At 43.3% G+C, this 144,179-nt stretch overlaps 1 protein-coding gene and 1 pseudogene across 1 annotated transcript; both read left to right on the top strand.

Moving 5' to 3' along the window:
- The first annotated feature begins 30,296 nt into the window (after positions 1-30,296).
- LOC143645702 (UV excision repair protein RAD23 homolog B-like) lies at positions 30,297-32,603 on the top strand (annotated as a pseudogene).
- Positions 32,604-67,902: 35,299 nt separating this feature from the next.
- DAP (death associated protein) lies at positions 67,903-129,139 on the top strand. The gene is made up of 4 exons (XM_077116858.1): positions 67,903-68,172; positions 81,209-81,305; positions 125,600-125,642; positions 127,113-129,139. The coding sequence occupies exons 1-4, from the start codon at positions 68,118-68,120 to the stop codon at positions 127,224-127,226; spliced, it is 309 nt and encodes a 102-aa protein (XP_076972973.1). The 5' UTR covers positions 67,903-68,117; the 3' UTR covers positions 127,227-129,139.
- The last annotated feature ends 15,040 nt before the right edge of the window (positions 129,140-144,179 follow it).

The raw sequence follows: 144,179 nt of genomic DNA, 5'->3' as shown, positions 1-144,179 counted from the left end.
GTCAGGATGTGACCGTAGCGTGTCTGACCCTACACCCCATACTCTTCTTTTTTTTCCTTTTTTTTAATTAAAAATTTTTTATTTAAGAAAACAAATACACTTAGAACCGCCAAAACCAGATATCTTGATTAGCTTATTCATAGGCATATTTAAATGAAATATCCAAATAATCATTGTAAAGCCTGTGTTTGTATAGTAAGTTTCATAAATCAATTTAAAATTAAGGCAAACAAGGAAAAAATCTACAAATACAGATATCAGAGTTTCTTAAATTCTAAATACTAAACATTAATTTAAATGCCATTTGAATAGCTTTCAAAGCTGTGAATGTTCTCAAAGTATTAAGTAGAAATTTATTACAAATATCAATGTTGCTATGGTAATGACCCACGTTATTGAATTTTTTTAAGTTTTTTTATTTCAGGAAAATATAAAGATAGAAATATTTTTACAATTAACGAACGAAAATCTTAACCACCAAAAATGGATATTTCAGTTAGCATATCCACAGGCATATTTAAATAAAATATCTAAATAGTAAAGCCTGTGTTTGTAGAACATTTTCATAAAACAATTCAAAATTAAGGCAAGCAAAGAAAAAAATCTATAGATACAGATATTAAAGTTTCTTAAATTCTAAATATTAAATATTACCTTAAATACTATTTGATTAGCTATCAAAACTGTGAACATTTTAAAAATATCAAGTAGAAATTTATTACAAATATCAACTTTGCTGTAATCATGAACTATGTCACTAAACAGTTTCAAGCTTTTGATTTCAGGAACCTATTTTATCTAATATTACTATAGCTGCCTATAGTTTTTATTTGTCAGATCTATATAGTCTTTTCCCACTCTCACTTTTTAATCCTTTAAATTACCCTTGCTAAACTCTTCAATTCGGTACCCTCTCCAGACCTCCCTCCTGTCATTTTTCAGTTCTTAATATTTTTTGTAGGGCAGGTCTCTTGGCAAATTCTTGCAGCCATTGTTTATCTGTGAAGATTTTTATCTCTCCCTCAATTTTGCAGGACAACCTGGCAGGATAAAGAATTCTTGGCGGAAAGTCTTTCTCATTCAAAATCTTAAATATATCATACCACTGCCTTCTTGCCTCCATGGTGCCTGTTAAGTAGTCTGAGTTCAGTCTGATATGTTTTCCCTTTTATGTAATGAATCTCTTTTCTCTCTGCTTTCATGACTTTTTGATTCTCTTCAAGCTTTGACATTCTGGTAATTATATGTCTTAGAATAAACCTATTTGGATTTATTCTATTTGGGATTCATTGGGCTTTTTGGTTTGGATGTTTGTCTTTTATAAAGGTTGGGAACTTTTCCCCCATTATATCTTCAGTTAGCCTTCCTATTCCTTTATACTTCTCTTCTCCTTCTGGAACACCAATAGTTCTTATATTTGTACAGTTCTGTTGTCCATCATTCCCTGAGATCAAGTTGCAGTTTTTCTATTTTTCTTGCCATTTTTTCTTTTGAACATTCAAGTTCAGTTGTTCTGTCTTCTAATTCACGTATTCTTTCCTCTCCCTCTTGAAGTCTATGTTATGAGTCTTTAATATACTCTCAATTTCGTCCACAGTATCATTCATCTTTGTGATATCTGATATCTGACATTTTTCTATTTATTCTTTCAAATACATTTTTTTTTGCTCCTCCAGTGTCTTCTTGATATTTTTTTTGTCATTATGAACATCTTAATTAGTTGTTCCAAATTCTGTGTCCCCTCAGGCAATTTAATTTGGTTATGGAGCTGAGCAATATCTGCCTAATCTTCACATGCTTTGTGATCTTCTGTTGTAGATGGGGCATTTCATTGTCTTAATAAGATTATTTTGCAGATTTATGTCCTTCCCTCATCTAAGATTTTGAATTTACTTATATTAGCATTGAAGATCCCCTTTTAGATTTGGAGTGTCAGTCCTTCCCCTGGAAACCAAGTCCCTAATCTCGAGGGGGATTGCAATTCTCCACAGGGCTTTATTTGAGAGCTAGGCAGAAAGGCAATTTGTCAGACTGTGCTTTCGGCTTCTCCTCAGCAAATGGCACTCTTGAGTCTTCTTGTCCCCTTAGGCCCACCTGTCCTTGACTACAGGGGCAGTGAGTGTGGCCAGTCGTGGCGCTCAGCTTAGCCTGCTTCCTTGGCCTCACCCTTTTGTCCGCACACATCTGAGGTCTCTGGGCCTCCATGGGAGAAAGGGAGCTGTTTCAGGACCCAAACAAGTCTCTTTTGCTAGTTGAATGTCAGACTAGCAGCACTCTATGTCTCCCCCTCTTCCCCTGGGAAAGGTCCCCAGTCTTTGCCACAGCAGTGTGTCATGAGGGCACGGAGCAGGCACTATACCTTGACTAAGTGGAGTTTGAGCACAGGAAAAGCATGCCTAGTATCTTCCAAGTTCACCACAGGAACTCCCAGCTACACAGCTGAAGGGAAAATCTTCCCAAGCCAGCTGGGGGGTACGCAGAGTCATGACCAAGTATATTCACCCCGTTCCTCTGTCTTTCCTCTTAGGGCCTCCCTATGTAGGGTAGAAGACCCTTTATAACCACTTGCACCCTGGAGCCAGTATCCTGGTCATTTTTCTATTGCATCTCTCATTGTACGGAGCCAGGGTGGATTCAGACTCTTCTGTTCTGCCATCTTGCCAGGAGTCCCACCCCATACTCATTTGTGGGGCATTTGTGTGTGTGTGTGTGCTATATGGCGGGGGTCACATTTCATTCTTTGTCCATGTGAGTATCCTCTTATTGCAGAACCATTTGTTGAATTTTTTTGTTTGGTTGTTTTTTCTCTTGTTTGCCTGTTTGTTTGTTTGCTTGGGAAGAGTAGGGCTGGGAAATGATCCTGGATTTGAGAATTCTGCCACTGAACTATCCTTGCACCCCCTGTGGGGCATTTTTGAATGGAAAGTTAGCATATGCATTTCTTGGGCTTCACTCTTTAAACATCTGTGTTAAACATATGGGAGCATGATTGTAATCCAGCCAAGAGAAAGATTCCATCTGTGAGCTATATTGGCTGAATAACCTTGTGTGAGACTTTTAATACTTCTGAGTCTCAATTTCCTCATGCATATTTACCACCCAAATTATGATGTATCATATGATCAAAGAAGGTATATGAAAGGATTTTGTGAGTTTTAATACACTATGTGAATACTATCAATACTATTCTAAATGAACAATTCTCTGAAGAAACTTAATAAACAGTAATTCAGAATTCTACTCCCCAACTTGGCATATAATATGGACCACCACCTGTTTAGTGCTAACTATGTACCAGGCATAGTTTTGCTCAGCTTTTTCACATATTATCTCAAATTAATCTTCAGAATCATTCCATGAAATGAATGTTATCAGCTGTCTCACTTTGCAGAAGAAGAAGTGTGTTAATAACCTGCCCAGGACCATATATTAGGATGTGGGGAGCCAGGCTTCACACCCAAGTGTGTTGGAGTCCACAGCCAGCATTCCCACTGCTGTGCCTCTGCTGGTTTTCATTCCTTAGCTGTGCACGTGTTTATAAAAATATTATTAATTATACTAGATATAATTATAAACTAGCTAGTTTGCTAGCTGCTGGAATGCAATATACCAGGAATGGAATGGCTTTTTAAAAAGGGGAATTTAGGGTGGTGTGACAGTGGCTCAGCAGGCAGAGTTCTCGCCTGCCATGCCGGAGACCCGGGTTCTATTTCTGGTGCCTGCCGGTGCTAAAAAAAAAAAAAAAAAAAAAAAAAAAGATGGGGTGGGATTCAGTTCTAAGGCTGAGAAAATGTCCCAGTTAAAGCAAATCTATAGAAATGGCCAATCTAAGGCCTACAGGGAAAGATATCTTGATTCAAGAAGGCTGATGAAGTTCAGGGTTTCTCTCTCAAGTGGAAAGGCACATGGTGAAAATAGTCAGCGTTTCTCTCTCATCTGGAAAGGCACATAGTGAACACAGTGTCATCTGCTAGTTTCCTCTCCAGCTCCCCAGGAGGCATTTTCCTTCTTCATCTCCAAAAGTCACTGGCTGATGGACTCTCTGCTTCGTGGTTCTGCAGCATTCTGCTCTCTCAGAATCTCATGGCTTTCTCTCTTGTCGTTCTCTTTTATGGGATTCCAATAAACTAATCAAGACCTACCTAGAATGAGTGGAGACATGTCTCCACCTAATCCAGTTTAACACCCACTCTTGAGTGAGTCACATCTCCATGGAGATAATCTAAAGTTTCCAACATACAGTACTGAATAGGGATTGGAAGAAACCATTGCTCCCACAAGGCTGATTAGGATTAACAGCTTTCCCAGGGTACATAAACCTTTTCAAAAAGCACATATACTAACCCTGTATTTTGCAGAACTACCTCCCCAACAACCTCAGATGCATGGGCAACACATGCTGATTGTTTTACCTTGCTGAAGGTCTGTGGTTATTTGTTACACAGCGCTATTGTGATAAGAGATAACCACTACATCAGTTCATTCTCTCATGTGGCCTAAGGTGAGAACCACTGACTGACTCATCAAAAGTGTCTGTCTTTTTCCTAAATACAGCTTATTCTACCTCCAACCTATATCCTACCACCACCACCCCAGACAAACCCATAACCACCCTTCAGTTTCTCAGCCTAAAGTTCACTTCTTCTGGAAATGTCTTCACTAATGTCCTCCATCTCCAACCATCCACTTCCCAGAGAAGTTTTAATGCTCTGCTCCTGTGCTCTAGGCTCCCAAGGCACCATATCCGGGCTACAACTAGCACTTCTCCCAATTCACTGTGTAGCAGATAAAGAAAAGTTTTATCCTTAGGCAATAGCTGGAGATTTCCTTTCAGGCAAGAGCCTAGTTTTATAAGAAAGGAACAGTACTAAGCTAAGCAGCTGGAAAATACATAAGGGCAAAAAACAAAAGGAAGGGGACTTCTTAGAAGAGTTAGAAGGGACCAAACTCTGTGTTTGTAAATCTGTAGAAACATTTAGAAAAAAAAGTGGTGGGGGAGGAGGGGAAACGCTCAAATGTCATGATTACTAATAACTAACCTTAACAGCGGACTTTAGAGTTTACACCGTAGCTTCTATGTACAGATTGCTCACTAAATATTTAAACATGATTAGGATTACCTTATTAATCTTCATTCTTTCCCAATTAATTGGTAAAAAAAATTCTATATGCTAAGCGTTCTGTGCCATTCATATTGAAATAGATCTTACTTTTGAAAACAATGTTAGCTAAATTAAAAAAAAGCCTCGAGTTCCAATCTGAACTATCACACATTTTAAACCGATGAACTCTAACAAATGAGGTATATTATGCTATTAGACACGTTGACTTTCCAGAAAAATATTATTTAGATTATGTAGTATAATATATATTAATGGAAAATTAGACTATTTATTTTTGTTTCTGTTGAAGAATGTCAGGATTCAAACACTGGGTCACTTGTAACAAAATTTTTTTTTTAAATGTGTACCTATACTCATCAAAAATTTGCAATAATATGTCCCCATCAGGACTACTCATAACAGCCAAAAACTGGAAACCACCTAAATTCCCATAAACCATGGGATGCATGTTGTACTATTCGTTCTATGGCAATATACTATTTTACATGGAAGACTAAATTTCACACAATGGAATATTATGCAGTGTTGAAAATGAACATTTTATAACATGGATGAGCCTCCCAAACTTAATGTGGGAACCAAAGGAACCAGACACAAAATATTTCATTTATATAAAGTACAAAAGTTGAAAAAAGTAATGTAAGCCAGTAGAAGTCAGATGAGAAGTTCCCTTTAGAGACAGTGATAACTGAAAAGAACAGGTGGACTGAAGGTAACTTCCTGTTCCTTGCTCCGAGCCCTTGGTGCATGAGTGAGCTCCATGGATGGTGTGGGTTTCTTCTGTGCATATGGTACACTTAATACAGACTTTTGCTTTCTAAAACTGAAGCGTGAAAATAATTCCCAGCTAAGGTGGAGAGAGGATGCCACAGAAGATGTTTATAGTGCACTGCTTTTTCAAGCAGTTTGCGTCTGAATTCTGTCTGATAAAGAACAAATCAAAAACAAAACAAAAAAAACTCTAAACAAAGGCCAGGCTATGGAGAGGCCCCAACACACTTTTAAAAACTGAGGAATGAAATGGAAACCACATCTTTGGCTCTGCCTCCATTCCACAATCAAAATGCACAGGCACCCCCGAAGCAGCTGCATCTAAGGGCAAGTGAAATCATGCTAAATATGGCAACACACCCCCAAGGGCCGGGGGGATGTTCGGCGATTGCTAATTGCGTGACCCTGGCAAGCTATAGCTTCTCAATTCCTTCTCATCCATCAAATGACACTACTTTTAAGGATCATGAGAGAGAAAGCATGGTAGTATATGTTGTAAACTGCCAAGTACTACAAGAGTAGAAGTTAGCAGCTCCGCGCCTATGGCAAGGTATCTTGTACAAACCAACGACAGAAATCATGCCACGCCTGGCCACAGAAATCATAGGATCTGAATATAGGCTGTGTTTTTACAGTTCAAGTCCAAATCATTCCTTCACAGCAACCCAGTGCCAGAAAGAGTGCCATTCAATTCAGAATTATCCTTCATCATCCTTCAAAAAAGAGACTGCCTCATTATCTAGTGTGTTATTATTAAGACCAATTTTATCACTTTGTGATCAGCTTTCACTTGCACTTTTCAGTTTTATGAGATGTTCCTTCCAACGCATGTGACACCTTACTCTAGTCTAATTTTGGATCCACAAACATTAGCTTCACATGGCATTTCACTTATCTCTGAAATGAAATTATTGCTCTAGTTCTAAATTCCTTCCTCCAACACATTATTGTTTGTTGAATTATTGATCTTACTTGGAAAAGTAGAATATTAGCTTTCAAGTCCTTTACATTTGGATGCCATTTGTTAATTTGCATTAAGTAGCTGGCATGATGAGCCCACTGGGAATTAACTTTGCTTCTAGCTGTTACTAATTATCAACATTTTTTATCCTTGGTCTTCAAGTATTTTTTTAGATACCCTACTTTCCTATGTGTTCCAAGTCGTAAGTCATCAGGGAGGAAGCAATTAAACCACGGGTTGTCCTAATGGTATCCATCCTGGGAGATCATTTATATCATGAACTAGAGTTTGCATTTTAGCAACCAGTAAAGATCAATCTGTTTAAATACTGAGAATTAAAATAGGGACTTCCTGATTTTAAATTATCCTATATATGAATGTTCAGATTCTTCTGCTTAACTTTGAACCTCTAGCACTGGGGAGAATGGAGCCGATGGAGACCTCCTCCCCAAACACAGAGAAATCCTGGATAAATGGTACATATTGTTTAAAAATACAAAGCCAAGGTCTAAAGAGACAAAGAGCGATTTTCAGGTACTAGAAAGTAAGTGGGAACTTGCAGCTGGGGATTAAGTGGGAGGTGATGCCCTGACATCCCAGAGATGTAGGTCCTGGAAATGAGCCTTAACAGCTGAGGTTCAGGATTTTAATGCTCATATTAGGAGAGGTGGTGAGGTCTTGGGCCCTTGGGAGCTAGAGAGAGCTGGAACTGATAGCCCCTACATAAAGCCAGCACCTTTGAAGAACTTCTCCCTCCATTAAAAAGCTATTCTGTTATCCGAAGTGGGATTGTAGCAGTTATTTATGGCTGTGTAACAAATTACCCCAAAACTTAGCAGCTTATTAAAACAAACTTTTATTTTTTCCATAGTGTTTGTGAGCCAGGTGTCCAGATGTGTCTTGACTGGGTCCTCTGACTCAGAGCTCCTCCCAAGGCTGCCATCAAGACATAGACTAGAGGTTGACCTATTTGTGAGCTCATGCATGGGACCCTTGGCAGGATTCTTCCTGAAGAGCTGTTGGATTGAGGGCCTTAGCTCATTGCTAAGTATTAGCCCAAGATTCCCCTCAGTTCCTTGCCACCTGGGCCCCTCCCTAGGTGCAGCTAACAACACAGTAGCTGGCCTCCATGACAGTGAGCGAGCAAGCGGAAAGAGAGGGCCAGCAAAGTGGAAGTCTGAGTCTTTTTATAACCAAATCTTGGAAGTGGTATTTCCTCATGTGTGTTGTAGTCTATGTGTTAGGAGCGAGTCTAGTCCGGTCCAGGCCAAAGGGAAGGATATCACACAAGAGCATGAATACCAAGAGGCAGAGGCCATTATTGGACACTACCTTAGAAGCTTCTGACCATGGGGGTTGTTGGTCTGGACGCATGTATTCTGGCTCAGGAGTGGGGTTATTAGAACCTAGAGGCTGGGAGGAGGGTCCCCGCAGAGCTATGGAGGAACCTGCTGTCTGGTCCTGGTGCCTCTGTGGGTGTGGGGCCATGAGGCTATCATGAACAGTGTAAAAGGTAGTTTGAAGCTAGAACCATTGCCATTGCTGGGATGACAAGCCATTGCTGGGGTAACACTGCAAGAATAGTGAACCAACAAGAAGGGGCAACTTCCTTCTCTCGCCTCCTGCCTTCCATTCCCTCTCTGGGACCCCCTTTTGACCACAGTGACAAGACAGCCAGCTGGAAAAAGGGACATGTGGTTTGCAGAGTCCCACCCTCAGCATCATAAAATAGAGTATGGCAGGAATGACATTGAAGCTGAAACCCCATTGCTTAATAGCCAGCCCAAAAAGTAAGAAGAAATATCTTCCCTGGGGCCCAAGAAAGTGGCAAGGAGGCTTATCTCTGCAGGGGACCTGGGCAAAAAAATAATTTTAAAGTCTCCAAGAAGAAATTAAAATAGCCCTTTTCCTCCTAGCATGGGTATGGAGCCTGAATTGACACAATACCAACAGCGCAAGAATCTCAAAAAAAAAAAATACATACAACATCCCAGACAAGTGAAACCCTGTGAACCCAGGAGAAGAAAAGATAAAAACATGCTAGGGACCCTTCAGTGACTCAGGGCACATGGCCTACCACAGGGGAAAATAAATCTCCAGTGAAGGTGAGTGCATTATCAACACTTAGGAAACAGAAGAGGAAATGGTCCATCGTAATGGTGATTCAGCAGTCAACAGTCACAGCACACAAGAAAAAACAAGACAGGAGAATTAACACTATCAAGAGTTTAGGAGATTAGAAAAACTCTGGAAGAGACTGTAATGTACATTTGTTTGAAATTATTTTTAAAAAGACAAAAATACATATTAATGAAAGAATGGAATAACATCGGGGAAAGGAGGCTGGTTTTTCTAATGGATTGAACTTCTGGAAGAGAAAAATATGTCCATTAAAATGTAAAACTTGGCAGTCAGGTTAAATAGCAGATTAGACAAGAGTGAAGAAAGAATTATTCCACTGAGAGCTCCAGATCAGAACAAATTATCCAGAACACAGCACAATGAGATAAAGAGGTAAAAAAAAAAAAAAATACTCCAAAGAGGGTTTCCAGTTACCCATGGCAGGTTTAGTCTACACGTTTACAACCCCTCATTCCTAAAATTCCACTAAATGACAGAGATGCAAAGGTACCTCCGAAAGAGCTGGTGCCTGTGGAGCTCAAAATGGAATTGGCTAAAGGACTGTGAGAAAGGCTGGATCCCATTCCCCTCTCATTTCTTAGCAGAAAACTGGAATTTTCATCTCTGGAGAAGTTAAACCAGATGGACCCTGGACTCAGACAAATTGGGCACAGCTGTGGTCAGGGACCATGCCAAAATCTGAAAGGGTAAGTGGAACGTCACACACTGGCCCCCGTCCTGAACTTGGCCTTGAGATATTGGCAACCAAAGTCCACTTCCCAGACAGGAAAGCACAGGTTATCCCTCTTTGGAAACTGAGTCAATCTAAAGGGAAGACCTACCATAGTTTATAGAAAATGCTTTATCAAAGGTCCTGTAAATGTAGGCTGTAGGTTCAAATAAAAATATCTCCGCATATTGCCAAAGCTCCACTGCCAAATAAGGGTTGTCTCCCCAGGTTTCGTGAGAACCACTGCTCTGGGGTGTCTTCCTGCATCCCCTGACCGAAGGCTAAAACTCTCCTATGACTCAGTGGAACAAAGGCCAGGATGGGGGGCTACACTAGACTTGAGTCACTCTGTACCTTAGTCTTCTCAGTTTTAAAAGGAAAGTGGATTGGATGGAATCACACCTTTCAGCTCTGAAATCCTGTGATTCCCATACCACCAGGAAGTGTTTTTGCATGTGGAGATCCACGTTCCAAAAGCAGTGTGTTTTTGAGACAGGAATTGCAGCTGCCTATTCCACCATGACCCTGTTTTGATCAATTCATTAAGATGGCCCCATAATGGGAGGCTTGGAATGAATGGTCAGTAATGACAAAGAGCAGCTTGTTCATCCTCTCATTTGTAGTCCAGTGAATTTGCCATCTCCTCCATAACACTCTATCAATTTACTCAATAGACTGCTGCACCCAGAGGAATAGAGAGCAATAAGCAGTATTATAAGATTAGATTATATTCAGAGAGGACAGAGAAGTACTAGAGAATTCTAAAACAAACCACTTTTCTTGGCTTGAAATGATTTCACATTTTAACAATGTGAGTTCCTAAAAAAAATTAACTTGTATTCTATAACAAAACCCATGTTAAATTTAACAATTCTTCACCAGAGCTTTGAGATTCTCAAAGAATAAAAACATAGCGGGGTGCACAGGTGGTTCAGTGGTAGAACGCTCGCCCTCCATATAGGAGACCCAGGTTCAATCCCTGGACCATGCACCCAAAAAATCAAAAACAAAAACATAGGGACCAATTATACAGAAAAAGTACAGGGTATCCCTCTTGGGAAACTGAGTCACTCTAGCGGGAAGACCTACCATAGTTTATAGAGAATGCTTTATCAAAGGTCCTGTAATCGTAGGCTGTAGGTTCAAATAAAAACACCTCCACATATTGCCGAAGGTCCACTGCCAGTTGTATAGTGTCTCATATTTGTCCAACACTTTCAAACTTATGAAAGAGTTTACATATCTACATTTCATCTTATTTTTATAACACTGAAAGTTAACTAGAACGACCGTGTTTAAATGAGCAAAGGTGCAGAGAGCTCAAGCTACGTGCCCAAGTTTACATGATGGAGTAGTGCAGCACTAAGGCAGGCACCCACCTGGGGAATCTCGTTATAATCTTCACCATGTGATGAAGAAGACACACTGACCCAGAAGATCTACATACATTCTGCAGATCTTGGGTCTCTATGCATTTTTGGTCCATTGCTGAGCTTCTGCAACTCAGCAAACACAAGGGGGAAAGAGCTTGGGGAAAAAAAAAAAGTTTGATTTGACCTTTTTGGTCAAATGTGATAAATCAGTATGAATTTGAAAAATGAAACCTGAGAGAAACACCTTAAAGAAAAGAAAAGGTGGGGAAGACATGGCAGAACACAATTGTTTAGACAAGATCAGGATTTCTTTTTTAATTCAGCCAGAAAATAAATTCCAAAATTAATGAAATTTAGACCAAAAAAAAGCATTGAAAACTTTAAAATTTGTAAATAGGATTACATTAAACCCTAGAGGAGTTATAGGTGTCCCCCAAAGAGGATTCACAGGAAGAGGTAGAGTTGAGGGGTCACTCCCAGTGGCTGCTCTCCAATCTTTTTTTAAGTCTTCCCATTTCAACATGTTTACTCTCTAGCCCTACTAACATACCATGTAGCAGGGGATATGGGCCATGGTTTCAATTTTATGCTCTCCAATGTTAGAAGCAACATTGGAGTGTAAAGAACAAAGAGCTACAAAAGATAATCCATTGATGATGCATTAACCTTTGTGTGACAGACACATTGTTTTAGTTTGCTAAAGCTGCCAAAATGCAACACACCAGAGATGGATTGGCTTTTTTCTTTTGACATGGGCAGGCACCAGGAATCAAACTCAGGTCTTCAGCATGGCAGGCAAGAACTCTGCCTGCTGAACCACCATAGTCTGCCCTGGATTGGCTTTTGATGAGGGGATTTTATTTAGTTAAAAATTTATAGTTCTTCAGAGGAAAGGTAGCTAGCTTTCATCTGAGTCTTTCTTACACAGGAAAGCACACAGTGACATCAGCTGGCCTTCTCTCCTGGCTTCTGGGTTCCAATGGCTTTCCCCAGGGCAACTCCTTTCTGTATCTCCAAACATCTGGGCTGAGCTGCAAGTGCTGAGATAAGGTATTCTGAGATGCTTGAGCTGTGCTGTGCTCCCTTCTGCTCTCTCTTTTAAGCCTCCAGCTAATTAAACTAAACCTCACTCATTGTGGAAGGCACTCCTCTTAGCCCACCACAAATGTAATCAGCCATAGATTAATTTCATACACAGATGATTTAAATCCACAGAAACAGAACAACAGGGTGTCAACACCTGGCCAAATTGACACCTGAACTCAACTACCACAAACAGGGTCCTCATTTGTGAAATAAGAGTATTGAACTAGTTAATCTTTAGTCACTTTCAGCCTTGATCTTTGATAAGTAGGGCCAGATCAAGAGAAAATAGTTAAATTCCTGAGGTTGGTTCTAGATCGCTAGCTTTTACTTTTTTCTCCTGTCTTCTCCAGACAGTGCCTTTATCTTCCCATGTTAAGACAGTATAGGATCTGATTCCATTTTTTTGTACTTTGACAGAAAGCCTCTTCTACCGACCTACTGTCTCCATTATATTTATATAGCAAAGCTTTGAGTTTACATTAGTCCAGATGCAGAGCGTCAGCCAAAGTTGAGGGTAGAGAGTTGATGAGGGACAGGGAAGGCACAAGAACTTTCATTTGGCTCTCACTAAACTTTTCCTGCTGTTAATCTGGCTGGAATCATTTCAGAAGTCTGCGGACTGGGTCCAAAGATGAAAAGTAGAGGAGAACTGCCTCCATCCCTGCTCTTCCCTTATCTTAACCCCATTCCTTCCCAAAGACCAGCCTGGGAGGATTGGATATGTGGGCAGAATTCCAAGGACATGAATATGTGAAGAATCCACTCGTTGTGGAGCCTGTGCCTACAAAATACATCATCCCTGGTGTCCACACGTCTGGGAGATTCCATGCTTCTCTCTGCATCAGCAGGAGCAAAGCTTGGATGAAATGCTCTATTGTAGAAAGGTAAAACTTGCTACAAGGGAAATCTGACATACTGTACCTGAGAGTCATTGGGACTTCATGATAATTAGAATAAACAATAAATGGTCCATGGCTTTGTCGGAGTCATTTTTATTTCTTGCTTGTTTGTTTTGGGGGAGGGGTTGTGTGTGTGTGTGTGTGTGTGTGTGTGTGTGTGTGTGTGTGTGTGTGTTTTATTTTTTATTTTTTTATTTTTTTCATTTTTGTTTTGTCTTGTGTTTATTTTTGTTGGGTTGGTTTTTGGCTTTTCGCTTTGCTGGTTCTCTTGTTTTCACCAGCTGACAGATTTTTCTGCTCTTTTGCACTATTTAATTCTAGTGTCACTCTCACAATACACAGCTACACCACTGTTCTGAATATAGAGGCTGAAAGTTAACTGAGAAAATTTGTTACAAACAGTAACACATGAATAATTATCAAGAGGATGAAACTAAGAATCCAGCTCTAAAATCTGATGATTCCTCTCACAACTATTCCTTCTAGACCCAGTGGCCCAGCTAAACAGTGGCATTTAAAGCACCTCTTGTTGTGTTTGAAATGTTCACCAGGTTGATGAGAAAGATACCCAGGTTGAAGAGGCATACAAGTTCACAGCTCAAATCAAGTGCCGTGTAAGTCCACCATGTTTAGACTGGAATCATTTCAGAAAGTCTGTGGGCTGGATCCAAGATGAGATCACCCCCTTCCCTGCCCTTCCCTTATCTTAACCCCATTACTTCCCAAAGACAGGCCAGGAAGAATTGGATATGTTAGCAGAATTCTTTTTTTTTTTTTCCTGAGGTTCTGGTTTTTCCTGCTGAGAAATTATGGGGATGAACCTAAAATTTCAGGAATGAGATTTCTTCATTCAAGAATCAAATAATTGAATCTAAAAGTCCCCTTGTTCAACGTCATTTTTGAGACCTGCAAAAATAAATGTTTCTAAAGATGCTGCAAATTGTGATCAACAGAAATGTTTAAATAAACAGCCAATAATACTTGGCCTAAACATGGTTTTCTTACCCCTGGTAAAAATAGAATCTTCCGTGGATCCACTCTTACAGCAGGAGAGAAAAAGAGAGGCAAAAAATGTGAGTATCCAAGAAACACAGCCACACACTGCAATGCTTTAAAATAAAGCAAAAATATTGACTTCATGGGCTAATCATCTGGTGGAGCCTCCACATACAATTTCCCAAATAAGAGGTAGTTATGGTTACTGCACTTTGGAAAGCAGAAGTGAAGGGGAAGTGTCACTTTGGATAACTGCAATTTAAGTAAAACAACAGCTTAATAAAGTGTCAGCAGCTCCCTCAGAGTTTAAAAACAGATGGGCTTTGCTACCCAGGCAGAATGAGAATTTTTAGAAGTGCTGCAGTTTGGAGAGTCTGTCATTGCCCTTTACTGAATCATTAAGACACTGAAAACCATAACTATCAATAAAAAACTCAAATTCTCATCAGAAGCTTCAATGTTGTGTCATATGGCCGACAGTATAAAACCATCATCATTTTCAAATTTTGAAACAGAGAACAGACATTTTTATAAGTGCCAATTTTGAACAGGGTTTTGGTTGAAGTGTCTTTTCAATACAGCGGTTCTCATTATCTTCAGTACTGATGCTATATAAAGTCGCCACAAACACGGAATTAGCGAGTACTGAACCCTTTCCCCTAGGGAGAATATAGGGTTAGGTTCCTGCCAGCCTCTGGTCACAGTTTCCATCAACAGATTAATGTATAACCTTGTCTTATGTGTGTTTCTGTTTAATGACATTTTACTTAACATACACTGCTGATTTTCTAGCATTGAACTCACAGCCAACAAACAACATGGTAACTCGTGCCTGATGGAAGCTGATCTAACACACCATTTTCTCTGTAAGGTACATCACCTCCCTTTTGCATTTAGGAACACTAGAAAGCCTTCAGCACTGTACCTGGGAGCCATTTTAAAGAGCCAAATAAAGCACAAAAATATGCAAAATGTGGCACACAATAGACCATAAAAAGGACACTTACATATAGCTTGAGACTTGCAACAAGAAGTCATCATCACGTTCAACCTCAGCTGGGAACGTGTGCCTCAGGCAACTCAAAGTTTTTACCACTTGGTGCATGCCCTTGAATGTCTGCAAAAGTGCCAGGGGTATTGATTTGGGGGTTATAAATAAATTTTAGCAAGGAGGTGGATACAAAAATAAGGAATCCACAAATAGTGAAAAACAACTGCTTTTTTTTTTTTTAATTATAGAATAAGGTTAACATGGTAGCTAACTTCAAGGTCAGACCTATGAAATACATATGTATTTCAGCTATGCAATAAATAATTTTCCTTCCTGCCACAGATGGGATGGCCAACTCCTCCAGGCTTCTCCGGGATTTTCCCAGTTTTAGCACTGAAAGTCCCACTTTCTGGAAGAATTCCTCAGTCTGGGACCTGTCAGGACAATTGGTCACCCTAGTCTCAAAAGACCTAGTCTTAATGAGTTCATGAGCTACAATATTTTTTTAGCAGAGCCTTTTGGGAGGATATAAGTCACTGGCACCTTTAGCAAGTTGTTGAAGTTGCTCATTTGTCCCCTAATCTTAATGCAAGAAGCTGGTATCTGCCTTTTTTTTTTTTTATTTGAAACTAGAAGGCAAATGGTTGGAGAAGGTCAAGCAGTTCATGAGCAAACATAGGCATTACTGAAACTGCTGATGGCTATTTTCTCATGTGTCCTACAGGATATTGAAGATGAGTGACTGTACCACACTCTTCAAAAGTGGAAGCAGCCCTGACTGGTTCAAGAGACCTAGGTTTATGTCCTGGCTAGGCTACTGACCTGTGTAACCTTGAGTATACACTTCCTTTCTGTGGTTGGCTAGCCAACATGGAGGTCTCTTCCCAGCTAGCTCACTCCCCCTATTCTGCCTAAGCTGGCCCTCTCCAATCGCTGTTTACAAAGCAACAATGTGTTTCTCTCTGATTTGGGGCAGCATGAGACAATGATATCAATCTTCAATAGGACTTTTTTGTTCAGGGGACTAAGTGTCCACAGAGAGCATTAAGTTAGTAAATCACACTCCCAAAGAATCAAGATGAACATCGTACCCAAACTCTGACACAAACTGGAATTTCTACCACACCGAAGAAGGTTACTGAATGAAACTACACCTTCATGTTGACTTACTAATGGAAAGATGACAGCATGGCATCACTTTATCAAACCCTCAGATGGGATGGCTTTATATGATGGAGGAAACCATGCTATAGTTTTAACCTATCTTCTTTAAACCAAAAGACTCATATACTTGAATTGTCATGTTTCTTTCCATAAAAATTCAATTCTCATTCCTTTGGTTATTGATCTTATTTGTGATCTTTTGTTTAAAAAGTAAGCTCCCATCACACCAACTTAAAAATAATAATATAGTAAAACAATGTGGTATCTGTTGAGGCTCGTTGTCAAATTTGTGGATCCTAAATCAGCTAAGCCATGTTCCTGGTTGAAAGATAGAACAATTTCACCTCCATCATCTTTACTGTTTGACTCTAGAAGGTCCTGACAATAAGCCCCATTCTTTACATGACCACACCTTTTGGGTTAAAGAAAGTGTAGGTCAGTAAAAATTAATTTAAAGAGTAACTTCAGCAAAAAAGAGAAGTTTACCAAGCAATTTTGTACTTCTCAGTGAATACTTCATCCCAGCAATAGCATCTCATGAACAAGTGGCTTTGTTTCATGATTTAACAGTAGGGTACTTCTTAGCTTTCTTAACCCATCTGCATCCATTTTCACAATGACTGAGCAAACGCAATTAGCTTGCAGTGAGCCAAATAATGGTGTTTTTCAAGGACTGAGAACACTTTCTTAGACTCTAATATATACTGATGTCTGCTCAGGCTTCCGTTAGTAGCTACCATGTGTGTTTTCCTAAGGTACCAGGCAAACATTTGGCTGCAAAGATACAATACTGTGGGACTGAAGAGCAAATTGAGATTATGAATGAGGAGATGCCAGTCTCATGACTGTTTCCAGTTGGAAAACTCTACCTGGAAAGAGAGGAAACTAGGACTCTTGGAGCACCTACTCAATGCTAGGCATCACACTAACGCTTTCCCATACATGCTACCAGCATTTTAGAACTTCCATTTCCAAGAGAGAAGACACCTCAATTGTCCAGCTCGCCACTGTTTCCCCAGGGTATAAGGCAGGCACGCAAAAAATATTTGTCATAAGGCAAACTAAAGCCCTTAGGAGTCATCTCCATGTTTTTTCTCAGTAACTTCTCACTTTTCAGGGTCAAGGGGTGGGGTTCTGGAAACCTGCTGGATTCTCTGTGTCATCACACCTGGGAATGCTCTGGGAGCCCAAAGATAATATCTCCATGACTTCGGATTTAAGGAAATGGGGACAAATTTTGATGGGTACATTTAAATCACTGTTCAGTGCAGAGGACATTAGTAGCTAATTCAAGAATGACCATCATTTGGGAAAAGCAGTTGAATGAGACTAGCAATCTACTCTAAACAAAGGGCTTCCATCTTAACTGCTTTTAGCAAATGTGACCTATAAAGTTACAAAGTCATCCAATATTCTTAACTCACGCATATTACTGCAATACTTGTTTTCAATAAGTCTTTGAAAGTCTACTATGTGTGCGTAAGCCACTATATTAAGGCAATGGGGATTCCTAGCTGAAGCAGACATGGCCACGGCTAAGCAATCAGTCTCCATTAAGACTCTTGCTTTGCAACCCACTGATGACTATATTTCATCAAATCTAAGACACATCAATTGTAAGGCACAGTCTGAGTTCAGAGATGTGAAAATGTGAAATGTGGTATTTTAACTCTCCCTGTACTTGGTTCCATTCTGTTCCTAATTCTATCATTACTACAGTTACCACCAACCCACACATGAGAACTCAGGTTCTCGGAAAGTGCCTGAGAGCTAGGCTGGTACAGGAGCTCTTCTCACGGGAAGGGATGTGGTCATGGAAACTAACCTGCTAAACTATTCATCCCAATTGTCAATATCCTCTGTAAGCACAATCTGCTGTATTACTTGCACCTGAGTATACAATTCGCACACATGCAAAAATTAATTTAAAAGAAAATTGAAAGTAAAAATGCATTTTTAATGACAAATAAAGTGAAGTGATATAAGAATTGGAAACATAGATTCTTATACCTGTATACTATTTGTAGTTTTATATTTAAATTCAATTGCTACATATAAAAAATTTTTTTTTCGTAATCAGTTCAAAATGATTCAGCAGGCTACATTCTGCATACTTTGAATATACTTTATCCTAGATAGAGATTCCAGTCAGTTAATATAGCAGCCATATCTCCAGTTTTATTTCAGAAACTGATGCTAATTTTGCTTATGTTTTTGAAGCTCAAAGGAACTTGTCCAAATAACTCATTAAAAAGAAGGAAATTAAAAGCAATTTTTCTTCAAATCATTCCCATCTTCTTGGTTCCTAGAAGGAAAACATTCAGCATTACTAGGTAGATGTTTCCATATAAATATACGAAGGCTTTCTAATTATGACTCTTAATACTGAATCTTGGAGAATTTTTCAGTTACAGAAATTTTATCAACCAAGAAACCATGGTTCTTTCAAACACTTCCCCTTTGATAAAATTATTGACGCAAAGACATTCAACCAGGAAAGTAAAAGGTATAAATATGAACCCTCTGAACCACTAACCTCCCAAAGGGGAGGGATGGAGGCTGGATTTCACAGCACCTGGCTCGTAACTGTGTCTTAATAAGCATTTATTAACTGAATAATGAGTGGTTGGATGAATGAATGACTTGCACAGCCATGTAAGAAGAAACAGTGATAAGCAAAGTGTAATAGTTCCAGGATTATAGAACATTCCAGAACGGATATTCAAAAACCAGTGAAAAAAATAATTAATTAAAAATAAGAAATAGAAAAAAAAAAAAAAAAAAACATTATGAGAGTCCACTGGCTCAAAAGGATGCATTAGCTAAAAAACAAAGAAGACATGATGGAAGTCATGGCATATTTCCAGAAGGGGCCACAGGCTTCTCCTAGTCAGTGAGGTTGTGTGTGTTCATGTGCAGCAGGGTGACAAGCTGAAGCAGAATACGGATGGGCTTTCTAAAGTGGGATTTTCAAAGAGCCACAGAAACCAGGTACAACTCTGCTTTGGCTTCCCATTGTGGATACTGCAAGGCTCAAAGGAGCTCATGTGGGGCACTTAGAAGTTAGAGGGCTTCATGAATCATTTCCTAGAGACTGCCCAATCCACAGACAAAGGCTGAGCTAGGTCTCAAATCCATGTGTCCTGAATCCATATCCAGAGCTTGTTCTCCTCGAACACAATGCGTCCTGAGTCCCCAGCACCAAGGGAGAAGACAAATGTATGGGGCAAGCCTGAAAATAACCGAAATAGTAGCCAAAAGTAAACAGAACAGTCTTTTGACTCATCTTTTGTCATTTAGCCTTGCCACAGGTCCTAATCAGAGTCAGGGGCAGATTCTGATTCTGCTTATTTCAACCCACTGCTGCGGAAGCTCCACCCTAGCATGGTGTGGGTGGAAGCAGTCTAGGAACTGCTCTGACTAGTGCTATGCCCCAGCGGCTCAGTTGCTGCAGAACTGCTGAGCTGGGTTTCACTTGGCCTCAGGTGTCACTGGTGAGATTGTCAGTTAAGCAGCGATTGCTGAATCTTTATTCTTGGCACTGAGGCGAAAAATAGAAAGTGCACAGCTGGATTTTCTGATCACAGGTTGAGTCTGCAAGTCTTAGGGTTGGGGAGGGAGGGAGTCATCTTTTAATGTGCTAACCAAATAGTCAAGCTGGAAATCAAAATCTATAAAACCGAAGAGGGAAGCCCATATTTTGTTTGCCTCTAGTTCTCAGCTAAGGCTGCTCTGTAAAAAGAAATAGCAATTTCCCTGTAAGTAATTAAAGGGAATAAGCAAGAACCCCACAAAAAGTAAAAATCATCGAATTTGAATGATTTAAATATAAACCCTTCTCTTTACAGCTAGTTTTTAAACTTCTTGAGAGTGGAGACCTTGTCTTCCAACTCTGTATTCCTCAAGGTGCAATTTATGGTGCCATGCACACCCATCCCAAACAAGGTCTGATGTCTGCCCTGGGGGTGGGGGGGTGGTAAGGAGCCTCTTCTTTGGGTACTGTACCTCTGGCCTAGGGAAGGCGTCTAACTGCTCATATCTGCTGCTCTTATATTGTGTGAATTTGAAGCTAACATGTACTCCAGAAAAGCAATGTCTTTTTATCCTCATTCAATATTGCAGGATGGAATCTCTCTGATTGTTTCCATAGAGATGTGACACACCCAATTGTGGGCGTTAACTTTTGATTAGATGGAGATGGGACTCCACCTATTCCAGGTGGGTTTTGATTAGTTTACTGGAATCCTTTAAAAGCGGGAACATTTTGGACAAACCTAAGAAACTACAGAGCCGACAGAAACTACAGAAGGCTCAGAACTGACAGAGAGAGCAGATGTAGATGCTTGGAGAGCAGCAGACATCACCATGTGATGTTAAGCAAGCCAGAACCTGGAGAGAGCCATGAGAAGCCAAGAGATGAAAGTCAGCCCCAGAGAAGCAAAGTGAGGAACCTGCACAAGGACAGAAACAGAAAGCAATGGAGCCCAGGAGCAAGGGAATAGCAGATGTCAACCACATAACTTCCCAGATGACAGAGGTCTTCCACACCAATGGGTCTTTCTTGAGTAAAAGTCATCTCTTGTTAATGTCTTAATCTGGACAACTCACTTCCTAACAACTGTAAACTTGTAACTTATTTAATTCCCCTTTATAAAGCCATTCCATTTCTGGTGTATTGCATTCTGGCAACTTGCAAATTAATACATGTATCTTTCAGTATTTGAGAGTTCTCTTTAATTCCTACTAGCCAAGCCCCTGTCAAGATTCCAATCTCCTGCTATAGTTGCAAATTCTTTATATTAAGCTTTCCCTGTTCAAGTTACAAACACTGGGTTGTTTTCATCTCCTGATTAGACCCTGACTGATTCCGCATCCATTTTCTTGCTTCTCTTTGTGTTCCGTTTCATGGATCTGGAGGTACTCGTGAAGAAGGATGATTTTCACAACAGTGGAAAATGGCAATAGAGGGATATTTTTCAATATTAAGCAATGCATTATTAAAGCTAAAGACGGGTAAATGCTGTGCTGGTTTGAAAGGAAGTATGCCTCCTAAGAAAAGCCATATTTTGATATAAATCCCATTTCATAAAGGTAGAATAATCCCTACTCAATACTGTATATTTGAAACTGTAATGAGATCATCTCCCCAGTTGATGGGATTTAGTCAAGTGTGGTTGTTAAACTGGATTAAGGGACGACATGTCTCCATCCATTTGGGTGGGTTTTGATTGGTTTACTGTAGTCCTATAAAAGAGGAAACATTTTGGAGAAAGAGACTCAGAGAGAGCAGAGAATGCTGCAGCACCACGAAGCAGGGAGTCCACCAGCCAGTGACCTTTGGAGATGAAGAAGGAAGACGCCTCCCGGGGAGCTTCATGAAACCGGAAGCCAAGAGAGAAAGCTAGATGACATTGTGTTTGCCATGTGCCTTTCCAGCCCAGAGAGAAGCCCTGACTGTGCTCGCCATGTGCCTTCTCACTTGAGAGAGAGAAACCCTGAACTTCATCGGCCTTCTTGAACCAAGGTATCTTTCCCTGGATGCCTTTGATTGGACATTTCTATAGACTTGTTTTAATTGGGACATTTTCTCGGCCTTAGAACTGTAAACTAGCAACTCATTAAATTTCCCTTGTTAAAAGCCATTCCGTTTCTGGTATATTGCATTCCAGCAGCTAGCAAACCAGAACAGATGCACAGACAGGTTGATACAGATATACTATAACATGTGTAAGTTAAGGAGATGATTTTTTTTACCTTGACGAATCTGAACATTGCCTGAATAACAGCAAAAATTGTGATATATATTTCATTTATAGATGAAATTAAAATATCATAATCTTTTCTGTAATAATTACATTAATAAATCAGTCTGTAAAAATGATAACTTAATATATAATAATAACATCAAACTTGACTGCATTATACCATTTGAATGCAATATGTAAAATTAACAGTTCATTTCTGAATTTAAGTACTGTTTTGACAATTTTATTGACAATTGCCACTGCCTCAGAGAAAGAAATTTTCTCCAAAGTTACTTGAATTAAAAACAATTTAAGGACAGGCCACAATGGCTCAGCAGGCAGAGTTCAAGCCTGCCATGTGGGAGACCTGGGTTCGATTCCTGGTGCCTTCCCATGCCCCCCCAAAAATTTAAGAACTGCAATGACTCAAGATACATTGACTCTCATGATGTTACTGTCAAAAGAAAACCAAGTATTTGAAAATTGTGATCATAGCAACATAGTTAGTGATTTTGCTGAAACAGGGGCAAAGAATATAAATTTAAAGAATTGACAGATAATTGGAGGATTATGGGTGCTTTTTATTTTATTACTCATCCAAACATCACTGACACATCAATAGAGCACCCAAGCATGCATTATAGTAAATTGTTCCATTGTTATTTTGATGGCCTTGGACCAATTTAAAGCAATAGCTTTACCATTGTTTTGTTTTGTTTAATTTTTATAGTATGAAGGTATATTTGTCAAGGTGGGAGGACAGAAACCAACAGTTTGCTAACTTGATTTGTAGTTTCCAATATTTAGATAGGATGTCTACGGGTCTCCATTTGTACTCTTGCCCTGGTGCCCACAAATGTCAGAGCAGGTTGGGCTCCTCATTTCTTTCAGCTCTTTACTCAAATGCCATCAGCTCCATGAGGCCTTTCCTAACCACTCTATTTTAAATTGCCCTCCCCGACACCCCCCTGCTTTATTTTTATTCACTAAGCACTTTCTACTATAATTGGTGGAGTCACAAACCTCCTGCCCCTTCTGCTCCCCTTGATTGCTTCCTTTTTCTTTCTTTTGGTCATGCCCCACCCATGCTGGATCCGGCTTCTACCAGCAGACATGGGTGTAGTCTGGCTTCCTGGTAGACCATTGAGGGGCCAGACAGCAGTCAGGAAGTAAGGGCAGCTAACTCCCAGCAAGCAGTGAATCTTGACCAATGGGAAAGAGAAGATGGAAACAGCCAGGCTAATAAATCCCTGTCCTTTGTGACTATGCCAAGATGCAGTTCCTCCTTGCAATGCTTCCAGAGAACTCACACACACCAGGAGAACAGGCAACTGGTTGTGCCTCTTTGCTGCTGCACACAGCACAGGAGACGTATTTCATTGCTTCCCATCTTCCCTTATCTCACTTCCCTTCTTCTCCACCCTCATGTTACACCTTCCAAATAAAATTAGCACTGTAATCCTTGCCTCAGTCTCTGCTTTGTAAAGTTGTTGGGCAAGATAGATACTATATGTTTTGCTGATTTCCTGTCTTCCTTTTGGTATGTAACCTCAGCAAGGGCAGAAGTTTCATCTATTTTATTTGCTGCAGGATTGTCGGTCCTTTAAATGGTGCCTGGAACTCAGTAACTGTTTCTTGAATGAACGGATAAGTTTCTGGCACAAGTTCTGGCATTGTCTCAGGCACACAGGAGTTGCCCAGTAAATGAGAATTTTCATCACTATTCTTATTATCTATGAGCTTCATGTATGTTAAATTATGCACTATCTAATTAACAATACGCACAAAAATTATTCTTTTAGGAGAAAACCATAAACGTGTTGTGAAATATTTTTATATAACATTTTAAGATCTCACTTTCTAGATGGAGTTTTGTTGTGGTTGTTACTTAACCCTAATTATACTTCATTATTCTTACCAATGGAATTATAGGTAAAGGGAAAAACAGAGTTAACAAGAATAAATGTCCAAAAAAAAAGAAGAAAGTTAGAAATACATAAGGCAGTCCACAGAGTAGAGAGAAGTTACAAGAAGAAGTCAAAAAAGGTAGAAAGATGGACATGCCTGGATGTGCTGGCTGTATATGAGAAAATGGAGCAAAGCAGGCAGAAAGGGAAAGCTGTCAGAAAAGGGAGAGAGAGGCCAATGAAAACTCATTGCATTTTTTACCATGTTGCTCCAACTTTGTAACTTTGAGATGGCAGTTTGAGCACCTAATGAGCTATTTCTTTCTGTCCTTGCAGATATGTTACTAGTATGGCACTAATAAGTGGTGGCAATTGCATTGATCCCATTCACTTGGTCCGTAAGAGGCACGCTTTAGTAGACGTTCAGATTTCAAACATCTAGAGAATTGCGAACACAGATACATTTCACTTTATAATTACATATTTGGAAATTCCCCCCCCCCCAAAAAAAAATCAAAGGAAAATCTACTACGACAATAAGAGGATTTAGTAAAGCAGAGATTTTATTTTTATTTATTTTTCTTTTTTTCTCTATATTATCATTTTATTTCTTTTTCTGTTGTCTTGCTATTTCTTTTTCTAAATCGATGCAAATGTACTAAGAAATGATGATCATACATCTATGTGATGATATTAAGAATTACTGATTGCATATGTAGAATGGAATGATTTCTAAAAGCAGAGATTTTTTTAAAGTTCGCAAAGAAAAATAAATTATAAACAAAAACCAGTAAGAAGATATCATAGAAGATTCCATTTCTGAGAGCAAAATAAAGAAAATGCTTGGGCATAAACATCACAAGGAATGTCAACTATAAAGTACTCCTGGAAGACAAACCACGTTTTTGTATAAGAAGTTTCAGAATAAGCAATGTCCAGTTCTCTCTAAGCTAATGTATAAATGTAATATGATCTCAATTTTTAAATTATCAGGGTTTTTTATCCAGAGCCAGACAGATTGATTACAGAGTTCATCTGGAAGAACAAACCATCAAGAACAGCGTTTGTTCTGAAAAAGAAGAGGAATAGAAAAGAGGAGGGCAGCTAGACTTATCAGATATTAAAGCATAATATAAGCTTCTGAACCTTACAAAGTTTCACACTGGTGCTTGAGTAGACAGACTAATGTACAGAACAGAAAATCCAGAAATAGACTCACATGATATGGAAATCTAGTATACAATAAAGATAGTGTCTTAAATGAGGAGGGAAAAGATGGACTTCTACAGAGGTGCTGTTGGGATAACCATACAGTCATGGGAAAAAGATAAAATTGGACCCTTTACTCATACTGTATACCAGAATAAATTCCAATGACATATATTTAGATGTAAAAAACAAAACCATAAGAAGCTAGAAGAAAATATTGATGAACTCTTCTTTAACCTGGGAGTGAAGAAAACTCTTCTAATTAAGTTACTAATTATGACTCAAAATCTAGAAGCAATAAGTGAGAAGATAGATTAATTTGACTGGCAAAAAAATCCAGAAAAGAAATCACATTTTTTATCATCAAAACACCCACTATAAGCAAAGCAAAAAAAAAAAGACAAATGGTACAGTAAGAAAACATTGCACGCATCACACAAAGCATTAATATACCTAATTTACCAAGAAATTCTAAAAACAAAGAAGAAAAACAACTCGCCAAAAATAATCTAGAAATATGAATAGAGTATGCAACTCACTCCTAAACAACTGAAAAGATGCTCAGCCTCACCCACAAAAAAAAATATGCAAATTAAAACCACACTCAGTTACTGTTCTAGTTTGTTAGCTGCCAGAATGCAGTATACCAGAACTGGAATGGCTTTTGAAAAGGGCAACTTAATAAGTTGCTAGTTTACAGTTCCAAGGCCAAGAAAACGTTCCAATTAAAACAAGTCTATAGAAATGTCCAATCTAAGGCATCCAGGGAAAGATACCTTTGTTCAAGAAGGCCAATGAAGTTCAGGGTTTCTCTCTCACGTGAGAAGGCACATGGCAAACACAGTCAGGGTTCCTCTCTCATCTGGAAAGGCACGTGAGGAACACTGTGTTATCTGCTAGCTTCCTCTCCTGGCTTCCTGTTTCATGAAGCTCCCTGGGAGGCATTTTCCTTCTTCATTTTCAAAGATCGCTGGCTGGTGGACTTTGCTTCTTCTGGCTATGTCATTCTGCTCTGCTCTCTCTGAATCTCCTAGCTTTCTCTCTTGTCATTCTCTTTTACAGGATTCCAGTAAACTAATCAAGACCCACCCGAATGGGTGGAGACACACCTCCACCTAACTCAGTTTAACAACCACTCTTGATGAAATCACATCTCCAGGGAGATGATCTAATTACAGTTTCAAACATACAATACTGAATAGAGATTAGAAGAAATGGTTGCCTTTACAAAATGGGATTAGGATTGGCTACATGGCTTTTCTAGGGTACATACATCATTTCAAACCAGCACAGATAGCATGGATTATAACCCATCAAATATAGTTAAATCCAAAAGTTCATAGTGATACATTCAGGCAAAAACAACCTTCATTGGACACCTCTGGAGGACACCTGGGAACAATTCATTATTGTGAAAATCAGTAAATAAAGAGGAAAAAAAAGCAAACCTTTAGCCTGCCTGTCCTGCATGAATTGTCCATTATCGTAATCAAATAAATGTTAAAGGAACTTTCTTTGTACAGAACCATTCTAGCTAATTAATGAAGGAGAATGATGAGATTCTAATACTACCATTTTACAACCCCTACTGAATCAATAGATTAGGAAGAAAAGACAGTTGACAATATGTATTTTTCCTTAGGCCCAGCTGCTCTACTTCTGGAAATATCACAACAACACCCTAGCAAAAAAATATTAAAAATATGCAAAAATAGGTGGGCCACAGTGGTTCAGTGGCAGAGTCCCTGCCTGCCATGCTGGAGACACCGGTTTGATTCCCGATGTCTGCCCATGTTTAAAAAAAAAAAAAACGATAGGCAAAAGGCTATTCATTATAGCACCATTGGAGAGTCACAAAATGTGAAACAACCCAAATGTCCATCAACCAAGGACAGAGTAAATTAACTAGGATATATCCACAAAAGAGAGTACTAAGCAGTTCTAAAAAAGGAATGAGGAAGAGTTCTATTACGATAGGATTTCTAGGATCTATGCCCAAATTAAGAAAAAAAAGGAAGGTGGAAAATAGTAAATACATTAAGCTAAGAAAGAAAAAAGGCATGAATATATATTGGAATTTGTTTAAAATTTTTAAAACATAATAGAATATAGATGACCCATGAAAATCTTATTCTAAGTGAAAGAAGTCAAAAGACCACAGATTTTATTATTCCAATTATATGAAGTATCCAGAACAAGCAAATCTATACACACAGAAAACAGATTCATGGTGCCCAGAGCTGGGGATGGGGTGATGGATATGCTCTAAAAGTGATTGTGATGATGATTTACTAAAACCATTGAACTGTACCCTTTTAATGAGTGACTCGTATGTCTGGTGAATTTTATATCTCAAAGAAGCTGTCAAAAAAAAAATTCAGGGGCCAACCTTTTCAAAGATGGGAAACTTGATCCTCAATAAAGAATGATAACACATTGGATTGAAACAAGCCAAATATAATTAAACCCATAACTTCAAATGATACTTAAAAAAAATTCTTGTTTGCCGTTGGAGAATGTCTGGGAACCAGCTCTTTATTATTAAAATCAGGAAATAAAGAGGAAAAAAATCAAGCATCAGTTCTGCATTTCCAAAATGAGCTCTCCCTTGGGACAATCAAATTGGCAACAAAAGGGAACTTCATCTTTACAGAAATAATTCAGCTAATAAATGAAGAATGAAAAAACAGACTATCACCATTTTGCAATCTCTAATGAAAGAATGAAATTTTTTAAAATTTTATATTTGTATCAAGTTATAAACAAAATGAAGTATATGCAACAGAGACCAAATGTGGTTCACAAAGCCTAAAATCTTTACTATCTGGCCATTTCCAGAGAATCTTTGCTGACTCCTGGATTGATGATCATTTGATATCAAAAAAAGAGAGATGAGCAGTCATTATGTACTTCCTGATGGAAGGAAGCTCATTCCAGCACAGGCCAAGCAGCCTTAATAAATACCAAATCAGAATCTGATCAAGCCCCTAACCTACCTAAATACCACCTCATAGGAAGGATAGCAGACAAGAGCAGGACAGATGCCCCAAGAGAGGTACAATCATCAAAGTCCACAGATTAAATAAATGCCCAGTCATTTCAACCAACAATTGCAGAGAAAATTAAAAGGAAATGAAGGAGAACCTGTGGATTAAGAAAAATATAAGGCACACAGCAAACGATGGCAATTGAAGGATCTTGTTACATCCCAAGTCAAACAAACAGATGGAGAATTAAAATACAAAAAGTTAACATTTATAAGACAAGCAGGGAAAAGAGAGAACTGGCTGGATATCTAATGTTATTAAGGAATTACTGTTCTTTTTTAGAAAGAATGGCTACATTAATATCAGACTAACTAAGCTTCAGAGCAAAACAAATTACCAGGGATATAGAGCGACATTATATCATGACAAAAGGGCCAATTCGCCAAGAAGACATAACAATCCTAAATGTGCATGCACCCAACAGCAGAGCTTCAAAATACATAAAGCTAAAAATACTGGTCAAATTAAAAAGATAAATAGATAAATTCAACAAATTATAATTGAAGACTTCCAAACTCCTCTTTCAGTAATTAATAAAAAAGAAGACCAAGAATAATCACCAAAAACATAAAAGAACTGAGCACATTCCTAGTGAGTGTTAGTCCCAGGAATTTTAAGTAGAGGGGAGGATGAGCCCCAGGGCAGAGAGCTCCAGGCTCCGCAACTGCTGCAGCTGCAGGCATTCCCTCCTGCTGACACTGCCCCCAGGAACTGAGTTTCACCCTGAAACACCTAAGGTGAAGCTGCTTTGAGAGGAAGCAGGCTCCCAGGTCTCATTAATGTTATTTAGGTATGATAATAGATAATAAGTAATACACCCTTAAAAATCAGTTCATCCTCATGATTCCTGGATTCTGTACTTGCAAATTCTCCTACCTGCCAAAATATGCTTGAAAACCCCAAATCAATACTCTAGGTGCTTTCCTAGAGCATTTGTGGATAAGTGTAAAGAAGCAAAAAAAAAAAAAGAAATTGAGTCACCCAATGCTCGTGTTAAAAAGAAGGAGATGTTCTGCCTTTTTGTTCCAGTTCTTATAGCTGTAACTTACTGCCACGTTTTTCTCATTGTAGTGCTTCTTTTTTTTCTTGGGCTGGCACTGGGAATCAAACCCAGGTCTCCAGCATGGCAAACCAGAACTCTGCCTGCTGAGCCACCGTGGCCCACCCATTTTAATGCTTTCTCTTAGGGATTTCACTGTTTAAAATGTTGCCCAAGCACAGTGCCAAAGAGCTGCCTAGCTCAAGAAGGCTGTGCTGTGCCTTACGGAGAAAACACGTGCATTAGGGCAGCTTCATTAAGGTATGAGTTACATTGCTGCTGGCCATGAGTTCAATGAGTCAATAATAAATATATGATATAAGATGTCTTTAAACAGAAACCCTCATAAAACAAGAGGTATCGGTCAGTTGACAAGATGTGACCAGACGCTTGCAAGGAGCCTAACCCTCTATTTGGGATTTGCTAAGTCAACGCTCCTGGAGACTACAGAACAGAGCTACTGCAGATCATGAGAATCAACTCTCCTTCATTTCTTATAAATACACAGTAAATAATCAAAGTTGCTCTTATGTTAGTTTTTTTAACCAACTATTGGTATTTTTTTTAGTGTATCAAAATACCAGTAAATAGGCATTAATTACGCTGCTCCAGTCCTAATAACCTCTAGCATACTCTTCTCACACTTGCATCCTCACACTCCACCACAACCCCTTTCACAGACACAGGAACCCAGGAAGATGCCTCCATTCCACATCAGCCAGACCCCGTGACTGAAGCCTTTCCAGATAGAAATACCCCTTCACTTCATTTTGAATACAGAAGGAAGCATCTCATCCACCTTGACATCAAGTAAAGAGTTTTTGGAAGCCCATCTGCCCATCAGGACTTCCCCCAAGCCCCAGAAATGGCTGCAGTCCCTCAGATCATACTTTTACAAACATTCTTCTAAACAAAGTCTTCCAGAAATTGTGCCAGTTTTAAAATGTTGATTTAGGTGGATGGAATTAGCTCATCTGGCACCAGGTAGACAGACCGTCACCATGATGTTCAACCCCTTTGTGACCTCCCACCGCTGTAAGAACCGCAAACGCCCCTTCAGTGCTCCTTCACACACGCATAGGAAGATCATGTCGTGCCCAATCTCCAAGGAGCTGAGAAATACAATGACCGCTCCATGCCCACCCTCAAGGACAACGAGGTCCAGGTGGTTCAAGGACACTACAAAGGTCAACAAATTGGCAAAGTAGTCCAGGTGCACAAAAGGAAGTATGTTCATGGAGAAGCTGCAACATGAGAAGGCTAATGGTACAACTGTCCATGTGGGCATTCACCCAAGCAAGATGGTTATTACCAGGCTAAAACAGGATAAAGACAGGAAAACAATTCTTGAACTCAAAGCCAAATCTCAACAAGTTGCAACAGTGAAAGGCAAACACAAGGAAGAACTTATGGAGAAAATGCAGGAGTGAATGAATCCTGTTGTCCACTCATGGTTTAACTGTTTATTTTAGCCTAGTATTGTGTTCCTTTGGAACTTTTCTCTGGAACATTTCATTTCCATCGTGTTTTGTTTTGATATGTGCCTGCAGAAATCTATTTTTGCAGTTCTGATGAATAATTTAAGGAATAAAAACTGCAAATATATATACTGATTTAGATGACTTCTCCAAATACCTTCTTCAGTCAGGGTCGTTAGGGGTCTGAGGTCTGAGGTCTGGGGGCAGAGGACAGTAGCAGGAGAAAGGGGAGGAGAAACATTTGACAGTGGCTAGAATACCATCCACTGCTCTAAATCCTCATCGGCCCACCATATTTAGGAGAGAAATCCGGTCTCGGTCAGTGACAATGATGGCAGCGACCATCCCGTGGTGAACTAGCGGATTATCTGCTCGTCCTTCGGAGCCCCTCGCGCCCCCTGCGGACCCAGCGGCTGGCGCCCCGCACATGAGGAAGCAGGGCGGCCCCAGCTTGCGGGGAAGGCCGCAGTGGCCCGAGCAGCCGGGGCCAGGTCGGCGGGAGAGTTCTCTCCACTGGGCGGACGGGACGAGTCCCCACCGCCACCACCTTCCCCCCCAGAGCGCGCGAGGAGCGCGGCCACCCCGGGTCCCGGCCAGGCCCCAGACCCCGCCCAGAGCAGGCCTACCAGCCGAGCAGCACGCGGCACCGTGCGGGCCACCCTGAAGACCCTCCAGTCGCAGACCTCCAAGACCCACATCGACCCGGAGGAGACATTGATGGCCCCAGTATTTATTGTATGGAGAATATAGAAGCAATCAGAACAGAACTACAAGGTCCTACCATGTCTACTCCCCTACTAGCCTCCTCTTACTGTGGATGGTGCTATGTCAAGGTGAAAGCACTGAAAGAGAAGATTGAATCTGAGAAGGGGAAAGATGCCTTTTCCTTAGCAGGCCAAAATTAATTTATGCAGGCAAAATCCTTAATGTTGATACTGCTCTCAAAGGATATAAAATTGATGAGAAAAACTTTGTGGTGGTTGTGGTGACTACGCCAAAAGCCCCAATAACACCGGCACCAGCTACAACTCAGCAATCAAATCATGCCACTACTGCTGCCGTAACTTCCTCCACAGCAGCATCTGTGCCCCAGCTTTGGCTCGCACTTCCACAACTACATCCATCATTCCAGCTTCCATGACAGCATCTTCTGAACCTGCACCTGTTAGTGCAACTAAGCAGGAGAAACCTGCAGAAAAGCCAGCAGAGACACCAGGGGCTACTAGCCCAGCATCAACGGACAGCACCTCAGGAGATTGTTCTCAGTCAAATCTTTTTGAGGATGCAACAAGTACACTTGTGACAGGTCAGTCTTACGAGAATCTGGTAACTGAGATCATGTCAATGGGCTGTGAAGGAGGCAAGTAATTGCGGCCCTGAGAGCCAGTTGCAATGACCCTGACAGAGCAGTGGAGTACCTTTTGATGGGAATCCCTGGAAATAGAGAAATTCAGGCTGTGATGGGTCCCCCTCAAGGAGCTAGGACCGGAGCTCCTCAGTCTTCAGCAGTGGCTGCAGCTGCAGCAACTACAACAAGTTCTGGAGGACATCCACTCGGATTTTTACAGAATCAGCCTCAGTTCCAACAGATGAGAAAATCATTCAACAGAATCCTTCTCTGCTTCCAGCATTGCTATAACAGATAGATCGAGAGAATCTTCAGTTACTTCAGCAAATTAGCCAACACCAGGAGCATTTTATTCACATGTTAAATGCACCAGTTCAAGAAGCAGGTGGTCAAGGAGGAGGGGGTGGAGGTGGCAGTGGAGGAATTGCAGAAGTTGCAAGTGGTCATATGAATGACATTCAAGTGACACCTCAGGAAAAAAAAAAAGAAGCTATAGAAAGGTTAAAGGCATTAGGATTTCCTGAAGGACTTGTGATGCAAGCATACTTTGCTTTGTGAGAAGAATGAGAATTTGGCTGCCAATTTTCTTCTACAGCAGAAGTTTGATGACAATTGAAAGGGACTTTTCTTTATCTCACACTTCATACCGGTGCATTACACTAACTTTGTTCCCTGGATTGTCTGGGATGATTTGAGATAAGGTAATAAATAGGTTGCTGGGGGTGGGGAGGGAGGGGTCTAGGACACAGGGCAGGGGTAAGTACAGGGCATGTCTGCTTATTAGCAGACGCTGCAGATCCACACAGTGTGAAAAATATTATACAACCAAATGTCAGCTTTTGCAGGTCTTTATTTCTTCTATAAAACAGTAAGTAACTTTTCCTAGGTTTCACTCTTTTTAGTGTACTAGATCCAGAAGTTTAGTATAATGCCCTGCTTTGTATTTCTTTGACTTAACATTGGTTTCAGAAAGAACCATATGCATATGCCATGCCCATTTCTGCTACTAAAGTTCTCCCTAGATTTTCCACCCTTTAATTTCCACAATGAAAATTATTTATTCCTAAAGTAAGGTTTTTATTTTCCTATCTACCTTAGTTTCCTAGGGAAGTATTTTAGTTTCCTGACTTTCAAATCAGATACCATGCAATGAGTTGGCTTAAACAATGGTTTTGAGAATAGGAAAAGTCCAAAGAAAAGCATTATCAAGGCATTCTTTCTTCTCAGAGCCTGGCGCTCTGGGACTGGCTGCCGGTGGTCCTTGGTTGTGGGCTTCTCTGTCACATGGCAATGCACATGGTGGCCTCTCCTGCCTCTCCCTTCTTTTCTGGGTTCCACTGACTTTCCGCTTCTTTGTTCCCATGGCTTTCTCTCTATTTGAATGATTCTGCTTATAAAGGACTCAGTAATAGGATTAAGACCCATTCTGATTCAGTTAGGTCATACCTTAACTGAAGGAACCTCATCTACAGGTCCTACTTACAATGGGGTCACACCCACAGGGATGGATTAAGTTTGAGAACATGGTTTTCTTAAACCACCACAGGCTACCGTAACAAAATACCACAAACTGAATAGCCTAAAACAACAGAAATCTATTCTCTTACAGTTCTAGAGGCCAGAGGTCCAAAATCAAGGTGTTGGCAGGACTCTGCTTCCTCTGAAAGCTATAGAGAAGAATCCTTCCTTGCCCCTTCCAGCTTCTACTGCTCCAGGTATCCCTTGGCTTCTGGCAACATCACCCCATTCTCTGCCTTCATCTCCACTTGGCCCTCTGCCCTGTTTCTCTGTTCCCTCTCTTCTTATAAGGATACCTGTCATCGGATAAAAGCCCACCCTAAACCCAGGATGACTGCATCTCAAGCTCCTTTATTTATATCTGCAAAGATCCTGTTTCCAAATAAAGTCACATTCCAAGGCTCTGGGTGTTCATGAATTTTGGGGGACACTTGTCGATCACCATACCTTCCTCTAAGACTGTCCGATGGCAGCACACTCCTGCCCTGTCTTCCCTGCCACCCTGGACTGCTTTCCCACACTTGCTTCCTTCACCACCTAGGTTGGCCTGAGACAGAAAAGCTTTCCCCTTTCCTCTCATTTTTGTCTTCTCCCCACTTTTTCCCACTCTTCTCAGCTCCATGGAGCCTTTGTGGGAGAAGTGATTTTGCAAAACCAAATCGCACTAAGATATTAGTGTTTAACAGTCATTAGTGCTTTTTTTAGAATTGCACATCCAAGAGGCAGCTGCGTTGTAAAAAAAAAAAGGTGCCAGAGGAAACAAGTGGTTCCCTCTGAGATCATCCACCTCTGGTGCTTGCCTTTGAGGGTCCCTGCGTGCTGGAGACTGGAACTACCCAGCCCAGGACCTCTTTACCACAGCTGGTGGACCCACCCGCAGCTGCTGACCATGTTGGCTGGGAACTCCAGCCGCCCCCTTCTCCCATAGCATCCTTATCCTAGTGGGAATTTACCTCACCCAGCCACCCATCCGTGTGGTCACCCATCAGTGACTAACATAGAGCTGCAGCAGACAGCCCCCTCGCCTCCAAGGGAGCCTCTGGTGGTACAAGCCAGGCTCCTGGTAATCCCGCGGGGTCAGGCCAAAGCAGGTCTCCAGCAGAGAGCTGGTTCTCATTTCACTCCCCAACCCTGTGGTTTCCAGCATCCCTCCCCCCAGGCACCTGTAACCACTTCTCAATAAATCACTTGCCCAACTTCCCTGCCTCAGACTCAGCTTTTGGGGAGCAGGGTGTTTTGGCCGGGAGAGACCTTTCCCATACCCATGGCCTCTTCACAGCACAGAGGCATTTGCTGGATCCAGCCGCGGGGGCAGAGCCTCCCTCCCCTCCCGTCTCAGGTCTCCAGCCCGACTCTCCTCCTCCCAGACAGCTCACAGCTTTGACAACAGTGACACTGGGCAGCTCCAGAGGAGGCCAGAGTAGCCAACGCAGCCCCGGCAGCTCCAGGGACATCCTTTCTCCCTCCTCCCCACTGGGCAGTGAGCGGCAGGACTCCCGAGAGACACCCCCACATTGTCCCCCAGTGAAATTTTATGCAGTGCAGTCACCCCTTTTTCCCATATTACACAATTTCCCAACCCATTTTAATGTGCCACCATGTCTGGGGATGCCTGGGGATAGTTATAAAACCTACTCTGGTCCTTGTCGGCAAGCCTCACTACTGTGACGGACAAGGGGAAGAGACTGGAAGAGAAAAGAAAGGGGGAAAAATGTTCCTACTTTAAGATTGGCTAAGAAAACAAAGCCTACCTGCTTCTCCACTTGATCTCACGTAGCTAACAGTTTTATCTCTCAGTTTTCTCTTACATGAAAGTGAAGAAAGGTTTTATCCCCTGAATCTGTGGGGGGTTGGGAAAGAGGCAGTGTTTTTTTTTTTTTTTTTTATGTGTTTTGTTTTTATTATTTGTCTCTGACAGAGTTTCTCACACTCATGACAGCACAAAGAACAGTTGGAAAGGGAAAGCATGCAAACTGGTTTGCCTTTGGTTGTGTTTCAGGCAGTATTGGGCAAACCCAGCTGTAAAGATTGTTAATGACTTCTGAATGCTGTTTGCATAGCAGATGATTTTTTTTTTTAATTTTATTTTGGCACTGGGGACCCTGCTCCCTGTTGCACACTTCTGTTTGCATTCTACCAGTTCCTAAAAGCAAGCACACTCCAGGGTAAAAATACACCAGGAGTCCCTCCATTCAGCCAGTTTTCCACAGCAGAGCCTCTTTTGGGTTGTCTCCAGGGACATTCCAGAATATTCGGAATACCTTAAATAGCCTATATTTTAAAATATAGCTATCATGTCAGGGCAAGAAACTGAATCTTTCTTCACATCATCCTCCAGGTCATTTCAGGATTGATAACATAATTTTAATCCACCTTTCCTATTTATTTTCTCTGGACATTGCCTTCACTTTTTCTATCTTATTGTTGACCCTATTTTTCAACATGGTCTGTTAGCTTAATTATAGCAGATTGGTGAAAATATTCTATTCTATGCAGTTCTTCCAACCATCTTAGATTGAAGATTGAAAATGAGCAGATGCAGAACCTGGGTTCAAGAATCTTACAGTCAAATGGGAAGGCCATCAAACATACACAGACATAGAATGCAAGGCCAAGTATGATATATTTAATGAGAATTTTACAAACAAAGCTGACTCTTGATCAGTCTAAGCCAGTCACTGTCATTCTACTTTCTTGCGGGTGACTGATTTAGGCGTGTGTTCTAGTTTGCTAGCTGCCGGAATGCAACACACTAGAGATGGATTGGCTTTTAATAAAAGGGGATTTACTTTGTTAGTTCTTCAGAGGAAAGTCAGCTAACTTTCATCTGAGGTTCTTTCTTACACGGGAAGGCTCAGGATAATCTCTGCTGGCCTTCTCTCCAGGCCTCTGGGTTCCAACAACTTTCCCCAGGGTGATTCCTTTCTGCATCTCCAAAGGCCTGGGCTGAGCTGCGAGTGCTGAGATGAGGCATGCTGAGCTGCTTGGGCTGTGCTAAGTTGCGCTCTCTCATTTAAGCACCAGCCAATTAAGTCAAATGTCATTCATTGCAGCAGGCATGCCTCTTAGCCGACTGCAGATGTAATGAGCAACAGATGAGATTCATGTACCACTGGCTCATGTCTACAGAAGCAGAGCTAGGTGCCTTCACCTGGCCAAGTTGACAACTGAATCTAACTACCACAGCTTAGAAAGGGAAAACAGTCATGGTCAAATAAGATGTGAGGGTGAATTTGCTTGGAAACATCTAGGAAGATTTTTCCTGGGCTTGGAAAGGGACAGAGATGTCATTAGTGTTGCATGCCTGGAATTTTTGCAGACATTTTGGGCCATGAAGGACACCAGCCTAAAAGGACCAAACAAGGAGACAGCAGAGAGGGAAGGTGGAATAGATTGAGCCCGGATGATTTTACTGAGCTGCTGAATGAGCCAGTGCTGGTATGGGCCTGTCTCAGGGTTTCTGGTTATGGAGATGATGAACATCTTTAGCCTTGAGCTGCTTTTCTGTAAGCTTGAATGGTTTGACTCCTCTCCCTCGGCACATGTCTCACTGCCTTCTCCATCCTGACTTGGGGCAAAATTTGGATGTTCCCATGCAGGGCCCTCGATCTCAGCGCTTGCCAAGCCAGAGCTCCTTAGCCCTAAAGCTTCTTCTTGGATGAACTGGCACAAACAAGTATGACTTCCTGGTGGCTGAAGCCCACGTATTTCACACTGAATCCCTTTGCAAGCAGGGCTTATGTTCCTGGACTGGCTTGCATTGCTTTTCCCTGGACCCCTTCCAGTGTTTTCAGCTTCCTAGCACTCGTGTTTCCAAACCCCAGTGCAGAACTCTAACTGTGGGCTCATCAGCTTCCTCAAGACTATTCACTTTGCGTTTGCCAGGTTTCTTTTCTAATAGGTCAGATTGCTTCTCCTACTTATCTACTGACAAAGAAACAAGTCAGTTTCCACTCCCCCAAGCCTACCTCCACCCGGCCCCCAACCCTGAGCTGCCTGCCATCCTTCCCAGATCTAATCTACCTTAGTGGACTTGAAATAGTAGCAATTCTGAAACAACACCTTAGGTGGCATCACATAGTTCTTGGTAGTTTACAAAGCATTTTCCCATGTGCCATCTGAATTAATCCTTGCAACAATGTATGAGATAAATAGAGCAGACATAACTATCCCTGTTTCACAGAAGAAACAAATTGGGGGATGACTGGTTTACCCAAGGCCTCACAACATATTGCTGGCACCACCAGAAATAAAATCCAGAAGTCAGCAGAGCTTCTCTCCATCTAATTCAATTCCATTCCACACAGTTACCAGGTCCTCCCTTTGTACTTAACTCTCTTGGGCTGGCATGTAACACCTGTGAGGATAAGGACTGATTTTCATACCCCTACTTAAAAGAAAGAGAAGGAACCCAAATCAATGCCAAACATCAGTGCCTAGAATCGAGTAGCCTCTCGACGTAAGGGGATTCCAGGAATATCATAACCTTCACCCTTTCTTCCACTAGGAAGTATACCTTCATGCTCGCCTGTTTTGTTTGTTTGAACTCTATATTGGGAAATGAAAGGCGGAGAGTGGAGGACATTCTGTGTTAAGCAGAGTGATACATGTGCTTAACAAAGACAGCCGAGGTGAACCTGGACCAGAATGGGGGGAGGGGACACCCAGAAAGGAGGGGCTTACAATGGGGAAGTCGGGATTTATCTGGTGAGCTAAGTAAGAGATGAAAACTGCATTTACCAACCACTTGTGCTCCAGATGTATCAGTTAGTTATTGATGAGTAACAAAATATCTCAAAACTCTAATGCCTTAGAAGCATAACCATATATCACTTCTGAGTTGGCTAGATCTGGGCTCACCCTTCACCTGCAGACAGCTGGCAGAGTGGCAGGAGACTAGCCATGTAGGATGACCTCAGCAGGGACAGCTCGACTCTAATGCACATGGCCCTCATCCTAGACAGTCTGGCCCAGGCACATTTTCATGGAGTCGGCAGAGAGCATGAGAGCAAGTACAAGCATTCAACATCTCTTGAGCCCTAGACTCAGCCCTGCCACACTGTCACATCTGCTGTATTCTTTGGGCCAAAGCAAGTCACAGGGACAGCTCCTAGCTCAGGGTTGGGGAAATAGGCACCACCTCTGAATAAACAGAGATGCAAAGTCCCATGACAAGGGGCTTGGGGATTGGGAGGGTGGGAAGCTGTGGGTCATTGCATGTGTTGAATTTTATGTGTGAGAGAAGAAATTCTTTGTAAGATGGACCTAGTCCTATCACATGGAAAATAATTATAGGTCGGTCCTACAATATGTTAATACACACGAAATAGGACAACCCGAAAAGCATCCTTTGAGATGTTTTTGCTGATTCAAAAGTCAAGGGCGGGTGCATGGGTAGTTCAGTGGTAGAATGCTTGCCTGCTCTGTGGGAGACCCGGGTTCAATTCTCAGACCCTGCACCACCAACACCCCCCAAAAAATGAAGGGCATATATTTGCATGAGAGGGAGTAGCAGTCCATATGCCTAAAAATGAAGGAGCAGACCCCAAAGGATGCTTCGTTCCCGGGTCGGGGCTGCTAGACCCTCCTGGGACAGTGGTAATTGGAGGGTTTGGAGACTGGCCATCTCGAGATGCAGTGCATGCCCAGCACACGGGGAGGACTTTATCAGCTTTGCTGTGGGCAGTCTTCACAGCACCTACAAGTAAGGAAAATTCTGAGGCTTCTCATTGAGCTTTAGTCAGCAAATTTTTGAGAACTCTTCTGTACAGAGAGCAGATGTCAGATTCAGCTGAGATGTATTTACCAGAACACCTTTTCTACGAAAGTAAAGGGGGAAAAAATGCCTCTGTACTTTTTGTTGCACAAAAGGAACATTATTATTTCCAACCAGAGCCGCTCAGAGCTATAGAATATTTTAAGGCTTGACATTCTATTCAAAATGAAAATGAACCATTAGGAAAAAAATGTAACGTCTGGAGTATATCATTCTGAGTATACTTTTTTGCAATTATCTAAATATAAATAGTCAAATCTGTTATAGAATGCTAAAGATCAGAGTTAATCTAACACCTATTCATGCTAAACATGTGTGAATAAAAAGTTTTTTAAACACCTCCCAATGAATGCAGCCATGTGAACATGTCCTTGCTCTATGGTACAGAATGTTTTGTTTTAAGATTAAGAACTACTCTTAGAACAACTGTCACTGTGCAGAAGATTTGCAGTCAGACTGGAGCTCTTGCTAAAGATGGAAAAATTATGAATTCATAATCTTGTAAAATGTGAGCTTATTCTCTTTTACCAGCAGACAATAAAATGACAGCAATGCCCAGATAAACAGGTGCTTACAGTTAGGAAGAGGAACACAGCCAAGGCCTTATGTGATGGCTAGGATTAGATGGAAGCACGCTCTAGAACAGGGAGCCAACAAAATGGCCAGGCAGGTGCGCCATCCACAGCGCTGTGATTTCTCCTTAGAACTCCCCATCTGCTAGCACACATTTGGAGCACTTGCATTGCACAAGCTCTCACTTTGGAGGTACAATTTCTCCCTCTGGTCCTGCGATACAGGGCCTGGGAGGCCCCCACCCCAGCAGCCACAGTTTCCACATCAGAGCATGGATGCCCCCCCAGGCATGAGGACTTCTTTGCATCGTTCTCGGCTGTGCCTCTTGCTGCAGCACCCCCCAAGGGCTGCTGGCATCCACCTCCTGTCCCCTTTGAAGGCCCTGCCCACATCCCTGCCTTACCCGGGCAGGGCCAGATCTTGTAGAGACAGGAGGGAAACATGCACAGGGCCCAAGCGGCCTGGCTGGCCCCCGCATGCCACCTTGACCAGCACCTTCCTTTGCCAGCGCTGCCATAACAAGGTGGTTTAAGCCACAGGAACTTGTCCTCTCTACCGTCTGCAGCCCAGAAGTTCAAAATCGAGTTTTTAGCAGGATCACACTTCCTCTTAAGCAGGAAAATTTGTCCCATACCTTGGGCTTCTGATGGGTGGCCAGTAATCCCTGGGGTTTCTTGGCTGGTGATGGCATAACTCCATCTCTGCCTTTGTCACATAGCATGCTCTCTCTCTCTCTCGCTCTCTCTCTCTAATCGTCCAAATTCCCTTTGCTCATTAGGACCTGACCATGGCTAATTTGGGGGGAGCACAACTCAATCCAGAGCAGGCAATCACCACACTTGCTCAGTAAAACAAGGGGCTGGGTCAGGGGTTGGCATCCTTTGTCCAGCTTTATCCTGTTGAGCCCGCACAGGGCCAGTGCCCTAAGTCTAGAAAGATCAGAGGAATGGGGTGGAGCTAGGGTAAGAGGCCCCACGGCTGGGTGGGCCTTGGGGTCTCCTGGTGTTATTTTTACCCTCTGAGCCCCTGCAATAACCTATTTCACACCAAGCCTCTCACCTCAGCTTGAGAAGCTAGGATTTGTCCGTTACATTTGAAATACAAAACTGGTTGAAGAAAGACTCACATCAGCAATAACAGAAACTAGAAAGCAAACTGAAAGGCTGTTCCTGGTCCTTGAAAGGCAGCAGAGGAACATGGCTTAAAGCCCAGAACTGTGGGTTCCAAGTCTGCTTCTGTCACTCACTGGTTGTGAGATTTGGTGTGATGGTTTAACTTCGTGTGTTAACTTGGACAGGGGATGGTGCCCGGTGGTCTGGTCAAGCAAGCACTAGCCTAACTGTTACTGTGAGGATATTCTGTAGACTTAAATCATCAGTAAGTTGAATGCATGTCTGACTGACTGCATCTACAATCCACTGAGGAGACTGCTTTCGTCAATGAGAGAGGGCTCATCTAATCAGTTGAAGGCTTTAAAAGGAGAAGTGATTATTTCAGCAGTCAGAAGAAAGAATTGTCATCTCTGCTTCAGCCAGCCAACTTCTCCTGGGGAATGCAACAAAAACCTTCATTGGAGTTCCCAGCTTGCAGCCTGCCCTGTGGAATTTGGACTCCTGCATCTCCACAGTTGCCTGAGACTATTTTATAAAATCTCATAACATTTACAGAGATCTCTTTTTGGTTCTATTTCCCTAGAGAATCCTGACTAATACAATTTGGCAAGCTACTTCGGCCTTTGGGACCTCATTTTTCCCAATAATGAAATTAAAATAGTGAGGGGACCTACCTCAATGGGTCCTTGTCAGGTTTACAGTAGCTGTTATATGTAAAGATATTAGAGCAGCTGCAGACAAATAGTAAATGCCCAGCCTCAGAGCACAGTGAGGCTGCTAAGATTCTGGCCCACATCTCCAGCTCTGGGTAGAAACTCAGGCCTCTGTCCCTAAAAACCAAACTTGTAGCTGCAGAGGCCAGAAAAAAATCCAAGAACTGGGCAAAGACTCAGGTTCCTGAGTTTAGTCTAAGTGGAAAGAAGGAAGAAGCCCTGCCAGAAGATTCCAGAGAAGATTCCCAAGGCTCTGACACACATAGCTAACCCACAAACTCCCCACCACTGTGAGACAGCCAGGAGGCATTAGCTCTAATCTCCTCCTCATTCCCCTCCAGATTCTCAGTTGGGGTATCTTTTCTACCTTAAAGTCCACCCTATATTCTTTTTAATTGTAAGAGAGGAGCATTTGATAAGAGGAGGGGAAGGTTGTGATAGAGTTACCCTTATATTCTTCTTCTGGCGAGAGCCATTCCTCAGTCTTGGCCTGCCCTGTATAGCTCAGAGCGACAGTTTGGCCATGCTAGTGACTACCCGGTCCCAGCCTAACAGGCTGAGGTTTAGAGAGAAAGATGCAAAGAGACAAGCATGGCAGGAGTATGGGGACTGCTTGGGGTTCTTGCTTGCAGGAGCTTAGAGTAGCTTCATGCTCCTTGCAAACTATCCCTACTGCTCACACGTGCACACATGCACACATGGACTCATGCATATGCATACACAGGGACATGCATGTGCACACAGAGGCTCACACCACACTACACACATACACACCCAGGCCCAAAGCACAGATGGGTTTCCTGGAAAGATACATTATGTCCAACATTTGTCTTCCAGGATTTGAGGCTTGAGAATTGGCAGCCACAGGCATTGGAGGGCTGGGGAAATACTTAACAATCAACCCTCTGGGAGCCAAAAGGGGAGCCCTGATTTGTAGGCTCTTCCCATCTCTATGGTATTAATACTTCCTCTGTGGACAAATTCAAACTATGGACACGACACCATAAAACCAACTTGGGAAGAGATGCTGACAATAAGCTTGCGAGTAAGACCAGCCAACTCAGGCACTAAGTAATCAGAAAGCGTGAGAATTGAAAAGAATGGCATTCCAAATCAAAAGACCATGATGCCAAAGACAAACAATAAATAACCAATGACACTCCTCCTCAAACACGGGCCAAAATTTATTCTTTCCACTGAAAATATTTACTCAAGTCAATTAAGACAAGAAGAAATCTTAGAAAGTAAAGACTTCCTTTTGACCGCTAGCAAAATGGCGAGTTAACAAATGTAGAATTTTTCTCTCCAGAAATTGGCAAAATGAGAAATAGTACAGGGTGAGCTCTAGGAGATTCCTCTCTCAGGAGAGGTTGGTTTGTTTGGGTTTTGCTTGACGTCTAGCAGTTTTATATCATGCTGAGTCAAAAACAAAGAACAAACCAGAAATGCACCCCAATCCATGTGAGGTCAATGGGAAGACCCTGCCCTCATCCGTATAGGACAGTTTTGCATGAAGAATGAATGACTTCATCTGAATCCTTGGGAAAGACTGGCTGGGGTGGGCAGAAGCAACCTCCCCCCTCCTAGTAAATCACTACACCCTTCTTTTTGCAAGCAAAAGGCTGTGCCACTGTTCTGCAAACTCCTCATCAAACCACTTCTTTTCATTCCTCTGCTTTCACCCAGTTGTTTGCAGTTCACATTTTTATTAGGTTTTCTGGATAGAAACCTGAGATGACTCCCAATGCAAGCAGAGAAAGCTTCTGTTACAGCCCATTTGAAAACCTGCCCATTGACATAGGGGAAGAGAAAACACAGTCTGTATTTATCCAAAAGCAATGGTGCCTCAAACAATAACTTAAGATTATAATATTCTTGAGGGAACCAGAGTCCTCAAGTCCAATATAATGTATACAATTGGTTATCTCTATGAATGAACCAACTATACTCTGATTGCTTTACAGGTCAGCAATCTAAGCAAAGGCAAAGAGGAGACAAAAACAGAGCAAGTCCCAGACACCAGCCCCTCAAGCAGAAAGCTTTAAACCCTATTAGAAGTGTGGGGTTGACATCTCACCCTTCAGGTGTTAACCAGTGAAGCTGTGGAGATATCAGAGCCTGGGTTCATGGAGCACAGGCTTCTTTCCAACCTGTGATAAAAATTAAGCTCCAGTTTAGTCAAAGAAAGAAACCCATGATTCTAGTAAATGCAGTATACAAAATCCCACTCACAAAACACAATTACATAGGAAAGACCAGTGAATAGCTGGTTACTTTGCATATGCTGTGCCTGGCAAGCTTCACAGAAACCAGCCCCGGGAGGCACCTGGGTAAGGAAACCAAGGTTCAGGAAAGCCAAATCCCCCAATTCCTGCAGTTGATAAGTGGATGCATGAGATTCAAACCCCAGTCAACCTGGATCCAAGGTAAATTATCTTTTCCCTAAACCAGAAGGATGGAGAGATGCCTCTCTATGGCAAACATTCTTTCTATTGCGTTTTTTTAAAAAATAGCATTCCCTTCACAAGTTTAAAAGGTGCAAATGCCACATATTGTGCACTTCCTAGAACTCGTACCTTGAATAAACTGAAGTTACCCTGTTTTCCCAGGTTACAGGGGGAATGGTTTTATGTGTGCAGAGATGCGACTTCCTCTAGTAAGAAGAGGGAGACTTGAGGGTCTATTCCCTCCTCTACCACTTCGGAGCTGTGAAATCTTTGGCGACTTACTTAACCTCTCTGAATCTGTTTTCCACATTTGTAAAATGAGGGTAATAACAGGTATCACCATTGAAAGTATTAAATGAGATAAACTAGATAAAAGCACCTGGCACGTTGCTTGTACTTTTCGAGGGCTGGTTGGCCATTGGCTATGATTTCCATATTTCATCAACCCGAAGAGGCATATTTATTCACGTTTTAAAGCTTCCTCAGTCAGACTGCATGCAGTCTACAGCATTATAGCCTTCTGTCGAAATTTAATGGTGCATCTTACAATCGAGGCTTGATTTGATGAAATATGGTGCTGTAATTATCAGGACTATTATTACAAAAGAGATCTGACTGTAAAATAATAATGAGATGGCTTCCATGAGCTGTGAACAATAAGCAGCCTTATTATTTTATAATAGCCCGCACAGATTTCTCCACTCGAAGGGTCCCCAAGGGGTGTCAGTGGCTAAGAAGGATGAATGCTGCCTCCAGCAGTTAACGACTTTGTATAGATCTGTATTACTTTAAACAAGCTTAAGCTATGAAAATCCAGATTTCTATTAAAAAATTAATTAGGAGGTAACACTTGAAAATAAAAAGTTTCACTGAAGTACCCCTTTAGATACTTTTTTTAATCACCCTTTTTTCAGTCATTGCTCTCCCCTTCCCCGAGAGACATTTTATATATTTTTTCCCTCATCGCCACTCCCATGAAATTTTAATGCTACAGATATACTAAAGATCTGTGTAGGTATTATATGCATATCTTTCCTTTTTACATGAAAAGAGTAAGATTTTGTTGTTCTGGCCTCTTCTAGAACCAATTTTCACCCCCCTTGGGTGCAAGATCACCCCCTTGAGAACGCATGCTTTCAAGACAAATCTTATAATGCATTTGAAATACTAGATGACTTAGGAAAATTGTCCTTGCATTCAGCTTTTCCAAAATAAGACTATGTAAAGGAGGACACACAGATGCCCCAGTGGGAGGGCCCACTCGTGTTCATTACAGACCAGTGTCCCTCTGATCATTTCTAGACCAGGTGACCCCAGAAAGACGCAGGCAAGTGGGACCCAAAGAGCTACATTCACTCCTGTAATTAAATGAAACTTGTCTCACGCTAAGCAGACATTTTTAAATTTACATAAGTGGTCATCTGCCAGATGAAAAGAAGGCGTAAATGATAAATCGTTCATTCAAACAACTTTTATTGGAATTTTTTGCAATGTATTCCTGGTGTTTTTTTTCTTCTCTCACATTGTTATTTCCCCAGTACCTGAAATCAGCATCCTGGTCAACCATTTCTCCAACAGCATGTGCAGTTTAACCCCAAAGGGGCCAGATTCTTTGCATCTCTGATGTCACTGGCCATGGTCCAGACCCCTGGCCCCAGAGGCTGGACTCCTGGGGCAGCATAAACAGCTGCTTCCTGTGTCCAGCTATGGCCCTGAGTCCCAAGCACCAGGCACGGTGGCTCCCTCGCTGTGCTTGAGAGTAGAAGGGAAACCCAGGCTAGGCTTGGTCCAGAGGTGGGACAGAGGCTGCCCAGGGAGTGAGCTCTGCAGCCTGGACCACTTTGCATAGAGGGAGGGAAGAAGAGATGCTGAAGGAAGAAGGGTGGCTGCCTCCGGAGCCCCAGCTCACGGGAGCACAGCAGAGGGAAAGGGTCACGGGGAGAGATGGGAAGGTGGCCTCCGTGTGATGGAGCAGGATGCCAAGAAAATGGTGGCCCCAGGTCCCAGGTCTGCAGCAGGGGGAGCCTGGCTTCCTCAGCCTGTGCTTGGGTCCCTGTGGTCAGGAGTCCTGGAAGTAGCAGCAGTGCTCTAGGGGCTAGCCTGGTCCCCAGCCTGGTGGCTTACCCTGTGGGTTCCCTCCAGGGCTTTTGTGGCCTGGAGTAGGATTTCAGTGTTGATGGGACACCAAGGCTCTGAGCAGCACCCTTTCCACACCTGCCCTTGCCTAGAAATCTGGAAGATTAATTTGCTAATGTCGTTTAAAGAGGCCAGGGCCTTGCACTCCAGAATAATAAGATAAATTGTTTAAAAGGTTTAAATAAAATGAAAAGACTGTGAGAGCACACACCTTAGGACAGGATATCTGGAAGGTTCTGGAGCATTCCATGTGGCTCTCAGGTCTGGCCTGCTGAGCCTCAGGAAAATGAAGGACCTGGTAAGAGCCTTCTCCTTCCAAGGGCTTGAGGGTCTTCTATGCTCCTGAGAAGGACCCTTCCAGTTTGTCAGTGCTCATTCTAAGATGTACCCTCACTCCTCCTGCCTGGGTCCTTGAGGGATGCTGGCAGGGCAGGGCTAATGTGTGGCAACTCTGTTTCCTTGTGCGGCGTTGAGGTCCTTGAGAGGCAAACGGGTGAGGCTCTGGAAAAATGCACTATCTTCGTTCCTGGACAGAGGGTCTGAGGCCAGCCCCTCCAGCCCTGGTTTTCCATCTAACCAAAAGTAAATTACAGAGGCTCTTTCCTAGTTTTACTAACCAGAGAGGTCCCAAGATGGAGGGAGTGTCATGCACTGAAAAGGGGGGGGGGGGGGGGCGAACAGGCATTGCCACAGAATGAAACAGCAGGATTGCAGGAAGCAGAGGCAGTCTTCAGCTCAGCTCTCCGATTTCTCCAGGGCTCTGCTCTGATTCCAGTGATACTCATAAAATAGCCGTGGTTTCAAAAAGGTCATTTCATATGGGATGTCCTGGAATGCGGGTGGCTCCATGAAAACACTGGCAAGAACCACTTGCAATTTTAAGTTGGGTTGATTGCATATTTAATAATTTTAATTCTGCAAGTGGGGCATATTCAAATCTTATGCTGCAGAACTACATCTGGCAAGTGAGGGGCTATGAGTCAAGTACCCTAATGCTGATGCCAAGATGTGTCCGAGCATTAACGCTGCTGACAAGGTAGAAAATCAGGGGCTGGATGGGTTAGCATGGGGGGAGCTTAGAAAGAGGGAGGCAGATTCTGTAGCTCAAATCCCATCCCTCAGAGTGACACTGTGATGGTGAATTTCATATGTCAACTCAGCTAGGTCATGGTGTCTAGTCATTTGGTCAAGCAAGCACTGTCCTGACCACTATCATGAGGTTATTTCATAGAAGGATTTGCATTTATGGTTAGTTGGTTGAATCTACAATCAACAAAGGTTGCCCTTGCCAATGAGCGGAGCCTCCTTATTCAATCAGTAGAAGGTCTCAAAGTCAGAACTGAGGATTTCAACAGTTAGAATTTCTGCTTCTTCTTCAACCAGCCAGTTTCTCCTAGAGTTTCCAGCTTGTATCCTGCCCTATGGAATTTGAACCTGCAATCCCCATAGTTATGCAAGCCAATTCCTATAATAAATCTGTTATATGTACCCTGTCCATTCTCTTTCTCTAGAGAGCCATGACTAAGACAGACATCTTCCTCTTTGGGATCCTCCAGGTGTTGTAAAAATGTTGCTTCTGATTGCCTAGGACTGGGCTGGGGCTGAGGCTCTGCCCTTCTAACAAGCTCCCAGAGGATGGTGAAGCTGCTAGCCCCCACTATAGACTACGAGTGTTGTCTTAGTTTCCAGGGCCGCCATAACAAAGCACAAAGGAAATTATTCTTTCACAGTTCTGGAAACTAGAAGTCAAACTCAAGGTGTTGGCAGGGCCACACTCCCTCTGAAACCTATAACGCGGCATCCGTTCCCTGCCCCTCTCCTGACTGCTGGTGAGGGCAGGCAGTGCCTGGTGGCCATGGGTTTGTGGCAGCAGAAGCCTCCATCTTGGCCTCCCATCTCCACATGGCCTTCAACTCTCAGGTCTGTCTCGTTACGTGGTGTCATCTCCCACTCCACGTCTGTGTCTGTGACCAAGCTTCCTCTTCTTATAAGGACACCAGTCATATCAGATGAAGGGCCCATCCTACTCCAGTATGACCTTATCTTGAGTTAACTAATTTCATCTGCAATGGCACTATTTCCAAATAAGGTCACTGTTTTGCTTCCCCTAGGCTGCTAAACAAATACCATGAAATGGGCCAGGTTAAACTATGGGAATATATTTACTCATGGTTTTGAGGCCAAATCAAGGCATCACCAAGATGATGCTTTCTTCCCAAAGACCAGCTGCCAGCAACCCTTGGCTCCTCTGTCACAAGGCAAGGCACATGGTGGCATCTGCTGGTGTCTCCCTTCTTTTTTGGGTTTCATTGGTTTCAGCTTCTTGCTTTCATGGCTTTCCCAGTCTCTTTCTGAATTTCCTTCTCTTATAAAGGACTCCAGTAACATTATCATGACCCATTCTGACTGAGATGGGCCATGCCCAACCTAAGTAACCTCATCAGAAGGTCCTACTTACAATGGGTTCTCACACCCACAGAAAAGGATTAGATTTGTGAACACGTTTTTCTGAGGTACAAACAGTTCAGACCACCACTATGACATTCATAGGTTCATAGGTTTAGGACTTGGACTCATCTTTTTGGGAGATGCAATCCAACCCATAACAAATAGCAAACATCTCTAGTAGCCCACCTCCATCCCCACCACACTATTACCCTAGCCCTCCCTGGTCCCACCTCCTCTACACCATCCCCCACCCCCACCCCACTGCATGCACTCTTCATTATTCTCTTTTATTTCTATCACTGCAGTTATCACAGCCTGAAAGTGTCTCATTGATTTGTTTATCACATGCTGACTATATTAGAATGTCCCTGAAAACAGGAATCTTGTCTGTCTTGGTCTACTGTAGGGCCCCAGGATTTAGAACAAAGCTGAAACCAGGGCTCCATCACTGTGGGAGGGAGGGCTTAGCAGCTGGATGCTTATTCACCTCACTGCTGAAACTTCCCAGTCAGTACTGCCATGCCCCTTTTGGTGATGTCAATTCTTTAATAGATTATCAGGCCAATTGCAGAACAAAGAATGGGAGAGAATAATAGTCTCCTGAATTCTAAAATTAGCAAAGGAGCAAAAACAGCAACTTAAGTGAGACAGTAAAATGGAGAAATGGAAATCCTTCCTGGTTTCAGATATGCCAGAGTCTTGAAAAGTCACTGAAGCAAGAGAAAAGCGCAAACAGCAAAATCAAAACCTAGGTGCAGACTTAATAGGTGCACACATTTGCTGTGAGAAACCTAAATAGGAAGAGGGCTTTGGTGTTGACACACCCCAGAGAGATGGAAACCCTAGGAAGAGTCCCGATCAGAGGGACCTTGCCCCTCCCGGAACTCTAGAGCTTCCATGCCTCAGGTTATGACTTTGCCCAGGTCTGTCTCATGGGAATATGTTCTTTACATTGCAGTCAAATAGAGAGAGAGTTCAGCATACAGATTTAGCTCAGCCTATCTTCCAATATGCACACATGGCGGGAACAGAAATTGCATGTGCCTGGCTTGGTGGTTTGCCACATACACAATTGGATTTTTGTTTACTATGAACATAATAAACCAGTAAGTATATTTGTAGCAGGATGGTGTCCAAAAACCAGTTCTGGTCCACACTGGGACAACATTTTAAGATGCGGGTTTCGGTTGAATTGTGTCTCTCCAAAGGATGTCTGAATCCTAACCCCAATCCTGTACATGTGACCTTGTTTGGAAAAAGGGTCTTTGAAGATGTGACTACTTAAGATATGACGAGTGCCCTTATAAGAGGAGGGAAATTTGGACTTAGGGGCAGACAGACAGAACATGGTGTGACAACACAGGCAGAGGTGAGAGTGCACAGCAGCAAGCCAAGGATTGCTAGCAAACATAGGAAGCTAGAAGAGGCAAGGAAGGATTCTCACCTACAGGGCTCTGATGGAGCTTGGCCCTGCTAACACCTCAATTTCAGACTTCTATCCTGCAGAATTGTGAAAGAACAAATTTCTATTGTTTTAAACCACCCAGTGTGTAGTACTTTATTACGGGAGGCCCAAGAAATTAAGACAGATGCACATCAGCAACGTGGGGGACTGGGGGAAGATGGGGCCACTGTGGTAAGAGGACCTGGGGGTATGTACCTGAGGAAAGAACAGGGGTGTTTACCCTCAAGAAATGAAGCCTTCAAAGGCTTCTCCAAGCATCTCAGAGTTAGGAAGAAATATGGTCTAACTCTGGCTAGAAAAAAAAGGATCATTATACCAATGATGTAGGAAAGAAAATTTTGCCTGAGTGCACAGGGGAATTCTGTAACAATTAGAAACCTCTGGCAGTTGACTGAGCATTAGTGAAAAGCATGGCTTCGGGAATTATTCCAACCTGGCTGGAGTCTATCCTGCCACCTACTTGCTGTGAGATCTTGGGCAAGATACCTAACCTTTCTAAGCCTTGTTTTTTCATCTCTAATTTGGTAACTATAATAACACCTTCTTCATAGATGGCTGCGAAGATAAAAATTGAATAATGCAGGAAAGATTGTAAGCACCTATCTTAGTTTTTCTGGCTTAGAAATGCCAGATTAGAAATGACAAATGGCTTAGAAATGACAAATGCCACACAATGGGGTGGCTTAAACCTTGGGAATGTACTGACTCACACTCTCAGAGGCTGGAAGAATTGCTTCCTGCTGGAGTTGGCAGCACTCTTGGTGTGCTGGCAATCCTTGGGTTCTGTGGCTTTCTGTCACATGACAATGTCTTCTCCTTTCTCTCCTGGGTTCTGTTGACTTACAGCTTTCTCTCCTCTGTGAGGCTTTTTCATGGGATTAAGGCCCAGCCTGATTCAGCTGGCCACACCTTCACTTAAAACAACATCTTCAAAAGGTCCTGTTTACAATGGATTCACACACAGAGGGTGTTTTTGATCTGGGGTATACAACTCAATCTACCACAGCATCCCATCATCATGAGCTATGATCATTTTATTAGTACAGAGTTCTCATGGCATCGTTGCCTGCTGGAGAAAGGGGTCCCACTCACCAAACATGCAGAAGCCTTTGCTGATGGCCTCTTGTGGAAAGATGGAAGTGGTCCAGGTGAGTGGTCCCAAGACCACTCATCACCAAATCACACTTTGTTACAAATTCATATTCCTGGGAGCCACCCCCAGAAATGCTGGGTTCAAATAGGTAGGGATTGGATCCAGAAATCTGTATTTTATAAAGGGTCCCAAGGGACATCAAGTGAATGTTGGTTCAGAAGAACTAGATGGACAAGCATCAAAGAACTATTCGGCTCTATTCATTATCAGCATGAACAAAATAAGGGAAGAAAATGTGTGTGCCCACAGATAGATGTACATGAATCTGTGTGTGTCCATTTGTGCATGCCTGTGTCATTCTAAGCATATCCCCATTCGGAAAATATCCTCATTTCAAGATTCCACAAGTGTAAACAAGAGAAGAAAGATAAAGAATACAAGTTGAATTTCTTTGTGTCTTTCCCAAATTGGCCTCCCTCCAGGCTCAAGCTGGCAGCCGGGGCACCTCCCCATATCCACCGACTGCTCAAGCAGCTGCCATGGGCCTCTTGAGAGGCAGGGGGCAGCAGGGGGCCGCAGGGTGGTCCCAGGGCAGCTGCAGCTGTTTCAGCACCCGGCAGCTCGCAGCTCTTCCACCAGGCAGCAGCGGGGGCTGCCGGCTGCCCGGGCATGGGGGCTTGCTCTCCAGGGTGGATATAGCCCAAAATTTGAATTTTTCCAAAGCCACACTCAGACTGCCCTGCAGGTTTTATTAACACATTCCTGGCATTTGACAGTTCCATTTTCAAAGAAAGAAAAAGCCCCTCCATCTAAAGTGGGCATGTTCTGCTGTTTGGTTTTATATAACTATTCACCAGTTCACATATAGGAGACCAGTCTCCACGTGAGCTGCAATATCATGTCTGTACATAAGGGCGGTGAAGAACCCCCAAAACATCCTACCCGGTCCCCATTCCCAGAGCCATACGCGAACCTATGAGAGCACAGATAAGCCCCTGAGCATGTTAGAAAAAGGCAGACACATCCAAATTGATGTGGAATAAGAGTATCCTTCAGGGCAGACCACAGTGGCTCAGCAGGCAGAGTTCTTGCCTGCTGTGCCATAGACCCGGGTTCGGTTCCCGGTGCCTGCCCATGCAAAAAAAAAGGAGTATCCTTTAAAGGAGCACTGATTTACATATTACCTGCATAATGGCATAATGTTGGGGTTTTTTTTATAACTTGAACAAAGCAGACTGAACAAGTTAGTTACATCAGTCTGAAAGTTCTATGAGTCCCTGTGGCAGACTGAATCATGCACCCCAGGGAAAACACAAATTTTAAACCTGTTTTTAATCTTGTCCTGAATTCCTGTGGGTGTGAATCCACTGCACAGAGGAGCCCTTCAAGATGTTATTTTTAGTTAAGATGTGGCCCAAGTACATGAAGTTGGATCTTAATCTGGATTACTTTCTTCTTATGAACAGAAGAAACTCGGTGATAGAGAGGGAAGCCGTGGGGAACAGCCAAGAGCTGGAAGTTAGTGGAACTGAGGGGAGAATGGAGAGGTCACTGCCATGGGCATTGTCATGTGATGCAGAAGCCAAGGACCCAAGATTCCCCAACAGATGGGTCCACACCACCACCATCTTTGGAGGAGAAAGCATCCCCCTGCTGACTCCCTGATTTTGAACTTCCCCTAAGCTACAAAACTGTGAGCCAATAAACTCCTGCTACAAAAGCCAACACATCGCATGGTATTTGTGATCCAAGCTGGGAAACTAAGTTCCTAATTTAGCCCTGCTTTTTCCCATGTCATAGTGACCAACTATGCCAAAACTTAGTGGCTGAACACAACAGACATTCATTATCTCACGGTTCCTATGGGTCAGGAATCCAGCACAGCTTAGCTGGGTGTCTCTGGCTCAGGGGCTCTGATGAGCTTGGAGTCAAGCTGCCGGCTAGGGCTGGGTCTCAAGGAAAGACTGGATTCAGCGTGATGGAGGCATGACCCTGCGTCCAAGCTCAGTCACATGACTGTTGGCTGACCTTGGTGCCATGTCTGGTAAGCTTCTCCACAGGGCTGCCTCACAGAGTGAGCAAACCAAGACAGCAAGAGAGCCACGGAGAGCCCTAGGCGGAGGCCACTGGCTTTTTATAAGCTGATCTCAGAAGTGACATCCCATCCTGTTGCCTTCTTCTATGCATTTGCAGCCAGTCACCAGGTCCAGCCTACACTCCAGGGGAGGGGGTTACCCTGGGTATGAACACCAGGAGAAGGGGATGTGGGGAGTTATCTTAGAGGCTGCCTTTCCCAGTCCAAATCAGAGTTTCCACACGGCCGTTCTCACTAGGACATTCTACCATCTACTGTTGGGTCTGCTTTTCACAGCTCAAGTCACAGATAGGAAAGACGGATATTTATCGAAGGGTCTACCTATATCATCTTTGCCTACACATAAGAAGTAAATCATGGAAAATCCTAAAGCGGTCCATTGTCTGAGATAGTGCCACTTCTTTGCTAAGAGCAGAGCAGAAATGTGAGAGAGAGTCTCTTTTACCTGATTTGGCATCTGTAAATAAGTCTATGCCATTAAGTGATAAACTGGGGCAGGGATAGGCAAACTTTCAGCAAGGGGCCAGATGATAAATTTTTAGGATTTGTGGGCCATCTGGTTTCTCTTGTATCTACTCACCTTCCACTGTTTCATCACAAAAACAGCCCTAGACAATATGAAAATGAATAGGTGTGGCTATGTTCGGATAAAATGTATCTACCAAATAGGATGCAGGCTGGATGGATGGGCTGTGGTTGACTGAGCCCTGCTGTAGAGAATTGTTTTATTGCCCACATCCCATTAGAGGATGAAAAACAAAACTGGCAACGTAGGTACAGTAGAGCTAGTATGTCACTATTTCTGACAAAGACATTGAGGTAATGCATGTATGAAATGCTTCACCAGGGGTGCATGTGTAGTTCAGTGGTAGAATGCTCACCTGCCATGTGGGAGACCCGGGTTCGATTCCTGGCCAAAAAAAAAAAGCTTCACCATAAATATCTGCAAATTAGACTGAAGCCGTATTGCCAGCCACCAACCAGCTAGCCAACCTGTGATGACCCAAATTCCTGTTCTCTGTGATGATTCTAAAGGTGTGTGACTGTCAAACCAATGGAGTGAGGGTGGTTAATACCTGACAGTTTTTTATTAGTTGACTGAAACAGAGGTACCATTAATTTCTCTTAATTGATGATATGACAGGAAAACATTGTGCTGACCATTTAAAATCCCATCTGTTTAGATGACATGGGTAGCATAAATAAAAGAAAAAGCTCTTCATAATAATTACTAAACCTCCAGTGAAGGTAGGGGAAAAGACCTGGTCCTGAAGATTTTTGATTTCTGAGTGCCCAGGAACATGAGCCAGGCAAGTGAAAACGAAGTAGATGGAATCTTCTCACATGCAATCCATCCACATACCCAGAGCCATATGCCAGTCCAAACAAAGGGTCCACCTTGCATTCTCATCATTTACATGGCATTTCTGAAATCCCACATGTTTTAACTCAATTTGGTGTGCACCCTCGTGGCAAGAGTAAGCAACCTCAGAGGGCAGCATCCAAAGAAACCAGCTCAAGAAGGACACAGCTATATTGGTGCTTTTCTCGTGCCTCCCATGGGACTCTATAAAGCAGACTCATGCCCAGCCTCCTGCAACAGCGGCACCGCTGTTTGTAATTATAGTATATTCATACATGAAATCAGTCAATGTCTTCTCTTCAACTGCACTTAAAAATTACTGTAAAATTAACTCTCAAAAGGGAAATTGATGGGCGGGCAATAGTGGCTCAGTGGCAGAGTTCTCGCCTGCTGTGCTGGAGACCCAAGTTCGATTCCTGGAGCCTGCCCATTAAAAAAAAAAAAAAGGGAAATTGATGTGATGTTCATAAATCAATGAGCTAAATATTAGCCCTCTGAAGTGTCATGAAATCAATTAATGATCCTTTCTGAGGTAAACACAATTCTTAATCATTAATGCCATTACTTCTCTTAAAATGCCTCAGCCAATTCAGCAAACACAACATTCACTTTCTAACAATCACATGGGAAAAAAAAATCTTAGGAATTCAAAAACTCCTTCAGGGTTCTAACTTCCTGGCTACAGTTCTCTAAAAACCACCAAGGTCTGTTTGGCAGTTCTCAAACCTTAGCACATATCAGAATCACCTGGAGTGTTTATGAAAACACATTGCTGGGCCCCATTCTGAGTTCCTGCTTTAGTAGGTGTGGGGTAGGGTAAGAACTTGCATTTCTTTACAAGGTATCAGAAGTTGCTGATGCTCCTGGTTTGGGGACTGTACTTTTGAGAAACACTGCTCCTGAGCTGGAGTTGGCAAAATTTCTGTAAAGAAAGTATAGCCTTGATGATACCTTAATTTGGGCTTTTTCCTAGCCTCAAAACCATGAACTAAGAAATTCCTGTTGTTAAAGCCGTACCATTGCATGGTATTTGCTTGAGCAGCCAAGGAAACTAAACACTCACCCAGACCCCCATGTCATTCTTATTAAGATATGACCAACAATAATTCCCAGAAAATAACATTTATGCTATTTAAGCATTGCAAATTCTGGAAGAAAGGCAGTTTAATTATAGAAGAATTCAGGGGTTCTGTCTTATCTGTGCCAATCTAAAAACAAATAATAGTTAGATAACCTTGGGGTATCCAAAGAGATTTTGCTCAGTCATTTCCAGTTCAGGCCTTCCTTCATAGAACTTATTGATGAATCCATATTTATCTTGTTTGTTTGTTGTCTGCCTCTCCTATGAGCAGGTAAGTTCATTAAGGCAGTGACTACGTTCACAGCTGTTTTCCACTGTTAAGTATAATACATGGAATATAAGGTACCCGGTAAATACTTACTTGATGAGTTAATGATTGAGTAAATGAAACAAACAGTGAAAACTCATTATAGATTTTACAACTTGGCAATTCTGTCTGAAGAAAAGACACCATACTATGATCAAGAGAAATTAGGTTAAAAAATCATCGATAAATATATTAGAGAAGACATTCGGCCTCAAAAACAGTACAAAGGTGCAAGCTATGATATTTTTTCTAAGTAAATTTGCAAGGATTGAAAAGAATAAAAGCATGCAGCAGTAAAAATTCATGGAGAAACTGTCATGACACTGGGTATGTAAATTGGCACCACCTCTATAGAGAGCAACTTGTATCAAAAGTCCAAAAAGTATGAAGATTGCTCCAGAAATTCAATCCTAGAAATCTAGGTAAAGGAACTAATCAGAAATGAGTGCACTGTTATTTTATTTAAAAGCCTGACACATGCTTTATTTATAACATGGGAAACAACTCGAGGGTCTATCAAAAAGAGAAAGTTTAAATAAATGAGTGTCTTCATAAAATGGAGCACTATGAAACCATAAAAACTGTGTAGTAGAAGAGTATTTGCCAAGAAAAATAAGTAGGCTACAAAAAAATAGGGTCAGGATAAGAGTTAAAATTCCTATCTGTTTTTTCTCTGAAAGTCTGGAGGGCCATACGACACAATGTCACATGTGATAGGCTATACATGGTAGGATTAGTAATAAGCGCTGACTTGCTTTTTCTTTTAGAATTACTCTGCTATTTATGTTTTCCAAAATGTACTGTTTTTGTATTTTTTAAAGCATGCATTCATGAAAAGTACTTTTCACTTGAAGGTTGTTAAAACTGAAGCTTTGGACAAATAGATGGTTTATAGCCTCTGGTTTGAGACCTGTCATTCCTCACTTAAGCAGCTATGGGGGTTAATTTCATGCTTCAATTTGGCTAGGTTGTGGTGTCCAGTTGTTTTTTTTTTCAAGCAAGTACTAGCTTGATTTGTTACTGTTAGGGGTTTCATAGATGGATTTGCAGCTATAACAAATTGGTTACATTTACTACTGATTGCATCTACAATCAACAAAGGAGATTGCCCTCAGCAATGTGGGGGTTCCCCTCACCCAATTAGTTGGAGGTCTTAAAAGCTATAACTAGGATTTCAGAAGCCAGAAAGAATTTCTGCTTCAACTTCAGCCACCAGTTCCTCCCTGAGAAATTCAACTTCACCTTTATTAGAGTTTACAGCTTCTGGCCTGCCCTAAGGAATTCAGACTTGCCCTGCCCTGGTCATGTGAGTCAATTCCTATAATAAATATCTTAATCTATATTTCCCACAAATTCTTTTTCTCTGGAGAACGCTGATTGATACAACAGCCCTTTAGAAAAATAATGTCAATAGCACTATCAAAACTCTGAGATCCTCTAACTACCTTCACAGAGACAAAGAGACCAGCACAAGGGCTTTGAATTCTGAAGCAGCTGTAGTGAGTCGAGAAGCACAGCAGTGGCTGGAACCACACATGTCAATGAGGAAGACAACCCCACACCTCCCTCCCATCTGAAGGGGCTGTCTCAGCACCTCTGAGTGTGTCAAGAAGAGGGGAGCCCCTGAGAATCCACCTGCAGGAGCAATGCTAGCTTGGGTTATAGTCCTGTCCTCTTGCAGGGCTGATGTCCCTGTCTGTGGAGGGATGAAGCAGCTCGGCTCTCCTGCAGACAGTAGTGGTGGTTTTTAAACAATCCAAATCATTTTTATATGTCTAATCTTAAACCAGTAAGTGTTTGAAGAATGATCTGTTCTCAAAGTGTGACCCAACTCCCTAGACCCACTCAAGGGTTCTGTGAGGTCAAAACTATTTATATAATAATATTAAACTACTAATTATATTTTCCTCCCCCATTCTCTCATAAGCATGCAGTGGAGTTTTCCAGAAGCATGTGATATTGCAAGCAGTTGAATGCAGAAGCAAAGATGAAACTCTTTTAAGCCAGAATTACGGGGCCTGTGTTATCTTTCCACATTCATCTCGCTCTCAAGTCAGACAGGACCTATCACTACTTTGGAAACATAGACCACCGTCTCCCACCTCCATGCATCTCCTCTGCTTTTCCTCCATAAGGAATGCCCTCCTCCTGCCTGATGACCAGAAAGGCATCATGTTCAACCTAAAATGCTCAATTCCATGCTCGCTGTTCCACGAAACTTGTCTTCAAATAATACCATTGCCACACACCCCCAAACCAGCAGGAATCTTTCTGTTCCAGAGCATTTGTCACATTCTTCTTTGTACTACAGAATATGTTTACTTTGCTGTTAATCCAACAATTCCAAGAATAAGCATGTTTGAGTAGTCTTGTTTTTATATTAGCATATTGTCTTGCCATAGTTCTTTAAAGTTTACAAAGCATGTTCAATATATCATCATATATGTTTCTCGTTCACATTCTAGAGGTGTACATTAGTATTACCCATGAGTGTGCTGAAGCTCAGAGAAGATGGTGCTTTCCCCAAGGTCACACATTTGATGTGTGATAGGGCTGGGTCTCAAACCTCAGTCTGGAGACATCAAGCCCAGCTCTTATTCATTCATACATACTCTATCACAGGCTAACCCCACAAGAAGTTGGATTAGGGTCTCACAGGCCTAAAATGTCAGAAGTAACCCTTTGATATCTTTCTGCTGTTTTTCTTAAGCTCTCTAAATATGATGTACTCACACCTGAAGGGCCTTTACAAGAGTTTTCATTTATTTTTACTTTCTTAAAGGAAAAATGGTAAACTAATGTCCTAGTACCATTGAATCCTAGAAAGATGCTGAAATAAATAAATAAAGGTAACAAAAATATGTGTTCTTAGGGGACAACCTCCTTAACTTCTAACTTGATAAAGAACATATACAAAAAACCTACTGCCAACATCATATTTAATGGTGAGAAACTGGATATTTTAACCCTAAGACCAGGTACAAGACAAAGACATCCTTTCTCACCAATCTATTCAACATGGTTCTGAAGTCCTAGCTAATGCAATAATATAAGAAAATGAAATAAAAGGTATACAGACTGGGAAATATTAAATAAAACTATCTTTGTTCACAGGTGATAAAATTGTCTATGTAGAAAATCCCAAATAAATCAACAAAAAAACCTCAGAGAGCTAGCAAGTGGCTCTAGCAAGGTTATAGGATACAAGGGGTAATATACAAAGGGTATATAGCAGCAATGAACAATTGGAATTTGAAATTAAAAATGCAACATCATTTACAGTAGCACCCCAAAAATGAAATACCTAGATATAAATCTAACAAAATATGTACAAGATCCATATGAGGAAAACTACAAAACTCTGATGAAAGAAATCAATGAAGACATATAAATGGAGAGATATTCTATGTTCAATGGATAGGATGTCTCAATATTATTAAATCAATTCTTCTCAACTTGATTTGTAGATTCAATGCAATCCCCATTAAAATCCCAGCAAGTTATTTTGTGGATTTGACAAGCTGATTCCAAACTTTAAATGGAAAGGCAAAAGATGCAGAATAGCCAGCACAATACTGAAGAAGAAAAAAATCAGAATATTCATACTACTCAACATCAAGAGATACTTACTATAAACCTATAGAGATCAAGACAGTGTGGTATTGGGGAAAGAATAGACAAATATATCAGTGGAACAGAAGACAAAACCCAGAAACAGAGCTACACAAACATAGTCAACTGATGTTTGACAAAGAAGCAAAGACAGTTCAATGGAAAGAGCATGTTCTTTTCAACAAATGTGGTGGAATAACTGAAAAGCCAGATGTAAAAAAAAAAAGGAATCTAGACACAGGAACCTTTCACAAAAATTAACTCAGAATGGATCATAGGCCTAAATAAAGAATTCAAAATTATAAAACTTCTAGAATTAACAGAAGAAAAGTCTCTTTGGCCTTCTGTTTGTGATGACTTTTTAGATACAATACCAAAACATGATCCATGAAAGAAAAAAAATTGATACTTAGGAGTTAGTTAAAATTAAAAGTTTCTGTTCTGCAAAAGACACAGTTAAAGAATGAAAAGACAATCCACTGACTGGGAGAAAATATTCCCAGAAATATATATCCTATAAAGGACTTGTATCCAAAATATAAAATTAACTCTTAAAAATCACGTATAAGAAAACAACCAACCCATTTACAAAATGGACAAAAGTTCTGAACAGACACCTCACAAAAGAAGATATACAGATGGCAAATAAGCATATGTAAAGCTCAACATCAAATATTATTAGGGAATTACAAATTAAAACAACAATAAGATGCGCCTACAAGGCCTACTAGAATGGCTAAAATCCAAAACACTGACAACACCAAATGCTCGTGAGGATGTCGAACAAGAAGAACTCTCAGTCATTGCTGGTGGAAATGCAAAATGCCACAGCCACTTTGGAGGACAGTCTGGCACTCTCTTACAAAGCTAAACATAGGTTTGCCACACAATCACACTCCTAAGTATTTACCCAAATGAGTCGAAAACTTATGTGCACCAAAGCCGTGCACAAAATGGCTTATAGCAACTTTGTTCATAATTGCCCCCAATTAGAAGCAACCAAGATGTCCTTCAATCGGTGAATAGATAAACAGTGGTACATCCAAACAATGATATATTATTCAATAATAAAAAGAATTGAGATATCAAGCTATAAGAAGACAAAGAGGAAACTTAAATGCATTTTGCTAAGTGAAAGAGGCCACATACTGAAAGGGCTACAAACTATATAACATTCCAACTGTGTGATGTTCTGGAAAATGCAAAACAGTGAAGACAGTAAAAACATCAGCGGATGCCAGGTTATGGGGGAGGAGGGATATAGGTGGAGCCCCGGACATGTTCCGGGCAGTGAAACTGTTCTGCATGACACCATAATAGTGGGTACATGACGTTACACATTAGTCTAAAACCATAGAGCTGTGCAATATGGAGTGAATCCTAATGCAACTATAGACTTCCGCTAATAATAATATATCAATGTTGGTTTATCAGTTGTAACAAATATAACAAGCTAATTCAAGAGGTTAATAATATGGGAAACTGGGGGTGGGGGTGGGAAGTGTACGGGATCTCTGAACTCCCTACACACATTTTCTTTAAACCTAAAGCTGCTCTAAAAAAATTAAGTCTGTTTTTAAAAAATGTTTTACAATTTCAGGTTTCAGACCCTCTTGAGATGATTTTATCTTGCTGAAAGCCTCTTTATTCTTGGTGTCTTTGTCATGTTTATTTTTTATACTTACAGCAATTCATATAACCTTGTAGGAAATTTTACATGAGCAGATAAATGCTAAGGCATAATATTGAATATTTGAATTTCCAGGTGTGAGAGGTATTACTGCCTCCAATATGGAAACATAATCACAGAATGTGCAAGTAGCTTGCACAAGGTCAAATAATGACTCAGTGGAAGAGCCAGAAATAAAATTATCCCTAACCCTGACCCCTATTTCTCAGCTGAAACCCATTTCTCATAAATAACTTGCATAGCATTTGCAATTCTTTAGGAAATCTGTATTCACGGTAGTATTACTCTCATCTTTTTGGCAGTTTCTATTTCCAAACTTCCAAATAAAGATAAAAGGAATATTTTGTGAAGATTCAGGTTATTTTCTTCTTCTTCTTCAGATATCCTAAGCTAAAGGATGACCTCAATTGTGACTAAAATTGCCCTCCGTATCCTTTATTTGCTGTTGCAACTCTCTTGAAAAATGCCTCTGCGATCTTCTCAATTATTCTGTGACTGACTGACAAGTTAAGGTCCGAATAAAACCTCCAGGGATTCCTCACTTTGTGTGCATGAGTGTTTGTGTTTGTGTGGGTGCATATAAGACTTGTGATATTCTATCATTTCTGACTTAGGGACATGCATTTCCTCCTTTGAGTATATCTATGTGTGCGCCAAATAAGTTAAATTGAAATTCATGTTATTTAAAATCATCACAACATAATAAAATCAGAAATACTCCACATGTTACAACCCAAAGTGCAGAATGACTGCTGCCCTCCCTTTACAGGCAAAACCAACAATGGAAGAGAAATTCTGTGTAGTGCATAAAAAGAGAACAATTCTCATCCATCATACAACAGCACAAGAACACAGAAAGTATGGGCATGCATGGAGTAAGAAAGCAATGTTCAGCAGACTGGCTGATACTCAGGCTTATTTTCATACATCCTGGGACAATTCATGTATTTCATGAATGCTAATGAAAAACTCCCTCTGCAGTAATAACTGTACATTCTATAGTATATGGCAGTTTATGAAGCACTTTCAAACCTGCAGTGGCAAGAGCTGAGTCCTCCGGGGTCCTCTCGCGTTGCCTCCACACCAGCGGCCAGCTTTCGTGCTTGGTCTTTCAGAGGCTCAGTTTCTTCATCAACTACAGGCAGAGAACTACTGGTATCTCAGAATCCCCATCGGGAAACTAAATATCACCAGACTGTAGGAGGGCCCAGTGAGCTCCTAGTGAAAGTTTTGAATTCCCCCGACTGCCAGAAGGAGGTGTTAGTAGCTCTCATTTGCAGATGAGGAAACAGTCTCAAAAGGGTAGGTGACAGAGCCAAGGTTACAAAAAGTACACATGTGGCAAACAGATTCACATTTTCTGTTTCCACGTGGCATGTTTTTCCCAGTGCTTACAGCATTTGCGTTAAGTGGTATCATAGATTCAGCGTCCCTTCATTTTGGTTGAGATTAGCAAACAGCCTACTTAGAGGACAAGAGGAAAGGGTTCCCAAAACTCTACTTAGAAGTCCGCCAATAATGGGGAAAGTGGGATTGGGGCTTAGAAAAATCTACCTTCTTCTTCCAGCTTGCACTCACCAGAGTGGTGAACTCCACCAGACCAAAACTCATTCTCCATTTTGGGTTGATTGTTTTATAAAGTTTTTCTTGGTGTTGTGGGCTGAATTGTGCCTCCCCCCAAAAAAGATGCTTGAAGTCCTGACCTACAGTACCTCAGAATATGACCTATATGGAAATAGAGTCACTGCCACGGGAATTAGTCCAGAAGAGGCTGTGCTGGTTTGAAGCTATGGTGCACCCCAGAAAAGTCATGTCCTTTAATCCTCATTCAGTATTGCTGGGGGGTGGGGGGGATCATTTTTATTGTTTCCATGGATATGTGACCTACCCATTTAAAGTAGAGTTGATTACTGGAGTCCTTTAAGAGGGAACCATTTTGGAAAAAGCTTCAGAGCCCACACAGCCAGGGACCTTTAGAGATGCAGAAAGAAAACGCCCCTGGGGAAGCCGCTGAAGAAGCCTGGAGAGAAAGCTAGCAGATGTCACCATGTGCCTTTCCAGCTGAGAGACAGTCCAAACATCATCAGCCTCTTGAGCCAAGGTATATTCCCCTGGATATCTTAGTTCGGACATTTTTATAGTCTTCCCTTAATTTGGACATTTCCACAGCCTTAGAACTGTCAACTTGCAACTTAATAAATTCCCTCTTTAAAAAGCCATTCCACTTTTGGCATATTGCTTTCTGGCAGCTTACAAACCAAAACAGAGGCCAAATTGGACTGGGGTCAGTCCTAATCCAATGATTGGTGCCCTTAGAGGAAGACAGGACAGAAACCAAGAAGAGACAGCCACGTGCCAACAGAGGCAGGGATGGCAGCAACGCATCTACAAGCCAAGGAATACCAAGAACTGCTAGTAACCACCACAAGCCAGAAGAGGTCAGGGAGGATTCTCCCCTACAGCGTCAGAGAGAGCCTGGCCCTACCCACACCTCAATGCCAAGCTGGCCTCCCAAACTGGGAGAGGATAAATCTCTGTTGTTTTAAGCCACCCACTTTGTGCAACTTTGTTACCGCAGCACTAGAAATCCAAGACAACTGGTAAAATGGGGATAACGTGCCTACCTCCAAGACTTATTGAGAGACTCAAATAAGAATATTCATTCACTAATTCCAGAAATATCTACCAAGTATGCAGGTCTGCACAGAGTGCTTCCAACTTGCCGTGCCTGCATCTCAGACCCTTGGGGCTAGTCAACCCCTCCCCCGACTCCCACCGCTCATGAGTGAAAGCAAATGTCACAAAAGATTAGCAGCCATGTGTTACCCATACACCATGTATATCTCTCATTCTCTGTGTTTCTCATGCTACTTTTCATTTAGGTAACAGTTGTAAGACATTAAATGTACTTGAGCTCTGTTGGAAAAAGAATTATGGGGCTGAAGTCTATTGACTGCTTCTCCTGTGCCCTCCATGGCTGTGGGTGGAAATACAGCAGTAGGCAAGCCAAACAAGGTGTCTTCCCTTGTGGAACTGGTGTTCTGATTCCAAGCGAAGTGCTATGAAAATGGTAAAACAAAGTGTTCTGGTTTGCAAGGACGTATGTACCCTAGAAAAGCTATGTTTTAATCAAAATCCCATTTCATAAAGGCAGAATAATCCCTATTCAATACTGTATGTTTGAATCTGTAATTAGATCATCTCCCTGAAGATGTAACCCTACCAAGAGTGGTTATTAAACTGGGTGGTCTTGATTAGTTTACTGGAATCCTATAAAAGAGGAAACATTTTGGAGAATGCAAGAGATTCTGAGAGAGCAGAATGACATAGCCATGAGAAGCAGAGACCACCAGCCAACAACCTTTGAAGATGAAGGAAAACGCCTCCTGGGGAGCTTTATGAAAGGAAGCCAGGAGAGAAAGCTAGCAGATGACCCCATGTTCACCACATGCCTTTCCAGACGAGAGACAAACCCTGTGTTTGCCATATGCCTTTCCAACCGAGAGAGAAACCGTGAACTTCATCAATCTTCTTGAACCAAAGTATCTTTCCCTGGATACCTTAGATCAAACATTTCTATAGACTTGTTTTAATTGGGACATTTTCTTGGCCTCAGAACTGTAGACTTGTAACTTATTAAATTCCTCTTTTTAAAGGTCATTCCGTTTCTGGTATATTGTATTCTGGCAGCTAGCAAACTAGAACAATGGTCAAGGTAGGCCTCTCTGGAAAGCAGTTAATGACACAAGGACCTGGGGGTGGTAGTTACGGGTACAGGGACAGCTAATTAAGTCCTAAGGGAAAGAGTAGGCTGGTCAAATTTAAGGAGCAGAGAGAGGCCAATACGGCCTGAAGGGAGTCTTGAGAGGTGAGCTCAGAGAGGTGGGCAGGGCCTGGTAGAGTATGGTTAGGGGCTGTGTTTCTCTGCATGGAAAGAAACCCAACTGCAGAGATTTAGTCTATTAGGTGTCTGTTTCCCACACAACAAAGAGGTCCGCAGACAGCAGTCCACTGCTGTGCTGAGCTTCCACAGGCCACCCAAGTTCCATACGCCTTTGATCTTTCTGCTCTGCCAACTTTTGCACATGGTTTTCAGCCTTTTGTCTTGTGGTTACAATGTCATTGCTCCACCTTCCACCCTCTGTCTGAATTCAAGGCAAGAAGAATCATGAAGTCACCGCAACGAAAAGTGGTGCTCACATCAAGAGGGCAAAATTTCCCCAGAAATCCCCCAACATACTTCCACTTATATTTGAATGGCCAGAACTGTGTCAGTTGGCCACCCCTAAGCTGCAAGGAATGCTGGGAAATGTGTATGTGTATATGTGTGTTTCAAGCTGGATTCATTACCTCCTTAAACAAAAAAAACATTTTTCAGTGAAAATTCTACTGAGTACCGAATGAATGGTTTGATTCTATTCTAGATAGGAAACCATCTAGTGGAGGGAGGTGGGAGGTTGTGTGAATCAAGAGTTCTGCTTTGAATATGTAATATTAGACAAAGCTGTGGTAGCAGAGTGTCCCAATTTGGGTAGTCCCGAAGAACAGGTCACAAAGATATTCATCATTGCAGGCCTCTTGGCAGCCCAGAAGAGACAGAAAGCCACAAGGGCCCTGGACAGCTCAGCTCTTGTCTCAGAAGTCTCTTTCTTCTAGCCTGGGGTGCCCAGACGTCACTGAGTTTGATATGCCAAAGCTGACAGATGCACCTTTATTTTATGTACCACTAAGGAAAAAAATGCTGCCAATTAAACTATGCCATGTTTTCTTCTATCATTTTTTATTTTATACTTCTTAGAAATAATTCATTTAGGTTTTTTAAGACAAGAATTTTAAACATACAGCATTCTTACACACACATACAAAGGAAAAATTCACAAAATTAATTGGTTAGGTGTTCCTAAATTGTCTTTACATTCATAATCCAAGTCTGTCTGTGGTTTCTCTTGCCCTGCCTCTCTGAGAACCCAGGTGATGCAGTGTTTCTTTTAAAGGTGCTCCCCTATTGATGGCAGGATTTTTTTCTAACCTGCTGACACCCGTGAGCAAGTTTTGACATGTATGCAAGACAATGACAACCATCTCATGACTTCCACCTGGCCAACAGCTATCCTGTTATCAGGGATTTTGAAATGTGCACAGAGAAAAAAAGCGTCTCTCGAATCAACATACTGAACATCCATTTTTATGCCTCTGTGAAGCAAAAAAGGTCGGGCAATGCTGTTTTAGACATCCAGGTGGAGATGTCAAGGACGAGATAGGACTTGGGAGTGTGTAGTTCAGTCGAGAGGTTAGGGAGAAGAGGGTTTACAAACTTGGCATTCACAGAAATATAGCTGACATGCATACCCACAGGCCTGCCTATGTGAGTGTCAACAGTGAAAAGGGCCAGTGCAGAGCCCTGACGACCTCAAAGGTTTAGAAGACTACAAGGGAAAAGACAACAAAGAAAACAATTCTGACATCCTCCAAATGAAGGAAACAATTTGTCAAGTGCCTCTGAGACGTCAAGTAGGATGAGTCTGGACAAGTGACCACTGGATTTGCCAACATGGAAGTTCTGAATAACTGTGACAAAATTGCCCGTGGTTGGGGACAGCCGTGGAGATGGAGGATAAAACCAGATAGAACGGCTTGGGTAGAGGAGACAATCTCTTTGAGGGTTTTTGTTTTGCTTTGTTTTCTTTTCGTCCAAGGGAGATGTACAACCAAGAAAGGTGGCAGTGTTTCCTTTCTAAAGACGTCATTATTTGGCAAGTTTGAATGCTAATCCAGCAAGGGGGGGGGGGCTGATGAGGCAGGAGAGGATAAATGCAATTGCAGAGCGATAAAGGGGAGAGAGAGAGACGATTAAGAGAGAGAGAACAAGAGGAGGGTGCGAGCTTTGGGCAGAATCGTGGACGGTTCTTCCACCGCCACAGGAAGACGGCAGAGAGTGTAGACACAGATACAGCCGTTAAAGAAATCTGCCAAGGTTTCACAGTGCAGCCTTTCTCACTGGGGGAGTGTCTTCTCTTAGCAAATCCTTGTTATCCTCCACCCCCTGTCACGTCCCATCCGGGGTCTCATTTCCTCCCTCCATTAGGTGCTTCCAGCGTGATACGTGCTGGGGCAGTTAGCAGGCGTGCTGGAGAGATACAGTAGCCCCCCGGGCGCCCCCTCTCTGGTGGCTCATCTTCCCCACCTTCTGACACGCTACTATTTTGGGGGCCTGGTAGACCCGGTGCCGCCGAGCACCAGCCTCAGGCAGGTCCCTTTTATAGCGCTCAGCGCCGACCCCCACCAGCGCTGCCCGTCGCCACCGTCCAAAGCCAACCGGTCCGCTCACCTCCCCCCTCCACCTCCTCCTCCTCCTCCTCCTCCTCCGCCCACCGCCACGGCGTCCCACGTGGCGCTACCCTTTGCGCATGCTCCGTACACGGGGCGCTCAGGGACCGACGGGGCGGGACCGGGCGCGATGACGTAATTACGCGCGCCGCGGGGTTGGCGGCCTCGGACGGGTCGCGCCACGTCGGCGCGCGACATCCGCGCTCCCTCCTCGACGGCCGTGGTGCGGGGCGTGTACGTCCGTACGCGGCCCCACTGGCTCCCGCGCGCCTGTCTCCGTCGGTCCCGCCCGGCGCTCGCACTCGCATTCGCACTGCCTCAGGGCTCGGGAGTGTCGCCGCCGCCGACCCGGCCCCACGGACACCCGTCGCACCATGTCTTCGCCTCCCGAGGGGAAGCTGGAGACTAAAGCTGGACACCCGCCCGCTGGTACTGGTCGTTTCCACTTTGCTCTCGCGAGGCTCGCCGCCCCGCAGTCCGGAGGGCGGGCTCGAACCCGTGGCGCGGGCCCGGGGGCGGGGGTGCGGGGCGCCGGGCGTGGGGAGGGACCCCGAACTGAGCTCCCCGAGCGCGGGGCCCTAGATGCTGGCCAAGCAGAGCGCGTTCCGCTGGCGTTGGAGGCTTGCCCCGTCCCTGGTGAGAAACTTCGGTGGGACGGGTCGGCTCGTGGGCTTGTTCACAGCTCGGTCCCGCACGGGCGAAGACAGGCTTCTTTCAAGTGTGAGCAGATGTTGGGGAGTTGCATGCAAATGAGATTGACTCGAGTAATCCCACTTGCACACCTGGAGAAGAAAAAGGTTTGGTGATCAGTACTTAAAGTATGCAGATCTTTTTTTTAAAACCAACAACGAGTTAGCCACAAAAATAACTAGAAGTTCGTGTTTTTTTTGTATTGAAGATGCATTGTAGGCTGATAGCATGTCATGCCTGCAACAGAACCAAAGAGGTGTAAACCTATTTTTATCCTTAATCACTCAGTGTGACTTATTTTACACCCCACCCTTTTTTTTTCCTCACATGCAGTTTTTTCTCAAAAGTTGTTTTTCCCCAACAAGTCCTAAACTTCTGAGCCTAAGAAGTTAAATCCGAGGGGCCGCCTTTTTTAGGAAATATGATTCTGAGCAGCCTCTAATTCATAGCCCCTCCTCTCCACTCTGAGCGCAGTTCCTCTTTACTCTTTCAGCTCGGCTCCAATGGGGCCATTTCTATTTCTGCTCTCCTTTTGAATGACAATCATCCATATGGAAGGACGACTGGCCAGGGAATCAGAGGCGATTGAGGGACCCGAAGTCAAGGCATCCAATGTATGGGATTCTTTAGGGTCTTCCAGAAACAGAAACCTTAGGGAAAGCTGGCTTTCTTGTTGTGGCACATACTTGCCATCTTTTTATAGTCGATTCCCCTAGTGATGCCCAGGAATACACTGACCCTTCTCGTGTCCCCACGGCAGGGCCTCACTGCTCTGCTTTCACCCGGCAGTAGAAGCTGGTCTTTAAACATGTGTTCCAGAGTAGGTAATAGTTTCCGCTGGTGAAAGAGACTCAGCAACACCACCTAACTAGAGCTAGGGAAGAAAAATGACTTAACTGATGCATAGGGACTTAAGAGGCATGGGAAGTTAGGAACTCATTTCACTGTAATGGAAAATAGGGTTTGGAGGTCCTTTGTGTGGCATTAGTAAAAGGTGCCTTCCAAGGGATTTGCTTTCAGGATAACTTTGATCTTTAATTCATACAGCAGAGGGTCCATGTCCAGATGCATAAAGATCTGGGCAGCAGAGCAGGAAGGAACACCTTCCTTACGCTCCACGCAGAGCTAATTCTCCAGGACCACACAATAACAGGCTGCCTGTGGCTCCCCAGGCCCTGCAGTAGTGAATTGCATTGAAGTGTATCTGTTGAAATGATACCGAATCCATGTAGCAGTAATTAAACTGCAGGTAGAGACATGTCGATACAGAGACTTTTTAAGATCAGAGGCATAAACTGTCTATATTAACCCCCTAGGAGAAATTTTACGTAGGGCTCTGATTTTCTTTGAATTGAGAAGTAAATTGTGAATTAGAAATTAAATAGCTTATTTATGCCTAAGGAGAAAAGAGGCAGTTTATTTGTACTAGTGTGCCAGTGAACTTGGGTTCTAAGTTTTGAAACATGTCAGATAACTTCTCCAGGGCTCAGTTTTCCTTTTCAGTGACATGCAGCTCTGGGGCCACGTGATCTGGGAAAGTTTCAGGGCGCGGCACCTTTGCTGCTGACTCTCAAGGGAGTTCCACTACCTCTGTCCATCCCTGTGGGGATCGGAGCCCCAGGGGCAGGTAGGCCTGCTGGTGAATTCCTCAGCTGACACCTGGGGTGGTCCTTCAGCCTTTGGAGACCAAATCAGGTAGGAGTTGCTTAGGGTAGCTGTTTGCGATGCAGCATCTTCCAAGGCCGGTTCTATTTGGTTGGAGTTGGAGGAAGGGCCTGGTATTCTGGGCCCAGAGGAGTAGGTTAGAAAGGTACTTTTCAGGGTTTCTGTGTTTTGCCTCTCAGCAGCAGCACCTCTTCCTGCCCCCGCCACCCCACCCTGCGCTGCTGAGGGCCCTGTGTGAAAGGTTTTTTTGGCAGGAAGCTTATGGCTTTCTTGTTTAATCTGGCATTGCCAGGGAGTAGGCAGTTCTGCAGAGTCGCTGTTAAAAAAAAAAAAAAGGCAATCACTATAATAAAGAATAATCATCAAGAATAGCCAAGAGCACAGCTCATAAATCAAAATAACAGCTTTAAAAACTTTGGGCACACTTTCATTACGGGTGTGAATTGCATAACAAAGACTGGTGTTTAAATGTTCAATTGGAAATAATAAAATTCTCTCGCAGTAACTATCTTACTGTTCTTTTGTGTTTTCTCTTTATTGCTGTCAAACCACATACCCTCCTCTACCCACAGTGCCCCTGTTTTCCCTATTATACTTACCTCTACCTGTCTGCCTCTCTTCGTATTTCTGGGACTGGCTCCTTGTGTCTTTATCCCCAAGGCCAGCAAAGTGCCTGCCACAGAGTACTCAATAAATATCTCCTGAATGAATTTTTCCAAGGCCTCTTATCTCCCCTCACTTCTCCACGTAGATGCCAGATCTGCAACTTGCCCACGTCTCTGAACTCTGCCTTCTAGAACCATGATGTATGTGGCACTCAGTCAGTTTAGGTAGTATAATCATAGTAATAATAGTAATTAACATTTGTTAAGTGTTATGAATTTAGACCCCAGTTTGGGTGTAAGCCGTTGACACTTATAGCTCATTTAATGAACCTCTGGTTGGGGCAGTGACGCTTGAAATGTTGACCTAGACCATTTAGAGTGTCCTTGTTGTCAACTCTCTTGAGCCAGTGACTTCCATGGTGACCAGCCTGTAGGGCCTGTGTCTCTTGGAACCTCAGCAGCCCTTCTCCAAATATAGGACCCTGTCACTTGCCAGGTGCCTTCTTCTAGGATGGCAGATTAATGAGGTAGTTAATTCAGCCTTCTGGAGAGTGGAAGGAAGGCTCCGTGTTGATATAAAATCTTGTTACCTATGAGGAACAATGGGGCTGTGAAATGTCCTAGCAGATGTGTCTGCAGTCTGCAGTCCTCAGTCAGAGTAATCAAGTCTTAATGATTGGAGACCTCACCACTGCTCTCAACTACAAAATGTGGAGAAATGGCATGAAACTGCATACAGATTAGCAGAGTTAGAATTAAGCGAGGTTCTGTTTCATCTAATGGCAGTAATAGTGTTCCACAGCAGAAAAGACGAGATCTTTATAAGCTGAACTATTACTCATTTCTGCCAGTCTTCGTGAATTTGTGTCAGCAATGTGTTTAAAATCTCTGTTAAACACATACTGCTGGCTCTGTTTCCCTCCATTTCCCAGGGGAGCCAAAAAACCATATGTCACTAAAGTTCTTGTAAATCTAATCTGTGAGAGCTTTGAGTGTTCCTTGTTTTACTTCTCTTTTTCTTTTAAAAATATACTTTGCATCCCCTCTGGAGCTGAGTCAAATAAGAATATAAAGACGGTTTTGTTTATTTAAAGTAAAATGGGAAATAGACAACGTAGCTTTCTCTTTTAATTAACTTCAGAATAGTTCCGTTTGTCATATTGATCAATCAGACAGGCAGACATTGGTTAAGGATGCATCTAAAAGGTTGTGGGTGATAATTCTCCATGAAATATTTCCCTGCAGAGAAGTTTTCAGATGGTCTGGGCCATTCTGTTGTATAGGCACATACTGGTTAAGTGTACTTCCAATGTCCTCATTCTAGTTGCTAATCAAGGACTAAAGAATACAGCAAAGAGGTCTGCTTTTGCTCCCATCATGCCCAGAAAAACAGAACCCTTTTATTACTGCACTTTTCAGGAGTTTCCATTGGGGGTAGAGTGTAGCATTTCTAAGATATGTTTTAGATTTCACCTCTGTTTTCTAGACACTTTTGCTTATATACTCCATCTCACATCTGTTTGTTTCCCTGTCACTTCACAGTGTGCTCTTTGCATTCTTACTTGGCTTTGTGAATGCTTTCACCTTTCTAATTTCAGAAATATTTTTGTTTATATAGAGAATATTCACTTTTGTATAAATTTCTGTATTAGTTAAAATAAGTTAATAGTGGTTCTTGTAGCAGACCATCCAAAATCTCAGTGGGTGAAGACAGTAAGAGTTTACTTCTCGCCTGGGTAGCCTTCCTGCAAGGAGGCTCCGGTTCCTTCTGCTCCATGACACTGCCATTTCAGTGCCCGGCCTCTGCAGAAGGGGAGAAAGTGTGTGGCTCACTGTGTTGGGGGTGTGTGCCCAGGGAGTAGCATGTACCACTGTATAAGCCTCCTATTGCCGCTAGAACAAATTACAATAAATGTAGTGGCTTCAAACCCCATCAGCTTCTTACCTTACAGTTCTGTGGGTTGAGTATCACTGAGCTAAAATCAAGGTGTCATCAGGGCTGCTTTCCTTTCGAGAGGCTCTAAGGGAATCTGTTTCCTTTCCCAATTCCTAAAAACTGCCCACATTCCCTGACTCATGTCACCCGACCACCCCCTTACTCCAACTTCAGAGCCAGCAATGATGGCCTAGTCTTTTTTGCCTTGCATCACTCTGACCCTGACTCATCCTCTGCCTCCCACTTCACTTTTAAGGACCCTTGTAATTCTATGGATCCACCTGTGTAATCCAGGAGCCTCTCCCTATTTTAAGATCAGCTGGTTAGCAGCTTTAATTCCATCTATGATCTTAACCCCTCCTTTACCATACAACCTAATTTTTTCACATGTCCCAAAGATTAGGACATAGGCAGCTTATTCTGCTTACCACAGTCACTTTTCCCCATACTGCCAGCCAGGACTCAGTCAAATGACCCCAGCCCAAATGCAGGGGAGGCTGGGCTTGATTGGGATTGGTAAAAGGAACCAGTCTCTACCTGCGCTACTGGCCAGCAGTGCCACGTTTTTCTGGAGCACCTCCAGGCACCAGATCATACTTGCCCCTGAGCATCCCTAAACTCGAGGATATCCATTTGGCTGCTCCTGAACCCCAGATTGGAGTTGGCCCAGTCACCAGCCAACCAGCTTCTCATCTTGACCCGGTCACCACCATCTGTCCTTTGGGTCAAACCAAGCTGTGAAATGGAACACAAGCTAGTATGGGAGATGACCTGAGTGTCCCCATTTTGATTCAAAAAGTTCCATGATGCTGGCAAATCGCACCACGTCCCTGAACCCCATCTCCATCTCTGTGTCATAAATGGGGCTGTTCATGTGTGATCTTTAAGGACCTTCCCATCTTCACACTCCACAGTTCAAAGCTCAGAATAGCAATTTCCGTTATTTCTTCCTCGGTTTTCTTGTAAGTGAACGCGCCAGGGATCAAATTCAGGAACTTTTCAGGGCTTGTGTTTTAGAACAAGCACTTACTTCCGCATAAGGCCTAAGGTTCCTTTAACCTTTCTGTCCAGTCCCTAGGTGGTCTCATTAGAATTCCCCGTAACTCGTGTCTGCTGTCAGGCCAGGCTGTCAGTGCCCCATCCCCAAACTCTCTTTTTTGGGGTTCTCTCTTTCTCTTGACCCTTTTGTCTCCATGAGCATCCACGCACATGAGTGTCTTCTTTGTGTGCCTTATAATTCTCTTTCCTCTCTCTTGACTAAGACAGAGCATGTTCCACTGCCCTGTTCCCATGAGGAAGCACCACCCACCTAATCTCACCAATCCCAGCAGTGGTCAAATTCCATTTTTGCTTCACTGACCTGCCGCTACATTGCTATCCCTGAGACCATTGGGTTGAATCGTAACCCACAGCTCTGGTTGTTTTTTTTTTTCCTTTTGATTTTCTCACCAGAAATATTCTTGGAACTTTCCATTTCTTCTTTGAGGTGGAGTAGCTCTCTTTTGAATGATGTTTCAGTAGTTCTTCCAGATGAGAAAATAGAAACCCTAGGCTAATGGGTCATGCTCTCCCACCCACAGCCTTTGCTTTTGGGGATATTTGTGTGAATTGACAGTCCTGCCTAGTTCCCACTGGAAACCACAGTCTGGTTCAAATAGCTCTTAGGGTAGTGAGTGACACTGGGAAGACCTTCCCTATCTGTCTTCCCGCTATAGATTTTTCTAGTCTGCTATTCATCAGTCATTAGTAAGCTGTCAGTGACTTCCTCCTGCATCAGCAACCCCGACCCCAGAGGGATGTGGGCCAGGTAGTCAAATATAGTTAGTTGCTTCCTCAGTATTTGCTTAACCTGCCATATCTGGCCATGGATAATGCTTCCTCCTCTTTTATCCATTTGGCAGGAAGCTGCTCTGCAGAAAGCTTTGAGTTTCAAGTGCGTTTTCTTCCCTCAGCTAAATAGTGTGGTAACTATTTGTTTATCTGGGCCATTACTGTCTTCCTCAGAGGAGCAGTGATAGTCAGTGTCCAGAGTCCCTGCAGGAAAAGGTCTCCAGTGTCCAGGAGTCCCTGCAGGGAAAAAGTCCCTGCAGGATAAGAGTAAGGGTGCCTTGATAGTAGTAAGATCACCTTGGATCCATTCCTGGTTCTGCTGGTTACTAGATGCGGGATTTGGGACAAGTGAGATGATTCACGTCTAATGTTACAAATGTCTGGCACATAGCAATACCCACTGTGGGTTACTGCTGATAACAATAGAGAAGAAGCAAAAATTGAAGAAGCATCTGGAATCTGCATTTCTGCAGATGGTTCCTTACTTAGATGGGATAATGGGTTGAATTGTGTCCCCCCAAAACATATGTTCAAATCCTAAACCCTGTACCTGTGAATGTGACCTTATTTGGAAATAGGGTCTTTGCAGATGTAATGAAGCTAACTAAGGTGAGGGCATACCAAAGTAGGTGGGCCCCAATCCAGTGTAACTCGTGTCCCTATGAGAAGAGGATAGACATGGCCATGTGCCAACCAAGGCAGAGACTGGAGAGATGCTACCACAAGCCAAGAAAGACCCAGGATGGCCAGCAAACATCAGAAACTGGAAGAGGAAAGGAAGGTTTCAGAGGGAACAGGGCCCTGTCAGGTGCCTTCATCTCTGACTTCTGCCTCCAGAACAGAGAAAGGATAAGTCTGTGGTTTTAAGCCACCCAGCTTATGGTACTTTGTTCTGGCAGCCCAGGACACTGAGACAGGACCTGGAAGGATGGTGGTCCTGATGGTGGTACACTGACCTTGCTGGTGGGGCACCGGTGAGCAAGCGCTTTCCATGGTGTCCACCTGTTCCTTCTTACCCCACCTTATATGTGAGATGCCTACAGCAAAGAAACATTAACTTACCAAGGACTGGGGCACTACAGAGGTCTAAATACTAAATGCCCCCCCCCCTTTTTTTTTTAACTTTTTTTGTTGTGTAGTATAACATATATACAAAGCAAAGAAATAAAAAAACAATAGTTTTCAAAACACTCTTCAACAAGAAGTTACAGGACGGATCCCAGAGTTTGTCATGGTCTACCATAAGATCCTCTCATATTTTTCTTTCTAGCTGCCCCAGAATATAGGAGGCTAGAAGGCTTGAATATTTTTTTTATCATCACAATCGACTTTTTTTCCTTCTTTTTTAGTGAAAAATAACATATATACAAAAACTATAAATTTCAAAGCACAGCACCACGATTAGTTGTAGAAAACATATTTCGAACTTTGACATGGGTTACGTTTTCACAACTTTAGGTTTTTACTTCTAGCTGCTCTAAAATACTGGAGACTAAAAGATATCAATTTAATGACTCAGCATTCATATTCACTTGTTAAATCCTATCTTCTATGTATAACTCCACCATCACCTTTGATCTTTCCATACCTCTCTTTAGGGTTGTTTCAGCTATGGCAGTTCTAACTTTTTGATATTGGAAGAGTCTCTCACTAATATGGGGTAGGGAGATGGAACTATCTGATGTTCTGGAGAGGCTGGGCTAGGTTTCAGGACTTATCTGGAGCAGGGACCCATCTGGAGATTGTAGGTTTCTGGAAAGTTACTCTAGTGCCTGGAACCCTTGTGGAATCTTGTATATTGCCCTAGGTTTTCTTTGGGATTGGCTGAAATGGTCCTGATTGAGGGTTGGCAGGTTATGATAGGTAGTAAGATTTACCTAAAGCTTGTGTAAGAGCAACCTCCAGAGTAGCCTCTCGACTCTGTTTGAACTCTCTCTGCCACTGATACACTTCTTTTCCCCCTTTTGGTCAGGATGGAATTGTTGATCCCATGGTGCCAGGTCTGGATTCATCCTTGGGAGTCAAACTCCCACATTTCCAGGGAGACTTTCACCCCCAAATGTCATGTCCCACATAGGGGGTATGGCAACGATCTCACTTGCAGAGTTGGGCTTTGAAAGACTGAGGCCACATCTGAGCTACAATAGAGGTCTTCCAGAAATAACTCTTAGGCATGCCTATAGGTAGTCTAAGCTTCTATGCTACCTACATAAGATTCACAAGAGTAAGCCTCCTGATCGAGGGCATGGCCTATTGTTTAGGGTGTCCCTAAAGTTTGACACAGTATTAGGGGATTCCCTGATGGTAAGGTTTAATAGTTCCATATTTTTTCTTCCCTCCCCCAGGGGACTTTGCCAATACTTTTTGATTATCTGGTTAATATACTCTAGGGTATTTCCAGGTAAATGCCCATTTTTTGAACCTGTTGAATAAGAGCAGCTAACAGCTGGGTACTTCCTGTTGTGCCAGCCGTGTTGTAGGCATTTCACGCCTGCTAACTCATGTAATCCTTGGAGGATCCCTGGAAGAAAGAGGCTCTGTCGACCTCTCTCCACCAATGGAGGACACCAAGGCATGGAGGGGAACCTGCCCAGATATACATGAGGCAGAGCCAGGACTTGAATCCAAGCGTTTGGCTCCAGGGTCCATGCCCTTCACCCCTGCCCAGCATTTCCTCCAGAGAAGCTGCTTAGTCTCCAGATGTGAAGCTCTTGCTTGAATAACAGCCACCACCACAAAAATCTGAGACATTTTCTAATGTCGCTCATAAAAATAGTTACATTTGCCAGCATCTCTGCAAAAGTAATTCTGCAGTTGCATTTTTTTCAAATAAAGAGTTCCAGAGACAGCGATAAAACAATCAAAATGAATACATACTGTCATATTTTTGGCAGTTGTGCAAGTGAAAATGAATCTGTCCCAGCCTTGAGTTATTATTATCATTGTTGCTTTTTATTGCTGCATTAATCACCCAACATACTGTGAGGTATTAATGAAGCTAATTGTTTTTATAAACTAAATTAAATGGGAGTGCTAATGCTGGGTGCTTGAGCTCTGGCATCGTGTCCTTACATCGCAAAGGAATGGGTATGCAGCTCCGGGTGCACCAAAGAAGTCTTGGTTATTTCAAATGGCCCCTTTACATTCACCATCAGTTTTCTTTGTAGTTAGTTGTACAGCCCTTTTTTACTTTTAGTAACACAACTGTGATGTATAGTTTAAAAATTCCCTGTCTGCCAAGTTGAAATGATTCAGAGGCCATTTTTAAACGGGCAGCCTTTAGTCAGTTTCTGATCAGCATGGGCTGGGGACAGGGTAGATGTGGGGGAGAGAGATGAATTTTAAGGAAACATTCCATGGGGCAATTCTTTCAGAATCCCCCTGTGAACAAAAACGTTCAACATTCTCTAGTCGTGCATTTTAAAGGAGTGGGAAATTATTTTAAGATAACTTCAGAGTTTTATTTTCACTCTCCATTTCCAATGGTGTTGCAGACTATGTGACCTGGGAAATCTTGTTGTTTTCTTATTTTTAAATACCTAAAAATGTTGGCTCCAACTTTAAAAAGCAAAATAAAACAAAACAGTTTTATTCACACCCCATACAATCCATCCTCAGTGTATAATCAGTGGCTTCTGGTATAATCACGTGGTTATATATTCACCACTACAACCCATATAAGATCATTCCCATTTCTTCAGAAAAGAAAGTGGGGAAAATATCCTATACCCTTTCCTTATATCCTCCTGTTATGGACATTTAGATTTAGTATAGTGCTAAAGAAATAATATAATGAAAGAATAGTACATAATATAATGGAAGAATACTACCAAATTAACTTGTTGACTATAGACCTTAGTTTGCTTTAATTGTATTTTTTTTTACCTTTACCACCCTATTATTAACACCTTGTGACATACATTTATTCTAGTTCATATAAAAACTTTCTTATATTTGTACAGTTAACTACCCTTGTCATCCACCTAGGTTTCACTAGTTATACAGTCCCAGTTTTTATCCTCTAGCTTTCTTTCTGGTGACATACATGACACTAATCTTCCTCTTTCAGTCATAACCACACAGTATACTTAAAATATTATGTTACCATCATATGGTATTGTGCTATCCATTTCTGAACCTTTATAATACACTCAACTTTATTAAATGATTTGTACTCCCTAAGCACCAATTGCCTAATCTCTGCTCACTTTCTATCTTCTGATAACCTGTGCTCTCAAATTTAAGTTTGCTCATTATAGTTAGTCCATAGTAGTGAGACTGTACAGTATTTGTTCCTTTGTTCTGGTTTATTTTGTTCAATATAATGCCCTCAAGTTTCGTTCACGTTGTTGCATGCATTATGACCTCATTCCTTCCTGCAGCTGCACAATATTCCATCATATTCCAAACTTTTTTTAAGATCTGAGTTTAAAGCATGGAAGATCCCTAAGGGCCAAAAACAAAGATGGTACCAAAAATCCAATCAGTAAGCATATGCCTTGGGTCTGCATGAGGCCTGGAAAGGCACCAGAGACCCCATCAGAAAGCTCCTCTGAGTCATGGTGGAAGGATAGAGGAGGGTAAGATACCCAAAAGCACAAGGGGATGACAAAGAAGCTGGTCTCTCTCAGCCTGGGCTTGGTGTAGGGTAAAAAGTCTCCTTGAGAATTTGTAAGTCAGGCCTGCTCTTACGTGGGTTTGGAGTTCAGATTTGCACAGTTTGGAATATTCTGAGAGCACTGACATAAAAAATGATTTGGCAACTATAGTCCTAATTTTCATTTACAGCATCCCTCCAGAGGGAAGCTCTCTCAACCCCAGGCTACAAAGGATGCCCAGAGATAAAACACTATTGAAGACAGGCCCATAATCCTCCACTACTCAGCACAAGAGCAAGAATCAGCAGACAGAAACAAACAGCAAGACTAGATTCCCAAGGACTTCAGATAATAAAGCAATCATTAAAAATAATAAAGCAAGTATGCATAGAATGATTAAAGATATAAAAGAACTGAAAACAAGAGAAATAAATTTAAGACACTATTCAAAAAAGAAGACCAGACAAATTGGACAAATCAATATAAGCTCTATCAATGAAAAAAAATGATTGAAATGAAAATCAATAGATGGGTTAAAAAGGAGTCCAATCATATTTGAAACACGAGAGGACATGAAATGAGAAGGCCTTTTTGGGGCAAAAGACTTAAGATTAGTTGTTCTGAGAGGGAAGGACCCGGGGTGAGGGTGAGTGCAATTCACTCTGTCCCACTTTCCATCAAACACTCTCCTTGATGCTACCAAATGCCTCTCTCTTCCCGTCCAAACTTGTCCATCCTAGGAGGGTGCTCTACCCCCTTTCTACAGATGAAGCTACCAGGCTTGAGGAGGCTAAGTAAGTAGTTCAGGACCATGTACCTCCGGATACTCCAAGACTCGTGCTGGTGTCCACCATGCCAGGTCAGCTTCCTGGATGTAGGGCAGGAGTTTCATGCAATCAGCCAGCATTTCCCAACTCGATTCCATGAAACACTGTAACCCCAGAGGGTGATAATTGATATTACTGCAAAAAAAAAAAAAAGGTTATGTTGTCAAATACATTTGAGAAATTGGAACCCTCATACACTGCTAGTGGGAATATAATATGGTACAGCAGTTCTGCAAAAGGTTAAATATAAAGCGTGACCCAGCAGTTTTACTAGGTGGATACGCAAGAGAATAGGAAACGTATTTCCACACAAAAACTTATACACCAATGTTCATAGCAGCAGTACTCAAAATTTAAATTACCAAAAGGCAATCCATCCATGCAGTGGAATGTTATTCAGAAATAAAAGAGAATGAACTACTTATACATGCTCCAACATAGATAAACCTTGAAAACATCATACACGGTGAAAGAAAGCAGTCACAAAATGCTAATTCAGTTTATATGAAATGTCCGGAATAGGCAAATCCACAGAGGCAGAAAGTAGATTTGTTGCTGCCAGGCCTATGAGGAAAAAGGGGAATGGGGAGTGACTTCTAATGGGTTCAGGGTTTCTTTTAGGAGGTGATGAAAGTTTTCTAAAATTAATTGTGGTAGTGTTTTAAATATACTCAGAATCATTGAATTTGTATACTCAGTCATTGAACTGTCCACTTTAAGTGGGTAACTTATACTGTATGTAAATTAAATATCAATAAAGTTGCTTAAACAGAAGTAATATTAATCCGAGGATTTCACAGCATCCAGTTTGGGAAAGGCTGCCCTAGAAGTCTCCTGCAGCTCCAGGCTGGGCTCTGGGACTCTGGTATAGTGGCATTCCTTGTCACTTATAGCTGTATCATCACCATCAAAACATTGTCGGTATTTGAAAAAAATACCACAGTGCAGGGTTTAAGTGGGCTCTTGTTGCATCAAAGAGAAGTGTAGGAACTAAAACCAGCAGCTGCTTTCTTCACGTGTTTATATTCTGGTTATACTGCTGTTCTTAAGAAGTACTTGAGAGGAGACCAGCAACCTCAAGAGCCTTGAAAAGCTCCTAAGTGGATTTGGAGTAAGAGATGGTGTTGAGTGCTGTCTTATGTGGAATGCCCTCCAAATACCCACCTTCCATGGTTAATAATTGTTGCTAATAGATTTATCTAAACTAACTCATGATCCTTGGGCAAACAAAACCTTTCCAGCTTGCTCTTTCTACTCCTCGGCTGTTCCATTTCACATTAATCATACCCCCCCCCCTTTTTTTTTTCATTCAAGTGAAAGCTGGTGGAATGCGAATTGTGCAGAAACACCCACATGGTGGAGACAACAAAGAAGAGAAAGACAAGGATGACCAAGAATGGGAAAGCCCCAGGTGGGAGAATATTGGTGAATCTTGAGACTGTTTCACAAATAAGCATTATCTGGTTAAACATTAACATTTGTTCTCTCTTCTATGCTTTTGATAACTCCTGGGCTTCATATTGTGTATTTTTCCTTTCCCAACAGGAAGGTGGGGGTTTTGTTCCTACCCAGGGTAGATATAGAAGCCCAATGCACACCCTCCTTCCTGATCAAATCCCAATAGTCCTCAATGCTTCACAGCCCCCAGCGCAGGGCTGGTGCACCTGTCTCTGCACATGAACAGAGTGGCAGACAAAAGTATAGAAGTCATGTGGACATCTGCACCCTGTTAGGGTAGGCCATGCCGATTCTAGATTCCCCTGAAGAACCAGAGATGGCAGGTGCTGAGAGCATTTCTTACATCAGTAGTTCTCTGCCCTGGCTGCATAGATAGCCAGGCATCTGGCCATGTGTAGGGTGGCAGACAGGCTGGAAGGCAGCCCACCTCCACCTGCTCCGTGCTCTCATGGGTGAGTCAGTGACACAGAAGAGTCAGCACGGAGCAGGAACAGATGCCCTGCTCTTTAGAACAGCTTTGTATGGCCCCTTGCTTCTCTGAGAACCACATGGCTGCCACCTTTATCTTCCTGCAGACAGAGACCACCAACAGGAAGGAAATGCCCAAATTCTTAACAACCCTTCAAGTCTTTTTTACTCCAGGTTTGCGTTCTTCAGAGGAGCAGGCCATAACAATCTGAGCACAGGAGTTCCCTACCTTAGCTAGTGTATTGAAATCACCTGGAGATCTTTGGCTCCTGCCATACAGTTGAATCAGCATCTCTGGGACAGGGCCTGGCCATCTATGCAGTCAGGGTGGAGAACTGATGTAAGAAATGCTCACAGCATCTGCCATCTCTGATTCTTCAGGGGAATCTAGAATCGTCAAGGCCACAGGGTCCAGGTGTCCGCACGACTTCTATACCCAGCAGTCTTCCTGGGTCCTGCCAGCTCATCCCCCTGCAGTCTGCCCCTCTGATTTAATGCCTGTTGATCTGGGAGGTTCTGATTTCCAGTTGGGTTCAACCATATCAATACAATCCATTTCCTTCAACCTCATAATACAAAATCATGGACGTGAACACATGTATCTCTTTGTGAGTTTGTCCACATGTAAGGAAGTGAACACTAAGCTTTCTACCTTCCAGTCCAGACAAAGTCTCACACTGAGGAGGAGAAAATGTGGGAAGGAAAAGAGAGTATGGAAAGAAACTAATCTTTATTTCTGGAGGCCAGGTATGTTATTTCATTCCAGCAGTCAGAATAGAAGGTGATATTTTTCCCGCAGGAGGAAATTGAATCCCATGCTTGCACCTTTGAAGCTGTTGGGGCTGGATAAAAGGCTCCCCCTTAAAAAGGACATGCATATCCATGTGTACCCCTCATGGCAGCTGCTGTGTGCTCTGCCGTGGGTCATTCCCTACAGTACCTCGTGTTGTCTGGGTGATGGTGCACTCACTTGAGGGCAGACAGAATTTCTGATGAAGCCCAGGAGTGATGATTACCCATTTTAAATCATGAGATCAACAACAGGAAGGTTCAGCTCAAAATCTGGTTTTAAAAGAAGGTAGTTGAAGGAAAGTTCTAGAATTATCTTTTTCACTGGCTTTTTCACCACTCTGTGCTTGGACCATAACAACATTAATATTATCCTGTAGGCCCACAATCCTGCATCTAGAAACATGGGGGCCCAGTTTATTTCAGAATTCATAATTTTTTGGATTTTAGAGGGTAATAAAAGTTTTCAAGCAAACTACAGAGCACATACCATATGGCCTCCCCAGAAGAGTCTCAGGCAACATAATTAGTTTGTGTATGAGGTTCACATCAAGTGGGATACACTTTTAAAATTTGAAGACCTATATTAGTTCAGGTCAAGTTTTAGTGAAATAGGAAAATGTCAGGTGAAGTTTCGCCTCCAAACAGGTTATAAGGAAGTGTTCAATTTTAAGAGCATACGCGAATGCAGAATTGTGTATAAGAGCTTATGGGCCTTTAATAATTTCCTTTTCTAGTGAAACCTGGGATGTCATTGCCCTCTTCACATCTGACAGTTTCCTTAAGAAAGAAAGAGAGAGAGAGAGAGAGAGAGAGAGGGAAAACTTTGTTTGGGAAAAAAAAACTGGGAAGTTAGTGAAACATGCATGAGTTTAAGTGGAGTAAGCTACGAATAACAGCATAAGTTCAGCAAGAGATGATAATTTATTGGCATGTTTAGAAATAAGAACGAAACAACCCATTCGTTTTTTTCTATTGATTTTTTTTTGAGATGAAATACAGCATTTGCAGAAGATGAGCAATTTAAATAAATATGAGATAGAATGAATGGTTGTCAGCAAAAGGATCAAGCACCCCACCACTCTAGATTTTAGCCTCTTGTTCATTTCAAAGACTATTTTTTATTGCACCAAGTATTTTGAAACAGGCCAACTGCAGGGCAGAGTTTGCATAATACATGGGCAAGGCTTTTTTGTTCCTTGCTGCCAAGTTGCTGTAGTCTGTATGCTCTTGAGGGTATATTCCTCCTGGCCTGTTTTACTCTTTGCTACTGTTGGTTAAGTCATTTGACTGTGCATTTACAGAGTGGGGCACACCTACGTACACTCTCCAGCTATTGATATCTGTGGCCAACATAGCACGTGCTAAAACCTGCATCGGCCTGGTATTCTGTGTAGTAGTTCACTTCCACTACCAAGTGCTCCTTCCCTGTTGCTGGTGGGATGTTTCAATAATCGTAGCCACTAGTAAAAGTCATTGTTAATTCTTACAGAATGCAGAGTGCTCAGAGTGTTCTGCCCATATTAATTCATTTAATCCTCATAGCCCCTCTGTTTATTATCCCTATTTCAGAGTTAGTTTATGATTATCACCCTCATTCAGACCATCACTTACACTTCAATGGCACAGAGAGACTAGTGACTTTTTTCCAAGGTCACACAGCCAATAAGTAACAGAGCCAGCATCCTGATGCTGGCGGCTAGGTCCCTCTTCTTACCCCTAGGCTGTGTTGGCCCCTTGAGTACCTGTTTTATGCTGGGCACTTACCAAGGGCTTCACATTGGGTTAAATGCTCATACCACTTGTAAGTTGGTATTATAATGCCCATTTTATAGATGAAGAAACCAAGGCTTAGAGAGGTTAATTGGCTCAGTGATCTATAGCCAGTCAGTGGCCTGGCCAGGACTTGACCTTGAGTCTGTCTTGACTGGGAAGCCCATGCTCCTGGCTGTGCTGCAGGAGCCACCTGAATTGACAGAATACTTTGGATATCTACATAGACTACATAAATCTATCCTGCTAATAGATTTATCTAAACTAACTCATGGTCCACCATAAGACAAATCTTGTGAGTCTTCTGGGATTGCCCATAACCTTTTCTGTACTTCTGAAGTCTACAGTACCCACCCTCCCCATCTGCTGCCTCACAGCCAGGGATGGCCTAATTGTCAGTTTAGAACAAGCCTTCAGTGGACTGGGCTAGTTTAACTTTATATGTGGAAAGGCCTGTCTGTTTGCAGAATTTGTGAAACACTTCATGGTTCCTTGGAAATGTCTTATGGCATGCAACTTTAACAGTCACATTGACCTAATCTTCAAGTTTTATTTGTGTTCATGTTTTGAACCAGGTGTTCTCAAGATAGGAAAGTAAGTGCATAGTCTCAGATGCCAGTTTCCTCCTAGCCATAGATCTGCATTTGTAAAACCCTTTGCTTTCCATCCCAGAAACTTAGAGCTGGTTTTCATTTTGTTGACTTGTTGCTGATGGCTTCCTTCCCCATTAATTGGAAAATCAAGGACTGTTTTCAGAGAAAATGAACAACTGGAGTATTAAAGAGGTTGTTATGTAACCAAAAAAAACCAACCTTTTCCTAGTAATTATTTTTCTTACAAATATTTATGCTACTCTTATATCCTTTAATCTTGTAATTTTCCAGAGGTTTAAAAAACAATTCTTTTGCTGCCAAGTTGTTTTGAGATGCTAGATTAAAAAGAAAAAAATAAGATGTAGCAGAAGTTTGAAAATATCACCCAAGAATTGACATGTTGCTAAGTTCTACTTACCTTGGGGCTCTTTATACCCCAGAATAACAGACTTCAGGATCATTAGCAGATCCTTTCCTGAGTACTTGCTAGATGCCTTCTCAGAACTGATCCAGTTAAGGAAAACAGCGATTTTCCTTAAAGCCTTTTGTTAAGCATAATAAGATGAAGTACCTATTTTCATTCTATAAAGGAGAAATCATAAGGTCTAATGGACTTCAGGAATCAGTAGGGAGCCACTAAAAAGAACAGTTTCACATCTAACACTGAGTTCCTACAGTGAACCAGGTTCAGTACAAGCACAAGATAGGAAAAAGGAGTAGGCGCCAGGGAATGGTAAACCAGAAACTAAAGCGGGTAGGTGGGAGAGGGTTGAAAAGAAGGGAGAATGGAAATGGGGTCATAGGGCGTAATGAGGAAACAGCACCTCTGAGCATGGCTTTTTGTGTAGCTCTGACTTAGAACCATAGTAATGTTCCCCAAACCCCCAAAATAAGCAAACAGTTAAAATCAGTCAGGATGTAGGAGCAGCCCAAAATGGAGTACAGGGTGTAACAGATGAATAGAATTGCAATGCAGATTGCTACTATGACCACATTGAAGGGGTTGAAGAAAAAAGGAACTAATTAATGTAAGTAACTTTGGAAAACAGTGTTTTCATTAAATTGTATGCATAAATGCTGTACTTCAGTTAGTAAATATATTTCACACAGGGCTATGGGCTTGCAGTTCTGAAACTACTTCATATGTATCCTAGGACTGAACAAATGAGTAGATATATTGTGGCTAATGAATGCCAAGCTTCTCACTGTCACAAATTAATATGAAAGGAAAAGACTTAAATGAATTTTGTGGTGTTGGATTAGAATTGCAGGTATCAGTATGAACTCATGGTAATAAATGAATAGATGAATAATAGATAAATAGATACATGCATACAGGCAGAAATAAATGTAGAGGGGTGTGTGTGAGTGTTGATGAGTATATATACTATATTTCCTGGCTCTGTTCACTGGAAGGACCTAAAAGAAATGACACCTATGTAGCATGAGTGTCCCCAGGACCCAGATCTTGGTTTCTAAGCCTCATTCAAGTGAATCAGGACTTGTTGGAGAATTGGTTAGTTCTGGAATCAGGGTAGGGAAAATACTAGATGAGCCTGGAACACCTTGTCATCCCAGAAAATCAGGAAGTGCTCCAAAAAAGGATTGGAGCATGTCAAAAGAACATAGATGGTTCAGAGGTAGACTGCTCACCTTCCATGCAGGAAGCCCTGAATCAACTCCTGGACCATGCACTCACTCCCACAAAAAACATGGATGCCAGCCTCAAAGAGTCCCTACTGGTCAAAGCTGGAGCAGGTTTCAACAAAATAAATGATAATGTTGGACTGTAGCCTATAGAGTAAAATAAATATCCATGAGCCCATACTGATACAAAGAATTGAATATATGAATAAACAAGGGAAAAGGGACAGTTCTTTATAGAAGAAGTCCAATCAATAAATGCATAAGAAAGGCAGGAAATGTCACCAGAGGCAAACACCTCAGTAATCATTGTTGCAGACAAGAGCCACTGATGGATGCTTAAATTAGTGGGCGAAAGTTTGAGAAGAAAATGAGTATTTGTATAGTCTCAAAGTATTTCCCCCAATATATTTATTCATTACAAAACAAAAATAGTGACTTAACAGTGGAGAAACCAGCAGACACCACTTGAACTATGTGATCTTGGTTCACATTGCCAGGAACAAGTCACGGCAACATCAGGTACCCCCCTGTGATGCAGGTCTGAAAAGGCCTTTCATACCCATGACTTTCTTGCCCAAAATGTAGAATTTCCATCTAATCATGAGAAAACATCAGACAAGTCCAAATTGGGGGACATTTTTAGAAATTAGCTGGCCAGTATTCTTCCAAATGTCACAGTCATAAAAACAAATGACTGAGGAACTGTCACAGATTGGGGGAGACAGGGCCATATCTTAAGGGTCTCTGTGTGCCACATGGTCGGGGGACAGTGGCCTGTGAGGAGCTGGGGTGGGAATTTAAGTAAGACAGATGTATTAGTCTGGGTTATCTACGGAAAGAGAACCAATAAGAGATATCTGTAAATATGAGATTTATGAGTGTCTCATGCAACTGTGGGGATGCAAGAGCCCAAAATCCATAGGGGAGGCCATGAGGCTGGCAACTCCGATGAAGTTCCTAGACGAACTCTGCTGGAGGGTCTGGCTAAGGAAGAAGTGAAAATTCTCTCTTCTCCCTTAAAAGTCTTCAACTGATTGGATTCTCTTATTATGGAAGACACAGCCTTAGTTGAGCGTAGATGTAATCAGTCACAGATGCAGTCAACTGATGGATGATTTAATACACCAGCCTTCTAGTGTTTCAATCAGACTGAATATCCTTGCAGGAACAGGCCAGTGCTTCCCTGACCGGACAAATGGGCACCCTCACCTGGCCAAGTTGACATGTGAACCCAACCATCACAGCAGATCCTTGTTGAGGTTCCTTAACTTAGCCAAGAAGATGGTATTGATTTTGTCTCTTTACACATCATACACACGCTGAGGCGCACATATGCATAGCCTTGGTGGGTTCTTACAGAGATCGTGGGCAGTGGTCTACTTCAGCATTCTGAGATGCTATGTTGTAATTTTTCTTTGCCCTTAAATATTATCATCCTGGAAAACAGTATCACTTTGTATATACTTTTTTCATTCTACAAGCTCAGAATGTTGTATGACAGCTAATCAATTTGATGAAGATACCAAATGTAATTTCTAAGCCTTGTGGTCTTGAATCTCTTTTGTTTTGTATTTGTCCTTTAGCAAAACAAACAAAAAAAATTTACATAGCCAAGGATATGATTTTCAGTTCTATACATTCCACCTGCCCCATTTCATTACAACTTGGACCCTGGATCCTGAATTGAAGATGGAAGAATCGGTTATCTCAATTAACCTTTTGTTGTCACAGGTGCTTAGTCAGTGTGAGTGGGCTGTCTTTAAATTGTATTATAAAAGCTGCTTAAATTACGGACAGATAATAATCATAGTATTCCTGTAATATCAAGAGTTATCAGCCTGCTTGGAGTTGAAAGCAAATGCTCCATCAACATTTATGCTTTTTCATATAAGAAAGACAGACTTTGGCTAGTGTTTTGCATAGCAGTGATCAGTAATGCCAAAGAATTGAGCCCCTCTGTGCATATGCACTACCACCTCTGTGGTCAGAACTCTCCAACTTCCCCTGGTGCTGTGTGCTCATGTCACATATCACAAGTCCAGCACATCCAGTCAGTGCTTCCTCCCCAATACAGCCTGGGCCTCTGTTATCCTTATCGTCATCTCCCAACAAGACCGGTGCATCCACCTCCCCCCTATCCCCTTGCCGAGTCACCCAGTAGCCTAAGCGATCCTTTTACAATTTAAGTCCATTATATCTCTCCCCTGATGGGAATCATCCAGGCTTCCCACCACATTGGGAATGAAAGCCCAGCTTCTCACCATGACCTACAAAAAACTCTTCACTTCTCTCTCCTGTTCTTCTGTGACCTATCATTCCATCCTCTCCCCTGACTCGTTCTCCTGCTTTTCCTCCCATGGTTGCCCCATGGAGCCTTCATGCTTGCCTCTGCCTGGACCACTCTTCCCTGGACTGTCTCATGGGTTTCTCCCTGATATTCCCTAGGTCTCTGCTCAGATGTCATCTCAGAATCCTTGCTGATTGTCTTCCAGTCTTGCTCCATCCCCTTATCCTAAATTATTTTTCATATTTTTGAGAACTTTGGTTTTTGGTATATACATGTGTAACATTGTTTTCTTGATGATTTGACCCTTTTATCATTATGATATGCCCCTCTTTGCATATCTCTGGTAATACTCACTTTGAAGTTTGCTTTGCCTCACATTAATATAGCCGTACCAGTTTTCAGATGCTTAGTTTTTGCATTGTATATCTTTTTCAAAAACATTTTACTTTCAACTTGGTGTCTTTGGATTTTAAATATGTTTCTTATAAACAATACATAGTTGGATCTTTTTAATCCTGTCTGACACACTCTGCCTTTTATTAAGATGTTTAGCCCATTTACATTTGACGGAATGTAATTTATGTAATTGATAGGTTAGAGTTCCGTGTAATATAACATAATTTAATGGAATTATTGATAGAATTGTGTGCAAGTCTACCATGTTGGTGTTTGACTTCTATTTGATCTATTTGCTTTTTGTTTCACTGATCCTGTTATTTTTGGAGTGAACTGAATATTTTTAGTTTTATTATTTTTGGGGTGAATTGAATATTTTTAATATTTATTTTATATTCTCTGTTGACTTTTTATTTATGCCTCTATATATGTTTGTGTGTTTACTGGTTGTTCTAGAGATTAGAGTGTGCATATTTTAAACTCAGGGGTCTGCAAATTCAGTCCACAGCCTGTTTTTGAAAATAAAGTTTTATTGGAACACAGCAATTCCCACTCGTTTACACACGAGTGGCTTTCACACTGCCACAACAGAATTGAGTTGTTGAGTAGTTCCCAATGAGATTATATAGTTGGCAAAGCCTATACCGTCTACTCTGTGGCTCTTGCCAACCCTGTTTTAATTTATCAATCTTCCCTTCAAAGAATATTCCTCTACTTCATAAGCAATATATACCTTGCAAAGCACACAACCACTCTCCCTGCTTTGGGGTCTTGTCATATATTTTACTTCACATATACTACAAAGAGTGGTGTGCTGATAACCACTTAACAGCCAGATCTCTGGGGGGGTAAAAAAGCCCTGATTTGTAGCATTTGATATTTTTGTAGTGTAAATACTCCCACCATGAACACAGAGTTGGGAAGGGATGCTAATGTTGGCTGACAGTCAGTTCTCATAGGCTAGTATGAATCGAATCAACTCCAGCACAGACTGGGTACGAATCCTGCCTACATTGTTTCTATTTTTAATAGTGTCTTTGAAGAAGGTTTAAAGGAAAACAGGTATGAAATATTTTTATTTTATACTTACCCAAATATTTATTCCATTAAGTGTTCCTTCTATCATTTCTTTCAGCCTAGAAAATTTCTTATAGACTTCAACCTAAAACATTTCCCAAAGTCATATCTTTATGACTTGGATGCTTTTGAAGGTTGCATGCCATGTAATTTGTAGCATGCCCCTCAGTTTTATCTGTCTGATGTTTCTCTGTGGTTAGACTCGAGTGATGTATTGTTCCTTTTGTACATCAAATCAGGAGGCACGCGATGCCCATGTGGCCTACAACTGGCAATGTTAACTTCCTCCACCACGAAGTTACTATTTCTCCTTTTGAGATTAGTGTTTTCCGGGGAGACAGATTATAACATAGGAATATCCTATTTTTCATCACACTGTCACCTGCTGCTTTTAATATCCACTGATGATTTTTGCCTGAAAAAAGTAATTACTTTCGGGATCCAAATTGATCTAATGCAATATTTAATGGTTCCCTTAAAGTTAATTCTTGAGATAGAGAAATGGAAGATTAAGAGCTCCAAAGTTACGAGGTCACATAAACTGTGTGCCAACTTCGATTTCATCTCTGTGTCCAGGGATTTTTACCTCTAAAGCCTTGATCTTTAAGATTTAATTAAACTGTGGTGAACCAGTTTCAACATCACCCTTAAGTTCCAATATCACCTTCCACATTCTTTTAAAAGAGGAGTATCCTTTATCCCATGACATGTGAAGAGGTGCTAGTGGGTAGGGGAGGCCAAGCCCTGGCAGCCACCAACTCCCATGCTGCTTTGAGGCCCTGTGCTGGCAGGCAGGGCCCAAGACGCAGCAGTCCTGGCAGACCCGGGTATTGATATGCTGTGGGCTGTGAGCGGCTCCTGCCCTGGGTGGAGCTGGACTCTGGATGTGGTAGGGGCCTTGAGTGAGATGGTACATCCTTGCTGTCATCTGCTGCAGGGCTGAGACGGCAACTCTAGAGAGAAGCTATAGCGAAGGCCAAGTGAGATCCTCCTTTATAGCATGAAATGGGACTATCCAGTCCTTTCTGCTTGGTCAGGAACCCAGGGAAGAATCAAATTGCTGTTGGCAGCTCTTACTGTCAGTTTACTTGAGTGGGACTTACAGACCCAGTGTCCTAAGTCTGTAGGCAAAACAGGAGTGTTAACATTTGTGTCAGCAAGGGAGGAGTGAAAGTTATCATTTTGCCTGTAGCAGCTTGAGCAGCAGCAAGTTAGTAGAGCTAGCACAGGCCCCTAAATCCCTGACGGCAGCCTGTGTCAGCTGGTGGCATCAGCTGTGCACAAGGGCCCTTGCTGGGTGTCACGAGCAAGAGGCTGCCGAGGAAGGCTTGGTTTTGCCTGAGGGCTTGGAGTTTGCAGCCCTCTCTCTAAGGGCTCAGAAGAATATACTCTCCATGCTCCCACCAGTTTATGGTGGTAGAACTTCCTAAGGGCTGGCTGCCACTACTCTAAGAATCAAGCTGTACCTCCTGCCATGAGGGGTTGGTTGGCTGGGCCCAACACCATTGCTGACCCAGTAGCAGGTCAGTAACTATGAGCCTCCCTGGGCAGAGGACTCCATCATCCCCCAGTGCCGGCACATTCCATTGCCCAGGTCCAGCTGTGTCTCTGTCTGCCTTTCAGACTAGGTGGACACTCTGTCCCAGGGATGCGACCCCAGCTTCAGTCATGCACCCCAGCAATTAAAAAGTGTTAGCATAGCCACCCCCAATATCTGTGTATTCATTTTTAAATTATACATGTGCACTATGCTATGGTTATATAAATTATAAAATATGTACAGAGTGGACTCTAACATACGAGATAAATATGAAATAAGCTGTTTTTAAATGTCTTGCTGATCATTGACTTTATACTATCATTAGCTAATATCTCAAGGTCCAAATACCCTTGAGGTGATTCAGGATGTAAATCTAAATTTCTAATGGCCTTGATAACTTCAGGTTTTGGTGGGGAGGGCTGCTTCTCAAATCTGATTAAGGAGTTGCTATGCATAATGTGGCTTCTGAAGTACTTATACCAGGAGCAGAAGGGTGAGTGCAACCCTTTTCTTAATGGTATTAACTTCACCCTCCAGGATTTAGGGGGCAGGAATTTTTTTAAGCTCCTGGTCCGATTTGTAAATACAATATTTGAGCGCAGTTCTAGGTGCTTGGGCAAAAAGAATTTACTCCATTCCCCCATTAACCAGACTGGCTCTCCATATATGCTTCAAAGCAGTGAAAGTAAATGAAGGGGTACAGGGACTGGTGGGTGGTGACCCCCTCCTCTCTCCAGGGACCCCAGGCTCAAGCAGTCTGGCTTGCAGAGTAGAAACAGTACATGGAGTTAATAGTGGCAGAGCTTAATTTGTTTTGTTTCTTTTCTTTAGATAAAGTAACAATAGAGACAGAATAGATTTGCATGTTTATCTCATCTTCCCGCTGAGATGACTGCCTGCTGAAGCCTAGGAGGCTGCCTTAGTCATTGATTGATTACTCATGGTCTGGCCCCAGTGCCAGTTTTATTGTACATGGAATAAACTAAACATTTCTTTCAGAACCTACAGATGTGTGCATTTTAGGATAATCAATAGAAATGCAACTCTGGGTATTTTAAGAGTTCTGCCCAAAATTGCCCCATGCATACAGAACCTAAAATGTGGGATCCAGACACCTGGTGCCTGGAAGGGAAGGGCTCCATCCATCCTGATTTCTTTGCCTGCCTGAATGGGCAGGAGGGGAAGGCCTGAATCTGGCAGGGAGTGAATCAGAGTCTCGGCTCACAGGGAGAAAGCATATGGACCTCCATATGGCACCAGAGGCCGGCTGGACTCTTTGAGTTTGGGAATGAGAAGGAAAGCGCTGGAGGCCCCGGCATCCCTCCGGTGCCCGTAGCTGTTGGATGGTGGGCTTTGAGACCGTATTTGTCGAGTGTCTGGCTCCATAACTAATTTGAAAACCAGGTGTGATTTATTAGCTTCGGAGCCGCCCCTTCCAGCACCCTCTCCTTCCGCAGATCTGCATTTCCATACAAGACTGTCACACTCCTATTCTCACTGGGAGAGCTCTTTTTATCAGATGAAGGGAGGAAGGGAAGGAAATGGAGCTATCAGTTTTCCCTCGGAGACACTGCTAGGTACATCTGCACTTTACTCAGACTCTTGGAAGTGATGACTCTTTTGTTTTTATGGTGTTACTCAAAAGGCTGCACTGTTTATCAGAAGTGTTTTCTTATTGCATGAACGTATGAACTGAATTTAAATCAACTCTCTAGTAGTCAGATTTTATAGCATAAAATATGTAATAATAGCTAGATAGAAACAAGAGTCCTTTATTGAATTTATTACATTAAAATGACTGTGCCTGAAATTTTTAAACTCAATTTAACTTAAACTCCATCAAGTTCAACTCTCTTGGAATAGTAGTGCTCAGAAAATACTTGGTGAGTCAGTGATAATTAGCTTGGACTTTGATTCTTTAAAAGGTAATATAATCCCTTATTAGCTTGATTGCTTCTTATTTTCCAACAGCTGGAATGAGGTCAATGAGATAAGGGTCCATGTTAGTAGAGAAAATTCTTTATCTTCATGAGTGGGTCCTCTTGAACCCTTACCTCTCTCTAGGCAGGATGTTTACTTTGATTTTGGTTGTGTGTCTTAGGGTTGCATAGCCATTAATGGAAAGTTAATGTAGAATCTAGTCATGAGGATGGTGTGCTCAAAGAATTCTCATAGGATCATCAAATTCAGAGCTGGACTAACTTGAGAGGTCAACTGGTCCAGGTATGCCTCAGGCTGAGTTAGGAACTCAGATAACCAGGATAGAGCCCTGAGAGGTAAGGGGTCATATCATGCTAAAGATCCAGAATATAAATACTAAAAGTCAAGTGAGAATTGGGTTTGTATCCACAAATTTGTTCTATGTTAAAAAGAAGTCCTCATAGTTGGACTACTTGGCTGTAGTCCAACCCCTGTGTTTTCTTACCTGTGACAGTGGAAGTTCACTGTGGCAGGATGACTTGCTGTAGACCCAGGATTGCAGGACTTGGGAGACAACAGGACACTTAGGAGTGGGGGGGAAGAGGTGTTCAAAGTGTGTATGTTATGATGCTTTCTGGTGCAAGCAACAGAAAGTCCCAACTCAAACTGGTGTAGGCTATAAGCCTTCTTCTCACATGAGATAGGATTGGCTGCAGGAGAGGTAGGAGCCTCAGGCCCATCCAGGTGCCCACTCTGCACTGTGCATAGCTCTGCTCTCCTCCTGGGCTTGCACAAGCTTGGGACAGGTTGGCTGCAGCAGGCCCAGGCCTCACATGCAGACACATAGTGTACTGGAAAAGATAATGGGCATCTCTTCTTATCTTTCTTTAAGGCAAAGAAAATCTTTGCCTGAAGCCCTTAGAAAACTGATTGGCCAGAATTGGGTCATGTGCCCATTTCTCACTCACACATGGTGATGATTGTCTTAGACATCCAGTTTTCAGTGAACTAGGATGTTGTGAAATTGACTTAAAGACCAGTATCCTAAGCTGTCACCAGACAGAAGCCAGGCTGGGGCCTGGAATAGTGGGGCCGAGCAGGTACCCCATGTCTCTGAAGAAAAGGAGTAAAGTCCAGAGACGAAAGAGAGCCAGAGGTCAGAACCTAGGCCTAGAGGGGTCAGGGCCCCAAGCTAATAAGGCTGCTGTTCTAGTTTGCTAGCTGCCTGAATGCAATATACCAGAAATGGAATGGCTTTTAAAAAGGGGGTTTTAATAAGCTGCTAGTTTACAGTTCTGATGCTGAGAAAATGTCCCAATTAAAACAAATCTATAGGAATGTCCAATTTAAGGCATCCAGGGAAAGATACCTTGGTTCAAGAAGGCCTATGACATTCAACGTTTCTCCCAGCTGGAAGGGCACATGGCGAACATGGCGGTGTCTGCTGGCCTTCTCATGGCTCTACAAAAGGGGCTCTCTCCAAAGTGTTTCCTCTTTTAAAGGATTCCAGTAAGCAACTCCACCTTCAATGGGTGGAGACACACTTCCATGGAAATCATCTAATCAGAAGTTAACACCCACAATAGGGTGGGTCACTTCTCCATCAGAGCAATCAGAATGCTCCCACCCAGCAATATTGAATAAGGATTAAAGGACATGGCTTTTCTGGGGTCCACCACAGATTCAAACCGGCACAGCTGCCTGCAGGAGGCCAGAATCTAGGCACAGGCTCTTGGTCATGACTGGTACCAGCTAAAGGCCACGGGAAGATTCCCCTCCAAAGAGTTCTCCATGGAGTCACTCTTTAGGCCAGACCCTGTGTGTATTCTTGGACTTGAAAGTGGAATACAAAGTGGCTATACATGTTGAAACCAAAAATTGAGGGCTTTGTGAGTAAGGCCAAGTCTTCTTACAGGTCAGTCCCTGCAGGCAATCTCAGAACTAACCAGAGACCACTGGTTAAGTTACTAGAATGTCACGGTCCCCAGTTCTTCTAGTAGACTTTTATTGGAAAGTTTTGTCCTCGGATAATTTTTTTAGATGCAGCCATTAGCTGATTTCCAGGCATTATCCCTGAGTGTAGGTTGCAAAACTGTTCCATCATGTCCCCCTTCTATCAATTTCAAATGTAGCTGAAAGTTAACCTTAGCTACAATGGTCAAACTATTCCTATTTTCTAAGTAGGAATGCTTAAATGAATGGGATGAATCAGTGTATTCTTACAATCAGACTTAAGTTTTATCCCTAATTGCCTTCTTTGAAAATAGGGACCTCCCCATCAGACCTTGCATATTTCGACACTCTCATCTTAGCTTTCCTTCCTTTCCCTTTGCCACCTCCCACACCTGACCCCAAAATTGTAAACAGCAATTACTTCTCTGAAGTTAGAGTGGTCAGTGTTGCCCTAAATTTCATTATCATCACACTGAAAAAAAACCTGTTAGAAAGGAACACTTAACAAGTACCTTTTGCAATCTCCATCTCCCAGTTTTAATCTCTATTCTTGCTTCCCATAAGTTCTAAATTATCTAGAATAAATAGTAAGTGGTGGCAGTCAACTTTTTGACTAATTCTTAGAATACCAAAGTCATCTTCTTTCATCTAGTATTCTGTAGTTGTCCTTGCTTTGAAGAGTGCCAGGGAGGCTGTAGTGAGCCACATTTTGACCAGCATGCTAAACAACTCATAATGCTTGTGCCTTATTTGTAAAATCTTTAGCCCTATCCCTGCCCGTAACTCTTTACGGACCATTTCCATAAAGACTCTGTTCTTTACCTTAGCAGAAAACTTATCTTTCCAGCAACCCCAAGTCAATAGTGGGACCCAAGTTTTCCATTATACTCAAGCAGGATAAAGCTGAGTTTACACACATGTGTGGGCCCCTGAGGATGTTGTCTTGCACAGCTTTGCCCTGTGACAGCAGCCCAAGCAGTCGTCTTAATTTCTTCTCTTTCCATCAGTAAAATGCCTCAGGCCACATTAATTCTACACAAGGCATTGGTAGCCATTAATTGTGGTTAAGGAAATTCAATCAGGCTGTCCTACATGTTCAGTTTCCTTAGGAGATGAGGAACACTCGATCCTCTTCCTGCTTTATATTTCTTCACAGCATTTATAACTCTACTAGCCAATGCATGTATTTGATTGTCTAGGAGCTTGCTAAGCTGCCCACCCTCCCCCACGAGACTGTAAGTGCTGTGAGAAAAGGGAATTTGCTGTGCTTACTAATGTGTCCTTGGTGCCATGAAGAGTGCCGGGCAAATAGGCTCCCACAGATGGCAAGGGTTCTTACAGTATTGGATAAGGTTGGGTTTTGAGAGGAAAACTCAGACAATTAACAACATGGATGTTATCTTCGTTTACCAAAGCTGTTATGACAAATCCCATACAATGGGTTGGCTTGAATAACAAGAATCTATTGGCTTACAATTTGGAGGTTTAAAGTCCAAAATCAAAATGTTGGCAAGGCCATGTCTCTCTTGATGACGGCAGGTGTCTGTCCCATGGTGAACTCTCTCTCTCTTTCCTCTCTGGTTTCTATTTCTGGCTTCTCTTACTGTATCCAAATGCCCTCTCTTTATAAGGCCTCCAGTCATACCAACTAAGACCCACCCTGATCCAGTTTGGCCACACCTTAACTCATAATGAAATGGTACGTTTCCCACCCGTAGGAACATGGGTCATGATTAAGAGCATATCTTTTGTGGGGTACATGATTCAGCTCCCAACAGATGTTATCAACGTGTTGTTCAGTTAACATGGAAAACTGGCCCCTTGGTGAACTTAGAAGCATATGTAGCATTCTGATAGGCAGAACCGTGGAGAAGCTGTGCCAATTACGGGGAACAGCATGAACAGTCATTTTTTAAAAGACATAATAAATGCTGTTCTGATGCTAGAGGGAGGGCTGGACTGAACTTCATTCCCCTGCCCTTTTCTCTCAGCTTTGTCCCCATCTCTCCCATTACTCGTACTTTGGCATAGAGTTTCAGGTGCAAGTATATCTCTCCAAAGCTTCTTCAGTGCTTGATGTGCCTCCCTTGCCCAGTGCTGTGTCATAATCAAAAAGTGCTTGTTTCATTCAAATTAGGTTTCTCCTGGTTTCCCATTCTTTTGAACCTAGGAGTTCAGTAATTCTATTTGTTTACCTGGACTTAGTGGGAAGTCACAATTCTAAGAACATTCATATGTATAGTAAGTTTATAAATCAGTAGCACTTCTTTAATTTCTTAAAACACAATATCTACCACTCTATCCATCTGTTTACCTCTCATTTCCCTGAAGCGCTGAAAAAGAGGGCAAAAGAAATGTAATCTTGTCCATCAGAGATCTTTTTATCTATCCCTTGAGCTTTTCCCAAACATTTTAAGTAACTCTGCACTTATGTTTTTATAAAATAGCAGTGATAATTAAAAACCTAATGCAAACTGCAAAAATGAATGGGGAATTCATATGAATTGTTGATAAAACATTATATCCCATGAACAGGAACAAACAAATCAGAAGTAAATAGTATTAATAAACAAGTACAAAATAAGTTACTTCAAAAACAGTAAACTAAAACTACCTCGATGTTCTGTCAATTTTTCTACTGATTTAGAAAGATTTAAAAGTTATACTTTCTCTTTTTGAGCTTGGGAGGTGAACTAGCAACTCAGTCTCATACTTTTTTTTGCAGGGTGGGGGAACATGCATGATCTGGGAATCGAACCCAGGTCTCCTGCATGGCAGGCAAGAATTCTACCACTGAGCTACCCTGGCATCGCCCAGTCTCATACCTTTTTAGTGACACTGTACATTAGTACAGTCCTTATGCAAACAAAATTGATTTTATACATATGGAATCATGTTCTTTGTCACAGCTATCTTTCTGCAATTTTGTTCTTGAAAAAACTAATTGAAAGTATGATAAAAGCTGTATGCACCAAGATATTCATTCCAATGTTATTTATAATGCTGAAAAGTAGAAGCTTTTATATATCCAATAATGAGCTTGGTGAGTAAATTATGGCATCTCTCCCACATGGACTATCATGCAGCCATTAAAATGATAATTATGAAGCTCTGTACCACCATGAGAAAATGCATTTGGTAATGTTCCTTCAAAAATCAGCACACGATAATTAGCATATGCTTGATTACTTAGAAAAAATATGCACATAGATAGACTAAATAACAAGCACAAAAATAGTTGTGTATGTGATTACTGGTGGTTCTTCCTTTATTTTCTTTTTTTTTTTAATGCTGTTAGGTTTACATGTAAAGTGCAGTTTCAAATGCTTGCGAAAATTGGGTTGTTTCTCCACCTTGCTCCAGTTATAGTCACAGGCAGCATACCAGTGTTTCAGAGCTCAGCCTTTGGAATTCAGCAGAACTGGATTCAATCCCTCCACCACCTAAACTGTGTTACTTGGAAAAGTAATCTGATCTCTCTCAACCTCCGTCACTTCCTCTGCCAAACGAGGATAAACAGTACCTCCCTCCTAGGTATGTTGCGAGAATCAAACCAAGTATCTACGTGAAGAGCCAGCCTTCAGCTGAGCACACGGGTTTGAGGTGTGAGGGGACTATGGTGGCTGGTGGTAATGACATTTAGGTCTTTTTAACTGGCGCAGGCCACCAATCTCCACCCTCCAGCAGAAGAAACTTCCTGTATCAAATACTTTCTCCTCTTGGACAGTGTGCTACTGAATAGTTTTAGAACTGTCTGCTGGGTATCTCAGTCTCTGTTCCCAGAGATATCACAGATCAGCCATACATCCTGCAAATTTAGATCTCATCATTAGGCTCTCAGTAACGGGTTGAATCAAGTTGTATTCCTGCCCCTCTCCAACCCCCTCATCTAGAACCCACAGAATAGAGCCCACATCCTCCAGTGTCATGAGCAGACCTCAGGCCCATCCCACACTACCTCTGACACCCATCCCTGCAATTCCCCACCTTGAGCTCAGAGAGCCAGCCCTTCTGACCTTCGGGTCTCAGCCAAGAGTTCAGTAGCTCTGGGAAGCCTTCCCTGCCACCTTGTCTCCTCTTCTCTCTTGAATGTGCATGTTCCTCACCTGGGGATCTTGTCAGAATGCAGGTTCTGAAGCAGCAAGTCTGGGGTGGGGCCTGAGACTGCATTTCTGTCAGTCTGCTGAATGATGCATGGTTGCTTGTTTTCTTCCAGGGCAGGGGGACCCAAGGCATGTCCCCCACATAGTCCGTCTCTAATAATGTCTGTATACCTTTCAGAAATGGCTCAAACTATAAAAGAGGAAAAGGTATTAGGTGAATTATGTAGCCTCTTAGTTGTTGATAAGTAATTATAACTTCATAATTAACTACCATATTTATGGGGGGTGGGGACAGTATAAGTGAGAACTGCCCATAGGGCAGGATTGAATTTGTTTTCCATGGGATGCCAGTCAATTTTGAGACCATCTGTCACTCAGCCTGTGGAGTGTATGATTTGTACCATCTTAATTGGTCTTGAGCAATGAGGAGTGTGGATTGTCTCTGCTACCAAACAATAATTCAGCATCATTTAGTCTAAAGGCCAAATAATGACATATACAAGCTACCTTTATACTAAATGCTTTATGTACTTAGTCTTACTTTGTCTTCACACCCTACAAGGAGGTGGTGTCACCCTGTTTTATGGCTTGGAAAGGCTCATTGACATGTCTCCCATCTCATTCGTAGCGTAACTAGCAGAAAGAGGATTTGAATCCACATGTGTCTGACTCCACAGGCTTGCCACTCTGCTGCCCTCCATTTGTATTCTGACAACTAGTCTTTTCCCAAAGAGTTGGGGAGAAATTATTAACAGGGGAGCCTCAAATTGTACACATTTTTAAGTTCAGAGGCCACATACATTTTTAACACGAGTGTTGTATGTCTGGGCATGTTTAAGGTGGAAGAGTTCCTGTGATTTTCCTTCTACCCCATTTGCCAGCTCAAGCTGCGCCACTTTACCAGGCACCAATGCTGGGTCGGCCTGGCCCTGCAGTGCCACTGGCTTCCAGGGACCTGTCCCCTCCCTCAGCCTGAATAACATCATCTGAAGAGCCCTAGCTTTTCTTCGGATCTGTTTGGTAGCAGGAACCACAGAGACCAAAAGACAACATCCCAGAGAGGAGTTAGCTGGCTGAGCGAGAGGGAGCTGAAGCATCCCCAGGCTGGAGACAGGACAGGATGGCCGAGCACTGGCCCAGTGAGAGGGAGCCGCAGCCTTCCCAGCTGGCGACTCAGGCCGCCTTGATTTTAGAGAGCAGAAATGGGCGACTCCCCAGAGGCAGCTGCAGAGAAAGGAAAACAGACAAGAAAGTACGAATAAAAGGAAGTTGGAGTCAGGGTAGAAACTGATGATTCACTGCTACTAAATCCGTTACAGAAAAAAAAGCCTTAAATAGGAAGGGTGGTGCCAAGTGGGCCCTAAACAAATACTGCTGAAGAATGAAAGAGCTTGTTTCCATATTTCCAGAGATTCCAAATGTGATTAAAGCTAGAAACAAAGGTAAACTTTTTTTAGCATTGGCAAGGCTGAGCCTATGGTGGATTTCGGAGAGGGAAATACCTTTGTGGAGTCAGAGGTGAGCCTGAAGGGGAGAGAGGAGGAAGAGGAAGTTCAGATTCAGAGAAGCTATTGTATCCCCTGCCTTTTCCTCCTGGGAAGAGGAGGAGCAGGAGGGGATTACCGTGTGTCTTTTCAGGGTTTTCCTGAGTTTATTACCGTGCCCAGGTGGCCACCATCTCTGAATGAGAGGCACTGAGAACCCAGGCCTGCGGGCCAGGACGAGGGTCCCTCCCTCTGAGTCACTGGAGCTGGCCTTGCCTAGGGACCATGGAACCAGAAAAAGAGAATTGTTTCCCCTTGCAACTTGAGTTTGACCCAGCTCAGGCTGAGCCTTCTGTTTTGTTGGTTCATCTGTTGGTTATTTTAGCTTCTTAAAAAAAAAAAAAAAAAAAGCTTAGGCCACATTTATGACTATTAAATCAAGCAATTTAGATACGTGTAGTCCCCACGGTTCAGCCTTCCATCTTCTGCCTGAAATGTGTGTCAAGTATTTTTGGCTGGGAAAGGCACAAGCTAATGGAAAAAGCCCGAGTCCTCCAGGGTCTGGCCGTCACTCCTGAGCAGTCCCAGGTCAATCACTAACCTCTGTTGCCTGCTTCCTCCTCTGTATATGTGTCTTTTTCTCTACAGGGCTTGTATGATGGAAACAAAATGGGAAAAATTGAGAATCTGTTAGCTTTGAAAAGAAGTGAAAGCACTGCATGAATTAATGACAATCATGTATTTATGGCCTTCCTGTTATGTGGCTGGAACCATGCTAGACTCTGGAGGAGATAAGAAATAGAAGTCAGTCCGCAAGAAACTTAGGAAGATTGATTAGCCCTCACTGGGCAGTCTGCATTCATTTGGTGGTAGAGCAGTTCCTGGCTAGGTATTTATTAATCATTTCAAGCTTAAAAAAGATTAAAGGTGCTGTGCCTTTAAATCTTTTTAATTTAATGTTCCTACTAGAAATTACTATGTAACATTTTTAGGATAGCAAAAAGGAAACGGAATGCCTATTGTCTGGCTCATTGAACAAAATCTCAGGGGTTTACTTCTGTGCTATGTGCCTTTTCTGCACCCAACAATGCACTAATTGTATTTTGGCATTTGTTTCAATAATGGTCCAAATGGATGCCTGGCAAATGCATGCAGAATACAAAGAGTTCTGCTACCCACCCCCACCCCCCTTCAAGATACAGAGGGAGAGAGACCAGACTCCTTTTCATATATCCTGGGAGCTCTGTCAACACCAGTGTCACAACTCAGCCTTATAATGAGAATTCAGATAATGACATATAATAAAATGTATAGCCAACCAACTCAGACCAGAAATTTTTAATGAGGAGGGAGCATGGTTTCACACATTTAATATTTTGCTTTAGTATCTGGCCCACAGCCTGAGATATAATCTCTCCTCACAAAGTGCCGCCTATTAATTAGTGACTGTAGCATGCTGTCTTTCTCTTTATGAAAAATTTTGCAAGTGCAAGAACTACTTTGTTTTATCTCCTATCTGATTTTTCTTCATGATTGTTTGTATAGGCCCCTCGATTCCTCATCTGTCATTTCTTCCCATGTGTCCCAGGGAACAGAGCTTAACAATAGTGATTTTGATGGGATGACCCAGAGAAGTGAAGTACTGCTTCCAAGGTTGTAGAGCCACTGAGCTCTTCTCAGCAGTTATTGTGGTGAAGTGGAAGAGACCATTTAGACGACCTGCGTTGGCCCAGCAGTGCCACTAGCTTCCTGAAAGAAAAGAAATTTAGATAAGTAGGTAGGTAGATAGACAGACAGAGGTAGCTGATTGATGGATAGATGGAAGGAAGGAAGATGGAGAGAGGAAACTGAATTCATTTCCATGGTTTCTAATGTTTCTATCTAATTTTTCAGTTCTAATGGGTTATTAACACAGTATTTTCCCTCTCCTGTCAATTGAAGGGTCTGCACTGTGTTAGATGGACTAAACATTTAGTTATTCATTTTTTTTAACAACTGCTAACTCCTATTTGAGGAGAACAATGGCAAAAGGGGGGAGCAGCAGCAAATATGGAAGTCACACCTGCCTCTGTTTCTTTGGCACTGGCATTCCATCATGGGATGCAGCTCTGAGCAATGGCTGTCCCTTCTCATGGCAATGGCAGAGGCTCTCCGACCGCAGGGCTGGGAGCATAAAGACATGGAGAGAGAATTTTTTGGTACATCGAATACTGAATGTCTTGCTATGCGGCTTCTGAGATTGATGTTTGGTTCTGTAGGCTCCCTCCTAACTGCAGTCCTTAAAGGATGGTGGTGAATAGTAATCTCCAGAAAGAATTGGCACGCATGGCCCCACTAGGTGGTGGGGCATGAGAAGGGTACAGCCTTCAGCGGCTAGAGGCTCTTGCTGAGATTTTGTCATTCCCGCCCCGCCACCCGCCCTGTAGGTGGTTTCCATTCAGGGACCAGCACATTCCATGGCATCTGGGACCAGATGTGGAATGGTAACCAGCAACTCACCTGCATGCAGCAGCGAACAAGTTTAGAGTTAGCACCTGCTTTGGGCGGGGGTCCAGGGATGGAGGAAAAAGGTTATTTCTTTTTCCTACCCACAGATGTATAGTCTTTAAGGGGGGGGGGGGGGGGGCGGTTACTTTGTATAATAGAGATGGTCCTGAAAAATTCACTGGGAATCATAATTTCTTTTAATAACATTTTATTTTCTAACTTACATAGTTTCATAACTTATTCTGCCCCATTTTTCCCACTGATTCTCACTGATTGCACTCAACTTCTGCATCTCCCCCTCACATCCTCTTAGCGTCTGAAAACTCTTAAGTGATCCAGGAGCAGTCTTGGAACCCTGGTGAAGAGCCATCATACCTCCTAAAATGGGCCACAGCTGTCCCTTCCAGGGATGGTGCTGGCATGAGGTGCGAGCAGAGTTGAGCAGGGTAGAAATTGATGGAAGGCGACCCAGGGCTTACTCGTGCATCCTCTGCTGCAAGAATTAGAAATGGCAATCATCTGGCTACCCCGAGATGTGCGGTATCATCAAGAGGCCCCTGTCAGGACCAATTTGAGTTCATCCAATTAATTTCTGCATATGACAAGCTGACATGTAAAGAAAGTGATAAATGCCCGGCAGCGTGCCCCAGCAAGATTTCATGGAGAGTTTAGGTGGCCAGGGGTGCAGATGATGGACGAGACGCAACAGCCGGTTCTTGCAGTGGCCTGCCCTGGGCCCTCTGTGGCATCAAAAAGCCAGCCCCATTTCCCTAGAGATCTTAATTAACCCACTAATTTCCCAATAATCACATTCCTTCTTCTCAGCATTTTCTCTTGCTTCCTCCCCAGTGCATCTCTAATGAATTGATTTCTGGGAGGGAGTACTGTTTACCCAGAAGTGACCACACAGCTGAGTTATAAGGGTTTTCACTGGGCCCTCAAGAAGTCTGCCTGACAGATGATGCCCAACTTCCCTGCTATTCTAAGATATTGGATGGGAACCTCCCACTGGATATCCCTGTGGGAAGAGGGGCAGTGGGGGCCAGCCCTGTTGGGTAGGAATGCTAGCGGTGGGTAGGTGGGGAGTTACCCCGGTCTCTAGTTAGAGCAGCTGATTTTGCCACCATGCCTGTCACTTCAGGAACACTCTGTAGTAACAGGTACAACAATATCCTTCTAAGTACCAAACCCAGGGCCCCCCACCCCACACTCTTCTCCAAAAATAGCAGCCCACAGCTCCCGTGGCTCCTGCGGCTCTCTTGACTGGGAAGTTGAGAGAAGGTCAGCCACAGTGAGGCCCGGCAGAAGGAACCCGGCCACCTCTGTGGTCTGTAGATCTACTTCCCTATCCTTCAAGTCCGTTTGAAATGTTTCCTGATTTTGTTTTTGTTGACTCATATTATGGGATTTCAATGCAGTTCTCAAAATATTAAATTGTAGTATATTCGTTTCTTTAAACATTGAATAACAAGGTCTTGTGATAGGTCTCATGTCTGCCACCATTTTGAAGCAGTGATGAATATAAATGATATTTTGAAATCGTGATATCATATAAAGTTCTCTGGGGTCTCCACTGATGACATAGTCACGGGTACTGCTGACACCACTGTGGCATTTTGCCTGGATGCAAACAAAAGGAAATGCCAAGTATCAGTCAGAGGTTAATGAAAGTAAAACTGTAGCTTTTTGTTTGTTTTCCCCCAGCCTAGTCATAGGTGCCCTGTTTTATTTCTGGACCTTTGGGGACCATGAATCCCGTGTTGAGCCTTATCCTATACCTCTTTGAGCCATGTTATATCAAAACATATGTGCTAAACTTGTATGTTGTTTTGCTCTGATTTTCTACCACATAAGGCAGTTTTGGAAAGATCTCGATGGCAGTGTAACTCTCAGGATGCTAAATCCTCAAGGTGGAAAGAACCCATGGCTTAGTTTAAGTGATTCAGTTGCAAGTCTGTGTTGCTGCCAATCCTAATCATCCTTTTCATTTAACAAATAGCAAAAGAAATGCATGGGTAGACAGATGAGATTTTCCCTCAAACAGTGAGTATCCCCTGGGGTTCTGAGAGCCCTCAGACCTGTTATTTTTTCTGCTCACCATCCATTAGAGACTTTGCATGTTTTCCTGCTCAAGTCATTACCCAGATGAGGGCTACCTCCTGAACCCTGAACCCCACCTCTGCGGTGTCTGGCTTCACCCCAACTCCTGAGTGTGACGGGGCACAAAGGGCGCAGGGCAGAAGCTGGGAGCTTTAGTCCCAGTTTCTGAGACTAAATCCCTCCTAGGGATTAAATGGGGATAAAAATAATGCCTCCCAGGGTGAAAACATACAGACTTTGTACAAGAAACAGTCCTGGATGAATGTTAGTCATTGATTGTTTCTATCAATAATGACTATTAGAATTCAAAAACTTCATATTGGAATTAAATAGAAGGTCTGAGATGCTAAGCGCTGACAGAGCCGAGGCATCAAGGCTAATTCATGGAACCACCTGGATTGCCCACCTGGTAACTCCCCACTGTGCCACCTTGTTCTCCTGGGCCCCTCCTCCCTGGCGCCTGTCATCCCAGGCCTGGCCCACCTCTCTCCATTCAGCCTTCCTTGTGCATTCCACTTCCCACTTCCTTCCATGAATTCAGGTACCAGGTGTCTCAGTAATCAGAACCCAAGGTTCATTCCTCCTGGGTACCTTTGCACAGCTTCTCACGTCCGGAAGGTTCTCTTCACTTAGGGAAGATGGGAGCTCCCTGGGACATCACCCGTGCATCTGTCCATTCCAGTGCTCTGAGGACCAACCTAAAAAATGCCAGGAGCGTCCACCTCTTCACCTGGCTGACCCCTACACTAGCCTCAACTTCCTTCCCAGGGTGTCCCTTTCCTGGACTTCTATGGAACCCTGTTTCTGCCTCCTTAAAGCCACAGCATGCTGAAGTTACATTTTTTTATTTATGGCCTCCTTCACAGAACGCTCACTGTGTGTGGAGCCCTGAAGGAGGTGCAGATTAAAGCCCTGGGGCGGGCTGCCCCGGGTCACAGGCAGGTCCCCCTAGGAGAGGATGGATCAGCAGAGGCTGGGTAGGGGCACAGAGGTGGGCGGCGGGCAGTGGGGCCTTGCCTCTAACCCTGCAGGGCAGGCCCCCAAAGCTGCACTGGGCTGCGCTGCTCAGCTCATTGCTGAAGCTGCTGCAAATCTGGTCGAGGTGACCCATGCTGCAGCCCCGCTCGCCCAGGTCAGCACCCAGTACCCTCCCCCTGCGCGCCAGGTCCCCTCCCCTGGGGCACCATAGCCCACCAGGCCCTCTCATCGCTCCATGCCATGGAGCTACCTGCTTTGCACCTCACTTTGCACCTTGAAGATGGGACAGTAAGGTCTTTTTCATAGGATTTTTGGGGGGATTTAACATGATGAAAGCTGGTTAAGAGGGAGTTCAAGGGTAGTCCAGTGGTAGAATCCTCACCTGTGATACAGGAGACCCAGGTTTGATTCTAGCCCAAGCACTCCCAGCCCCCCCAAAAAAATCAACAAATGGTGCTGCAATAACAGGATATCACATGGAAAAAGAATGAAATGTGACCCCCACCATACAGCATACAAAAAAAAAAAAAGTTGGTTAAGGCTTCCTTCTGGGGTGCCTGCCGCTGCCCAGCTGAGGCCCAGGACTCTTCAGGAGGGGAGTGGGGAGGGAGGGGACAGGGTTTTCACTTCACTCTCTTTTCAATGTTTCTTTGCCCTAAGTGGGCCAGCGAGAGGAGGTGATTTTACCCCAACTTACTTCTGAGAGTGAAGTTAGCTGAACCTCATGAGGACATTACCAGTGCCTGGGGCTGTCAGAACCAGGACCAGCCAGTCCTGCTGCTGGAGGAGGCCTGGGCAGGCTGGGCCCCCCAGGAATTGACAGTGCTGCTGCAGTCTGGGCACCCTACTTGGCAGCACTGTCCTAAATTAGAATTGCAGAGGAATAGATATACTCTGTTCCAGTGTGAGAGTATCACCTGGACACCTCACGAGCAGCTGCATGTCAGTTATTTCACCTTAGCCACACTCAACTGCACTGTGAAGTGTGGGATGGCTCCTTGTGTAGTGTTTCCATGCCTCCTTCCTAGCATGCCAGTCCTGCCCATGAACTCTTAAGACAACACAAGTCCCACGGTGAGCTCAGTTGGGCGAGCTCCCTGCTCCCATCTCCTTGGGAACTCACAGGCACCTGAGGAAAAGGCAGCCCAACATTTACCTAATCCTTTGGGCAGTGAGGTGGGACATGAACAGTCACAAACCTCCCCAAATGGGGCCATTTGTCCTGCTGAGCTGGCTCCTCTATCTTGCACCCTGTGAGGCGCTCATACCAAACCTGCTGGACTGCCCCCTTGGTGGTGTGGAATTGGACCTCTAGCCATTATCTTCTATCCCAAGGATAGAAGGTATCTTGGAGATTTATAGGAAGATGGGTACATATTCCCAATAGCGAACTTAAAACCATTTCTAAATCATTAACTCAACCAGTAGAACCTCACCAATCTGAATTAATTAGAGGGAATGGTAGGTAGTCTGATATATTTTTTTCTATCCAAATCATAAAATATTTGTAGAGAAATGTGGTGTTACTTTTACAGACATACTGTAACCCCAACTTGCATAATGGATTGCTGCTAATAAATTTTCCCCACAGTGGAGGCATGATTTAATGCATAAGTAAGAACTATTTGTGATAACACATCAGTCATATGTGTATATATTTTCATTATAAGATGTCTTGAGTTACTTCGAAAAACTTACTTTTCTTAAAGGGTTTTAATTATTCTTTCCAGTGTCTTATTTATATTGCCTATTTGCCCAACCTTTCTTCCAATGAACAGAAACTTGAGAGTGGAATCCAACCAACTAGGTTTTACTCAATTAGAAAATGCATTCACCTGATAATGAATACGCTATTCTCCTCTGCTCCTGTGATTCTGGTGTGGAGTTTCATTTTCGAAGCTGGAGAACACTTCCTACTGGTCAGAGTCTTTTGTCCATTTCCAGACTCTGCTCTAACAGATCACTAGTGTCAGGGTTTACTTGCAAAGCCGTGCAGCAGCCTTCATGTACTGTGACGTTCAGAGAAAAAAAATGAAAGCTCAGGAAAGTTGTATCGTTTGCTGCGTTTCCTCAGAGTAAATTGTATTTTTCAAACTGTAGGTTCTAGACCATTCATGGGTCATGAGGTCAGTTTAGTCAGCAATTTTCTTTTTAATGGAATAGAATCAAGCAGAAAATATACATCCCAAGCGGTATAAAGGTCAGAACTATTTATTTTAATTGTGTGTGCTGGCTCCCGATGTAAGATGGGCCAAGTTTTTATTGTGCATCATGGTCAAAAATGTGAAAGCCATTTTTTAGGAGATATTTTAAACAGTTCCAGGATAGAGAATATTTCATCAATTAAGATTAAACTTTTCCTCCTTGAGGTTATAACTGGAGCTTATATACCATCCCTCAAGAAAGGATTTTTAGGTTAACTGGTCTCCATGCTTTTTATAACTTGTCACCAGGTCCAACTCTTATGACCAAATAAGACGTGGAGGCCCCTGGAAGGAGGGCAGCACAGGGCGAGGCCCCACGCTAGTGGGATTTGTGGCGATCTTAGTCTAGAAGAGGATCCACAGCAGTGGCCCCATGCATTGCACCACCAGTGGCCAACCCTTGACCAGTGCCCACATTCCATGTTGTTGGGTATTTTGAATACAAGACCTTAAATTACTCAGGTATAACCCAATGTGCTGCTATCATAGCAGTGAGTGTCAGAAGAGGGGGGAGAGAGTAATGACGTCCGGAGAAAAGACAGTGTCCTGGGTGTGTCCGCCCACCCCCGTGGCTGGCCCACCCCTGCCTCAGCCCCCTTGCAGTGACAAGTCCTCGATACTGTTCAGCCCGAATCTCACCCTTCCTCCAAATGTGGTTAAGTCCTCTTGCTGTGTGCTCCTGCAGCGCCTTCGCAGCTCTTCGCCTAAATGTGAGCCTGTAATTAATTTCTCACTGTTCATTTAGTGTTGGGCCCACAGCTGCCTCCGACATCCGCAGACTGGCTGGCTGAGCCCCTCTGGCTTCTCCGTTGGGTTTGAACCCTAGCACCCTTAGCCCCACCCCACCCTTTCATCTCACAGTTGCGGGAATCGACATCAAGGAAGGAGAAACCACTTGGTAAAGATTAGAAAGGTCACCGTCTGTGTTCTGTGTTGTTCCTGAAGGACAGGAAGAGCTTTCTGGGCTCGCGGCTTCCTGTTGTGTGCGGTCTTGCGGGCGCAGAGCCCTGCTTGCTTCCTCCAGCCTGGTTTTCTGACCGCCCGTGTCAGATTTACAGGTACTAATCCATTGTGCCTGGATAATAAACTTCATTAGGTGCAGTTTGTTATATTAAATTTGGATAAGCATTTCATGGCCCTAAGTACTGTTTTTAAATTAGTAAAAGTGCATTCTTGATAAAATCCCATCTTCATTTTGTCTCATAAACTGTTATAAGAAACTCCTCATGTAAATTGTTTCCAATGTCATCAGTATGTTAAGGGTCTCTCAATAAGCATGTGGAGTCTCTTACAGCCTTTGAGGTGAAAACCTTTCCAAAATGAATAAGCCACTTCCAACTCTGTATGAATGTGGAGCTCAACTGAAACTCTGCCTTCCATAAGCGTCTCACAGTCCTTGGCAGGGTTTACCAGATGGGTCAGGAACCCCAAAGCCTGATGGAACACATCAGCACTGGGTTCCATGTTCAAAAGTGTTTAGGAGACATGAGTTTCATAAATATATTAATGTTCATTTAATCTCTGAGAGGAGGATGCAGAGGTAGGTAGGGTTTCCAAAACTTTAGTTGGCCACAGATTACTCAAATTGTATTGTAAGAGTAGAGATGGATGGGATGTATCTGGGCCACAATCCAGAGGGTTGTGGGTAAAAGAAGTTTGAGATTATCCTCTAGGCCAGGCCATATAAGATGGGATTTAGCTCTATCAATCCAGAAAAAGTAGAAATGGGACTTCCAATTGGGAAGAAATTCCCCAGTTGCATTTGTTTGACTCTTCCTGAATGAATGAATCAAATTTTACCCCATATGGATAGAGAGAACCCACCGTAGCTTCCCCATGCCATTGCAGAGTAATACCTGTGGTTCTTTTTAGCCCCCTGATAAGTTTACTGTTGTCTTTACTCAAAATCTATTTCTCCATCCTTGTCATAGAGGGTGCCACAGCCTAAAGGAGTATATGAGGTAGTGAGTGGAAAGTGTCCACAGGGCAAACAAATAGACAGCTTGGAGGGCTCTCAAAACTGCAGAGATTTTCATATTTTCATGCTAAAACTCCTATGGTGGCAAAAATTGAACTGATGTGAGGCTGTCCTAATCCTTGTTTATCCTACTTACTGTAAAATTCATACATTTTGCTGCAGAACAAATTAATGAGTTTGAATGTGGCGTGCTGCCCTTGGTCCCTCTGAGAGTGATCATGATAGATGACGTATGTAACATTGCCTTTATAAAACCTGGAAAACTCTGCATGCTGAAGACCTTTTGGCCCCAGGGTTCCCAGTGTGGTACCAGGGACTCTGGTGGAAACTCCAAGCTTCAGAGACACATGAAAAGAGGATTCTTAGGTTGGCCCGCATGTTCGAGGAGCACGACGTCCTGTCCATGGATTCAGTGCCTGGTTTCTGCACCCTTGTGCCACTTGGCACCCTGTGGCCTCTGATGAGAAGCCACGTGGGCACCACAGAGCCTCTTCTGCCCACTCCCCCTTCCCAAAACCACTGAGAGGAGGCAGCACGTCCGCAGCAGGGTCCTGGGGGAGGCCAGGCAGGGAGAAGGCTCCCACACAGCCCCACACCCAGGCTGCCTGCATAGAGGCTGTCGGCATGCTCCCCAGGAGGCTAGCTGCCACCAAAGGCAGCAGTGTTTTATGAGCCTGAAAACTCTTGTTGTGCCAGTCCATTATGAATTATTGAATTAGCACTGCATATTTAGAGCAACTTCTTAATAGTTTATTAATTTACTCATCCCTCTGGGTTCTCTGGTATACTCATTTAATTGTTAGGAAAAAAGCAGTCATTTTAGAACCAACTTCAGTGATGCTTCCAGAATTCTAGACTAGAAGTCCACACAGCTGTCCCTAAGTTAAAAGTCCCCAGTATGCAGTAAATTGAATGGACCATCTAGAGATTGGCACCTACCTGATCCCCAAGACAGCGATAACAGTGGGACCAGCCAGCCAAGATTTGGGGTACTAGCATTTAGTGTCGAATGTTTGGGTTACGTGGCTATGAAGCAGCTGGGCAACACAAGTATCATAAATATTATTTCTGGGTACTCACAGCTGGCCTCCTTATTCTTGGAGCATCCTCCTCCATAAGTATGGCCTGCACCCAGAGCATCATTCCTTGGTCATGCTCTTAGGTGCTTGGCAATCAATATAAATAAATGGAAACATGCTATGTTTCCTGATACTATGTACAGATGACTGAACGTGGGAATTGGGGAGGCTGAAGGTAGGAAGAGAAAGTTCCATAATTAAGACCTGCATCCTTCAGGTATTTCAGAATGGAGTTGGAGAAGCGAAGTATGCTTGATGGTCGATGTTGAGGTTGTGAATTGTATCTGCACATCTTTATCTGCTCCAGAGCTCCAAAGAATGCCTTTACATTTAGATTCCTTTTGTATTGAGTCTCTTTTTGTCCTGAGTGAAGTCACACATAAAAAAGATGCATGCTTTTTTAGGAGGTCCCTTTGAACCAGGGCCTTGGTCTGGTCACCTGTAGTGTCAGAACCATTCCACATTTTCAGGGAAATAAGGCAAGAACCCTGTAAAGAAATCCATCCCATTTTTCATGCCAGTGGTTACCATCTGGAAAGTAGATTTTTTTTTCCTGTTAAATTTCTTCTCTCAGACTCCAGAGTAGTTTTTGACAAGGCACTCACCCCCCAGCTACCTGTCCTTACCATTTAAGATATAACTCGGGGTTCTGTCATCATTCTCGGGTTGATGGAAAAAGTACCAAAGCCTCAGTTCCCTCTTAGGAGAAGAAACTGTTTACCTGTGTTCAAGCTCAGTCTGGCAAAAGCTGGTGGAAGAGCCCGTTTACTTGAGAACTCCAGGTGGTTGTCTCTTGGCCAGAGGATCTGGCAGAAATAAATCTATCTCTTTAATCACAGTCTTGTAAGCTTTTGAGGCTCACCGTGCAGGAGTTCTGTGCATTCCTAAGAAGTGAGCCATGAACCAGGTTGGGTAATTACTGCCCCTTCCTCTGCACCAGGCCTCATGCTCCAAGCTGGGGACATAGCAAGTTCAGCCATGGTCCTTAGCCTTATGGGGGGAGAACTGCCAGAGCCTCGGCTGCCTTGCAACAAGCAGGAAGTTCTGGTGGAACATCGCTGAAATAGAGTGAGTTCTGTCCGGAGGGTCAGGCCAAGTAGTGGAGAGAGAATGGTTTAGCAGCCCTCAAAGTTGGGGTATACCAGCTGGCTCAAGGGTTAAAGTCGTGTAGGCAGAGGGAACACCAGCATGTCTCCACTGCGAAATGAAACCCAGAGCACCAGCATGTCTCCACTGCGAAATGAAACCCAGAGCCCCAGTAAAGGCGAGAATCATCCGAGAATTTGGTGTCTCAGCCTGGAGTGATCATATACCTTATTTACATCGGTACCCCTTTAAGAGCAAAGGGAAGCAGTGTTAATAACTACCTGTGGGCAACCCGCCTAAACCAAGACTGGCCAGCCATCCTAGGGACACGGTGAGACCCAGTTCCAGGACAAAGGACATTCTCCCCCACCCCCAGTGTCAGAGGGGAGACAGCAGAGAAGTCATTGCTTTTTTGTTTGTTTTAAGGAAAAGATAGGATGCCATTTACCATTGCAGTCATTTTTGAAGACTACAATGCATGAAATGTTTGTACTTTCGTCACCAATAATCATTATCAGACTCTCACCGCCTGTTACTGAACCAGTAACCATGCTGGATTTTTTTCTTTACAAGCAAATCGGTACCTTATTGAGGCAAATACTGAGAAAAGACCATAAATTGTCTCCTGAGCTTGAAAAGAATTCCAATTCGAGTTCTTTGTACTTGATAAAACATCTTTTAAAACAGTGTTCATCGTGCTACTGTTGTTTTCTCTCACCCTGCCTTTAGGAAACAATACAGATTGAAACTATTTTTATCTGGTTGCTTTGTTCATGGATTTCACTTTAAATATTGCCTTTGTTTCCTTGGGAAATCCTCATAGCAAATGGATATTTCTGATCTCTCCGCCATGTATCCACTTACCCTAGCCAGACTTCTTCCCCCCACACCTTTCCAGATTTCCCTCCTGGGTTTCCCTTTCCCTTGGGGTCCTTGCCTCTGGCTTACTAGGTCCCAGATCACTATTTTGATTAATTAATAGGAGCAGGTGGAGCAGCAAGCACAGGCAATTTATACTCTTTTCTGAATAGCTCTGACTTTAAATATTCTCTTCCATTGTCCTTCTGTTTGAATGATTTGGGATAACAAAATGCAAAACCATAGGTTTAGCTTATCAATAGCATACGACCCATAGAAATGAGAGCCCTGGCTTAGTTCACAAAAGAAGCCAAGCCTTCCTTGAGTCCCACCAACCCGGCTTCCAGACGGTAGGCCCTCCTCTGGCTTGTTCGCAGCCAGGTCTCCAGCCCCCAGCACTGCAGCCAGTATGCAGTAGCTGTTCAGTAAACATTGATTCAATTGGAGGCATAGAGTGGGTGAGGGGACGTCACAGGTCTGAGTACCTTTGTGCCCTGATGCTGGGCCCTGGCCTGTGGGCTGCCCCAGAATCTCCTCAGTGCCAGCTGACCAGCCAGAACCCATTCTTCACTCAAAGCGCCCTTTTCTCTCTACCCTGACAAAACCTCTCCTTCCTGCAGGGCTCGGTTGGTGTTAAAAGAAGAAAAAAAGACCCTCTAGCCCCTCCTTCCCTTCTGTCGCAGTTTTCTAGGGCTGCTGTAACAAAGTACCACAAACCCTGTGGCTTAAAGCAACAGAAATTTATTCTCCCCATTCAGGAGGCTAGAAGTCCAAAAGTCCGGCAGGCACACTCTTAGGACTATAGGGAAAATTCTGTTCACGCCCTCTCCTGGCTTCTGGTGTCGGCTAGCAATCTAAGCCTTTCTCTGCTTTCGTCATCACATGGCATCCACCCCTCTTGTCTGCCTGCTTGAATCCAGTTCTCTCCTTTTCATAAGGACACTGGTCATATTGGATCAGGCCCCACCTAACTCCAGTTTGGTGTCAGCGTAACTAATCACATCTTCGAAGGCCCTATTGCCAAATAAGGGTCCATTCCTAAGGCTGGGGGTTAGGCCTTGAACGTGTCTTTTGGGGGAACACAATTTAACCCATAATAGTCAATATTAAAAGAAAAAAAGCCTTCCTACTCCTCCTTTCCCCCCAACCTTAGTTTGTATTCCAAGTCATTTACGATTGCTGTGGCACCAGTTCTTGCTTGCATCTGAAATGCAGGCATGCTGTCCTTATACTTGCAGTCGCTCAGAGAATTGATGGGCCTTAGCAGGAAGATGGATGGGTTTATCTGTCCAGCTGTGGTGAAAGAAGGAAGGTCCGGGTTGGGGGTCTATTCAAACATGCCTTCTCAAAGTGAGGGATTGTAAACGAGAAGCTCTCCTTTGACTTCTTAACCTACAAGTTGGCATTTAGCTCTGATATTCCCTAGAAGCACATCATGTCCAACTGGGTAAGGGGCCAGGCCCGGGGTTATCTATCTCTTCCTCCCTGTACCCCAAGATAGCCTGTGATTAGTCCTGGGACAGTCTCCCCGGGTGTGGCTCAGCCTGGCAGAGGCACCTTTCCAGGGCATAGCTTGTTGCAGTTTTCTCCCCAGAGCTCAGAGAAGAGCCGTTTCACAGTCCTAAAGTGTTGCCACTGAATACGGATTTTGGAGTATTCCTCATATGTGAAGTTGATGCTTCTCTGATTTTTATAGCCACAATCAGTTCTTCCTCTTGCCCCAGCTTGTAATTTGGCCTATATAAATCTACTGTGATTTACACCCTAACTTGACAGCAGTTCTTTCCTTGAGTCATGTGTTTCTGCAGCATGCCTAGATGTCTCCACCTAATATATGGAAGCTCATTTGATCTTATGGAGGGGATTATCTCCTTCCAGATGAGGAAACTGAACTTCAAAGAGTTGAAGACATGGATTCTGCCATGTGACTGTCAGATAGACGACGTCTCCATCCCGTTCTCTCAGCCCTGTCACCACCTTGCCTCTCAGCTGTCTACCTTCTCACTTGTTATATAATAAGGCACACAGATCACTTGGGCGTGACATGGTGGTAACAGCACATTACTACAGCCGTCTCTTTGGAAAGCCAAGGAAAGGGCTCAAGAAAGAAGATGCCCAAAAGAGAAATGTGGAAGAAGGGAGGTGGTAGTGAAGGCTCTGGGCATGGGGTACCAGAGTAGGACACATTTGACATTTGCTTTGGTTCATGCTCCTGTTCTTTCATTCTTCACTTGAGATCCTTATTTGCCAAGTTCGAAGGCGTTCTGGGGACCACCACCGGTCCAGGGTAACGACTGTGGGGACATTTGCATCCCTGACGGAGGGTCAGTCTTGTGCAAGTTCTGCACGTTAATAAAGACATTTTCCATTTTCCTGGCTTGGGCACATCAAAAAGGGGTAGCCCTGTTTCAGGGAACTCACGAGGCCCCTCAAAGGCTGGAAGCAGCTCTCCTGCATCTTTGATCTGCACCTCAGCCCCAACCCAGTGCTCTGTGCAGTAGGTGGGTGCTGAATGCTTGTTAGTGGAGAAGGCAGATAGGAATCGGGTACAACGGTAATGCGAAGCAGGGACCACCTCTGCGTCCTCCAGCCACTGAGCAGGGCAGGAAGCAGGCAGGAGCCTCTCAGGTGTAGCCACAAATGCTTCCTAATTCTAAAGCCTGCTGGAGTAGGCGTTTAATAAGTATCTGTTGAATGAAGACATAAAACAACTAACAGACAAGTAAACCATTAATGATGCTTAGAGTGCTAAATAATTTACATGGGGCGTGATTGGTGTCTGGAGAAGATCGAGGCATCTTGGCTCATCAGTGTTAGGGTGGAAGTGAAGACTGTAATAAGTGCTCAGAGGGCATGTCTCAAAACCCAAACATTAATGATTTTGATGCTCGTCTATACCACAGTGTATTCTCTTACTATTGGAATATTCTGGAGTGCATGCTCCAAACATGTGGAGGAGGGCAGCCTCTTGGACTGAATAGAAGTTATCCTAACTCCTAGCTGGTTTTAAAAAGTAAGCAGAATTGGGGGTGGGTTCAGTTCTCTGTGTTCTTGACTTTGCTCCCCTTGATCTGCTAATTCAGGGAAAGGAAGAAGGGTGGGCTGTGATCCAAGGAGGATCCACAGAGCCCGTGTTCCCATCCGGCAGCAGTTGAATTTGCAAGTCCAGGAACCACTGAACACAAAAGCTTATCTGGAGTGACTGGCTCCATCAGCTTCCCACATCCCTTGCCTGCCATGTGTGTGGAAGGTGAATTAAGGCAAGAATTAAGAATTACCAGTAAAGCCATCAGCAGAGAAATCAAAAAGCTCTTGTCCATCTTTCAGTGACTTGACTTTACTTTATCCAAAGCTATGTTTAGTCCTATAGGGCCGTGTTCTGACTTTTGTTAGCTGTGCAGCTCCCCTGCCTAAGAGGAAAGAACCAGTTGAAAGTATCCTGAGAGCAAGTTAATCCTGCACCTTTCTTCTTTTATTGTTGGGTTCTATGCAAAAACATTCTAGTAATGGCTAGTCCTATACAGTCAGTCGTCTGCCCTTCCGTGACGGTAGTAGTCTCAGAGCATTTGAGGCTTTTTTTTTCCCTCTGCATTTGATTTCATATTAGGGTGTATTTTTCCTAATAGGTATTCTATTAGCAGTTTGTCTTGTCAGATTTTTGTACTTAAAAAATCATTTGCCTTTTTCAATGTAATAGTTAACTTCTATAAAACGCATGCTTTGTACTTTGAACCGTAGATACCCTTCTCCCCAAAACCTTGACATTGTAAAACGTGCCTTTGAACCTGAAGACAGCCCAATCATATCTCATTTCAAGTGTAGACAGTGAAGACTGTGTTGTCACCTGTTTCATCCACATTACCTGGTAATTGGTACTTCCCCACAAGTGAAATTAGAAAGAATGATCCTAAAACCTAAATGTGTTCAGAACCCAAGATGGAATAGTTTCAAGTGTAAATGTTACTTACCAAAACCAATTAACATATGGCAATCTTACATCTGTGATTATTGTGCAGGTTGCCTGATAATTTTGTATCTTGTCCTCTGGCTCTGCTGGATAATGGAGCATTTCTCTACTGTAACGAGCTGATGTGAAGTGCCTAGGAAGCACTTCATGCACATACTTCCTAGGCAGTGCCTGGGAACCGTCATGAATATAGCCGAAGGAGCGCTTCTGTGGCCAGGGTTAGCCCGAGCAGAGCCATGCCCACCTACTGCCTAAGTTGTCCTACAGCATAGCTTTGGAGTTAACCAGCAGGCAGGCTTTTTGTTTCCCTCTGCATCTTCTACTGTGCATACTGTAAAACTTAAAGCAAAATAAATGTTTTTTTCATTTAAAACGCAAACCTTTCCTTTAAGAATAACCTACATTCTTCCTAAAAGTGTGTTTGTATTCTCTGGGGTCATCTAACAAAGTGAGTGAGGAGGCTGCGTCCTCTCCCTGCTGTCATTTTCCTCATCCTCTACCATTTGAATCATACAGGAGGCTGGGAAGGAGTGTGTGGTTCAAAATCTTTGGCACTCAGGGAAGCTTTTCTCTCTGCAGTGCCCTCAAATCCAGCCCCCTCCCCCCCCGGCATGATATGGCACTTAGAAACAGGAACCTGGCATTCTTCAATAAAGCTTGAAGGAACCTAGGAATTCTCAGCCTTAGGAAGGAAAAAAGAAAGAAAAAGAATTTTTAAAGTTCAAATCAAAAGACAAAATAACATCTTCTGGACTGTTTTATAAAAAAAAATCAATTCAGGATTCATTACCTCCAGGTAGGAGTTGACAAATGCAGGACAACATGCTCAGTTCAGCCACATATCATTTTAATTCCAGCTGTTCTATAAAATGGGTATTGTGCCCATTTCACAGATGAACTCTGAGGCTTTGAGAGGCTAATCTGTCTGAATGGAGATTTGAACCCAGAACCATCTGAGTCCAAAGTCCAGGTCTTCAACTGCTCCATTGCCCTGCTTTCCTAGGGGTTCCTGAATCTCCTCTAAACTCTAGAGAGATAGCAGCAGAATGGTTTGGATTTTCCAAACCATGTGGACATCCAGCACCCTCACCTGCCCGCTGTCAGGGTGCTGGTCTGAGTTTCCCTTGTCAGATGTGGTCATTCCTCTGGTGATGAATGCAGAGACTCCCCTTTTGCCCAGGGCAGTTGCTGACTATGCCAAAAAACAAGCTGAGGCATTGGATGTCTTGCTGTGTTTATCTGTTTTGTATCCAGAGAAGGGGAAATAAGGTAAGAGCAGAAGGAGGAAGAAGGGGAAAGCCAGAAGCAAAATGATGAGATTTTCTGGTTTGTAAAGAGTACTAAGCTTAGAATGGCTTTTTGGAAATAAACATCCAGAAATGAAATACAGTTTCTTAGCCTCTGTTAAACAGCCAATAGCTTTTACTATCCGTGATGAGTTGTCTGTATGACACAACAACCCAGTAACTATTTGGTTTATTGATAAGCCATATTCACCTGGACACTCGGTACCTGGGGGGCTAGCCTTCTCTGATGTAATGAATGGACAGATGAAGTGCTGATGCCAAGCTCAGCAATAAGCCAAATATCTTAGAGGGAGAGTTATCTGGAGAGAAGTATTTTAGAATCCCCAGACAAGAGCATCCCACCCAGAGACCCTAAGGCAGACTAAAAAGCAGAGGCTGGAGAGAGATGTTATCCTAAGATCACAGAGTCCCTCAAGTCCTGAAGCTATTGAGAAGAAGAGAAGTATCAAGTTCAAAAGGCACAGTCTGTTCAGTGAAAGATTTGAAGACTCTGGTACCATTTTGATGAACCCACAGTTTTCTCATTGAAAATAGGGTGCAGTTTGACTGGTTTGAGCATGAGCTCAAAAGTTCTCCTTTTTAGAGTACTTTTGCTCCTGTCCTTTAGAAAAGGATTATAAAGTCCAATACCAAATTTAGAAGGAATTGCGTTCCAGATTATTTTCTCTGGGGGTTAGGATTTTATTTTTAAAACTTGAATTGGGGTTTACTCACCTGTAGTCAGATTCACTTGATGATTAACTATTCTGGGGTGGGGAGAGGGCAGGACTTTCTTCTGAAGGGATCAGGTGCCAGTGGCGTTTGCCCAAGAGTGGACAGCATCCAGTCATCCTCTGGGACAGCTGAGCCTTTGCCTGCCTGGCAGAGCCACCTGCTGAGAGGGTCAGCAGTGCCATCTTGTGGCAGTGTTCTCGGTCCCTGAAATCAGATGGACGTTGGGAAACAACCTTGATTGTCAGACTTTAAAGAATGGTGTTACAAAGAAATGTCTGGGTGCAGTCAAGTGAGATGTTTCCCTCTGGTAGCCAGCCATGCTACGTATTATTTTGGTGTCCAGAAAATTAATAACCCAAATTAATTAAGACCAAGCCAGAAAGATATTTCAAAAACCATAAAAGGCCAGAAAGGGTTTGTTTTCCAGCTACCTACTAGGAAATGTGTTTAAAAATACCCCGGGTGCGTATATATTTTTCCTTAAACTCCGTGAAAACAAAGCCACTGGTTCAGAGCAAAGTGGATATACGATGGCAGAATTTGCCTCTAGGGTGTCTTAAGGGATCTGTCTTTCATAAGAAGGGATGGCGAGGAGCTGCTTTTTCCAGGTAATTATTGTGCCAGCAGGGCTAAGACCCAAATTACCCCAACTCCATAGTTCTAAGAATTAAAGAACATCATGCCACCTTAGACCCCATTCACTTGTGCTGGCAAATGGATGACGTTGTGTTCCTTCCTCCCACTCACCATGCTCTGGCATCTAAGCCCTTCTGTGGCACACGTGTGTGCACACATGCACGTTCCCACACATGGCTGTCAGCCTAAGTGTCACCTCAGCATCTGCATCAGTCCCTTCACGAAGTCGCCCCTCCCCAAGGATGTTTTAGCATGGCACCTGTTCCTTCCCGGCTCACATCATCATTTGTAGTTCTGTACTTGAGCACTTTGGCCGCTGCACTGCGCTGTGCTCTCCCTACAGGCACCAGCTCTCCTGCCCTCCGCTGCAGGCACACAGGAATGGCTCAGTCACTATTGAGGTGGGAGGGGATTGGGCAGTACCTCAGAACCGGCAGTAACCCACCATCCCATCAGAAGAGGAGCTGAGATGTCTGAGTTGGGGGGACCAAGAGCCCCGACCTAAGAGCCCGGTACCACATTCCTTTCCAGGCTCGGCTCTATGGTCGCACACGAGTTTCCAGCTCCTCCAGACTTTACTGCTTCGTCTATAAAATAGAGACAATACCTGCTTAGAGAGTTGGATGAGTTCCTAATTTAGTGCAAGTGCTATGTGTAATAAGTGCTATAGACACAAATGACATTTTTTCAAGGAAAAATCAATTATCAAGTCAGAAAGTAAATATTTAGGCAGATTTGAATATGTAATCCAGGCTGCTTGACTCTTGTATTACATTTAGATCACTTACTTTACAAACCTGTACCTCTAATTCATACATTTTAAACAGAACCTAAACAGACACTGCTGGTGACTGATCCTGTCCTGCAAAACAGAGGGGATCGGGCTGGTGGCTAAGATCAGGGCTCTGGGCTACCCTTGTTCGCAGTCTGGCTTCAACCCCCCACCCCACTAATCTACTGTGGGGCAAATTACTGAGCCACTCGGATTTACCGTTTCCTTGTGTGTACAAGGGAAATAATAGTTCCTACTTCATAGTGTGGCAAGCGTTGGATATAACAATTACATGTAAAGCACTCACTCAGCGCCTGTGATCAGTGAACAGATATTATCATCCAGGATCATTCCCCATCCTTTAGGGAAAGGAAAGAGCAAGCAGCACATTGAATCTGGGCACCCCCAACTTCCATATACACATCTCCCGCTGATATTTCCAGAGTGTATTTATAGGAAGAGGGGAAAGCCTTTGCAGATCATCTGAGTGAAGTTCCTTGAGCCAGATCAAAACTGCTAACGTGGAAATGATTCTGCTGGGTAGAACTGTTCTATAATGCCTTTGTTGCCGTTGTGTCTGCTTCAGTTGGATCAGGGATTTGGGTGGATTCTCCCTGATGCTTGGGAAGAAAGAGGCAGGCTATAAAGATGGGCGATAGACTCATTCCCACTTCTTGGATGAAGGAGGGGTCCTGCATTTTCCTATGGGTACAGAAGCTAGTGATCCCCCAGGGTTAAAGGAGAGGGAAGGACCCCCACCTAACTAGCCAGGAAGAGCAGAGCTGGCATAAGCAGCAGATGCCTGACCATGGGCGCTCCCTGCGGCCTTCACCAAGGAGCCAACATCAAGGTCCCCAGGCTGAGCTTGCTCTCAGTAGCCTGGGGAGAACCATATCTTCATTCCCAGGGGCAGAGCTGACTTGCAGGCACTGGGCTGCTTGGACACTGCTGGGCTGTCATGTGTGGGCCTGGGCATTGGCATGCACATGGGGAAAAGGCCTGAGTCAGCACATGTGGGACCCTCAGTGGTCAGAGTCAGTCTCGTTGACAATAGTCACAGCGTTACTTCATGCAGACAGCACTTCTGACACCTAATCCTGCCTGTCTGCAGTTTTCATGAAATGCTAATAGGGTATAAACCTTGTTCATAAAGGGAATGTACAGAATAAATACTAGGAAACTTGCGTTAAGGACAGGTGATCCCGTTAAGACTTGGATGTGGTCCTTAACTCTCTGCCATTAGCAGATGCAGTTGGCTGCAGAGTTCCAGGTGAGGAGCGGCAGTTTCTGCTGATCTAAAGGAAGTGCACAACTTTTATCCTGGCTGACACTGCCTTGGCCTGCAGTTCCTTTCAATTTCAATAAGTGTGGTCTTTTGAAATTGGAAAGGCCTGGGAAAGTGGGAGGACAGGAATAATATTCTTCATTGCCTTTGCTGAGATAAAGTCATGTTGCATCTTCAAAACAACATCTATCAGAAGACTTCCATCAGATTAAATACATTCTGAAAGCAGCTATCACAGTTTATAGAATCTTGGAAGTGTAGCTTGTCCTTTTCCTGGACCCTAATGGAATTTAAAATACTCATGTTTTGCAAATACTGCTTTGTGAGAGGACTCTACTGCAGTTTCCTTATGTGAATTTTCGCTTAAGCTACCTTGTCTTAAAGAGTATAGAAAGTGTTTACTGTGTAAGTGTCATAAACAATTGTTTGCCAATGTAGGATGTATTAATTGTGGATGGAAAAGGGCATTTAGACAAGAAATATTTAACCTGAAGTCCTTTTGGCCAAACTTGACAAAAGCCTGCAACTCAACATGTGCTTCGTGAAAGCAAGGGCTGTATGAAAAGAGCTGTTGCTGTTAGGTCATCTACTAGAGGCCAGCCTCTCCCCATCTTCCCACAGGTGACTGCCAAAGGGACTTAAAGTAGATTATGTCCTTCTTAGTTTTAGTGACATGAAGAAAACATGCTTGTAGGGATTCTTGAGTGAATTATCAGTATACATAGGTGCCGTGAAGATTTCATGTGGCAAGGAAGCTCGTTCCTAAAATGAGTTGCAGAGCTTGCTGGGATTTTAAAGCCAAATTAGGAGGGTAGAGAGCCTGGAGACCAGCCAGAGCTCTGTCTTAGGAGGAATGTTGACCTGGAGCCAACCAGGCCGAGCTCCTGCTGATGCTCCTGTGGACACTCGCTGATTCACCTCTCCAGCTAGATTAGACTGCATGTGCAACGTGACTCTTGAATGTTGCTGTGTGTTTTGTTTTTTGTTTTAAGTGCATTCTTAAAGCAAGAAACTCACCTGCAGATGTGCTGGCATGCAGGCTGCATCCTTATTTCTTTTGGTACCTTATTTCTTACTAGCACTGAACAGATGGAGGCATTTGAGAACAGCAGTGCAGGCTGCAGTCTTTGAGGGCTTAACGCCCCCCTCCCTAGCTCTACTGTTTGCCTGCAGCCTCTTCTGGCTGAAGCTGGCCACTGAGTCCATTTACTGCCCCGGCCTCTGGGCTAGGGGTGCACATGACAGCAAGAGTGATCTCCCCTTGTGTCCTCAGTCCCAATGCCGGGGCACCACCCTGCCGTATCCCTGGTACCATGCCCAGCAGAGTGAATGGGGGCCCACTGGAGCAGGGTGGTGGCATTGGGGTCACCAGACGGCACCACCTGCAGCCTCGGTGCAGCTCCCCAAGACACCATTGGACACCGGACAGGTCACTAATCTCTTGTTAGGTACTTTTTCTTGCTAGAATTACTCTCTGTGGATGACTTTCTCGTCAAGTTCTGGGGAGAAGGGTCCCTTAATTTTGTCTTTCAGAACCTTTACTTAGGGAAAAAAAGGAATTAACAGGGGAGGTAGTTGAAGCAATCACACACTGCTGATGCCAAAAGACGGTGTGCCTTAAGGAAGATACTACTGTATGATTAGTTATCGGAGGGGAACCATTCCTACTTCAGGCCTTCCTAGATCTGCCCAGCAGGACCAGTCTTTCGCAAACCTTTCCCTCCCACCTCCTCTCATTGCCCCCCCTAATCTATTGCTCTTGGGTCTCCTGACCTCTTTTCAAGGCATTTCTGGGGGACCTTCCCTGGGCTCTGCCTCAGGCTGTTTATGTCCTGATATTTCTAAACTATGATAAATGCAGCTATTTTTTTTTCAATGTACAAGAGTATATAATGATGTGGAAATAGGGTTACCATACTCTAAGTTCAGAGAGCAGATTACCCAACAATGTGTCTATTCTTGTCAGAAAAATAGAATTTCAACCAGAAAACAAGCATGCATATCCATAAAAGGAGAGGCTGGAAGGATAGCCAAAGCCTAAATAGTGGTTATCTCCCGGGGGCAGGGGAGTTAGAATTACAGGTGAGTTTAACTTTTTTGCTTGTGTGTTTGCTTTTTCAGCAGTGAGTGTGCATTATTTTTATATTCCATCCCCTCAGTGCCACTGACAGTTTTGGTGAGCTCAATATGAGTTAAGATGTGAGGCAGTAGCTTCACAGGGACTTTATGTTTATAATATCTGGAGATCCACAGAATACAGGAGATTGCTTTCACCCATTAGGAATTGCAAGGGAGTCGGGCAGTCTTTGAGGACACAAAGAAAGGGGAAGCTCGAGCCCCAAAATGAGGGCATACCTTTGTAGATCAAAGACAGGGCATCTCCATATTCACCCAGCACTACACGGCCCTTTACCACTCCAGGAAGACACCTACTTCCACAGTCTCGTTAAACCCAAGACACGAGTTACAACCCAAGTATTAATAAAAACAAAAACAAAGTGCTTTTAGCCAACTGCTGTTTGTTCCACTCTCTGTTTCCTCTCTCTCGCCCTTTGCCCTGGGCTAACTCCAGGAGAAGTAACAGGCCCCATAGCCTGGTTGTGGTGCCTCTTGGCACTTCCCATTCCCTCCTCTTTTCTTCTCAGGATGGCCAAATGGCCGGGGTTTATGCTCCGCTAAAACCCATCTCATCCACATCTGCATAGCCTGCTGTGCAATTCTGTCAACAGCCTGTTAAATCAGTATTTCTCCCTTCTTGTTTTCCAGCCCACCTAAACCCACCGTGTTCATCTCAGGTGTCATCGCACGGGTAAGAACCCCTCTCCCTCTGAGAGCTCGTAGTGCATGTGGGAGAGGCCGGTGCTCTCTGGAGTCCTTCTGTTTGTGTTAAGCTCCACCGAGAATGACTGAACAGCACCGTTCACCTCACAGGGCTCCAGCGTTCTCTTGGGTTTTTCATTTCCATGGAGCCTGTGTTTGTAGTTAGGGATTTATGAAATCATTCCTCATACGGAGCACACAGTCTGGACAGAATCTGAACTGATGCCAAAGAACCTTCCCCTTCTCCTTCCTCACCCAGATCCCTTCTCTTTGGGCGAAGCCAGGGACTGACAAACAGTGGCCTGTAGGCCAAGTGTTTTTGAATGACCCCTGAGCTAAAAATATTTGTATGTTTTTAAATAGTTGGGAAAAAATCACAATAAGAATAGCATGTCATGCTGTTTGAAAAGCATAGGAAATTCAAGTTTCAGTGTCCATGAAAACAGCATTATTGGCACTCTGCCACACCATTCATTGGTTTTGTCTATGGCTGCTTTTACACCATAGTGGCAGAGTTGAATAGTTGCATTTTAAAAAGTCTAAAATATTTACCATCTGGCCCCTTACAGAAAACGTTTGTCAACCCCTGGACTAAATAAACTCATGGATTTATTTAGTCATGGGTTGTCATCCCCTTTATCTCCAAGATCTCCAAGAGCCCCCACTTCTGGTGAGATCCAACATTTTGTTGTAACCACAGACCCCCTACTAGCAAACTACGGTTTGGAGTTAGCAGAGTTACAGCATCTAGGCTCTGTTGTTCCCAGCATATCCCAATTCCTCATCACATGATATCTAAATAAATGCCACTGAGGGGCCAGCTCACTGTTGGGGCACAGAGACTTTGAGAAAGATGAACAACATACCAACTACTTATGAAGAAATGAAGTGCCAGCCCAAGTCCAAGGTCACCTGCATGCCCATGCTTCTCGCCACCTGTCATGGGTCAGGCCCCAGTCCCAGCCTCATATCCCACCCATAGTGTAGGCAGGAGAACGCACGCTGGCTTGCTGCTCAGCCCTGTCCAGTGTGCTCCCTTCCTAGCCAGGCCCCTCAGTCAGACTCTGTGCCTAACTGTTTGTTGCTCCTAGCTCAAATGCTCACGTACTGTTCTGTCAGAAGAAGCTATCCAACATCCACCTGAGCCCCAAACGAGGTGTGCCATTGCCTGTATCTCCTGGCGTGGGCAGTGAGCACTCTCCCTTTTGAATGGCGTTGGACCTTGGGTGCCATCTTCAGCTTCCTGGTTCTGCCAGCTGTAGGCTCCCCAGGCCACTAACCACGAGGGGTACTCCTACCTGCTGAGTGGGCACTGTCCCCTCACCCCCTCACTGTACCCACTCACCCTGCAGGACGGCTGTATGAATACCAGGATGGGGCAGGAGGGGAGCTGCTTCATACACTAACCTGGTTGTCTGAAGTCTGCACTGACCAATTGTGCAACCCATGTCTCCCACAGGGTGACAAAGACTTCCCCCCGGCCGCAGCACAAGTGGCACACCAGAAGCCCCATGCTTCCATGGATAAGCACCCTTCCCCGAGGACCCAGCACATCCAGCAGCCTCGCAAGTGAACCAGTGTCCGGATCCTGGGCCCTCCCAGCAGCACCCCGGGCACTCCCACATTTGATATTTACCCAACCAAAGAACTGGCATCATCTTCGAAGTACTGCTCTATTGGGAGATCTAAGGCAAAGCAAAGGGCTCCTTCCTTTGCTTTAAATCTCCATATTTATAGAAATGAATCAAACCCCAAACCTTGTTTACATCCAGTCCTGGTTGGACATCATTCAAGGAAAGGACCACCCTACCCCTGTATCCTCCCCCACAGTTTGATCTAGAGGTGCCATTATCAAAATTTGCCAAGACCATAGTAAAGTGATGTTGTTAAAAGTTTAGCTTTAGTTCTGTTTTCAGTAATTGCCTTAAGTCCACACCTTTAATCCTAAGAACAATAGGGTACGAATTTGAAAGGAAAGATTAAGTTTAGAGGAGAAGGTCAATCATTTCAATCTTCTTAAAAAGAGGACAATAGTTTTAACACCTACTGGAGAGTAAGAAATAAGAGAGTTAATTAAAATTGCAGGTTTGGGGAAGGCAGAGTAGAAAAGGCTTTTAAACAGGCCATGGCAACACTGAATTCCCACCCCTGGGGTGCCTGCCAGGGTGATGCCAAGCCAAACACACAGGAAAGGCACAGCTTTCCTCTCAGAAAGCAGGAGAAAAGCACACATCTTTGAAGTGGCTGTTTTATTCCCAGAATCATCTTGCTGAAAAATCAGGATTTAGGCTGTTGGTTTAAAGGGAGTATTTCCAAAACGAGGTCTCTTGGTGTCAAGTCCCCAAGTTGGAGATTGCCTCGTTATGCAGAGGGGCTCTACCTGGGAAATGGGACAGGCATGTTTTTTGGTAAATCACATCCAGAGCCGCATTTGGGATCTTGAAATGATTGCTGACCAGGGTAGAGAAACAGATGTGCAGCTGATTCTGGGACACTTGAGCAAGGGAGTTGAAAGCATGTAAAGACCAGATAAAAACCTGCAGGGTTTATTAGGAAATCCCTTTTGTGTTGACACAACCTGGGGACATTAATTGCATTGGCAAATAGAAAGAGAGCATTCCATTTTTGCTAGAAAAACCCATTTTGTCAGTTGACCTAACTGTCCAGGACTCCTCTCACACTGCACAGTTGCCCGGGCCAGGTTCACTTGGAAATATCAGGCTGCCCACACTCCTCTGTACATTTCCTGCCTCAAGACATCCTAGAGTGCTCCAGGGATGGACAGTGGCTATAGTGTGTCCCGCTGGACAGGCCCAGGGCTCCTTCATCAGGTGCTGCAGCCTTCCAGAGCAGACACTTGGGGAGGGGCCACCCTGACCAGAGGCTTCTACAATTGTATTTGCTGCAGGGCTGCAGTGATGTGTGAGATTGTCATCACCACCAGCCTCTCTGGCCCTGTTTTCAAGCCCACATCTGCTGACTGGTCAAAGTAGCTGCAAACCTAGCCAGAGCCATCTCTGTCCCACTCCCTTGAAGCAGAAGCTCAGCACTGCTTCACACTTTAAAGATAATGTTTGCTTTCTCATTTAGTTGATGTACTGGAAGCTGGTGCAAAACTGGGTCCATCTCACATCATCAGGCCTCCTATTTCTTAGTCACTAAAACCTCAACCTAAGCTGACACTAGCTTTTGGTGACCCAGGCTTGTCCTGTGCACCCCTGGGAAGGAATTTTGCAGTGGCAATGGGGGAGGGACCAGCTGTGCCAGGCCAGGCCTGGGCAGTTACTGTGGCTTCTGTGCTCTGCGGTTCTGCAGCCAGGACTGCCAGGTCATCTCCAAAGGTACATCATTCAGGAACTTTCTACTCTTCCTAAATCACATCTGTGGGATCTTGATCACTGAATGCAAAATGTTTCCTTTGGTGAAGTTACCAATTCTTAGCTTCAAGAATAATGATATCAATAAAGCTCCTGCATTTCTTTTCAATGTTTTTCCTGATATTTCCAAGATCTCTGTCTTACCTTTTACTAAAGTTGCCAGGTGATTTCAGTAGAAATACTGTTACACTTATGTGACTGATGTTTTTACAAATTGTTTCCTGAACACCAAGCTGAAGTCCTGGCACCAGGCAACTCGGGTCTAATCATCTACTTTAAATGTCATAGAATGGAAAAGCTTAATATGTTGATTAGAACATCTTCCTTGGGCCCAGCCGCTGGCCATTGTGCTAGGCAGGCTCTTGGGGAACAGGCTTGACAGAGTATTTTAGTGGGAGACTTGGGCTCCTGTAAGCTGCTTTTGACGTGCAAAGCATTTGCTTTTATCCAAAGAACACCTGTGTCCCTTCTGAATATGGTGACTAAACAGTCGCAACTCTGAGCCTGGAGGTCTGGAGTCAGATCTTAGAATGCGAGCCGGCAGGGGACCCTTACCCATCAAGGACCCATCAAGGAAAGACAGGGTGCTGTATCTGCAGTGCCAGCGTCCCTGGCCTTTGGCCTTAAAATGCTCTCTTCGCATTGCTATTTATACTGTCGTGCCCATCTGCCTTGCCAGATGGGAATGAGGATCTTGCTCATTTTTGTATTGTATTTTGTATTGTGCAGCTCAGAGTTCATGCTCAATAAATAAATGGTGGTGGAGAGAAAGGCCAGCTCACAGCAGAGAGCCACCCAAAGCGGGCCACACTGTTAGCATCAGAGCCAGCTACAAACCAGAAAGTCCACACCAGTACTTTTCCAAAGAAACTTCGCCAGGAGAATGCCCTACCCACCACAGAGTTCACAACACAGCATCGCCGGCCACTGGCAGTCCAAGCCTGAGCACATGAGTGGGGAGAGGAGATGGCAGGGTGGGAGACAGGGGCTTTTGGGTTGTGGGCACTGTCTGATCCAGGTTCCAGGAGCTTGGGGGCTTGCAGCTTGATTTTACACCCTCCACACACAGTCTGTCTTTCTAGATCCCACTGCTCCTTTTTGGTGTTCCGTTGGCTGTGGTTGTCCCCATTTTACAGATGAGAAAAATGAAGCTCCACGTCCAGTGTCAAAAGTCAGTGTAAGCAAGTGGCAGAGCTGAGACGTGCATGCAGATTGTCTGACTTGTGACCAACGTCACAGCACCTCTTGCCTCTCCTGGCCTGTGGCTGTGGGGCCGAAGAGCAGAAAGCCCATGTAGGAAGAGATGTGGCCAGCACAGGATCAGAGAAGGCAGTTTTGATGTGAAGGGCAAGAGGGCCAAAATGATGCTGTGATTGCAAGCCTGGAGGGCCAGAGTGGTAGGGAAGGTACTGCTTTAGCTTCCTAGGCTCCTGAAGCAAATGCCATGAAATGGCTCGGGTTAAACAATGGGAATTTATTCACTCATGATTTTGAGACTGGGAAAATGTCCAAATCAACACATCATCAAGGTGATGCTTTCTTCCCAAAGACCGCAGCGTTCTGGGACTGGCTGCCAGCAATTCTTGGCTCCTCTGTCACATGGCAGAGCACATGGTTTCTGGTCTCTCTCAATGTTCAGCCCCTTGCTTCTTATGGGTTTCTCTGTCTGTCTGTCTATCTGAATTTCATTCCACTTATAAAGGACTCCAGTAATAGAGTTAAGACTCATCCCGAATGAAGTGGGTCACACTTTAACTGAAGTAGCCTCATTAAAAGGTCCTGCTTACAATGGGCTCACACCCACAGAATGGATTAAATTCAAGAACATTCTTTTAGTTTACCAAAGCTGCCAGAATGCAACACACCAGTGATGGACTGACTTTTAATAAAAGGGGATTTATTTCATTAAAAACATATAATTCTTCAGAGGAAAGGCAGCTAACTTTCATTTGAGGTTCTTTCTTACACGGGAAGGCACAGGGCAATCTCTGCTGGCCTTCTCTCCAGGCCTCTGGGTTCTAACAGCTTTCCCCAGGATGATTCCTTTCTGCCTCTTCAAAGGCCTGGCTGAGCTGCGAGGGCTGAGATGATGTATGCTGAACTGCTTGGGCTATGCTGTGTTGAGCGCTCTCTCATTTAAGCATCCAGCCAATTAATTCAAACATAATTCATTGCAGCAGGCACGCCTCCTAGCCTACTGCAGATGTAAACAGTAACAGATGAGTGTCACATGCCATTGGCTCATGTCCACAGCCACAGAACTAGGCACCTTCATCTGGCCATGTTGACACCTGAACCTAACTACCACAAACATGTTTTGTGGGGTACATACAGCTTCAAACCACTACACTCCACCCTCTGGACCCCCAAAAGATATGTTCTTTCTATATACAAAATATATTCATTCCATCACAATATCCCAAAAGCCTTAAGTAATTTCAGAAATAATGCTTAGTGCAAGTCTCATCATAATCGGTTGAGGGTGTGGTCTGTCCTAGGGCATAATTCCCCTCCCACTGTGGACTTATGAAACCTAAAGAGCAAGTTATCTGTTTCTGATAAATAAAGGGGGGACAGGTATAAAATAAACATTTCCATTTCAAAAGGGAAAAATTGGAAGGAAAAAGGGGTCATGCCCTAAACAATTCCAAAACTTTGCAGGGCATACTCCATTAGACTTCAAGATCTGAGGGTCATCTGTGGAACAATGTTTGTTCTCCTGGCCTGATGAAGCAACTGCCCCACACTTTGCAAGTGTTTGCCTAGCAGCCATGCTATCTTCAAAACACTGAGGTGACGGCTTCATCCTTTCCAAGCATCGGGGTGGTAGCCAAGCTCCCAGCAAACACTGGGGCACAGGCTGCACCCTCTCTGAGCACTGGGGTGGCAGCACTCCTCTGGAATCTCTAAGCACCAGGCAGACACCTCCTTTCGACATAAGAGTGGACCTGTTCTCTGAGAACACCACCCCTGGGCAGAGACTGAGGCATCCATGTGGCCTCCGTGCAGAGCCCCTGAGCAGGTTTGACAAGGTGAGAATCTGTTATGTACCCCAGAAAAGCCATGCTCTTGTAATCCAATCTTGTGGGTGAAGACTTATTATAGGTGGGGTTTTTGATTGAGTTGTTTCAATGGAGATGTGACCAACCCAGTTGTGGTGGGATCTTTTGATTAGGTTGTTTCCATGAAATTGGGACCCCAACCATACAAGGTGGTCTTGATCCTTTTATGGAGTCCTCTATGAAGAGAATAAAAAGGCAGAAAACAGAGAGAGTTCAGAGCCAACCCAGAAAGCAGAAAGATGAAACCAGGACACAGGTGTTTGGAAACAGCTCAGATAGGAGGCCACCGGAACCAGGAGATAAAACAAAGCCAAGGAGGGGGTGCATGGGTGGTTCCGTGGTAGAATGCATGCCTTCCATGCCGGAGACCCGGGTTCAATTTCCGCACCATGCACTCCCCACGCCCCCCCAAAAAATACAAAGCCAAGTAGCAAAGGGCCAGTAGATGTCGCTGTGTACCTTCCCATGTGACCGAGAAATCCTGGACGTGATTGGCCTTTCTTGAGTGAAGGTGTCCTCTTGTTGATGTCTTACTTTGGACATTTTCATGGCCTGAGAATTGTAACTTATAACTTAATAAATTCCCTTTATAGAATCTGATCCATTTCTTTCTTTATATTGCATTCTGGCATCACTAGCAAGCCAAAACAGTTGGACAAGCTGCAAGTTGGTAATTCCAATGAAAGCGAAGTTGAATTCCCCAGGGGAAGCTGGCTAGCTGAAGTAGAGGCTGATATTTTTCCTTCTGACTTCTGAAATCTTCAGGTCTGGCTTTAAGAGCTCCAACTGACTGGATGAAGAGAGTCCCCACACTGCTGAGGGCAAGCTCTTTTGTTGATTGTAGATTCAGTCAACCACAGATGCAATCAAGTGCCTATAGATGCAAAGCCATCTAGAAAATACCCTTACAGTAGCAGTCAGGCCAGTGCTAGCTTGACCAAACAGCAGGACACCATGACCCAATCAAATTGACAAAATACAGAAGAGAATGTGGAGTGGGGCAAACTTTCAGAAACACAAATGGGAACAGAGAAAGTGTCAGACAAGGGAAGGTTAGAGAGGCAAGCCAGAAGAGTGTTAGGTCATGGAGTTCTGGAAAGTTCCAGAAGAAAAGACATAAAGATTGAGGAGGATCTGGAAATAAAGAGAGGCAGTGGGATTCCAACACCAAGAGACCCATTAACCCAGGAGCAAACAAGCAGAGAGAGAGGAACTCAGATTTTACAGGCATAATAAGGTGCGGCATGGCAGCAAATAGAAAAGCTGCTCTTTCCAGAAGTTTGTCCATAATGAGAAGGTGTAGCTGGAAAGGAAGGTAGTTTTGAAGAAAGCATCATTTTTAGCATGAGCTAAAGGGAGACTTGAGCATGCTTGTGATGATTTAATGCAGGAAAAAAGGGAAGAGATATTAGTTGATGGCAAAGCTGGTGGAGCCAAAGAGTGGCTGAATCATGGGCCAGCACCAAAGGTGCACCTTGAGAAAAAGGCAAGAGAACCAGAACAGAAGCAGATGGATTTGGGAAAGCCAGAGCAAGGTCAGGAGGAGGACAGCTGGAGGCACTTACTTCAGATGCATACACTCAGCATGCATCTTCTCAGCAGAGAAGGCCTTGGGCAATGAAAGATGGGGAGGTGAGAGTAACACAGGGCCAAATAAAGATGAGAAAAAATTTGTCTGAGCCTCAGAAAGAATGAGTTGAGAAAGAATGAGTAGAATGACTCTGTAGTTGACTCGTTCCACTCAATCTTAGGACTTTTCTAGCCACGATCATGAGGACCAGCAAATGTCACCATGTGCCTTCCCATGTGACAGAAGAACCCTGGATGCCAGAAGCCTTTCCTCAAAGAAGGTATCTCCCTCTTGATGCCTAAATTTGGACATTTTCATGGCCTTAGAACTGTACATTTTTAACCTAATAAATCCCCCTTGTAGGAGCCAATCCATTTCTGGAATACTGCATTCTAGCAGCTTTAGCAAACCAAAATTGTGTGTGCTCCTGGCACGGCATCTGGGGAATAGAAATTCTTGGTCAATGGTGGGCATTATCGGTAGAAACAGGGTTCATTCTTGTCATTCACTGACTGGCAGAGTGGGGCTGGGGGGGTTTGCTAAGGACTCTCAGGGTGCGCTAAGAGCCATGTGGGGCCCACAGGTCAGTGAGGCTGGCTTGTACCTCCTGCTCCTACTTCCCCACCCCCCACCCCCATTTCTTGGGTTCATATCACCCCAGTGCAAAGCTCAGCCTCTTAAATTTTACAAGTATTAGTGAAGTGTTTCAAGGCTTGAGGGGTTTTGGAGAGAAACTCAGCACCTTCCTGGACCCCCCTCCCATCAAACTGCTGCCCAGTGGATATGTAGTCTCTGTATACTACCCCTGGGGGCAGCCTGAGAAACAGACACTGCCCCCCACCCCCAGCCAGCACTAGGCCCCTGAGAGACCTACTGCTGCCCTGCCCTATCCTGCCATGAGGGGTCAGCCCGGCTCCTGGAGACTGTGGGCAGGAAGTCATATCCCACCCGCTACCCGCTACCCTCTCATCCAACTGGAGAGGTGAGAAACCCTGTGACGATTCCTCTCTTTGGACCCAGCTGCCTCTCTCTACCAGGTTTAGGGAGTTGGGCAGAAGCCATATTAAAATTTATCCTTGTCTTCCTCGGCTGCCTCGAGCCTATATCTATGAATGGAGACCCACCCATTTCAAAGCCTACTTCCAATGAGAATCTGTCTCTGGTGGGGTTCACGCCTGCAGTCATCTGTGCCCAGGTGGTGCAAGCCCAAGTTCCCTGAGACCTTGCACAGCTTGCTTTTCTCTCTCTGTGCCTCGTTTTATCACCAAGAAATAGGGAAGCTTCCAGAACCCCTCTGATGGGGCTGTGTGGGTATTAAAGCCCCTCACATGCAGTAAATGTGCCATAGAACTTAATTTGGCATCATTGTATGACTTTCGTGGGGCTGCTGTAATGACCTATCACAAGCTTGGTGGCTTCAACAGCAGAAGTTTCTGGAGACCAGAAATTTGAAATCAAGGATTCAGCAGGGCCTGGCTCTCTGACAGCTCTAGTGGAGAACCTTTCCTCGCCTCTGCCAGCTTCTGGTGTTTGCCGGCCATCTTGGTACTCCTTGGCTTGGAGACCCATCCTTGGTATTCTTTGACCTGGAGACCCATCCTTGATGCTCCTTGGCTTAGAGACTCATCTGTGGTTCTCCTTGAACCTGGAGACCCATCCTTGGTGCTCCTTGACTTGGAGACCTATCCTTGGTGCTTCTTGGCTTGGAGACCCATCCCTGGTGCTCCTTGGCTTGGAGACCCATCACTCCAGAACCCATGCCACCATTATATGGGCTTTCCCCTGTGTCTGTTGGTGTCTCTGTTCTCTCTTCTTATAAGGGTCCCACTCACGGGGTTAGGGTTCCCCCAATCATGTGACCTCATCTTAACTTACTATATCTGCAAAGACCCTATTTCCATTCTGAGGTTCTAAGTGGAGGTGAATTGGGGGGAGGAGGGGAGAGACATAATTTAATCCAGCACAGCCATTATTGTTGTTTTTGTTAATTTAAGCTCAGAAGCAGTGAGGCCATGAGATTCCACCTAATTAAAGCAAATCCAGAGAAGACACTGAGGAGCAGGTGAAGAGGCAAAAGCATTCCAAATGAGCTTCTTAAACACAACCCAGGGTTACATTCCTAATATTTAATTCCTAATTAAAGTGCACACACAACCCTGAACTTAGTGCTTGCCCTGATTCTATCAGAAGACTGGGTGTAGCGCAGAGTGAACCCCCAAAGAGGGCAGCTGTGGGGCATAAAACCTGCTCCCTCTCCCTCCGCCACCACCCCACTCCCAGCTTAACCAAGACCCTGGCTGTGTGATGCCAGGATAACAGTGAATGAATGACACGGAGAGCTCAGGCTCACCCAGGTGAGTGCCGCAGAGAAAGGACAGGGCCAAGGGGGCTGGGGCAAGGTAGACCCAGCAGGTTGTGAATTATTTGATCATCTTAAATCCTCTGCCCCTGCCTGAACGGCCTAGTGTTCTGCTGTTCTGCAGCTTTTCAAACTTGACCCACTGCTGTGGTTAAATGTTTCTTTCCCAAACCCCAAACCTAACTTTTTCCCCCCAGACTTGCCATCCTGCTGGCCTCTGCAATATAAAACAGAAACAAACAAACAAACAAAAAACAGGCTTTTTGTGACCCTCCCAGGAGGCCGTGGAGAGCCGTATGCTCCTGGAGAGCAGAGAGGGCTGGGGGCTGGGGGCTGGGGGGTTTGGCTGCTAACCAGGAGCTGTGAGTACTTGAAATGGCCTCACCTGAGTTCGTTTCAGCTCATTTTCCTTGGGGTCCTCAAGGCACCATGGAACAGTTTTTACTTTAACCACGTTAAAGGATCTTGACAACATTCTTTCTATTTATCATGCCCTTGCAAACAGGCTTTCTGAAATATAATTAAGGGCATTCATAAAAGGAGAAAATAATTTTCCCTTCAGCTTCCTCTTTAACCCTAAATATTATTATAAATCTAACTACCGTGCTTTCAGAAAAAAAATTCAAACCTGTCACCTGGCAACAACCTATCATGAACTGCTGTGAAGACCTGGTACAACCTGGAGGATTCGAGCTGCACGGAGCAGACTGAATGAAGTTTCGGCTACATTTCAGCATCGTCATTCTGTGTAGCCCAGGGTCCCTTAAAGGAGAACGTCTAAAATTCTGTAGCACAAGGATTTGGTTTTCTGTGGAAATTACCAGAAACCCACTTACCACATTCTTTAGAGACATGCTGAAACACGGAATGTGTGTAGGGTACTGTAAATAGTTCATGAGTCAATTTGGCCAGGTTCTGGCATCCAGTTGTTTGGTCAAACCAGCACGGGCCTAATTGTTACTGTGAGGATATTTCATCAATTAAAATCCCTAGTCCCTCAGTTGCATCTATGGCTGATTGCATCTACAATCAACAGAGGAAATTACCTTCAGCAAAGAGAGGTTTCAGTCAATCAGCTGAAGGCCTTAAAGGGAAGGCTGCTGATTTTAGCAGTCAGAAAAAAGAATCTCTACCTCTACTTCAGCCAGCCAGCCTCCCCTGGGGAGGCTTCATCAGAGTTTCCAACTTGCAGGCCTGCCCTATGGGATTCAGGCTTGCCAATCCCCACAGTGATATGAACCAATTCCTATAATAAAGCTCCTTATATTTACATATATTTTTGTATCTCCTGTCAGTTCTCTTTCTCTAGAGAACCTCAATACAAGTACTTATAATGATTTTCCTAATCTGTAAGGGGCGGTTCTCACCTGGGGCACTCTGGCCCCCTCAGGGGACATATGCCAATGTCTGGAGTCTTCTCAGTTGCCATAACTGGGAGGGCTGTGCTAATGGATAATATTTAGTGGATAGAAGCCAAGGATGCAGCTAAATATCCTACAATGCACAGGACAACCCAATGATAGAGAATTTTCCAGAGTAACTCCCATGGGCCCAGTTCTAGAAGCCTTTGATGGTTAATAATGCAATTAAATAACTAAGCCAAGTTCTCCTCATCCCAGAATCTAGAAGAAATACTACATGTGTTTCTATGACAAGGATACATTTAGCGGAAGCAGCTAAATCAGCTCAAGCTTGCGTTTGCTTTTCAGTTCCTGAAACGAAAAGTAGAAAATTGTTATAATGCAGAGTTGCTCCTAGATGCAGTGGGAAATTTTATATAAACCCTGTCTTCTCCTTCAGGGAGAGTATGCAGTGGTTCTACGACATACTGGTTGTTTTTGCAGTCACTGACACAAAGGAGAGCAGAGATAAATGTCCTTTGGCAGCTTACCCAACACACTCCCCTAGTCCAGGCAGGACACGCACAAGGGCTTCTGTTTGGCTATTTAAAGTCTCCCCTACTCTCCCCCCGCCCCCCAAAAATGTATATGTATATATCCAGAAGCCTCTTTCCAAGCAATTGCAGCCCGTTTTCCAAAATGTACCGTGTGTGCCTCAAGCTGATTAACCTCAGAATTATCGGTATACACAGCACTGAGGAGAATGGCTACAGAGGAAAATAAGTATCTTTGTGTGGAGCAAGCAGCTGAACATAAAATGGAGGGGAAAGAAACTTGTGCCAGTCAAAGCTCTTCTTCAGCAGGGACCTTGTACCCCTGTCTCCTAGCAGAGTCCCTCCACACTCTACCCAGCCCCGCCGTCGCAGTTCCTCAACAAAGCCTTGCTTCTATCACAGGAGAAAGAGGCGTGATATCTTATAGAAAATGGCCAATCTTAACCCTGACACTTACCCATAACTCCAAGCTAATTAGATTCTAGATTTGAAACTCTGGCATCCTTTATATCCCTTAGGCACTGAAGATGTTCAGTTTAGCTGATTCTGCCTTTAGCTATAACATAGACCCCTAGACCACATCACAAGGTATATAAAGACAAATTTTGAGCATTGGATGAAACAGAACTCTACAAAAGTCACATGCTTTATCACAAACATCTTCATCTTCTATACCAACGATAACCCCACCTCCTGTCTGTCACTTGGCTAGAAATTTTCAAGTTCAATCACTTCTTAAAAGCACTAGTTCAGGGTGCTGTCACTCACTGGGGAAGCCCTGGGTGGTGAAAGAAGTCATTTGGTACAAATAAGCAGCACTTTCTATTAGGCTAACAATCATCGCAATTCTGGTTAACAAAATCAGACATTGTTTCATACCAGAAATGAGAAAGGTTAGAAGCTTCGCAAAATGTTTGTGTTCCACAGATCTTCTGAAGATATTTGTAATATGGAACCAGGGCAGTGTGGGTGAACATCCTCCCAGGACCCGTGGCCATTGTGAGAAACCACTTCTCAGGCAGGAGTAAGCTATGCCCAAGAGGACAGATTTTAGAAGTGGAAAAAAATCACTGAACAAAACAACAATCACAAAAAGTAAAATAAAACAAAGCCCAAGAAACAGTGTTTCGAGTAGCAGTAAGTCAGACATTCATAAGTCATACTGAGGAAAACACCTTCTATTACTTTATGATGTCACTTTTTATATATTTAAGAGTCCTAACATGGTGCTAGACCCATCACGCCAATTAAAACAGCTGAGGAAGTCCCTCATATATTTACTGTTTGGGTTTCTCTGCCTTAACATTAGTTTTTTTTTTCTATTTAAGCCAGGAAACAGCAACAGCAAAACAAAAAGGATTATTACTTTGCAGGCAAAAAATGTTGTAATGTCGAAGAAAAAGAATTGACCTATTCAATAGATAAGTATTTTCCAGGACACTCAGATAGCCTGAACATAGTAAGACAATGATTAATGAACATTTACTAATGAATACTTTGTTCAAACCATATAAACTTAATCAGAGTTATAGTATCTTGCGTCAATCACAAAGGCAACAAAGTGAACAGATATCCTACTGGAGGAGACTCAGCCTGAATCATCATCATTATTACTGCCATTATCATCACCCTCACCATTATCATCATCATCACCGCCATTGCCTTCATCATCACCATGGCCTTCATCATCACCATCATCATTTCTGCCATCAAAATCATCACCATCATCACCATCACCTTCATCATCATCTTCGTCATCATCACTGTCATCACCATCATCATCACCATCACCATCATCACTGTCATCACCAGTACCCTCATCACCATCATCCTCATCATCAACACTATCATCCCCATCATCATCACTGTCCTCACCATCTTCACCATCACCATCATCGTCAGCATCACTGTCATTGCCATCATCACCATCATCACCATCATCACCATTACTATCATCCTAACAATTAATGAGCACTTTCTATGTGATAGATATTCAAAGCATTCCTATATGGTAGACATTGTGTTCTGGTTTGCTAGCTGCTGGAATGCAATATACCAGAAACGGAATGGCTTTTAAAAAGGGGAATTTAATAAGTTGCTAGTTTACAGTTCTAAGGCCGAGAAAATGTCCCAGTTAAAACAAGTCTATAGAAATGTCCAATCTAAGGCATCCAGGGAAAGATGCCTTGGTTCAAGAAGGCCAATGAAGTTCAGACTTTCTCTCTCAAGTGGAAGGGCACATGGCAAACACAGAGTTTCTCTCTCATCTGGGAAGGCACGTGGTGAACACGGTCAGGGTTCCTCTCTCATCTGAGAGGGCACATGGCGAACACAGCATCATCTGCTAGCTTCCTCTCCCAGCTTCCTGTTTCATGAAGCTCCCCAGGAGGCATTTTCCTTCTTTATCTCCAAAATGCTGGCTGATGGACTCTCTGCTTCATGGTGCTGCAGCATTCTCTGCTCTCTCCGAATCTCCTTCATTCTCCAAAACATTTCCTCTTTTATAGGACTCCAGAAACTTCTCAAGACCCACCCAAATGGGTGAAGACATGTCGTCACCTAATCCATCTTAACAACCACTCTTGATTAAATCACATTTCCAGGGAGATGTTCTGATTACTGTTTCAAACATACTGTATTGAATAGGGATTATTCTGCCTTTATGAAATAGGATTTTGATTAAAACATGGCTTTTCTAGGGGACACACATCCTTTCAAACCTGCACACATTGCTATTATTGCTTTTCCACAGATGTGTAAACTGAGGCTTAGTATGGTAAAGTAATTCTCTTAATTCATATAGCCAGAAGGTGGTAAAGCTAAAATCCATCTGACACCAAGCTCTATGCTTTCCACCACCAATCTGAAGGTGCAGGTTTCCACTCTTGGTCCCTCACCACTATAATTCCCATCCCCACCCTATGCCAACCCAGGCAATCTCTGGTGCCCTCTCCCACCCCACAAAGGAACTCAGATGTTCCTCTGACTACATGGCTCCCACCAACCAGCATAAATCATCCAAGTGGACGTAGGACCTGAGAGTGGAAGGAGTAGCTAGGCCCTCTTGTTGTCAAACATACAGATCAATCAAACAAGGTCTCAGACATCCAGAAGCCCTAATATCAGGATGGGTAACATGAGAGAAATATGAAACCCATTCTTCTTGAAGGTATTCCCTGGGCCAGATCATGAGAGGGAGGAGATCTTTGAAGACTAGACTTAAGAGCTGTTTCCACTGGGTTGAAATCAACTCTAAGCTCTAGACCCAGTCTCTTCAGCACCAAATAGGACCTTCCTTCCCTATGCATATTTTGATGGTGCTGATCTCCAGCAGGGTTGGAGGAGGGAATGAAGAAGAAAAATTTCTGTGGGGTGAACAGGTCTAGAACAGCAAGGGTCTGCAGAAATTGGGTGGTCAAGAGGACAGAACCTCCTCCTTCTTATCCCCTAGGAGATAATTGAAAGCAGAAGTCCCACAGAAGAAATTGACTTTCTACTGCTTTGCTTCAGGGACTCCAGTTGCTACCCAGTAGCCATTCCCCTCTTCCTCTTTGATAATGTAGTTCCATTTACACATGCAATGAGCCCAATTCTATGAGTCCATTTTCCAACCTAACAACTAGGTGCAGTCACATGACTGAGCACCAATGAATAGGATATAATCTGATGAGGGAACTGACACTCCAGATCATTTGCTCTGTCTTGCCCCTCACCCCTTCTTCCTGTCTGCAAAATAAGTGTGATAGCTTGTATGCCAGAAGCCAGCTTGAATCATGAGGCAAACTGAGAGGATGAAAGGCCCTGTCAAGGATTTCAGAGCAGAAGGATGAAAGAAGCCTGAGTTCCTGAAGACAGTAACACCACCATGGCAGCACCCAGACTCACTTAGCTCAGAGAAACAGACTTACATATTTACGACCCTCTTTTCTTGCACACAACAGAGTTCAAAACACAGACAGTGGAGCTGGACTGCCTGGGGTTTATCTCAGCACCCTCACCACTAGGGCTGAGACCTTGATCAGGCGACTTGACCTCTCTGTATCTCAGTTTTTCCATCTGCAAAGTCCAGAAAACCCTGTTTTTTCTGTGCTTGCCACAGAGTATGCATAGTAAAAATCTTTACAAGGGTGAGTGATGATGATGATGATGACAATGATGATGAAGATGATGATGACAGTGATAACAATGATTATCTTTATTGGGTTTTCTGATTTATTCAACTGAACCTAAACCCTCCTGGTACACACCCTCACATAGTCAATGAGGGGTGGTTTTACCTTAAACAAAGGAGTCACTATCAGTCCCCTCACTCTTTCAGGAGCTGCTCATAGAGTCTATTGGGTCAGGAAATTAGAGGTGACTTTCCAAGGAGGCATTCACTTGCAAAATACCTGTGACCTGTTCAGTAACTACCAGATTAAATTTTGCCAAGTTAGCAACCAAGTTTTGGAAAATAGAGGAAGGGAGGGAGGAGAGATCACCCCAAGACTGAGGAACAGGGACAATGCCCAGAGTGGAGCACAGATGCCTAAATTGGGAAAGGTCGGTGATGTTGTCCTGGCTCTGCCTAATATGACCGACTCATGCCCCACCGCTCCTAAAACCTTCATAAAACCTGCATCCCTAAGTGTTAGAGACAAGCTCCTGGTTCTTTTTGTAGATCTGCTGTTTTCTCTGCATCTACAATCACAGCATGGTCTAGCTCTCTCTTCCCTAGCTCTAACCCTGAGTATGTGGACAGGAGTCTGAGCTATGGCAGCCAGGCCATTGTTTTGGGGGTACAATAGCAGTGTGACAGGGCTGAGAGCAAAGGCTCCTACTACTATGTGGAATCCCACCCTTCCTCTTTGCCTTGCTTTTCTCCCACTTTCCAGGCCCACTAGTGTCAAGGATATGGACAGAATGGAATCTGATACTGGTTGACCCAGAAGCCAGGGACACCAACAATCCTATGGGAAGCAGAAGAAAGGACCCCGCCATGAAATGCCATGTGGTCCCCTTGGCCCCCCATTTCTTTATGGAGAAGCCCCGAGGGTTGGGAGGACTGCTTTTCTATATCTAGTCTAAGCAGGAAATCTCAATTAGATGCCCTCATATACTTTTAGTGTAGTCTAGGAGACAGAGGAAGTTGGGGCAATAGCTTTAGTGTAGTCTAGGAGACAGAGGAAGTTGGGGGGGGGACGTGACATGCATTTCTCAACCCTGATTTCTTGAACTATCTTGTGTGTCCTTAACTTTTTTTTATTAATTAAAAAAAAAATTAACTAACACAACATTTAGAAATCATTCCATTCTACATATGCAATCAGTAATTCTTAATATCATCACATAGATGTATGATCATCATTTCTTAGTACATTTGCATCGATTTAGGAAAAGAACTAGCAAAACAACAGAAAAAGATATAGAATGATAATATAGAGGAAAAAATAAAAATAATAATAAAAACAAAAAATAGAAAAAATATATAAAAAAGGAAAAAGAAAAAAAACAAAAAACCCAAACAAACAAACAAACAAACAAAAAAACTATAGCTCAAATGCACCTTCATTCAGTGTTTTAACATGATTACTTTACAATTAGGTAGTATTGTGCTGTCCATTTTTGAGTTTTTGTATCTAGTCCTGTTGCACAGTCTGTATCCCTTCAGCTCCAATTACCCATTATCTTACCCTGTTTCTAACTCCTGATGGTCTCTGTTACCAATGACATATTCCAAGTTTATTCTCAAATGTTGGTTCACATCAGTAGGACCATACAGTATTTGTCTTTAAGTTTTTGGCTAGACTCACTCAGCATAATGTTCTCTAGGTCCATCCATGTTATTACATGCTTCATAAGTTTATCCTGTCTTAAAGCTGCATAATATTCCATCGTATGTATATACCACAGTTTGTTTAGCCACTCTTCTGTTGATGGACATTTTGGCTGTTTCCATCTCTTTGCAATCGTAAATAATGCTGCTATAAACATTGGTGTGCAAATGTCCATTTGTGTCTTTGCCCTTAAGTCCTTTGAGTAGATACCTAGCAATGGTATTGCTGGGTCGTATGGCAATTCTATATTCAGTTTTTTGAGGAACCACCAAACTGCCTTCCACAGTGGTTGCACCATTTGACATTCCCTCCAACCCTGGATAAGTGTGCCTCTTTCTCTGCATCCTCTCCAGCACTTGTCATTTTCTGTTTTGTTGATAATGGCCATTCTGGTGGGTGTGAGATGATATCTCATTGTGGTTTTGATTTGCATTTCTCTATAATGACC

This window comes from Tamandua tetradactyla, chromosome 9 (assembly GCF_023851605.1).
Source record: "Tamandua tetradactyla isolate mTamTet1 chromosome 9, mTamTet1.pri, whole genome shotgun sequence".
NCBI lineage: Eukaryota > Metazoa > Chordata > Mammalia > Pilosa > Myrmecophagidae > Tamandua > Tamandua tetradactyla.
Note: the sequence above shows the minus strand (reverse complement) of the source record. Positions and strands in the feature narration are given on the sequence as shown.

Coding starts and splice junctions, on each gene's coding strand:
- DAP (XM_077116858.1), top strand. CDS start 68,118: ATGTCTTCGCCTCCCGAGGGGAAGCTGGAGACTAAAGCTGGACACCCG. Junction 68,173..81,208: donor AGCTGGACACCCGCCCGCTG/GTACTGGTCGTT, acceptor TTTTCATTCAAG/TGAAAGCTGGTGGAATGCGA. Junction 81,306..125,599: donor CAAGAATGGGAAAGCCCCAG/GTGGGAGAATAT, acceptor CTTGTTTTCCAG/CCCACCTAAACCCACCGTGT.